Source organism: Eulemur rufifrons, chromosome 2 (assembly GCF_041146395.1).
Source record: "Eulemur rufifrons isolate Redbay chromosome 2, OSU_ERuf_1, whole genome shotgun sequence".
In the NCBI taxonomy this organism is placed as follows: Eukaryota; Metazoa; Chordata; class Mammalia; order Primates; family Lemuridae; genus Eulemur; species Eulemur rufifrons.
In genome coordinates this window covers 24969113-25113291 of record NC_090984.1, presented here as the reverse complement: position 1 = coordinate 25113291, position 144179 = coordinate 24969113, and positions in this window count along the sequence as shown.

Sequence of the window (144179 nt, the reverse complement as noted above, 5' to 3'; positions counted from 1 at the left end):
CATGGAGATGGGTGCTTTAGCTGAACCCTGAGCCAAGTTTGAGTAGACAGAAGCGAGTAGTGAAGAACAGTGAGTTCCAAGGTCTGGCATGGCAGAGTAAGGAGAGATGCCAGGCTGGAGCGGAAGCTTCCTTCTCCCTCTCTCTCTTCGTGCATAGAAACCCAAGCACCCTACAGTGTCACTCTGGGGCTGGACATATGTTATCTCCTTTCATCCCAACCACAGCCCCCTATAACATAGCTCCACAGTCCCCTATCTGAAATGGTTATGGCCAATGTGCTTTAAAATTCAGAAGTGCCTAGATGTTAGAAAGGTAAATCAGGGCATATTTCAGATATTAACGGCATCCCCTCTAGGGGGCAAATACATTATTATTTCTGCATATGGATGTTTAAACCAAGTAGGATTAAAAAAAAAGACCAAAATAAATAGCCTTATGTCAGTTAAGGTCAGGTTTGCTGGCCAATGAGTTTTGTCACCAAACTGACAAAAACATAAAAAGAAAAGGAAAGACAAAAACTTGGTTTTCAAAACTTTTGATTACAGAATTGTAGATTTATAATAGCTAAGGTTTATTGAATGCCTTTTCTGTACTGGACACTGCTCATCACTTTACACTGACAACCCTATGAAATAGATGCTAATATCAGCCTCACTGTAGAGATGAGGAAATGGAGGCCCAGAGAGCCAGTATGTGAAGAGTCGGGCTTAGAACCCAGGCAGTCATGACTCTAAGGACCTGACGAAGTAGATGTTACAAATGAGGAATCTGAGGACCTCGAGCCAGTGGACAAGCTAAGATTTGAAGGTCGTGCTGCCGACTCCTAGATCCCTGCAGCACTCGGCTTCCTGCCGGGTGCCAGCTGTGGGGGTGGAGGGTAGAAGGTGGAGAGCTGGGCTTGGGTGGGGCCTGGATGAGAAAGGGGCTTTTCCGAAAGCCTCTGTGGTTGAGAACCTAGGAGAGCTGCCCAGGAAACAGGCCCTTGTTGGCCACAGGCCTGTGCTGCAGGCATTCCGCCCGTGTGTTTTGGCAGCAGGACATTTTTTTCTTCTGACTTATTGACAAGGGGCCAGTTACTGTTTACTATGAAGTTGCTACAAGTTTTTATCATGCTCTTGTAATTTGACAGTTTCTGATGAAATAATCCAAATATTATCCTGGGAGGCCTGTGCTGCCTGCAAATGTCATGCTCTTCCTGGCTGATGAAAATCACATTTGCTTATATTTATCAGTCATTAGGAACTTGCATGGTGTATCTGACCCCAAGGAGAACATGTCAGCATATTCTCTGGAGGGCTGTCTGCTCCACTCTGTTTCAGGTTTGAGGCAAAGGCTGTTGAGGTTTAGATGTTTAAGAAACTGTTAAGGTTGTTATGCTAGGCAACTGAAAACTTCTTTGGAGCCAGATAAATAAAACTATTTGACCTTCCAACAAATATTTATTAAATATCTACTATGTTGTAAGGCCCTGGGACAGACACAAAGGTGAATAAAAACCAGGTTGTGGGATCTCAAGGCTCTTAGTGACATGCTGGAGCAGTTGTTTGCAAAACACTCTTTTTTAAAGCAGAAAAGTCCTTTCTGCAAAATCAGTCTTGGATGGATGCTCAGTTTGTAACATGCATAAAAGCTGAGCTGCCCTGGTTGAAGCCTCAGAAGCATTTCTATAGATCCAAATGGGGTCTAGATCCAAATGGAATAGCAGTTTTCAACCTTGGTTAACCATTAGAATCCTCTGCCCATCTTTTAGAAATCCTGACACCCATGTCACAGCCCAAACCAACATCAGAATCTCTGAGGGTCATCCTCAGGCATTGCTATGATTCCAATCCAGCCAAGTTTGGGAACTACTGGTCTGGAGGAACCTCTTTGGAAACTCAGGTTTCCATGGAGAAGATTTTGGGAATTGAATATTGTCTAGCAGAATTTTTCAAGTTTGGTGAGCACATGTCAGAATCACTTGCAATGGGGTAAAGTGGCCTTTCAGAAAGAGAGCTGCCAAGTCCCCACCATATCCTCTGACTAATGGGGATTCTGATTTGTTGGTCAGTCATGTGTCCCAGGTATTGTTACTTTAAATGATTCTGATACACCCCAAAGTTTGAGAACCACTGCTCTAGAGAATTGGAAAAGACATGCAAGTCAATGCCTTCACTATAAGGCAGTATGATGAAATGGTAACAGTAATGATAACGCTACCGTTTTGGAGCATGCCTGTGTGTAGGCACACTCTCAAATGCATTGTAACACTTACAGTTCACACAACCCTAAGAGGCAGAAACTGTTATTCACACTTTACAAACAAGGAAACTGAGACTTGGAGGAGTGAAGCGACCTGCTCAAGATCATCTGCTTCAGAAGCAACAGAACTAGAATCCAAATATAGGTCTGTAGACATCTGGCACTGCATTTCTTTTCACTGAAAAGGGTATTCTGAAAGTCAGGCTGCAGACTTCCAGCAATTGTGGCCACAAAAGCTGCTTGGAGGTTGGACTGTCTGAACCACGTCTTGACAAGGGGATGGGATTTGATAGTCAAAGCTTAAAATTAACTGCATATCTTCCTTGCAATGTTCAGCTCCTTTAACCAGGGAAATTTTTGCATCTAATCCTAGGCACCACAGGGGTTCAAAAAAATTGGAAGCCACAATCCCTCTCTTCAGGGGCCTTACGCTTTGGTGGTGGATGAGAGACAAACTCATAAAGCCCTGCCCATGCTGGAATACAGTAGAGATGTGGCCAGAATTCAGGAAAAGAGAAATCCTTGTGGGATGGAGCGGTCAGGGAAGACCACAGAGAGCAGTTGGGATTTGAACCTGTCCTTAATGAGTAAATAGAATTTACATAGATGGTAGATATCTGGAAACTTCTTGAGTCCACTTGCTTCCATCTCAGGCCCTTGTCTCATTAACATATCACATACACACTACAAATCCTACTCTAAAAATTCATCTCATAAATCGTGTCAGTCTTTATTGGAGCTCTCCCAAGGATTCTGAGCTTAGGAAAGTTAAACTTCTCTGAGCCTCAGGGACTTCATCTCTAAAATAAGGGTAATAATATAAGAGCTATCCTGTGGGGTTAATTAAATGAAATAATAGATTTATATTGTCTGGCCCATAGTAGATGCTCAATAAATTATAACCCCCATTGTGGTGTTAAAAGATGGTGTTGCACAGTGTGTTGGAGAGAGTTGGAACTAAAGTACAGCAGGAGGGAGCAGGTAGAGAACTGGGCAGAGACTGGGGTCTAGTCCAGGAGTGCAGGACTCTGGGCAGCACAGGCTGGGTGAGGCCAAGACCCTGGGATCTAGGCTCCCTGACAGCTACCCTCTTCTCCCTGCTTGGTGTGACCTGCTCAGAAAAGCCCTCCACAAAGAGTGACATTTCCATGCAATTTAGGGCAGCCTGGGGAGGTTCTGGCCTGGGGAGTTCAGCCTGCAGATTGTGGCCAACAGATTCCATAATGACCCTCAGCCAAGTCCTTCCTCACTCCAGGCCCAAGGCTGTGTCCCTGTGATGGCTCTAGGAGAAAGGGCAGGAGGGTGCTTAGGTGATTTCCACAGAGTGTGCAGCAGTGTAGCAACTCACACCTATGAGATCGAAGACATTCCTCTTTAGGAAAGACTTCCCCCTCTCAGTTTCTGGAAACGGGAACTTGTAGACTAGAGGGTATTGGAAAGAGCCCCTGTTACTGTAGAACCTCCCCCCTTTTTCATCCTCCAATTTTTTATTGTATTAGAATACACAGAACATAAAATTTATCATCTTAACCATTTTAAGTGTATAGTTGAGTGAGCCTAAGTCCATTCACATTGTTGTGCTACCAACACTACCATCCATCCACAGAACTCTTTTCATCTTTCAAAACTGAAACTCTACCCTTTAAACTTTAAATGGGCGGGGGGAGCTCCTCATTTCTCATTCTTCCTTCCCCCAGCCCCTGGCCGACCACCATTCTCCTTTCTGCCTCTATGATTTTGACTATTCTAAGTCCCATGTAAATGGAATCACACAGCATTTGTCTTTTTGTGACTGGCTTATTTCACTCAGCATAATGTCCTCCAGGTTTATTCCATGTTGTAACGTATGTCAGAATTTCCTTCTTTTTTAGGGCTGAATAATATTCCATTGTACATATATACCACATTTTGCTTATCCTGTCATCCATTGATGGACACTTGAGTTGCTTCCACATTTTAGCTATTGTGAATAACGCTGCTATGAAGATGGGTGTACAAATCTCTCTTTGAAACTCTGTTTTCAGTTCTTTGGGGTGGATGCCCAGAAGTGGAATTGCTGGCTCATATAATAATTCTATTTTTAATTTTTTTGAAGAACTGCCATGCTGTTTTCCACAAGGGCTGCACCATATTCAACTCCCACAATGGTGCGCAAGGGTTCCAATTTCTCTACATCCTCACCAACACTTGTCATTTTCTGGTTTCTTTGATAAGTGGCCATCCTAATGGGTGGGAGGTGGTGTCTCATTGTAGTTTTGATTAGCATTCCCCTAATGATTAGTGAAGTGGAACATCTTTTTATGTGTTTATTGACCATTTATATATCTTCTTTGGAAAAATGTCTGTTCAACTCCTTTGAGGACCCTCCCTTTTACAACACTGAAACCAAGGTGGATGTCTTCCCATACCCAAAATGTCAAGTGAAAATGGCATCTCGAAAGAGTCCCTGTTGCCCAGAGCCCAAGTACACAACTTTATGGACGTGTGTGGTAATGTCTATTGGCCAGTTTAATTCAGCTTCCACCAAGACAGGATGTGAGAGCAGTGCCTACTCCTATTTGAAGACTTTAGGTAACTTTTTCACCACTCTGGTTGCCAAAGAGCCCGTTAACAGGCAGGCTTTGTTCCTACTGGGCTTCCTTATGCCTGTCTACGTTAGCCAATTTTCCTTGTCATTCATCACACACACTAACCAGCTGGAATCTGGGGAGTGGGATGCTTGATGGCTTTAAATCAGATTTTCAAAATAGGGAACACTCATCTCCTCCCCAGAAGGTGTTCTCCAATTGACAACTTTCATCTGCTGGAGATGCTTGTGGGTGCCTGGGACATGAAAGTTCCAACTGTGAAAGTCATGGCTCCTGTTCCTACTGGGGGAGGGTGTCATATCCCTCAATTGGTTGGGTGCAGAAAGAGGTTGAGGAGGGCTTCCCAGAACTCCCCAGAGAAGATTCCTGTAGAACTAATTTCCTGTTGGGAGGTCATCTAGCTGGTCAGGAAGGCTCTTGTCCAGGCTGTGCAGACCCACCCCTCAGAAGCAGTTTGTGGTCAGCTCTGAATTATTGGTGTTTTGAAATATAGTTCTTGGTTATGATATAAGAGAACAGGAGCTAACACATCCCGAGAGGCCATAAACTGCATGACAGTTAAGAGTTCGCCTTCTGGATTTGACAAGTGTGGACTCTGCCTAATTCTACCATGTACTAGCTGTGTGTCCTGCTGATGTTGCTTCGCTTTTCCCTAATGGGGTTAATAGTGCACCTACCTCATTGGGTTGCTGGGAACTGGATAATTCACACCAGGTGCTTAGCACAGTACCTCACAGGTGCTCAGGGAAGGTGGCTGAATGCTCCATACGTGACACACTGGCAGTTGTTTCACCTGAAGCATTTTATCTCATCTACATCTACCACCTGTGTGGTGGACGTGTGTTGTTCTCACTTATGGATGACAAACCAAAGGGTCAGAGAGTAAATATCCACCTTAAGGTCACGCAGAAGGCAAGTAAGAGAACACAAGTCTGTGCTACATCATACTCCTTTCAGACTTGTTCTTCTAGAAAGCCTTTTTCAAAGTTAAAGGTAACACTCATTAATTAAGCTAAGTTTGATAAACGAATACCTCTTTATCTGAGATGGAAAATGAAATATTTCTCTAATATTTATTCCAAAGTTTTAGTTTTATATAGTAACACTGAAACCAGCTCTGTTATGAACTCCGAAGTGCATGCGGGAAGCCCAGAGGAAACACCAGCTAGCTATTGTCAGAAGCTGGCCACGCAGAGCCTTCACGTAAAGGTATTTGCTTTTAAGGCTGCCTCTGGATTTTGGGCATAATGAATAGAGATGACCTGGGCATTACTTTTTTGTGTTTTGTTCTCATTTTAATTCAGTCAGTATTCTTTGTGTAATTGCTGTGGACAGGGCACTGTGCTAGACATAGAAGGGATACACAGGTGAAAATGACATGGTTTTCCAGGACCGCCATGTCTAATGAGGAAACAGACCAGGTATGACCACCTGATGGAATATGGTGAGTGTTCTACCTGGGGGATGAGCAGAGGGCTGTGGGAGCACAGAGAGGGGACTCATTCTTAGGGAATAAAGGTAACTTCATGGTGGAGGACACTTCTTTGAAGGATTAGAGGGGAAAGATGGGAAAGAGCTACGGAAGGTGGTGTGGGTGGAGGATGCAGTGGTTTGTGACACAAGGGGAACAAGAAATGCTCCTTATTCTCAAGGGGCTCATGGTGGTGGGGTGGCAGAGGAAGACAAGCAAACAGACATTTACAAGACCAAGTGCCCAGGGCTCCACTGAGAGGGATGCTTGGGGTGTGGCAAGGGAGGAGAGGGGACTGGGAGCCAGGGAAGGCTTCCCAGAGGGACCACTGGGCCAAGCTTTGGAGAGGAAAGATTTTAGCAGAGCCCAAGAGTGAAGAGGGCATTTCCCCAAGGAGCAAACTGTAAGGGCGGAGACCTGGAGGCATGAGTGAACATGTCATGTTCATAAACGGTCTAGTGGGGCTGGAGCAAGGCCGTAAAGGAGGGAGTGTCCAGGCCAGACTGGGGAAGTCCACGGGCTCCTTTCCAGGGAGGAGCTTTCAAGTAGTCCTAAGGGGATTGAACTAGAAATTCTTTGAGTAAGATAATCCCTGCAAACTCGATGGCCAACTCCTTTCCATTTTAAAGCAAGACAACGTATCCAGTGTATAGTGCCTATAAATTTCTCCTTAATGCCTTTGGAATTTCCAAAATGTTTGGATGCGCCACCACCGCCCCTCTCTGTCAATCTGAAGAGGCCGGGCAGGCTTAATTAGCCAGGCAACTGGAGCTTGCTCCTCTGGTTTTAGAATAGGTGTATTAGTCTCCTGTTGATGCTGGAGAATTCATCACAAATTTAATTGCTGAAAACAACACAAGTTAATTATCTTACAGTTCTGGAAGTCAGGAGCCTAAAATCAGGAGGACTGCAGGCAGGCAGGACTGCATTCCTTCTGGGGGCTTCAGGGGAGAACTGTCTTCATCCCTTTTCCAGTTCTGGAGGCAGCCTGCATTCCTGGGCTTGCAGCCCTTCCTCCCATCACTCCAGCCTCTTGCCTCTGTCATATCACCTTCTCTGATGCTCACCCACCTACCTCCTTCTTATAAGGACGCTTGTGATTACAGTGGACCCATCCCAATAATCCAGGATAATCTCCCATCTCAAGATCCTTAGTGTAATCGTAACTGCAAAGTCCCTTTACCTTATAAGCTAACATTCGCAGGTTCTGGGGATTAACATGTGGACATCTTTGGAGGGTAGGGGGACATTATCAGCCTGTCATAATGGTACTTGCATTTTGGGGTCTAAAGGATACCCAAGTAATAGGACAATTTCTATTCTAGCAGGACCTCCTGCCACTTCCTGCACCATCTCTGGTGGTTAAATTTAGCAATACTATTTCCCAGAAAAACGAAGAAGGGGTAAAACCATGCATTTCCTCCCCTATCCTTAAGTGTTCTTCTTTTGACATGTGGTGTTTATTAAAGACAGTGACAATAATGAAGTTAAAGATAGTAGATGCCCGAGGCATCTACTGGTGCAGCTGGTGTAGAATAAAGAGCTCTGTATCCTAGGTCCAGAGTTCAGCTCCCAGCTCTCACGCATGCTTTGATCCTGGACAAGTCTTCTCATTTCTCTGGACCTTAGTTTCCACATTTGTAAACTAAGGAGGTCCTTATTCTAGTCATTAAGGGCTCTTGCTTTTTATTGATGCATTATTGAGGCCAATTGCTGTTTTAAATATTCCTGCCATCATTTCTGCCATGCAAAATAATGGGAAGAGAAAAAGGTGGCTGGGAGACACATGCTGCTGGAATGTGCTGGTTTTTCTTTTCTCTAGATGCATTGATATCACAACTCTTCAGATCCCTCTGTTCAGACTTCTGTCTTATAGTGTGAGCTTTTCTTAAAAGTGTCATTCACACGTTTGACCCCCTTTTGCTGGTCTCCCCCTGGGCTTCAGCCCTTTTCCATTGGAAGGTTTGCCATTTCCTACCTCGTAGAAATGCCTGGGCTGGGAGTCATTAAGACCCTTCTTCCTGTCTCAGCTCCCTCATCTGCTAACTGGTGACCTATGGACATCACTGAATGTAATCTGTAAAACGTGGATAATCATATGTCCTCTGTCTACAACACAGGCCTGTTGTGAGGGTCAAATGAGGTAAGAGCTGTAAAAGTACTTTGAAAAACCTAAGATGGTGTTCAAAAACAACATGGCTTGATTATTTTATTAACATTGACCAGATAATCTCTGGGGTTTAGAGACTTGTGTCCCCTTCTGTAATTTCTCGTCTGTGTGTGCATGTGCTTGTGTGTGTTTGTGTGTGCACATATGTGTGTACGTGTTTGAAAGGTTCATTAGTTTTGAAACAGGACAGACAGGATCAGGCCTAGATCACAGGCTTTACCCACCCATTCCTGCCTCCCCTAGAAACTGTTCCTGGCTGCAGGTAGGAATCTGTTTTTTCAGCTCTTCCTTTCCTGCCCACGTTGTTGGAGGCTATTTGCATTTCATTATTAATAACTATGGAGCAATGTGCTATTTTTGTCCTGAGGGCTCCTGGAGGTGTGTGCGCCCCTTCATGATGCTGGATAGGAAAACTTGCTGTTAATTAAACTTGGTGAAGCCACATGTCGATTTCCTGACCCTGGGTCAATACCTAGCAGGGGAGTCCTGTTACATACAGGGGGACAGAAACCACATGGCAAGGAGAAGGGAAATCTTTGGCCTTGTATGTTTTTCTGCTTGGAAAACCTTCCTGGCCATCCTGGGTAGTTAGCAGAGAAAGCAGGTACACCTGTTTGAAATGCATACTCCATGTTTTTGGTGGGTTGTTTTTTATTTTGTTCTCCTCTTGCAAGGGAAGTTTTGTTTCTTTACCTTCTGAAGCAGGGACCACTTAGTCCCTGAATTGTTTGACAAGGAGTTACCTGTTGATGCTAACCAGATAAATGGTGTTTTAATATGCTTTGATTTCTAAATCAGAAACCATAGCCCTTCTCAGTAAGAGAGTTTGTAGCAGAGCTAGACCCGCTGGTGTGTGTATTTCTGCCTGTAGGTTAGGAAGGATTGGAGCCAGATTTTAAGCTTGAGTTACTCTGATCTCAGACAAGGCTCCAAAGAGCCCTTGTTCATTTCTTGTGGCATTTCATTAAGTGTCAGAAGTATTTCATTAGTTATCAGAACAAAGATCACATTCGCCATAAGAATGCTGCACTGGACCTTCTCCAAGTCATTCGTAACTCTGGTTGCAGAAGAAAGATATGATGGGCTTTGGAAAAAGCCTGACTGCAATATGTGTGTCCTTGAAGGGGGATCTCGGTTTCACATCTGGAATCCTCTAGGGCTTCTCCTTCAGTGCACACCTGGTGCCAGCCCGAGATGCCTTCATATAAGGGTGGGAAGGGGGAATTTCCTGTATATGGGGGTTACTGTCATTTCCTGTCCTCATCCTATCGACAGGAGCCTGTATATATTGTTTATTCAGTCATAGTAATCACAGCCATTTTTTTAAGAGACAGGCTCTCGCTCTGTTGCCCAGGCTGGAGTGCAGTGGTGAAATCACAGCTCACTGCAACTTCAAACTCCTGGGCACAAGCAATCCTCCTGCCTCAGCCTCCTGAGTAGCTAGGACTACAGGCACACACTGCCATGCCTGGCTAATTTTATTTTATTTTTATTTTTTTGGTAGAGACAAGGTCTTCCTCTGTCACCCAGGCTGGAGTGCAGCAGCACGATCATAGCTTATTGCAACCTAGAACTCCTGGCCTCAAGCTGTCCTCCTGCCTCCACCTCCCAAAGTGTTGGGATTACAGGTGTGGGCCACCACGCCCATTTTCACAGCACCTACTATGTCCACAGCACTGATATGTGCTGTTTGAGCCTTAACCAGCCCCATGTTAAAGTTGAGGACACCGAGGTGAGGTAAAGAAGTTGCCGGACCCCAGTGTCCCTGCCCTTTCCACTGCCACCCTGAGCCTGCAGTGTGGGTACAGGTGATTTATGTGAGAAGGTTTGGGGAGCACCTGCTGTGGTTGAGCTGTATTACATGTGACCTCCTTATTGGTTCTCAGGATAAAGTGCTCAAAGCCCCTAAAGAGCCTTTTAGGTCCTCACTTTCCTGTCAATCCATCGGCCCTTTTCTGCATATGGTTCTTTTGGCTCATCTCTGTTAACAATAACAAGAGCAGTAACAACTGATGTTTATTGATGGTTTACTGTGTGCAGTAGGCCATTGCTGAGTACTGGCCTCCCCAGAGATATCAAATTCTTAGCCATGGAGCCTGTAAATGCTAACATATTTGAGAAAAAAAAGTCTTTGCCAATGTGATTAAGACATGGAGATTATCCTGGATTATTCAGGTGGCCCTAAATGCAATTGTAAGTGCCCTTAAGAGAGATAAGCAGAGAGAGATTGAATATACAGACACACAGAGAGGGAGGTGATATGAAGACAGAATAGAGAGAGATTTGAAGATGCAGTGCTTGAAGATTGGAGTGATGTGGCCACAAGCCAAGGAATGGTGGTGGCCACTAGAAGGTTGAAGAGGCAGGGAAACAGATACTGCCCTAGAGCCTCCGGAGGGAGCATGGCCCTGCTGACACCTTGATTTCAGCCAAGTGATGCTGATTTTGAACTTCTGGCCTCCAGAGCTGTGAGATAATAAATTTCTGTTATTTTAAGTCACCAAGTTTTTGGTAGTTTGTTACAGATTACAGCAGCTACAGGAAACTGATATACTGTATTAGGCTCTGAGCTAAACTTCATAGGATCCTTATGCATATACTGTTCATACTGCCCCTTGTTTAATATAAGAAGAATTCTGTGCTTAGAGAGACAAAGTGATGAGACTGGGTCCCAGAGCTAGTAGGTTGCAGAGTAGGGATTTGAACCTCTAAGCCCTTGCTTGTAACCACTGAGTAATCTGCCCCTGACACCACTCTCGTCCTGATGCCCCAGGCCAGGCCTTGCCCTGAGAGCCTCCCTTTCCCTCTTTATGGTTTGACTTCCAGGCACACAATATTTTATCTTTTCCATACAGAAACGTTTGGTCCTCGGACCATGTGAATCCAGAAGCAGTTAGCTACGATTTTCCTTTTCCTCAGTGATTAGAACACGGTTCATTGTTGGCTAGTGCTGAAAACTTTTTCCTTCTGGATTGGGGACGGGGAGCAGGAATAGTAATTTTTCCCCTGTTTTCCAGTAAATCCTTATTCCAAATAGTCCATCCGTATAATCCTCTATGAATGGGAATTTGGTATTTAAAAGGTGTACTAAGGCCGGGCGTGGTGGCTCACGCCTGTAATCCTAGCACTCTGGGAGGCCGAGGTGGGCGGATCGTTTGAGCTCAGGAGTTCGAGACCAGCCTGAGCAAGAGCGAGACCCCATCTCTACTAAAAATAGAAAGAAATTATATGGACAGCTAAAAATATATATAGAAAAAATTAGCCGGGCATGGTGGTGCATGCCTGTAGTCCCAGCTACTTGGGAGGCTGAGACAGGAGGATCGCTTGAGCTCAGGAGTTTGAGGTTGCTGTGAGCTAGGCTGACGCCACGGCACTCACTCTAGCCTGGGCAACAGAGTGAGACTCTGTCTCAAAAAAAAAAAAAATAAAAATAAAAAATAAAATAAAAGGTGTACTATATTGCAGCTTTTTAAGCTCCTTAAAAGCTTAAAAACCATTCATCCATTCATGTAATATTTGTTAATATTACAATAATATCTGTTCACACAGACTTATTAGCTTGGATAGGTTTTTGAATATCTTTTAGACTCAGTTTCCTCGTATAAAATAGGAGTAAAGTCCTACTTTGCTGTTTGCATTGATGGGTAAATGGGATAACATGCATAAGGCACTTGACTGGTGTTTGATACATAGTAGGTGTATAAATACTGAATGTATTCCTTAAATGCAGTTGTCCCTGGGTATCTTTGGGGGATTGGTCCCAGGACTCCCACTGGGGACACTGAAGTCCACAGATGCTCAAGTCCCTTATATAAAATGGTGTAGTCTTTGCATCTTCTATTCTATGCACATCTTCCTATACTTCAGTTTGAATCATCTCTAGATTACTTATGATACCCAATACAATGCAAATGCCATGTGAATTGTTGTTACGCTGTGTTGTTTAGGGGATAATGACGAAAAGAAGTCTGTACATGTTTATCCATTTTTTTCCCAAATATTTTTGATCTGCATTTGTTGAATTCACAGATGCAGAACACATGGATATGGAGGGCCAACTGTACTCCATGCTAAATATTTTTAGGGGTGGAATAAAACTCTAGAACAGATCTCCTTCCTTAAATTAACTGAAGGTGACACACTTGTACCTGAATAACTTCCTCTAATGCAAGGAAGAAAGTTGTGCATCATTCTTACTATTATGGTGGATTATTTTGCTTGAGATAGTTCATATTTATGATAAAGAAAAAATGAAGTAATATATGGTAAGTAGGTGTATAGAAAGTGGTGTAAAAATTCAGAGTGAGAGTGACATCCAGGATATGAGAGAAATGTCATTACTTTCTCCTTGGGCCTTTCACATAAAAGATGCTCAAGAAATGTAAGCTGTTGTATTAATGAATTCAGCAGAACTTATAGAAAATAGTTCTTCCATTTCCTTCGGCCTGCTGGGGGTCAGCCTCTGGGACAGGGGGCACCATTTGAGAGTCCCCAGGGGAGAGGGGTTTAGGAACTCTCATGCTTAGCACCTGCTCTGGCCAGGCACTGTGCCCTACAGGTAATCTCATTCGGTCTCCCCTAAACCCCTGTAGTCCTGGAGGGCCACTCGGGTTCAGATTACAACCCCTAGTAACAACAGGTTTGAATCCTAAAAGGGCTCTTCGTAGTTACGCTGGAGAAATGAATGCATTGACTGTTCTTCCGTGCAAAGCCTGTTCGTCCTACTCAGTCTGATGTTTGGCTGTCTGCCTCCGCAGCAGTTCTCACGTGTCAGGTTGGAGGCTCTGTGTCTCTTACCTTCGGGGCAGTGCAGCTGTCATGGTAGCCACCATTTATGGAGTGTCCTCTGAGGGCCAAGCCCTGTGCTAGGCACTTCACCTCCGTTACTTCACTTAATCTGCACAACAGCCAAGTGAGGTAGGCATTGTTATCCCCATTTTACTATTGGAGATGGGATGTGGCGTGACTTGTCCATGATGACACAGGTAATAAGTGGATGATCTGGCCTGTCTGGTGAAACGCCTGGGCTCTTTCCAACATCCCCTGTCACCAGCTCTGTCCCGCTTGATCTCTTACCCTCCTCACCCAGCATAAATTAGGGTGGAGAAATCATCTTCTTTGCTCTGAGCTCTCTAATACTCTCTAACATTAATTTAGCCTTAGCTGGAAATGCCTCTCTGTCAGACCTCTACTAGCTCATTTCTTGCCTTTATGTGAATCCAAAAAGATGCCTCTTCCTCTAGTCAGATTCATCGCCACACTGGGGGAACACAGTGTGTTCAACTCCCAGGTGTCCTTGTGCAGCGAGTAACCTGCTCAACCACAGGTGGCATCCTCATAGCCTCTTGACCATTGATTTCTGTCGTATTGAAACTGGTTTCCTTAAACACCCTCCCACTTGTCATTATTTCACCCTTCTGGACTTACACTGAATAAGGCACCCGCAGATCAGTCCTGGCAGCCCAGGATCCCTCAGAGGCAGAGCAGTACCAGTGAGCACTATGGGTGATTGTTCTTAGGGACACTTGGCTGATTTTCAAACATGAGCCTAGAAGCCGTTTGATGGCAATATCTGGAGTGAGAGTCTAAGTCATCTATGGGTCTGTTCTGAAGTTTCATGCTCGGTTTTATTTGAGGGGCTGGGGTAGGGGGACAGCCCCCTGGACTTCACCTCTAGGGAGGCCACAGGATGGCTCACTGAGGATGGGGCCTTCTCGAGGCTTGCCTTTCTGGTGCAAAACGGGCCTTTTAAACTCTGAGTCGTTCCAAAACCACCTTCCTACTTCCTTTGCCTTGGTTGCTTGGCTCCTTACTCCTGGCAGATGTCTTTCTTTTCCCTCTTTTAGAACAAATTCGTCATTTCCCCCTGTGTCTGTCCCCCATAAGCTGGTGGGATCCTTCTTTCCTGAAGACTTAGAGCAAACCTGTCGGCTGATTCTCACACTGGTCTTTAAACCCAGACCTGCAGTAGCTGCAGATCTGCTCAACCTACAGCTAACGTATGCGGCAGTGTACGCCGCCCGGTAGGCAACCAGGACAACTTTCGTTTTCATCATCTTTATTTTTATTTCCCCAAGTGGTCAGCATTTTGCCTGTTATCTTCCGTAGACACCAGATAATTTATTGCCTAGAACAGCCTTGGCAGCACTTTCAGTCTTAGAACTTCTGAGAAGACATCTGCACTCAACCTAAACCATTTGCTCGCAGCCTCTTTGAACTTAGCACACGATATCCTTTCTCCCTTTGGCAGGTGATCATAATGGAACAGGGCGAGTTTTAGGAAAACAGAGCTGTCTTTTCAGTTTTGGGCTGCACACTCCTTTCTGTCCAGCTTGCCTTGGATCATGTGCCTCCTTGGTGAGCACACGTGTTTCTGGTCCACAGCTGCTGCTCCTTCCCATTTTTCCTCCCCTTTAACTTGGGATTAGGTCTTTCTAGGTGGCCACTGGCTACTGACCTAATTTTGCCAGCTCCCTTTGATTCTCACCCACATGGGCCATGGCTGCCATGACTCCTTGCTTAATGGGACTCATAGCCTTTTTGTCTACTAATTAATAAAAGCAGTAGCCTTTATTGACCCATTCGTTAGAAATGCTGGTCAAGCTCTGGTCCCTCCCATGTGTTATTTCAGCAACATTCACGGTGTGCCTCTGTGTCAGACTCCGGGCTAGTCTCAGGGATTATGCACCCATGAATAAGAAACTGACGAGCCTTGTGCTGGAGAAGGAAAAGATTTATGAGGAAGCCAGGCCCTTTACTTAACAACGTTACCAAGACACAGTGTTAATATGTGGCAAAGGGGTTTGCAGACTGCTCCCCCAACCCCCCAGAGCACTAACCGTGGGGGAAAGCACACAGGAAGCCAGTGTTTTTGTTGGGCCTGGAAGTACAGAAGTAGGTGGGATAAAGTTCCAGGCGGGGTCTTGCAGCACAAGAGCCCCAGTATGTTTGGGAAATGGTGAGTGATCGATCCATTATGGCTGGGAAGTGTCGGGGTGGGGGCAAGATACTGGGGCAGGGAGGTAAGACTGGAGTTGAGTCTGAGAAGATAGACTGAGACTAGATGACATAGGATGGGACATGACATTAAACGCTGTTCACTAAAGCCATCTAGGTTTAAACTTGATTTTGTAGGCAGAGATGAGCCGGGGCGTCCTTTAAATAGAGGATAATGACCAGGGTTGTGCTTAGAAAGACAAATCCTGTGGAGAGAGAAGTCAAAAGTGCATGAGGTTCCTAACTTGGGTACCTAATGGATGGGGATGCTGGTCGCCATGCTGGGAGTTTGCACTGGGGTCCTTGTCATCACTGAAAATATTGGATTGGACATCACAGAGTTGTGGCTCTTCCTCCCGCAGCCTCCGAGGCCCAAGCACATTCAGACTCTACGAAGCTTCCACCTGGGCATGAGACTTCGTAGTGTCTGCTGATCTAAATTCTTTCTGGGAATATATGACTTTTCTGTCATTGAAAGAGACGTCTCAGAGGAGTATTTTGTCCCTGAGCTATTTCCAGTCTTTGGGGCTTGTAGCCTATTTATAAGCTGGTGTTTTATGTCCAGTCAAAATGTCTGTGTAGTTAAGTGTTAAGATTACTGACTCGTTTTCCCCTTTCCTTGTTGCTTACACAGCAGACACAGCCTTAGGAGAATTCCAACAGGAAGTTTCTGGAGTTGCTTCTTTAGGTCCTCCCCCCATCTAGAAATAGTTACATGTTAGAAAGGAATACCTAAGACTGGGTAATTTATAAAGAAAAGAGGTTTATTGGGCTCACGGTTCTGCAGACTGTACAAGCATGGTGCCAGCATCTGCTTCTGTTGAGGGCTTCAAGGAGCTTCCAGTCAAGGCAGAGGGAGAGCAGACACGTCCCCTGGTAAGAGAGGGAGCCAAGGAAGGGAGGAGGTAGGGCCAGGTGCTTTTAAACAACCAGCCCTCACGTGGACTAATAAAGCAAAAATTCACTCATTATTGTGGGAGGGCACCAAGCCATTCATGAGGGGATCTGCCCCTGTGTCCCAAAAACCTCCTACTCAACACTGGAGATGGAATTTCAACATGAAATTCGGAGGGGACAAGTTATATTAAGTTATATCTTTAAAACTTCAATGGAAAACAGTTTAGTGTTTTTCTTTTTCATATTATTTTCATATATTGAAAATCTGTGCAAAAGGCAAAAGCGATTTTAGTGGCAGTACAAAGGGTCAGAAATGACAAATGAGTCTGCCCCAACTCCACCCCACTGTGTCTGCTGCCCAGAGGAAATCCTGCCCAGCCCATTTTTATCAGCTCAGGAATGTATCTTGCATATGCATGAACTTTTATATACCGTATACATTTTTTTCCTTTTTCTTTTTCTTTTTTTAAAAACGCAAATGGATCATGTTTAGTACCCTCAGTTTAGTGTCTTTGATGTCTTATTCTTTTTCTCTTAACTGTGTTTTGGATAACTTTCTATATTAGTATATAACACATCTACCTCATTCTTTTAAACAGCTTCATAATACTCCAGTATCTGAATGTGCTACAATTAATTTAACTTTTATTTAGCTCCTGTAATTTGATTTAGCTCCTTATTTCTCTATTTAAGAATGCTTAGGTTGTGTTTCAGATTTATAATTTACAGCCACAACTCAGGTATGCAGAACACAATTTATTTCTCTATACCTAGGTGTGGTTCATGAGCCACTGTTTCTGCTGCTGCAGAAAGGCCCTGCCAATTCCAGGACACTCCAATGCTCAGACACTTCGTGTTACGCATCATCGATTCAGGGTTTATACTCGGCTCAGCCAGGACTCTCCTCCTCACTCTCATCCTCCCCTCCTCCCTGGGGGTGTGACCTGGATCCCCATGCAGTCTTGGCGAAGGGAGCAAGCTGCCTGCTTTGCTTCCCTGGCCCCCTTCTGCTTTTGCTGTGAGCTGCTGCTGAAATCTCTGCCTGTGCCCTCCTGGCCTCCCGGCACCAACAGCCATGTGCTCTGTGTCCTCACCAGGATCACGCACTGTCAGGCGGGCCTCTCCACCTTGACACCTGGCTCCCATGTCCTGGTCAGGTGCTGTGTTGGAGGGGGGCTCCCTCACAGAGCGGGCACATCCCTTCTGTCCTCAGGCCCCTAAATATATCTGGGGTTTCTTTTGCTCCCCATTCCAGGCCACAGCGTCTGGCCTAATCTCTGGTTACTGTCACTCAGTTCCTCTCTCATCTGCCTGCTAGTCAAACTCTTAGTTTCCTTTGGTTTGGAAAAGTCATTCCAAGGTCATAGCACCTTCTTCATAGTCTGTAGTATAAGCCAGGGTTCCCCAACCTATGGTGAGTTGTATGATTATTTCATTATATCTTACAATGTAATAATAATAGAAATAAAGTGCACAATAAACGTAACGCACTTGAATCATCCTGAAACCATCCTCCCACTCCCCAGTGGAGAAATTGTCTTCCATGAAAACAGTCCCTGGTGCCAAAAACGTTGGGGACCTCTGGTATAAGCTATACCACTGCCCTCTGTGCCCCAGACTTCCGCTCTTGACCGACAAAGCCCAGTTTTTCAAATTTAAAGAAACCTTTTCTCTCCTTGTGCTGATCTTTGAGTCTTCCCTTTCCTGGCATTTTAATCCTCAATGTCATTCTAGAAGAACTTTGGGGGAAAGAGGGATTACTGAGAGGGAGAAATGCACTAGCCAGTTCCTCAAATGTGTCCCACTGTGATTTCAGGTGTTCTGCCGGCTCAACAGGGCTGTGGTGAGCATCCCTGAGTGTGTGTCTCTGCGTATTTCTACAAGCACCTGAGAAGACTAATTCCTAGATATAAACTGCCCAGTTTTTTAAATGTGTATAAAAACCTTTTTAAAAGTTACATTTGGTCATACTGATGGATTTTAGGAAAACAGCATTTCACTTGGTGATCATTGCAAATCTCATCTCCCTCCTCCCTCTCCTAGCGTGAAGTACCAAGTGGAAATGCTTTCTGTCCTCAGTGTGAGGAGAAAGGGAGGAAGAGTGTGCACGTTTGGGAGGCTGGTGTAGGGGCAGCGTCCCCACGTTTGTAACTGGGAGCGCGTGACACTTCGCTGCTTATTTCTCAGGCCTGTCTTTGGTGCTAACACTGGCCAAGTAAATTTGCCCCAAAACATTGTTTCGGTAAGAGTTTAGTTTTGGTATATAATAACAGGGCAAAGTGCAAAAACAGGGCACAGTGGCATGAAGGATCCGTTTAAATCAAATGGACGTTCTTTATTAGATGTAGTAAGATTCAATAGGGTCTTAGGTGTTCCGAACAGAATCTAGTACAGGGACTTCTACCCCTGTCAGCCAGCTATGTCTAGGAATACGTAATCATCAGTCCCACAAGGCTCCTTCCCGTCTTCCCTATGGAAGAATTTCTTTCTGCTTACGTAGCAACTCGACTCAGGTACGTGGCTGCAAGAAATGACACCTCCCTAATGCTGCGAAACCTCGAACCTCCCAGGTCAAGCAGCGCAAGGGAACTTTGCACATGCGCGGGGATCACTGGCTTCTGTGCCCGGCTCCTTTCCTGAGCTCCACTTTCCCCTGGGGCTCCTGGGCTCCCCTCCTGCGGTTCCTCACGGGCCTGGGAATGCCGCTCTGTTGGATGCTGTGGCCTGTGTGGGGTTCATGTTAGCACAGCTGAGAGAGGCTGGGCCACTCGCAGAGACCTGACTGAGCTCTAAGGGAAAACATAATGGAAATAAACATGGAGAGCATAAGAAATACAAACAGCCTGGCTTATAGAGGGCAGGGTTGTCATTCTGCCCATTCCAGTCTGTACTGGAAAGAGGTGGGAGCCTTCCTGTAGCCACAGGCTGCAGACAGCCTTGCCTGGGTGGCTTCCCAGCTCTCACAGGCATGCGTGGAACACCCTTGACCTCTTAATTCTTCACTCCTTTGAGAATAAAGGCTGAGTCCCAGCCTCTGCCGCTTCCTCCTTTCTATTCCGAGGACCTGTTTCTTCTCTAGGTATTTGATACCAGGAATGCTATCACACAACAGATGACACTTTTATTCCTACATAGAGGGAGGTGGCCTTGTCCTCAGCGCCACAAAACTTTTGCAGGCTTTTAATATTTCATTTAACAGCAATTAAACAAATGCAGTCATGGAGAGGTTTTCCTCCCTTTGGCAATAGCGGTCTGAGCCATTCATTCATTTGTTGTTTCAGTTGTTCCGCAATCAATTATTGAGTAGCTATTATGTGCTAGTCATTGTCGTAGTTTATAGGAATACAAGACAAGTAAGACATAGTCCCTGCTCTGAAGGAGGCTGCAGTTCTAGTAAGCTAAAGCAGGCGTGTAAACAAGCATAAAAAAAGCAGATTAGGCTGTGACAATTACATGGGGTCCAATGGAAGGACAAAAGAGAAGGGCATTGATTCTGCAGGGTGGAGGGTTGGAGTGGAGTTTGCACCAGGAAGAACTTCACTGAGAACGTTATGCTTCAGCTGAGTCCTGCAGGGTGACGAGGTAGTTATTCCAGGCAGTGGTGCTGGGAAGCAGTTGAGGAGGAGGGAGCAGCATGGGCCAAAGCGTGGAGAAAGAACTGGGTTGGCCTGTCGGGGAACTGCAGGAGGGTGGTGCGGTGGTCCATGCAGTGCCAGGCTGACAAGAGATGCAGCAGGGGCCATGCTGTACAGGTGGGGTGGTTAAGCTGAGTGTGGCCCCAATGCAGACAGGAGGGCTGAACGGAAGAGCCAGTTGATTTCAGGGGATGGTGGCACTTGGAGTGAGACAGGCAACAGTTCTCACAGCGTGGCCCGCAGTCCAAGAGCATCAGCATCACTTGGGAACTTGTTAGAAATGCAGATTCTCAGGCCCTATCCACCTCTCCTGAATCAGACTCTTTGCAGGTGGGGCTGAACCGTCTGTTGTAATAAGTCTTCCAGGTGGTTCTGATGCTCGCTCCAATTTAAGGATGACTGAGATGGAGAATATGGGAGGAACTAGAGGGGGAGCGGTTTTGTAGGGAAAAGACAATGAATCTCGGCTTGAACGTGTTGAGTTTGAAGTGCTGGTGGAGATGTCTAGATGGAGCTATCAAAGCACGGTTTCAGGACCCACGGCATGGGCATTGCCTGGGAGCTTGTTACAAACGCAGAATCAGAGGCCTGCCCAGACCTGCTGAATCAGAAGCTGCATTTTGACGACACCCCGAGGTGATCTGTGTGCACCTCGCAGGCTCTGCTTTAGAGGTTAGTTGAGCACGTGGGGTTGATGCTCAAGCGAGGGGTCTCGGCAGGAAAGAGAAGTGTGGCAGTTGTCAGTTGCAGGTGATGACTGTGCATGACACATTTCCAGGGTGAGTGTGTGGAGTTGTGAAGAGGGAGACAGGATGTGGGGCCTTTGCTTGGATCATCACACTAACGGCTCAGCGATAACATCACAGAGCTGCACAGGATCACACACACCGAGCCCTGGATGGCAGCCAGCATGTTGTAAAAATGCTATTTGCAGCCATTATCTCAAGAAACAGCAATTTCCCCAGACACCCATTGGATGAACTGGGGCTGGAACCTGGTGTCAGAATCCTTACTGTCCACTGTCCTGTTTTTGTCATTGGGCCATGCTGTGAGGGAGGGGGCTTTGCATTTCCCTACGTTGTCAGGGCTGGAAATGTGAACAAGTAGAAAAAATATCATGCATGATGCTTAATAGATGCTCAGAGAAGTTGCTAAATAAAGGTTAAGTGTTGCTAAAACAAATGATGGTAAACGAGTGATAAAAACTACTTTCAGATTCAAAAGACGTGTTCCTATCGGTAACCTCAATTTGATCTTTACAATATCCCTGTAAGTAGGCAAGACGGAATGACTCATGCTCTCATTTTTAAAATATAAGAGCTTTATTGAGATATAATTTACATACCATAAAATTCACCATCTTAAAGTACTGTATAAGTCAGTAGTTGTAGTATTAATATATTCGCAAGGTTGTGCAACTATCACCACTATCTAATTGCAGAACATTTCCATCACCCCAAAAAGAAACCCTGTGCCCATTTGCGGTCACTCCCTGTTCCCTCCTCTCCTCAGCCCCCAGAAACCACTTTCTGTCTCTGTGGATTTGCCTGTTCTGTACATTTTTATGTAAATGTAATCATGCAAGATGTGTCTGGCTTCTTTCACTTAGAATGTTCTTGAGGTTCATCTGTGTTATGGTATATATCAGCATTTCATTCCTTTTATGGCTGAATAATAATCCACTCTATGGACATACCACGATTTTGTTTATCTGGACATCAGTTGATAGGCATTTGGGTTGTTTCTTCCTTTTGGCTATTATTCACAATGCTGTTATAAACATTCGTGTACGAGTTTATGTATAAATGTTTGTTTTCATTTCTCTTGGGTAAATGGCTAAGACTGGAATTCCTGGGTCATATGGTGACACTACATTGAGATTTTTGAGGAACTTCCAGATAGTTTTCCAAAGTGACCACCGTTTTACATTCCCATGAGAAACATACGCAGGTTCCAGTTCATCTTCCCCAACACTTATTATCCTCTGTCTTTTTGATTATAGCCATCTTGGGGAATGTGAAATGGTCATACTCTTATTTTGCAGGTAAGAAAACTGAGGCTACATTATTTGCCAAAGTTTGTAGAGCTAGTAAATGGCCAAGCTGGAGCATTTTTTTAAAAAGCAAATACTTATATGCTGCATTCTCTGTGCAAAGCATTAGGTCTTTTGCTCTTGTTGTGATTTAATCTTTACAACTACATTTAAGGAAGGTGCTGTTATCATCTTTATTTATAAATGAATACAAAGCCAGGCCTGGGCTTGTGGTGAGGCCAGAGAGGCCTTAGGGTGCAACATTTAAGGAGACATCACCCTCAGTTTCCCACCAGCACTGGCATAACCCTGATTGTATCTCCTTAAATATTGCATCCTAGGTGCTTCGCTGGCCTCATCCTGATCCTGGCCCTGCTTGAAGAAACTGAGGCGTAAAAAGATTGAATAATTTACCCAAAGTTTTCAAACTAGCAAGTGGCAGAGCTGGGATTCAAACTCAGGAAACCTGGCTTCAGGGTCTGTATCATGAACCACTAAGCTATGCTGACCCCCCACATCTCTGATCTGCAAACTACTTTTTCTATTTTCTTTCTCAAGACATAACTTTTAGAAATTAGCCAAAGGTTCGACAAATAGGGCTTCCAAAGTAAAATCCCAGGGATGGGTTCTGGGGAGACCATGCAGAACTACTCAGCTTAACAGCCCCCCCAGGCACCTACCGCATGTTCTCCTAGAAGAGTTCACCGGCCACACAGATCTCCACAGCCACATGTGTACTTATCATCGCAGTTCTGCATAAATCTGCCCAGTTCCATGGAGGCCCCCCTGTAAGCGGCCAGATGGACTCTGTCCTGGTGGGGACGAGGCCATTCGGAACTGTCAGGATTATTAGCTCTGACCAGTTGTAAGGAAAACAAATGTTTCCTGGCCAAGTGGGAATGAATCTGCTGCTCGTCCAAGTGTTCTGAGTCAAATACTCAGAAATCAGATCTCTCATCATCACACCCCAACTTGCTGCTCATTCTCTTTAGTTTGTCAGAATTAACTGGCCATTTGCTTTCACACCACCGTCTTGCCAGTGACGTTGCTGCTCCAGGGGGTCTGATATGGTCTCCAGTTCAGGCAGAGCCTCCCACAAGGCAACAGGGATTCAAAAAGACATGTGTGCTTGTGTATGTTATCCCGCAGGGGTGATGGGCAACCTTTGGGAGGACCCTGACACAAGTCATCAGCCCACAGCAGGTTCTGCCTCTGCTCCCCAACAGAAAGCTGGAGTTGGTCTTGGTCCACCTGTGCTTACTCAGTGCCCTACATCAGGGCAGCCCATCCCCGGCCCACAGATCTTCCATATCTCTATCTGCTGCAGACTTGGAGGGTTTTTGTTTGCATGTATGACTACCTTTATGGGAGGTACTATTATCATCTTTATTTACAAACGAATACGAGGCCAGGACTTCTGTCTTTCTCCATTGGAAATGGTAATGTGTGCTGTTGAATTTTCACCTTTTTGTCTGGAATTTCAATTTTATTCTGTGATTCAATTCCTCAAAGCTGTGAGTCTGTGAACCAGCGGCACTGGTGTCTCCTGGAAACTTGTTGGAAATGCAGACTCTCAGGCCTCTCCCTACACATCCTCAACCAGAATTTACAGCTCAATAAGATCCGGACAATTCCTGTGTACACTCAAGTTTCAGAAGTGCTTTTCCACGTGTCTTCCTTTCTCTGTTGCTTTCAGCGAGGGTCTCCACCCAGTACTTACTGTGAGGCTAGAATTTTGGTGGCTTTCAGATCTTACACACACACACACACACACACACACACACACAGAGAAATTCTTTCCTTTGCCTTTGCATGATGTCATTCATTTTACCTGGCCTGCCACAAGAAAGAAAAAGGCAAATTACATTCAAGTTATATATATTTTTAAGACTAACTTCTTAATTGCATCTCTTAAAGCCCCCATCATTAACAGAGTCCCAGGTCTTGCCAAGATTAATGGAGAAATGCCTTAAGGCAAAATAAACACTGCAGAGGTGGTTTAATTCAAAACCATATCAGCTAAGAATGGAGGTGCAATTAGTGATAAAGATGTTAATAATTAGTTGTGGTCTGTTAACTTTTATATTCTGTGATTATGCAGAGTGAAGAAAGAATTTTCTCACGAGGGCAGAAATCAGCGTTTCACCTTGATTGCTATTTTAATATGCTTATTTTAATGGGGCCATCCTGCAGAAACCCTTGGGCACATTTCCAGTTTTACGTAAATATAGATTTAATTATTATGAAAGCATATAATTTTAGAGTTGGAGCGACCTTGGCGGTCATTTAATCCAGTTCAGTCATTTTACAAATAAGTAAGAGTTAGTTGACTTACTTAAGTCCTTCCACGGAGATTTGGAACCTGTGCTGCTCAACTCTCAGACCAGTAAAGGCGAAACCTTTTCAGATCCCTCCAGATAGAAGTGCTTTCTCTTGCCTCAGAGTTTCCCAAAGTACCGTTTTTTTTTTTATATTGCCTCTAAGGCCCTTAACCCACCCTGCATTGCATTCTAGTTGCTTCCACGTGTAGGGTTGGGGTCTTGGGAATCATGTCTGATTCATATTTGTATTTCTTCACCATTCCTAGCTCTGTATGTTGCAAACATAGTTGTGCAATAAATTTACATTGGTTTCCCCTGTGCACTAGAGCTGATTGTGTCTTCACATTGGTAGCCTGAAATTGGCCATGGTGGGAGTATTTACACCACAGAAATGGGCAAATGCTACAAATCAAGGATACCACTTCCCTAGAAATCCAGTTGTCAAACATTTACCATTTTCATAATGTCTCACAAGGCAGTGGGTCTTTACAAAACCTAAAGATCTAGCCAGTGTGAAAATGACCATTTACCCATTGCTTAGCATGTGTTGCCTCAAGAGTGATAGAGTAGCCAATTGCTCAAGCCCCTCTAATCTTTTCGGGATTCTGATCAACACAAGTCGGGCCTTGGGACTGTGTTAGAATTTGGTTGCTTAGCTAAATTCCACTTATCTGGAAAAGCTCTTTGGGTATGAGTGGTAATGGCAACAGGGTCTGAAATAATCAGGCACAGTTGAGGGAGAAAAAGTATATTATCGGAAAAAGTGAACAGGAAAGTTACTACGGCCGCAATTTATACTTCTCAAAAAACCTTCGGTGGTTCCCTGTGACCTACAAAAATGCCCAAACTCCTTGCATAAAAATCGTGCATTGACCACAGTTTACAATTCGACCCTCATTTCTAACCACTCACATCATTCACTGTTCACCCTCTGTTGATTCCCACCTTCATTCTGCCTGCCAGCCTCTGCGGAGCCTCTGTTCCAGCCTCTGTGATGTTCCCTTCTTCTGAAATGCCCTCCTCTACCCCCCAGTTCCAACATAGGCTCCCTCCTGAGCTTTTTTGTTCCTGCCTGGTCCCCTCTACTGTGCACTAGAACTTCTGCGTTAGTGTGCAAATTTGTGTCACTGTTCATCTCCTCTCTTGTGTGTCTCTCTTTAGGAGCAAGACCCGAGGTCCCATCGGCCCCGGCAAGTATGGCTATGGTAAGGCCCCGTATATCTTACCACTGCAGACGGACACCGCACATATGCCACAGAGGCTTCGGAGACAGAAGCCCTCATCCCGGCATTCCAGGTCCCAAGGGGAATCTGCTCCTAGGCATGGCTACAGCCCACCAGCCCACCGGGTCCCCCAACATGGGTCTTTGTACCAAAGTGACAGCGGCCCCCGTTCTGGACTGCAGGCCTCCGAGGCCTCCATCTACCAGCTGCCTTTGACCCACGACCAAGGCTTCCCTGCAGCTTCAAGTCTCTTCCAGAGCCCGGAAACAAGCAACAACCATGATGTGGGGGCCCGCAGGACAGCTCAGAGCTTCTCCCAGCCTCCCAGATCCACAGCAATCTCGTGCATTGGGGCCTATCGGCAGTACAAGCTGTGCAACACCAACGTGAGTATGCGCACACCAGCCAGCGCTGGGCCTGGCAACAGCTGCCGCTATCTTTCTGCCTGTTGGTACTGAGCACGCGCCAGTGTACCACTTTTCTTACTCACCTCATTTAATCCTCTGCTTAACTTTAAGAATTTGCTATTCTCTGCATTTTACAGTCGCAAAGAGAGGCTAAATAACTTGCTGAAGATTCCGCAAATTATAAGAAAGACAGCAAGGGTGTGGTTTTCTAAACCACGTTAACGTACCTTTTTATCTTCCTTCCTTCTCTTTTCTATGTATTCTCCCCATATACTTTTCTTTTTTGTAAGGTTATTCCTTTAGTGACTTACGCATAGCTTCTTGAATCACTTATTGAACATCACTTAGAGGTGGTATTAATTAGCTAGGGCTGCATAACAGACAACTCCAAAATTCCCAGTGACTTACATCAACGTTATTTATTCTTCACTCAAATGCAATATTTACTCTGTGGGGCAGGTGCAGTTGGACTGATTTAGGGCAACCAGTGGTGATGCCAAGGCAGTGGGTGTTTTAGGAGGTACCATCCAGTGAGTTTCCTGGGGGCTCTCTGCTATTCCAGGCGTAAACACTTCAGGTATTGTATCATAAATAAGTCTGATCGTGAAGTTGTAACGAGTCTTCTCCTTTTAGGGGAGGAGCTGGGGTGATAGCACTCAGAGGCCTCTGGGCAGCATTTGGTCGCTAACTGGTCTAGAAGTCGTTTGATAGTTTTAGAACCTGTATAGCTGTACTGATGTATATGGGCACTTTGGATATTAGTTCACTAAATATTTATTGATTCTATCTCCATGCATTTTATTATTACCTACCATTATTAAAAGCTCACAATAAGCCAGGCCCTGTGCTCAGCACCTATCTTACGTCATGTAATCCTCTCCTTAACCTTATGAGTTTGCTATTCTTTCCATTTTACTGCAAAGAGAGGTCAAATAACTTGCTGAAGATTCCGCAGCTAGTGAATAGTTTATCAGCGTAAACTATCTAAGGCAACCAAATGTGTTTTTTAAATATCAGTTTAAAAATTGTGTATAAAAGAGAAAGGAGTGAGAGAATGTTAGGAGGTTAAATTTCCAATTTGCTGTATTTTTCATTAATAATTTAATCTGCCTTAATACTCTGTTACTGGGTAACAGGACAGCTGTTATATATTAGCTTCAATTTCCTCATTAAAAATATATTTCCTGCCATAGAGTCCATGGAAATGACTTAATTTGTGATCTTAATAATTTCACTGAATGCCTGGATTGCTTTTTAGCTTGTTCTTCCACTGACAGACGTCAGGAATCGTTAATTTTTATAAAGCAGTAATTTCTCTGAAGCCATTACTAATCAACCAACCAATACGTCTTCACTGAGCATCACTGCTTGTCTCATAATAGACTAAGTGCCATGGAAGATAAAAGATAAAAATCATATTGTCTACCTTATAGAGTTGTAACGAGGGTCAAATGAGGTGATGTTATGACAGAGCTTTGTAAGTCGAGAAGGAATTACTTGTGTTCATGATCAGACATGGGCCTTTTTCCTGAATATCCATTCTGTTCTTTTAAAATGAAATGAATTCATTTGTGAAGTAGAACACATTCTCCCATTGACTAGCACATCTCCTAATTTTGAAGACCAAGTAAACTGTGAAGAGAAGGGAAAAGAGAGATGGCATTTGGCATCTATGTGGAGCTGATATCTGCTTAGCATTTCCTTTATTTAATTTACATTTTTAAAGCATGCACTTTTTGCCAGACCTATGCTGCCAAGAGCAGGGTTGTTCTCCCAGTAGAAGCTGTGGCTTCCCTGGGTGCTGGGGTAGCTGCACCACAGAGGAGAATGAATTGCATGGAATCTTAGAAAGTTCTTATGAGTTCATGATGTCGTCTGGCATTTTGGAAGGAGACAAAACAAAGCCTCCAACCCAGGACAGGGAAGTAAATGTTGACACAGGAGTGTATAGGTTCAATTCCCTTCTCTTCACTGTGATGTTCTGCACAGTGTCCTCCCCCGGCCCCACTGCCTCAAGTCCACATGCTGCTTTCCCTTACTGAGAGATGTCACCCCTTAGAGGTCCCAATATTGCATATCTTCTTTGCATAAGCCCAGAGCTTCTTGTGGATTGGGCCATACCCCATGATCTCTTTAAAACTCCCTCTGTCAGGAGTCCCCAAGACCACTCCTAGGTTTGATGATTCCCTGGGAAGACTCACAAGACTCAGTGTATATGTGCACTCACAACTGTGATTTATTAGAGCAAAAGGATTGAATAAATAAAGCAAAATTAACAAAAGGGAAGGCACAAGGGGCCAAGTCCATAGGAAACCAGGCAGAAATTCCCAAGAGACATAGGATGTGCTTCATTCCTCCAGCAAAGAAATGGTACAATACTTGTGAAATGCTGTCTACCAGGGAAGCCTTCCTGTGACCAAGGTTTTTATTGAGGCCTGGTCACATAGGCACCCTCTGCCTGCCACGTACCAAAATTCCAGACTCCCAAAAGGAAAGCAGATGTTCAGCATAAACTAGATTTAGGCACAGTAAGCCACTCTTATTATTTAGGGAGTGATGGGAATCCTCCCAAAATCTAGGTTCCCAGATGTCAGCCACAGACCGACCTTGCAAGCAGGGCTTTCTAAGAAGAGCAGTCCCAGTGCTGCTGTGTTAAATTTGTTTTGCCCACTCCCCGTAGGGACCCATACACTCCAGCACCCTAGCATGAATCACCTCCTGTAGACATTTGCCTATCCTCCCCAGCGTTCAACATGAAGCGATGATGTGGATCCCCCAATTATGGAAATATTCCTACTCAAAGAGGAAAAAGGTACAGGACAATATTGTGAAAAACCTTACTAATCTAACAGGTAATTCAGGTTATCATCTGTGTGCTCTCCGAAGATTAAAAAATAACGTGTGCATCTAGAGGTCTCTCCCAGTTATTACTGGGGAGAAGAACAAGAAGGGAATGAAGGTCCCACCGGGTGAGCAATATCTGCTGATCTCAGAACTTTATTGTTAAACTAAGTGCCCGGTATATCCCACCCCAACTTTGATGGAACACCCCTGTCCTGAGACCACCCCAGCAGTTGAGAGCTCAGTGCTGGGATGTATGGTAATGAATAGGAAGGGTGGTCTGAATTAGGGGCACGTGTTTTTTCAGGTTTACATAGCTCGGAACAGGGTCTCGACACTGGCCATGGCCCCTCCTTCCACACCCTAATAGTCCAATGGGGAGGAAGTTCCCCCCCACAGCTACTGTCAGTCATGGCGCCATGCTAGAGCACTGCATGAGGAGGAAGCACTGGAAGCACAGGGGCTGTAGGTTGGGGAGGACTCCAGTGAGGAGGAGAACAGTTGACTGAGGCTTTTGAGGATGGCCTGAGAAGAGAAAAGGCATTTGGGAGCAAAAGAAACAGCTTAGCCCAAGACAGGAAGGCAGGATGTGTCAGAATCTCAGGTGCTGCGATGCCTGCCAGGTGGTGGGAACCCTCCTTCCGTCCCCTCCTTGTCTCCTCCTGTCCACTTTAGATAATCACAGTCTTAATGGGGAATTTGTTTTTTAACATCTCAAAATGGGGAAATGCCACATGGGCCTTGCTTGACCTTCATACATGAGGTAGAGGCGTGAGAAACTTTTAAAATATACAGTGAAAAGTCAGAAAGCAACTCTAATCAGCTGGTTTAATTGGATGTTAGACCTGCAGGCAGGATGGGATAGTGAGTGATGGGTCTGGGAGAGGAGCTGGGCTGGATGCAAACCCCAGCTTTGACTCTGGGGAACTGAGTTTCCTTGGACAAGTCACTTAACTCTCTGAGGACCATCGGTAAAGTAGGGAAAATAACAATGCATTCCCCTTAGGGTTGATGCAAGGTTCACACAAGATCGGGCATATGGGACATTGGCATGGTGCCAACGCACTGTTAGTAAGTAAACCGTTTGGACCTGGCTAAGGGAACGTGAGTTACGTACCTCTCTGCAGATAAGAATGGAGTAAGGTCTCCCTGTATCTGAACCGCTTCCAAGTTCTAAGTGGTAACTTATGAAACTTTTGTATGAAATGGCCAGATTTGCTCAGAGTCCCCCTTTGTCCTCTATGTTAGCTGCGATTGAGAGTCCTTTCCCTTTGCCCAATGATAAACTGAGATTGCTGAGAGACCCAGCATTTCAGCTGTGATGTAGTTTCAGTGTAATCACCCTTGGGTCGTGGTTTTAAAGGGATGAAAGTGAAACTGTAGATAACCAGCTTCATGTCAATGAATTCTTTGCACCCTCCAATGTGCATGTTTAGTATTAAGCCCTACCTTATGGTGTCATCTGGGAATTTTAAGCATCCTAGTATGTCTTCAAGATTGTTCAATTCATATAAGATGTCCTCTATGAAATACTGCAAAATCAGTAATAAATGTCAGCACTAATGCTCTCTGAGTGTATACTTTAAAGATAAGGAAGGTTTTTTTTTTTCCTTGCCTACAGTGTGTATCAGGAAATTAAGGTGACACACTCCAGTATATACAGAGAATCTATGGTCTTTCTGAGTGGGCGTCAATCTCAGACATCTATTAGTGCCACAGTCTCTTTCTGGTAGTCTGTATGTGGTGGAGGCAACACTCCATCAACCCCAAGTCTATCAAACACTCCCTATGACAGGTTCCTGCTTAGAGTCCATAAGCACAGCATAGGCATTGATTGGTGGGGTCAGGTATTAGGCTGTGGGTCGGGGACACTGAGATTAGAGCAAGCTTTTTCCTTGTGTGACTCAGAGTCCAGTGAGAAAGATAGACTCATAAGTAGGTAATAACAGTGCAGATCATACATGCCACTGCACACGTAGGCACTTTGAAATCCCCAGACAGTGGAAATTAACCTGGCTCAGGTGGAGTCGGCAAAGGTGTCCTAGGGAAGTGTGGTTCCAGAGGAGGGGAGGACTTTTTAGGAAGAGGAAGTGCCAGGGATCCTAGAGGCCCTTTGTATTCCTGTAAGGGCTGAGGAGCAAGAAGGGGATGCTTGGGAGCCTCTTGGTGGCATCAGATGTTTTTCCAGTGAGTTAAGGTTGCATTTGCAAGTTTGTCTTCAGCAGTGAAGGGGCAACACGGGGAGGGAGCCATGACTTATCTGCAGCCCTGCACTTTCTCAGCTATGGCTAAAAGTAATAGTTACTCAAGGAATTGGGTAAACAGTTACGCTTCTTCTTTGTGGAAGCTCACTGAAGCCCAGTACTTAAGAGCTAGAAGTTTTTGTTTTGTTTTGTTTTGTTTTGTTTTTTGAGAGAGAGAGTCTCGCTCTATTGCCTGGGCTAGAGTGCCGTGGCGTCAGCCTAGCTCACAGCAACCTCAAACTCTCAAACTGCTGGGCTCAAGCAATCCTCTTGCCTCAGCCTCCTGAGTAGCTGGGACTACAGGCATGTACCACCATGCCCGGCTAATTTTTCTATATATATTTTTAGCTATCCATAAAATTTCTTTCTATTTTTTTTAGTAGAGACGGGGTCTCGCTCTTGCTCAGGCTGGTCTCAAACTCCTGAGCTCAAACAATCCGCCCGCCTTGGCCTCCCGGAGTGCTAGGACTATAGGCATGAGCCACCATGCCCGGCAAGAGCTAGAGGTTTTAATAGGGGCGAAACAGGGGAAGGAGAAATCCAACCTCATTTCTTTTGGTGCTTGAAGGGATGCAGTTAAAAAAATAACTTTTCTACTTGCTCTTTCTGGGGTTTGTGTTATTATTTGCGGAATATATAAACCAACCAAGACACCTTATGCCTTTGTCCTGGAGCCCTAAGTGTCTGTCTCCCCACCTTCGGGTCAGCACTTTCTACCTAGAGAGGAGACTGACCGACACCCTGGCCGCTTCTGGAGAAGGGAGCTGTAGTGAGTCACCTGGTGCAAGGCAGGGAGAAGGTTATGAGTTTTTAAGGGCTTTGCTGCCAAAGGAGGCGTGATCCTGAGTTTAGACAGAGTGCACTTAACGTTCTGAGGGGAAAACTCCTGGGGCTAAAAGCAGCTTTTAGCAAACGGGGATGTGATGAGTTCTGGTATCAGTGACTCTCCAGCATATTTCCCTGGGGGTGGAACTGGCGTCTGGCCATGGGTGTATCCACGCGGAGTTGTTTCTGCCTCAGAGTAAGTGAAAATAAAGGGAAGATGTTGGACAACTCTCAAGTGTAGCTAAGCGTGCGCTCTCTGCAGGCAGATTCTCATTCTACGCCATTTCTAGTCTGATACTGAATGAAGAAGAGCTAACAGCTGACAAACAACTTCCTGACTGCAGTTTTAAGGAGAAACTTAGTAAAAACCGGTAAGAATTGAGTGCAATTCTGTGAAACGTGTAGCTGGCCAGGAACCAGGGGGCCAGTTACCCAGTGGATGGGTCATCCCACTGGGGGCTCCACATAAGTTTCTCTTGTCATGAGCTTATCCCCAAACTCCTTATCTGGGAAGCATTCTGCTTTCCATCTTCTCAGATCACTTGTAATTTCCACAGAAAATTCTCTTATTGACTTTTACATATAACCCCCACACACATATAACACACACACATACATATCTTGTTCACAATTGTCACTTTTCATTTTTCATGAATAGTAAGAAATAGCACAGTGGTAGAGACAGATATATCCTAGTCCCTCTCCCAAGAGGTAATCACAGTCAGTCATTTTTAACTTTTAGTTCTTATGGTCATTCTCTCTATAACTCCAAACGACACGCTGATACCTCTGCTTCTTGATAGATCATCACCTTCCCACCAGCTCCTCATTCTGAGGGATGAGGAAATGACTCCCCCTTTCCTCCCACTCTGCTGGCCACATTTTTACTTTCACTTATATTTTTGGCTATATATATAGTATTAATATATTAACAATTTTTATTTTCTTGATTTATCAACATCAGGAAGAATCAGTTAACTCTTTGCTTTGCAAGATAAGAAATTTAGTGTCCAAATAGCATATTAAATTCCTCTCCTTGCATTGTATGTTTCTGTTTATGTATCTTTCTCACCTTGGCCTGTAAAATCCCTGCAAGAGGCTATTATGACAGATTCTTCTCTGCATCCTCATTAGTCACAACACCTGACACAGGTAGGGACATAATGAATATTTGCCTTGGAATGGAATTTCACACCCTGCCCCAGCAGATAGCAGAGGGGAAGAAAACCGGTCTCATTAATGTGATACGGGAAGCAGCCACTAGGAAATTTATGCTTCTTGGGAGAGTAAGGGTTTTGGATGTTAATAACTTCACATTTTGCCATATACTTCTGGATCAGTGGGGAAAAAAGGCATCCTCTTTTAGATCTCCTTGTAGGCATAGAGATATATAAATAATGTAAAGAGGCAGAAATGAATAAGCACTCTCGGGATAGGCCTAGATTTGTAGGAGTCCAGAGTACTTAAAAATAGATTCTCTTGGGTGAATGGTTGGGCTTATTCATATTAACGTCCTCTGGGGCTTTGATGTATGTATTGAAAGAGAGGGAAACACTTTCCTCTCGGAGAACATTATGAACTTCCCTTGGATGGAAAAAAAAGTGAGATTTCAGAAAACCTCATTTTTTTTCTTTTTTTTTAAACCCAAAGGCTTGCCCCAACTCTTTGGACAAACCAATTCCCTGACTGGAGAATTGCTGGAAGTGGTGGGAGGTGGCAGAAGGATTTTTGTGAGGTTGAGTTTGTTCTGTGTGGCTTGAGAAAGGAGATATTAAACATATTTGAAAAATGTGCTGGATAGCTTGAAAGAAATGTTGGCCCGTGGTTAGGTTACTCCATCGCTGGAAAACGAAGCCTGCTCTCCAGCTGTAGAAGAGAAAGGAAGGAAGGGAATGTTTACTCAGAACACCTACCTTTCAGGCCCGTATGGCTTCTGGAACTGCTGGATTCATCGCTGGTGTCTCCAGTTCAGCTAACATGTACTGAGCATTCCTGTGAGCTGGAAACTTTAATGTATAACTAATTTAATCCTCACAAAAGTCCCTGGGGATTGAGGGCTGGGAGGTGGTGCAGGGCTTGTTACGCAGAGGTAGGAGTTTAGGCTTTGAGAAGCTAAATGTTTTGCTCAAGGTCACATAGCCACTTTCTCCTGGCAGTGCAGGGACATTTTCTAGATTTCCTTTTTTTTTAGCTTTCATCACTGTGGTGATGTTAAATACATCATATGTTGCTATGGTAGCTGGTCTTTTGATTGAATCCAGAGCAATGCAAAGGTTTAAAAAAATGCATATCTGACCCAGGCAGACTTCAAGGTCATGTTCCTCAGTGCTGCCTTCCTTGGGGATGATGCTCTTTGTCTCCTGGGGAGATGAAAGTAATTAATTAACAAAAGGTAAGTGTGTGATTACTGACGGTGGCCTCTTGAGCAATGAAGTTTGGTGCAAGCAGTTGTCATCTCGGATTAACCAGGGTCACTAGAAACGTAGCTGGAGTTTCCATAATACCATTTGTGACTCATAGCAACCCCAGGCAATTGTCTAGATGGAACTTTGGATAGGGCCTGTATCCTGTATTGCTTTATGAGGATTCAGCTCATCATGTTGAAGGACATCTTTATTTCTCTTCCCTTAAGAGTCCAGTGGAAACATCCCTCCCTCTTTGGGGTGGAAGGGAGTCATTTGAAGGGAGGTCATCTCCCAGGGGCATTACTTGGCTGTAGAGCTCCAGTCTTTGTGGGGCCCATCCTGAATAAGCCTGACCTCTGTCCACGTGGCTTTCCCCCCAATTTTCTGGCCTGAAGATTACAAGACTCTGTGCCCATGGAAAGAACCAGCTGTCTGCAGGAAACCTGCCCCCGAGGTCAGTTCACAGTCTAACACAGCGATGATTACTGATAAGGTGAAGGTGACTCAATCTACGACATCAGGAAACACCCAATGTAAAATATAACAAATGTAGAAAGATCTGTAACCTGGAAGTTTAAACTTCAGAGAGTCTGTTAAAATGAGAGGAGATCACATACTGATAATAGGATGACAAGTACAAACAGATGTAATCTATAAAAGAAACATGAAACAGGATTTCCCAGGCCCTGCTTGGTTTTTGTCCTCACTCCACAGCTCCCTGCTCCTTGCAGCTGGGACCAGCCACTGCGCCAGGCTTCAGAGGCCGAGGCCGACCTTGGCCTCTAGGCCTATCCTGACAGTGGGCAAGAAGCAGTTAAGGCTGTCTTGTGTGAGGACCCATCACAAATTAACTTTGCTGCCCACACGATCATGAGGGGCACCGTGGCATAGTGGTGAGTAGCATGGGTTCTAGACCCAAAATGCCTGGGTTCAAACCCTGGCTTTACCACTTACTAGCCCTGTGAGGCAGCTCGTTTAACTTTTTGTTGCCTTGGTTTCCTAATCTATAAAATGGGTATAATAGTTATTGTGAGGATTAAATGAACCAATATATATATATATAAATCATGTGGTGGAATATCTGGACATTTATTAAGTGCTCAATAAAAGCTAGTGAGTCTTCCCATCCTCATCACGCCCAGCTTCTCCCTTCCTCGCCTGTACCATGATGCTGTCTCAATGACCCACTTCCACGTCTGGGCTCAGGGAGCCTTGCGTTTCTCTGGCCAGGTCCCTCTGCCTCCAGGAAGTAGTACCCTGCCTCTGACTGACAGTTCTCCTGGCATCATGGGAGTCCCTGATTGGGGTCACACACAGGGCCATGCCCATTTGCCAGGGCACCTTGTCACCTCCTGTTGCACCTTCCAAGCCAGCTGCTTGCTTGAGGTGGACCTGCTAGGCTTGGCTGGCTCCTGGCAACTGTTGGTGGCTTTGCTGACCGCCATGGCTCTGATGCCACATTAAGCCCTTCTACCTCAGCAGGAAACTGGCTATGCTCATATACAAAGAGCTTGTTGGTGATCAGGGGACAAGGTATCTGGAGCGACTCATCACAAGTTAGCTTGGCAGATGTGTATGGATGCAAGTAGGAGCACCAGGCATTAGTGGGTTATGAAAACACACCATCTGATTATAAAATACAAGCACATGCAAAGCTGCCTAAGGGCCACTGTACTGGGAATATCTCAATACTGATATAGACCTTTTTTTTTTTTTTTTTTTTAAGAGACAGGGTCTCTCTCTGTCATCCAGACTGGAGTGCAATGGCACAATCTTAGCTCACTACAGCCTCGAACTCCTGGGCTCAAGTGATCCTCCTGCCTCGGCTACATAAATAGCTGGGCCTACAGGTGTGAGCCACTGTGCCTGGCCAAATTGTCATTTTTATTACATGAATATTATGTATTTATTACAGAAAAATTAGACAATACAATTAGACAAAAATTAATTGTGAACAGAAAACATCTATACCTCCACCTTCTAGAGATAACACTTTTAACCTCTTTTTCTTTCTCTCTTTACACACACACATACAATCATTTTAACACTTTTGTAACTTAATGGATTGTGGACTACTTTTCATGTCATGAAATATACATTTTTATGTTATCAAGTACTGAGTGATTCTAGATGAATCTGAAGGTGTATTTGTTTGTGGTCATACCTGTTAGCAATATTTTGCTCACGGAGAACAAGGGGTTAAGCAGACCGTCTTAAGTCTTAGTAGTCTACAGCTTCTAATTCTGGTAACAGCCACCAGGCTAATCACTGGTGGCTTCAGGCTAGAGACTCATTGTGGAGCCCGCTGGCTTTATGTAAATGTAGTCCTTTGAGGAACAGGACGTTTATCCAGCTTGCGCTGGTCTGTTTCTGTTAGGAAAAGCTGCAGTCCAGCACCTGATGTCTAGTTTCTACTTATGGGCAAGGTGGGCGGTCAGCACCCTGGCTCTGCCTCCGTGTCCCTGCGGGGCCCTTGGCAGGGTGTGCCACCTCTCCAGGCCTCAGTGTTCTTGTCTGTAAGCTAAAGGGGTTGGGTTTCTCTTCTGCTCTGGCACTCTGTGATTCCATCTTAAGTAATTTGGAGTGAGATTAGGGCTTGGGTGTGGCTCTTAATTGCTGCCGAACAGCCTGGTGCCAGGCTGGCTGCAGAATCACCCAAGGGAGCACTTAAAGCATATATTTCTGGGCTCTCTTCCCCACCCTACTGGGGTGAGGCTTGAGAATCTGTACTTTTAACAAACCTTTTAGTTATTCTTTCTTTTCTTTCTTTCTTTTTTTTTCTTTTGAGATAGAGTCTCACTCTGTCGCCCTGGCTAGAGTGCAGTGGAATCATCATAGCTCACGGCAACCTCAAACTCCTGGGCTCAGGCGATCCTGCTGCCTCAGCCTCCTGAGTAGCTGGGACTATAGGCATGAGCCACCGTGCCCGGCCTAGTGGCCTAGTGGCCTAGTGATTCTTTCTTGAAGCAGGTTTGGGGAATGCTGCAGGGATGGTGCTTCTCCAAGTCACCCAGCTGTCCATATCCTATTTGAACTTTGGCTAAGGCCAAAGGGTTGTGCAAAGCATCTTAACCCAAACCTGTTCATGGAGACAGCTGGTGTTTCTGGAAGCCTACACAGGTCTGGCTTCAGGGCCACTGGCAGGTTGGTTTCCAGAGTCCTTGGAGACAGACTTCCCCGCCTGTCAGCCCTTTACTGGTTGTCTGAGCTCAGCCCACCCGGCCTGTCCACCCGCCCTTTTGTTCCCACCAGTTGTCATCATGTTCTGCTTCACGTGGCTTTCTTGCTCCATATGGTTTGGCTCAGGTCACAGCAGGGCTGTGACCACCCTGAGTGTTTGTACCAGCAGCTCCCACAGACTGTCCTTCATCAAGCAGGAGATGTTTCCCTCCCACCTGGTTTCAGTCCTCTCTCTGTTCCTTCATCTTGCGGGAGACCTGTGTTTCTGGTACATGCGGCAGATTTCTTTACAAATCCACGAAGACTTTGGACTATTATCTTAGCGGTTTATTCCAGAGACTTCTTCCACACAGTGCTTTTCAATGTTTAAGGGGCCAGGTTCCTTCCTTTTCTGATTATTGTAGCTAGGTTTAAAAAGGTAGATCATACTTTATCCACAGTATGAATTAGAGATTCTGATCTTATTATTTTCCTTTTTTCACACTTACTTATTTTATGTCACACTTTGCTCATATTTACCATTTGTAAATAAGAAAGAAATACTTTTTCTTTTATAATATAAATAAGAAAGAAATACTGAGGAGGCTGTATGTTGTCTTTGAGTATTCTCGTGCATCAGAATCACCTGGGTCAACTTGATAAAATACAGATTCCTGGACCTCGTCCCAGACTTACTGAATGGTAATCCCTGGGGGAGGGGTGCAGAAGTTTGTGTTTCCAGCAAGATCTCTGAGTGATTCTTTTGCAAGCTAAAGGTTGGGAATTCCCTCATTAGGTGGTGGGCAGAATTTAGACTAGAATTTAGAAAAGATGGGGAGGACAGTGGGAGACAGCCTGGTGGGTACCACACTGCTTGGGTTTGAATCCGGACCCTGTGCCCTCATTGGCTGTGCGACTTCTCTGTGCTTTAGGTTGCTCTCTGTGAAAAATCTGTAAGACTGTAATGTTTACCTGATGGGTTGTTGCAAGGAATAAATGAGTTAATATGTGCAGCATGTTTAAAGTACTGCCTGGCACATCAGGGCTCTGAAGGTGTTTGCAGTGCATATTACTCTGTGCAAGGGGAATGGCATGAACAAAGTCAAACAGACAGAAACGGATGGTCTCTTTGAGGGAGGGGAGTAGATCGATTTGTCAGGAACAGAAGGCTTATGTCACTGGTTTTCAAATTATAGTGTGCAAAAAATTAACCTGGGTGGGGGCTTGTTAAAAAATTTAGCATCCCTACAAAGATTCTGAGTTAGTAAACTTGGAGTGAAACCTGGGGATCTGCTTTTAAAATTTTTAACACAGGTGTGAGCAAATTTTCAGAAACCCTGGTGTAGGTAGAGGAGGACTGGTCTTTAAAGTTGGAAAGGTATCCTGGGATTTGACTGGGGCTCTGAAAAGTACGGACACTGATTGCATATTTAATATCTGCTTTATTAGGTGTGTCCAGAAAGCAGTAGAAGTATCCGGGAGGTTCAGTGTGCATCCTACAACAACAAGCCGTTCATGGGCCGGTTTTATGAGTGGGAACCATTTGCAGAAGGTAAGAATAGACCCAGCCTTGTCCATAGAAATTACTTTTGTCTGTTTTTCAACCCTGTTCTGTCCTGGTTGATGCTGGAGGCATTGGTGTGGTTGGGGTGTCCGCAGGGAGAAAGTGTGACCCCGGGGCAAAGGGAGCCTGCAGGGGTCTTTACCAAAGGTAGGGTAGCTCAGGTGACACCTGGACCGTCCTCAGCATGGAGTTGGGTGGATGAGGCGTTGATGGCACGGTGACGGGGACATAACAGGGTTCGAGGAATCAGTTGGAGCAAGAGGCTCAAACCTGAAGTGAGCAGTGAACAGGGATGGAGTTTCCCTTTTTCTTTGTTTCTGCTACAAGGGCTGAGGTGGAGGCTTAAGAGAGCATGTAGGGTTGTAGGGTTGACAGTTGTATGGTTGCACCTATGGGGGTCCTGGGGGTCCCTGCATGCTATTCCCAAAGATAGAAGTGGGCAGGCATCACCCTTGGGACCAAGGTCCCTGTTGTTTCCAAATGACAGAAGATCCAAAGTTGGTACAACAGGTCAATTTTCCTTTGTTGAAACCCAGATGATAACATGCCTTTGGACTAAGAAGGGTTACATTCTGAGGCATTTTTTCCCATTACAGAGAGAGTGGGCTCAGAAGTGGTGTTGGGTCAAGCAAAACTTGTGGAGGTTCTATGCTGACAGCCAAGCTGGCTGAAAGGGGACTCTGGCTGCCTCCAGTGCCCAGCGGAAGAGCTCTGCCAGCCAGCCCTTCTCAGCCTCAGTCCAAGGCAGTGGCTGGGACAGCTGGGGTTGGCCAAAACCCGGAGTGCAGAGCACAGCTGCTCTGCCTGGGGTCCGGAGAAACTGTTTTGGGAGAGGGATCAATAGTGAGTTTTGCTGATTCCATTGCAGAATCAATGCCTGGGGAAGCCAAACTGTGGATGGTGGTGCCTAGGTTTAAGCCCTTGGGGATGGGGGAGGGAGATTGCTATCTGACCACTCTGAAATTGGATGCAGAATTGTTTTTATCTGTGCATTGTTCTCAGAGGAGAGTCTGGAGCTTCTATTAAGAGTCCCAGGGTGGTCCCATGACCTCAAAATTATCAAGGACTAACTTGACTAAAAGATTGGGACGATCAGATCCAAACAGGAAAGATGTACCGATGAAATGTAGTGCTGGCTGATGCAAATGCAAGGGTGGGTAAGAGGTTGGAGGGTGAGCAAAGGAAGGAAGCCTGGAGTGAAGTTTTAATTCTGGGGATAGATCTTGGTTCTGACCTTTTTCATTCTTAAAAACATGCTAGATTCAAGGCAGTACCCCAATTTGGATCCTGGAATAGAAAGATGGCATTGGTGGGAAACCTGGAGAAATATGTATAAAGCGTATAGGTTAGGCTGGGTGCAGTGGCTCACACCTGTAATCCCAGCACTTTGGGAGGCCGAGGAGGGAGGATCACTTGAGACTAGGAGTTGGAGACCAGTCTGGGCAACGTAGCAAAAGATTAGCTGGGCATGGTGGTGTTTACCTGTAGTCCCAGCTTCTTTGGAGGCTGAGGCAGGAGGATCGCTTGAACCCAGGAGTTCAAGGCTACAGTGAGCTATGATTAGGCCACTGCACACCAGCCTGGACAACAGAGTGAGACCCTGACTCTAAAACAATTTTTTAAAAAAGAGTATAGGGTCATTAATAGTATTGTACCAGTGTTAGTATCTTAGTTTTTATAAATGTACCGTAGCTTTATAAGATGTTAAGGTTAGAGAAAGCTGGATGAAGGGTATACAGGAAATCTCTATCCTGTCTTGGCAACTCTTCTATAAATCTAAAATGACTTCAAAATAAAATTTTTTTGAAAAATTCCCATTAGCTAGGTATTACATGCATTCTGGTGAAGACAAATTCTAAGACTTATTTAACGTGGATGAGGAAGAGTGCATTGCATAAATAGTGTCTTCTCCCCCCAAGTTTGTATCCTTCCTGGAACCTCAGGATGTGATCTTATTTGGAAATACGATTGTTGCAGATGTAATTAGTTATGCTGAGTGCATACTAGAGCAGGGTGGGCTCTTAATCTGGTGTGACTGGTGTTCTTATAAGAAGAGGAGAACAGACATACAGGGAGGATGCCAACTGATGATGAAAGCAGAGATTAGAGTGATGCGTCTGCAAGCCAAGTAATACCAAGGATTGTTGGCAACCACCAAGAGCTAAGAAGAGACAAGGAAGTATCCTCTCCTGGGGTCTTCCAAGTGGACAGGGCTCTGCCAGCACCTTGATTTTGGACTTCTAGCCTCCAGAACTGTGAGAATAAATTTCTTTCGTTTTAAGCCACCAAGTTTGCAGTATTTTGTCATGGCAGCTCTAGGAAACTAAAGAGGAAGGAACTGGGTTCTGGATTGACTGAGTTCTACTTATTCGGGTAGATCAGGAGGTGAGGTTGGTCTGAACAATAGCAGGAGACACCTTGGAGAAGTGAGGCATGTACCCCAAGTGAGTGATGGCCTCACGGATCCAGGTCTGTCCAAGGCAGTGGGTCTCAGCCCAGTTGCTCATTCGAATCACTGAGGAGCCTCCCAGAAACACTGATGCCTGAGGCCCACCCCTAGAGATTGTGATTTAATTGGTCTGGGGTGCAGCCTGGGCTTCAGGATTTTTTAAACATCCCAGGCAATTCTTAGGGATTAGAAGGTTGAGACCCTCTAATCCAAGGAGGAAGGCAGGATTCCTGGAGAGGTGATGACCTTAGCCTAAGTTGAGGGACAGAATCATGGCTGTTTCATAAACCATGAAATATGTTCATGTGTCAGAAGAACAATACGTGTCAGTGAACATTTAGAGAAGTGACCCTGGCTTTTGTCTGAGCCGTGCGCTTGCTTTATTGCCAGCTGTGATAGTAGCTGCTTTATTGTGATTAACTGGGAGGAAAGATGAATTCTCCCAGCAATGCATACTGCTTGGCGCACTGCGTACTTCGTTATCTCCCCAGGAGCTGAAGCTGCGTTGCCAGACCTTCTTCTCTGCATGGTTGGGGTGGTCGTCGGCTAGCTGCTGTTGTCCAAGACCTCAGCGTCCCGCCACGGCCTCCAGATCTGGCAGGCTCGGGTCTGATACTGACAGCCCTATGCGGGCTGCACAGAAAACACTTTGCTAATGTTTTCATGTGTTACAAATATTCTCTCCGGACAGCTGCTGTTTTCTGGTTTATGTATGATTCCACCTCAGATTTGCACTAGAGTTTAATCTGGGAGAACTTATTTTTTAAACATTTGCGTTAACTTAATTGTTTTGGAAAATGTCAAACGTAGGTAAAAACAGAGAGAATAGTATAATAGCATAATAATAAGGTCCTATGTACCCATCACTTAATTTCAACAGTTATCAGCCCATGGCCAGTCTTTTTCATGAATACCCTGTCCTCTCTTCCCCACACAGATTATGGGAAACTATTTGAATTTGCATTACATAGCATCGTTGTTGGTGGATATATTAATTGGAACTCTTGGTTTTAAGCAATAGAAACCCAAACTAAATACGTTTATTGAAGAAGGGTATTTTGTTGGTCATGTTACTGGGAAATCCCAGAGGTGGACTGGAATTCAGATATGGCTGCATTCTGAGGGATCGATCACATTAGGACCCTGCCTTTCTTGTCTGTGTTCATCTCTTAGCTCTGCTTACTCCCGTCTCAGGCAGATGAGCAGGCATGCATGGCTTTGACTTCGTGATCATGATGGGAGAAACTCTCTCCCACATGGTATTGGCAGTTGAATTGCACTCTCCAAAAAGATAGGCTGAATTCCTAACCCCTGGTGTGTATGAATATAACCTTCCTTGGTATGAAGGTCTTTGCAAATGTAATTAAGATGTGAGTTTAGAAGAGGTCATACTGGAGTAGGGTGGGCCCAAATCCATATGACTGGTGTCCTTACAAGAAGAAGAGAAGAGATACAGAGATAGAGATGGGAGTGATGAAGCTACGATCAAAGGGACACAAAATATTGCTGGCAACCACCAAAAGCCAGCAAGAGGCGTGGAAAGATTCTTCCCCAAGACACTTCGAAGGGAGCATGGCCTACTGATGCCTTGATTTTGGATTTCTGGCCTCTAGAACTGTGAGCGAATAAATTCCTGTTATTTTATGCCAACCAGTTTGTGTAATATACTATGGCAACCCTAGGAAAGTAATATACCTAGTGACTGATCCAATCTCAGAAAAGCTATATGATGATCTTGTTTGGATCATATTCCTGTCTCTGGACCTAAGTTTGGGGCATGCAGTACTTGGGCCTCAGGGTGAAGGACCCACATCACATGAAGTGGAGACAGGGAAGTGGGGATGGGGACAGATGGAAAAGCAGATTGTTCTCCAAAATCAGTGTATACTACTCGAATATAAGCCACTGAGATATTTAGTGAGCTAATTAGCATGCTCATGTTTTAGAGAAGAAAATACAGAGTAGTCATAGATTAATCAACTGTCTTCTACAATGTGTTAGCAGAAAATTCAGTAGATCTTTTAAAATATTCACTAACATTGATATTTCTCACATGCCTGGAAGGAGAGAAGGAGTCCATGGTCATCGAAGTCACGTTTACTTTGGCTTTGTTTAAATAATTCTTTTTGCTGCTAAAATTGTTTTCTTGAGTTTATCCTTCTTCCTCTTAAATGGTTCCCAGGCTAACTGGTGGGAGGAAGACACTGCTAATGTTTCTGTGGGGTTTTCATACTTTACGGCTGGATTTTGCATTGGGCTGTTGGTTTTGTTTGGATGTCTACTGCTATTCGCATGTGCCTACTTAGGGGAACAGCTGCACTCGTTCAGCACAATGCCACATAGAATAGTAAAAGCAGAGTATACTCTCTGATAAACACATTAATTTCACCAGATGGTTCTTCTTAGGCCTTTAATTGCATTTCCTGGATATAATGACCTATCCTTAGATAATGCCTCTAGGAATTTTTCTCATAGCCCTAGACCTAGTATTGCACGGATGGTAGCAGCAGAATTAGGGTGCCACACGTCCCGCTGTGCCCAGGACAGCGATGGTTTATGCCTGTTGTCCCAGTCTCCTTTCATTCTCAAAACCAGCTTGAACAATAAACTATCTGGTCAGTCTAGCTCAAATAGGACAGTTTAATAGGAAGCCTCTTGCTTAGATACTGACATTGGGGGAAATTATACCTGTTTTCATGCCTAGAGTAATGGGGCTCCCCAGCACTAGACCCTAGAGTTTTGCTGGGTCGCTGTAGGCTGTACAGAAGCATGTATCGGTCTTAATCCATAAGCCAGGAAGCTGCATGGTGTTTGGATAGCTTAAGTGCGCCGTGGAAGCTTAAGTCCCTGAGAGCTGAACTAAATGGAGTAGAAATTGAAAATCTAGAGGTAAGGCTGAGTCAGAAATCAGAGGTCACCAGCTGGTGACATGCATGGGCCAATTACATCCACCAGGAGTGGCTAAATTATGCTGCTGTAACAAATCACCCCCAAATCCCAATGACGTAACACAACAAAAGTATGTCTCTTGCTCATGCTACATGTGTAACGGAGTGTGTGTTCTGCTCTTTTGGGAGCCCAGACTGGTAGAAGCTGCATCTCAACTCATGCTTTTAAGGAGGCAGGGAAAGGGAACAAGTGACTCATCCTCAAGTTCTTAAAACTTCAGCCAGACGTGATCCCCATTGTTTCTGCTCACATCTCATTGGCCAAAGCAAGTCACACGTCACACTTAACTTCAAAGGGGGCAGGGAAGTGGCATCCCACCATGTTCTCAAAGGAGGAGAAATGGAATATCTGTGACCAGCCCTGGTGACTAGCACAGGCAGGAAGCTGCAGTGAAACTCCCTGAATGCCTTCCTTGTAAGTCCAGGTGACTTTTATTAGGCCGTTTGCAAAAATAGTAGATTTTGCTCCAGGGAATATTAAAGGTGCCACATAGTCTCTAATATCCACAGGGCCCTGAGCCACTTCAATCAAGTTCTTCCGCTTAATTAAAGCTCTGAGAGACCAGAGGTGAATGTTGGTGGCCAGGTGCCCAGGCACGCTTCTAATTCTTCCCCCTGTCTGCCCTGACACGGGCAGCATGTTGGGGCGTGGGGCAGAGTCTGTCAGATAAACACACGGACAGTATTATCAAACTGTGAGCCCTGAGGGAGGGAGGCTTAGGGCTACGTGCTGGTGGGCTTGGAATTAGGATGTTCGTGCTTTAATGAAGCAGCTTTCTTCACAGATGCTCTCACTCACCCAGCCCCTCTTCTGCACAGACGGCCCGTAATCATTATGAACATTCAGAATGGAGAGGGCAGACTTTAGGGAACCAGGAGGCAGTTTTCATCTCACTGGAGGTATACCTGGAATGCCTCCCTCAAGTTCTACTCTCAGAACTCTCTTCTACATGCCTGAGAATGCCTGGCAAGACTAGGCCATGCTTGCTTTGGGGACGAGTGTATCATTGAGGATCTCTTTGTGAAAACAAAATGATGATTTTGGTTTTGTACATGTTGAGTCTGAATGAATGGCGAGACCTTCAGTTAATAAAATGCCCAGCAGGAAGTTGGGGGTGCAGGCTTCTGAAGTTTATATTTATTGAGTGTTTGCTGTATACAAGGCACTATTCTAAAGGCTAACTCATTTAATCCTCACAATGATCCTATGAGGTGGGTATTGTTATTACCCTCATTTTACAGAAAAAGCAAAGGCACGGCATAGTTCAATAACTTGACCAAGGTCACCCAGCTGGTAAGTGATAGAGCCAGTTTCAAAGTCAAAGTCTGACTATAGGAACCTCTACTCTTATGTACGTGGAAGCCAGAAGAAGGGTTTCAAGAAGGAGAGGTCATCAGCACTGCTGAACAGCGCAAGAAGTCAAGGAGAATGACTGAGAAAATGAGACTAGAATGGGCTGTTGGGAATCCTTCTAGAAAGAAATCAAATAAAGTAAGCAGTGAGTATGGCCATCTCTTTTTTAAAAAAAAATTGCCATGAATAAGAAATATTGATAGTGTTTGCTAGCTTTAGGAGAAAGAGAAAGGTTTGCTTAGAATGGTAGAGAAATGAGGACGTCTGTGGATTGAGAAAATGAAGCATGTCGAGAGGGTGTCCAGATTCAACAGAATGCTATCCATGAACCTGTTCTATCCTGAAGAAAGGGAAATGCAAAATATGCATTTTTTCCTACTGTAAAATGTATATTATTGCTTCTCTGCAAGCTTCTATAAAAAGCTTCTTCACCATTTAATAAAAAATTCAAGAGAAATGAAAGTAATCATATGGCCATAAAAAAAGATTTGTTCAGGAATGTTCACAGCACCTTTTTTCCTATTAGCTCAAAACTGGAAACAACCCAAAAGCCATCAACAGAAGACTGAATAAACAAATTGTGGTATACATATATATTCATACAATGGAGTATTACTCTGCAATTAAAAATGAAAACACTACTGACACATATTAAAAACCTGGATGAATCTCAAAAACATTGTGTTTAGCAAAATAAGCTAGATACAAGAGTACATATTGTTTGATTCCATTTATATGATGTTCCAGAACAGGAAAAAATAGGCTATGGTGATAGAAATCAGAACAGTATTTGCCTATGTAGATGGGAGGGGGTGTTAGCTAGAAAGGGGCATGATAGAACTTTCTGGAGTGATGATAATGGTCTATATCATGATTGGCATGGTTGTTACATAGGCGTACACAGTTTTCAAAACCCACTGAACTTGCTATCTATGCATTTTATCATATATAAATTATACTTTAAAAAACCCATTGTTCTCTTTTCCCTTCACTCTGTCTCTGTCTCTGTCTCTCCAATTCCTGAAGGTGACATTTAGAGCCAGTATAAATGATGCCACTGTAGAACTATTCTAAGGCTCACTAATTTCTCTCTCTCTCTTATTTTAAATACTCTTTCTTACTACCTATGGAGTAACAAGAGAATTTTAGGGAGAATAAACTCATAGTTTTAGATAGAATAGACTAAAAGTGCATAGCATCAACTGTAAATCTATTAGAAGAAAACATGAAAACGCAGCGGAAAAGCTACCTGATGCTAGTCTGAGGGTGTAGGGATCCTGCGGCCTTCTGATTTCAAGATTGTTCTTTTTTAAGCACCAAAGGAGGCAAGAAAAGCTTCATCTTTCTCTGCTGCACCCCTTTTAATAAAAGCATTTGTTCTGTAAAATTAGGATTCTGTCAAAAGGTCGCACTCAAGGAACAAGAAGGCCATGTGTGGCCCCAAGGCCGCAGTTAAGCATAGGAGGCAAAAGCAAAACTAGACAAATGGGATTGCATCAAACTAAAAAGCTTCTGCACAGCAAGGAAAGAATGGAGTGAAGAGACAACCCACAGACTGGGAGAAATATTTGCAAATCACACATCAGATAAGAGGCTCATCTCCAAAATGTATAAGGAACTCAAACTACTCAATAACAACAACAACAATCCTATTAAAAATGGGCAAAGGACCTGAACAGACATTTCTCAAATGAAGACATACAAAAGGCCAACAGACATATCACAAAATGTTCAACATCACTAATCATCAGGGAAATGTAAATTAAAACCACAATAAGATACAGCCTCATACCTGTTAGAATGGCTGTTATCAAAAAGTTACTATAAGTGTTGCCCAGGATGTGGAGAAAAGGGAACCTTTGGATACTGTTGGTGGGAATCTCAATTAGAAGAGCCATTTTGGAAAACAGTATGGAAGTTTCTCAAAAAACCAAAAGTGGCTCACACGTGTAATCCCAGAACTTAGGGAGGCTGAGGTGGGAAGATCTTAGGCAAGGAGTTTGAGACCAACCTGAGCAACATTGTAAGACCCTGTTTATACAAAAAATAGAAAAATTAGCTTGGCATGGTGTTGTGGGCCTATAGTTCCAGCTACCTGGGAGGCCGAGGCAGGAGCATTGCTTGAGTTTGAGGTTGCAGTGAGCTTTGATGACGACACTGCATTCTAACCTGGGCAATAGAGTGAGACTCTATCTCAAAAACAAAACAAAACAAAAATCTAAAAATAGAATTGCCATATGATCTAGCAATCCCACTTCTGGGTATATATCCAAAGGAAGTGAAATCCGTGTGTCGAAGAGATGTCTGCACTCCTGTGTTCATTGCAGCATTATTTACAATAGCCAAGATACATAAACAACTCAAGTGCCCATCAACAGATGAATGGACTAGCAAAGTGTGATATGTATACACAATAGAATACTATTCAGCCTTAAAGGAGAATGGCATGTTCATCCATGTGACAACATAGATGAACCTGGAGGACATTATACAAAGTGAAATAAGCCAAGCACAGACGGAAGAATATTGCATGATCTCACTTATATGTGGAATGTGAAAAATTTGAACTCATAGAAGTAGAGAGTAGAATAGTGGTTACCAGAGACTGAGGTGGGTGGGTAAAGGTGAACTGTTGATCAAAGGGCACAAAGTTTCAGTTGGACAGGAGGAATAAGTTCAGGTGATCAATTGCACAGCAAGGTGACTATAGTTAATAATAATGTAGTGTATATTTTAAAATTGCTAAGAGTGGATTCTAAATGTTCTTACCACAAAGAAGTAAGTTTGAGGTGACGGATATGTTAATTAGCCTGATTTGCTCATTCCAGAATGTGTATACGTGTATTAAAACATCACATTGTACCCCATAGATATATAATTATTATTTATCAATGAAAATAAAATTTTAAAGATGCATGATCTCATTGTATACTTGTTTATAAACGTAGAGCTTTGTTGGGCCTAGGAATCCTCCGACAGGTCCAGAATCTGAGCAAGCAGCCAGATGTCTGTATCAGTTAGTGTTCTTTTCTTGCAAGCAACAGACACTAGTAGTGGCTGAGTCAGACACAAAAGGATTTTGTTGGAAGAATATCCAGTAGCTCAGAGAACCAACAGGAAGTGCGGAGAACCAGGCTTGCTGAAGGACACACACCAGCCATCCCTGGGAGTCCAAGTAGACAGGACCGGTGGTCTCACCAGCGTGCTGCTGCTGCAGTGGAGAATTCTGGCAGGTTTCCCCAGCCAAGAGTCAAAGTCCCGGAAACAAAACTTTGATTGGCTTGGCTTAAGCCACATGCTCGCTCCTTGGCCAGGGAACCTGGGATACCCTGAGTGACAGTCTCACCAAAACCACACACAGAGGGCTAGAAGTAATTCCCAAAAAGGAAATCCAGTTGCTTTGCCAAAAGAAGGGAGAGTGGGTAGTGGATGGCCCAAAAAGATGACCATTGTCCACAACAGAAACTCATGACAAATCAGAGTGCCTGCCTGGCTTGTCAACTGTCATCTCATCATTAGGCTTAGAGAGCTTCTTAACACCTTTGGGGGATTATTGGAATTGGAATATAACACGTGAGTATCATTCTTTCATTCTTCTTGCTGTGTTTGCATTCCTGAAGATTGTACATCAAGGCGTCCTTATATTAGGTTATTAAGTATAGAATGTCTGATTTCCTTAAGTATTAATACTAAGTTTGACAGCTGATATCCCTGACATTTCACTTTGACACTTCTTGTTTTATTTATTTATTTTATTGTGAAGGTACATCTTCATTCTTTCAGATACACATTTTGGCTTGTGATTATCTTTAAAAAAATCTTTTTAGAGCAGTTTTTGTGAAACCATGGATAAGTCAAAAATTCATATTATTTTTATGTATGACTTCTGTCATGGAGCCAGTGCAGCACAGACAGCTCAAAAGATCAACAAAGTGTTTGGGAAGGAGGTGGCTAATGAACGCACAGTATGTCGATGGCTTGAGAAGTTCCATTCTAGTGATTTTAATCTTGAAAATGAGCCAGGTGGGTGACCTGAGACCAAGGTGGATAATGATGAGCCGAAAGCTGTAATAGGAGCAAATCCATCTCAACCTACGCGTGAATTAGCAGCAAGGTTTGACGTTAGTATTCCAACAATATTTGACCATTTGAAACAAATTGGCAAGGTAAAGAAGCTGGATTAATGGGTTCTGCATGAATTAAATGAACATCAGAAGAGAAATTGTCTTGCAGCTTGCCTTTCTTTGCTGTCACAACATAAAGGCAAACCATTTCTATACTGTATTGTTACGTGTGATGACAAACGGATACTTTTTGACCATGGCAAGCATTTGGCACAATGGTTGGAACAGAGGAAGTGCCAAAACACAGTCCAAAACTGAATATTCATCAAAAAAACCCTAATGGTGTGTGTTTGGTGGTCCAGCACTGGTATTCTCCACTACAGCTTCATGAAATCTGGTCAATCGATAACAGCTGATGTCTACTGCAACCAGTTGGATGAAATGATGAGGATGCTTGTGATTAAGCAGCTGAGATTGTTTAATAGAGACAGGCCAATCCTCTTCCAAGACCATATGTTGCAAAAAACAACGCTGCTCAAACTATAGAAGCTGGGCTTGGAAACTCTGTCATCCACCATATTCACTAGACCTTGTACCAACTGACTGCCACTTCTTCCAGGCTTTGGACCACTTCTAATAAGGAAAAATAGTCAGTTCTCAACAAGCTATGGAAAACACCTTTCACGATTTCATCGCCACTCACTCTCTAGGCTTCTTCTTCGCTGCTGGCATAAACAACCTACTGTTAAGATGGCAAAACTGTATCAATAGTTTAGGTTCATACTGTGATTAATTGTACTGCTTCCTGTTGAGATATAAGAAACTACACCTTTGATTCAAAATTGTACATTTCATGTTTAATGACCTAATATATGTATGACATGTGACCATGGGGATCTCCTTTGCTTGCAAACATTTATGCTGGCATAATTTAGGTTGACTAGTATGCATTTACACAGGGGCATGGGCCACCGTGTCATGTGTAAGAAGGGTGTCCTCAGGGAGAAGTGAAAAGAGTTAGGAAGGATCCTGTTTCCTCCCCCTGATTTCCATAATCCTGGTCTTTGGTTTAGCTCTTCCACACCCCTCCCCATAGGATTTGGTATGTGAAATGCTTCTAGAACATGTCTGCTTCTTGCATCCACACTGTTTCTCTCTCTAGCTGAAGAGGGGGAGAATGCAGGATGGGGCATGTGGTTGTCACATCCCTCCGTGAGTCTTTTCACTGGGTGATGCAGGATATGAAACAGGAAAGATTGTTTGAGGGAGAAAATTGCCCCTGCTCTAGGGTATTCTGGAAGGTGTAAATGATTCTTGTAAAAGCAATTTCTTTCCTGGCACTGGAACCAGTGTCATTCTGGGTAATTAGTTAAGAAAAGCCTCAGGGTCTATTTCATCATCTAATGAGCAGATTAGTCTAAATATGAATAATTTTTAAGGATTTAAAACCAAGCATGAAACTTAAACCCATTGCAAAATATTAAATAATGAGACCCAATCTTATTATTTCTCTCTTCTAAGGACTCAGCTTTCTACAAAGACTGTCTGGGTCAGTCCCCATAGTGGCTGGTCAGGATGGACTATTCAGGATGTCACTATTCTACAGTGTTCCTATTTGACAGAGGCAGGAACCGAGACTCATAAGGGTTGGATGGTCTGCCCCGGATCACAGAATAAAATAGAAGAGTCAGAGTCGATAAGGAGTTATGTAAGCACAGCTCGAGTGCTGAGAGCAGTGATTTGCCTTAAGGACTACAGAAAAATTTCTCCCTCCATGCAACCAAGCCATGACTGATTCATTTCCTTTAAAAACAAATGAGTGTGTTTTTACATCAGGACGACTAAAACTTCTCCAGGAAATCCTAGGACTCTGTCTTAATCTTTTGTAGCACAGATCTCTCACCCTTTGAGCAGAGGTCACCATGTTGTAAATTGGTAGGGATATGTCCTGAAGGAGTGGTTGGGACGTTTTTTTTGTACCGTGCATGAACATGGAGAAATTAACATCGGGGTAACATCAAGAGGTTTTTAGAGTTAGAGGATTTAGAGCTAGAACATGATGAGTGAATACGTAATTTTTATTTTAATTCTAAATTCAGCCCATCCTTTACATATTTATCACAGACACTGTCCCCCAGTGACATTGTCCCTCTGCCAAAGCTGTCACCTCCATTTCAGCCATACCTGTCAGTCTCCATTCCTTAGAAATTTCAGTGAGAACATTCCATGGCTCGGTGGGACTTGTTTACAAAGGATTAAAGGAAAAGTCTCTTGTATCTGTAGTTTGAGGTGGGAAGACTGGAGAGAAGGTGCATCCTTCATTTTTTTTTTTTGTCTGGGTAAACCCTGCCTCAACACATTCTTATAATGCCGCTATGGTTTCCCCTGGAATGATTATCGCCAGGACACCCTTTCGAGCCGTGTTGAACTAAACGTCCAGGTTCCTCCTTCAGATGTTTGAAAGCAGCCATCTTGTCACCCTGCATCTACTTTTCACCAGTCTGCTGAATAGTTTTACTTCCTTCAACTGATTTCTATGCTTTGGGTTATGCTGTTTGTTCGTCATACTGGCTGTTCTCTTTAGAGTATAGTACACAAGTCATAATAAGCAGGTCTCCCCCGCCTGTGCCAGCTCTGATGTGCTGGGCTCGGGAACAAGGAGTGCCACTGGGATCAGTTAGTGATGCCTTGCTCTGGCGTGGGTTGGGGGGAAAGGGAAGCACACATGCTGCCTCTTTGCCATCACAGCAGTTTTTCAGTCTCTCCAGTGATTGTTATATAGGTGTCAATTAACCCTACCAGTTGCTTGAAAATTTGCAATGAGTTTCTATGCTTTATTAAACAGGGATGGGATTCCTGAATGTTCACAACATTGCATTAGGTCTCACTACAAATGCCTGTAGAAAGGCATTCTAATTTTAAAATACAGTAATGGGGGGTGATGCAAATAATATAATGAACACATGTTACAGTACATTGTCTGAATGTATTCACATTTAAAATGTAGATAAAAATCAAATGATATGTAGCTGATTGTGATTTTCCAAGAGATGGCTTTAGGATGGCTGAAATAGACAGAGGCAGGCCTGGTCTCCCAGAGTAATCCTTTAAAGTAAGGATTCCTTTATGGGGGCTGTGTATCTAGAGGCGGAGGAACTAAATCAAGGGTAGTTTTTTAAAAAAAACTAGACCATCTCTGCATTAAATAGTTTTCATTCTGCTTTTGGATTGTATTTCCTATTTGTGTCTGAGGCTGTAACCACTGCAGCATGATAAAATTGAGGTAGTGGCAATTATTTGTATCTGAATTGTTCTGCTTCCAAACCCAGCTGTCTTCAGCCTGGACTGTGGAGAGTACTTGTCATCACGTCCTGAAGTCATATGTGTCATTATCACACCTCTTTTAGCTGCAGATCTAGGCTTCACAAGCAACTGTTTGAGGTCCTTTTTACCCAAATACTTAGTAACTGAGTATATATAGGGAAATATTTTTCTTTAAGGTTACTAATTACGACATATATTACCCTGAAATATAAGGCTTTCATTCACAACCATTTCCGTTTAACGTGGGAGACATTTTTGGAGTTTTGCTTTGCCCTTTCTTTCCTGCTCTGTGACTGTCACTGCTCCACTGGGATCACTCTTGCCCCCTGATGGTTTCCATTGATCTTTGGTGGGCCCACCGATGTAGCATGCCTTCTGTCCCCTGCTGTGCTGGCACTAAGATGGCACATACAGCATTCGCTCCCTCTGGGCAAAGGAGAAGCGATTAACACTACTCGGTAATATCAGATTCCTCCTGTACAGCAACACCCTTTAGTGGATAGTGCTTAGATTTTTATCTACATTTTTTCTTTTGGGTTGCCAGACACACACACACACACACACACACGCACACGCACACGCACACACACACACACCTCCACCACCACCACTATGTCTGCTCAGTTACGTTTATACAGTTGAAAAGTAAAACAGGGTAAGGTCCCATTTGGATTCTAGTTTTGAACTCAAGACAGCTAGAAGCAGACAGAGATATTTAAACTGTAGGTGATTAATAACCTACCAGTGACTCTGGATCTGGTCAACAGAATTTACAACTCAAGACTGCTACTTAGTAATTAATAAGAAAAGTTTAGGAAAACAAAGTTCTACATTGTATGCAGTTGATGCTTTTCTTTGAAATCTTGCTGCAGATGATGTTTCTTTGCAGAGGCAAGGACAAGGACAGTGAGCAGTCTCTGATAGGGACGAGGAGTTTCGATGGGGAGAGGCTGAAACACAGCAGGTGCGAGGGGTGACGAGAGCCCGGGCGATTGCAGAGGGAAGAAATGCCAGGCAGATAAGCCTGTCACGAGTTTCGTGAGGCTAGAAGTCAACAACAGAATGGGGCGAGAAACTGACAGGCAACCACAAATGTCACATGGTTATTGGATTAACTTATTTTTGCTTTAAAATTTTATCGAGTGAGCCATAATTTATTGGGCTGAGTGGAGTGTTGTCCAGGGGATTGATTTGAAGTTTGGCTTTATCCCAGGAAAAGCTTTCATCTAAAGTTATGCTCCAGCAAATTATGTTGATTTTAAATTGAGCAGCCCGTTAAAAATAGGTCAGATTTAAATAGGACAGTGGAGCTTTTGGGGGTGGGGAAAACTTTTAGTAACTATCAGGAGATATCTGTGATCCTGAGGCCTGCCTGTCCTTAGGGAAGGAAGAAGATGGACAGGAGGGCCCTTACATTCCAGTCGATTCGTGTAACCTCTTGGTGCCAAAAATTAGAAAGGGGAAGCATATCAGATGCGTACAGCCCAAATTCCATTTGTACTTAAGGTTACATAACAGCTCATCATGTAATAGCTTTGGCCCTCGTCCAGTGAGCATGTAGGTATTGGCGCTTTGCGTGCTTAATAGACCCCCATCCATCAGTTGTGACGCCTTGCCCTACACCCAGTTGCCGTGTTTGTTTAAGCAGGCTTTGGAGGTTGTATAAATAGTATTAGCAACCTGCTCTCCCATCCTTGGTGATAAATGGCACCTTTTACAAATCCTTTGGCACATTCTTAAGATGCGAAGGAGTAGAATTTGCTCCACTGACATTTTTGGTAGTTATCAGTCACCTTCTGTGTATGTTCTTGTGGCATCTCTGAGTGGGGACCCTGCACCCACCCTGGTTCCCTGGGCCTCTGCCTTTCTGAATCAGCTAGTGTAGTGTCCTGCCTCATGGAACCTGGCATGGGCTGTACGGGGGCTGCTAGATGAAACTGTGACTCAGGACTGGACAAGCGAATTCGAGTTCACACCAAATGGAAAGGTGTACTTTTTCCCCTTAAAAAAAAAAGAATTACTACAGCATGTTGGCACCGATTCATGCAGCCACCTTTTGTTGTCCTGTGTGAGAGGTGGCCTTAAGGTAACAGGAAGCGCAGTGGGCAAAGGACACAACCCTAGCACGCAAGCTCCAGCCTCCTTGGACCACAGCTTTTTATCTAGAAAATTAAGACGTTACTTCCTCCTGTTTCGTGGTTCCAGTGAGGTGATGTGCACAAAGCATGTATGTAAGCTTCACTAGTGACGACCAATGCATGCTGCAATGCATGGCGTCCGCCAGGCAGAGCTTCCTCCAGTGGGTAGGACGGGGCCTATGCAGGTGTAGGGGAGGGGCATTCCAGGCAGAGTGAACCCCACAAGCAAGGATGCTTGGGCAGAAAACACAGGTGTTAGGAAACATCAGTGAGTGTGCTTTGGCTGGAGCAAAAGGTTTATAAAGGGGAGCAGTGTAGGATGAGGTTGGCCTGGAAGTTTGGGGCCAGATTTCAGAGGGCCTCAAATAGGAGGCGAAGGAAATTAGACTGCATTTTATAGGCAGTGAGGAGCTATTGGGGTTTTTAAGCAGGAGAGTAACATGATCAGAGCTGAGCTTCAGGAAAATTAATCTGGCAGCAAAATGCTGCAAAACCTCTTTGGAACAAAAGGGGTATAAATAAATAAATAATTTGGAAATCTGGCAGCAGTGTTTTCAAATATGTTCTGAAATGTGTAAGCTGTATATATATTTTGAAATGATAATGTCTTTCTTCTTTTTTTTTCACACAGCAGCCAAATTCCTTTTTCATTCTTTCTCTCTTTTCTTCATTCTCTTTTCTTTCTTTTCTGTATTCCCTCCTTCCCTTTTTCTTTTTTCCTGTATGTCTTTCTGTTTCTTTCTTTGTTTCTTCTTTTCTTCCTTGCTTACTCACTCGCTCACTCACTCTTTGCCTCTCTCCTGTTTGTCTTTCATGGTTAGTGGTGTTTTGGGGGTTCCCAACCCAGCCAGAGGGTGAGAGTTCCGGGACAGCACTTTGAGAACGTCTGACTTCTGGGGCTTTGTGCCCAGGGTACCAGCTGTGACTGGGCTCCATTACTGAGGGCAGTGAAGTCATCCAGGTTTGATTTTCCCAACCCCAATCACGCAAAGTATAGGTATTTTGAATGAATGGGTAAACCCTTGTCATTCATGTAGCCAAAGCTTCTATAATTGAACTTTCTGGACTTATCACCAAAAGGCTTAATCAACTGCTCTAACTCTTGGTTTAGCAAAAGCAATGGAATTTCTATGTATTCTGTAGAAACGCCCCATGTCCCTGCCCAAGCAAACTTAATAAATGTGCCCAGACCCTAGGTGTTCATGAATTTAACTTACAGGTGAATAACTCTTTGTTTGTTCTCCTATGGGTCTGTGGCACATAGTTTGGCCAAGATATGAATCTGAAAAGTCTACTTTAAAAGATATGTGTATGGAAAAGGGTCATTTATCTTTGCTGTTGTGCACATTTGTGCATTTGCAACAATGCTTCTTAATTGAAAAATAGTTTTGTGCCTGTGAAAAATGGCAATCAAGTGAGAGATTAAGCATTCAGTGATATTTAAAAGTATGGTTAACTTGTAGTGTGTAGTGTAAAGCTATGAACAGGAAACTCATACGACTCTCCATGGAAATGTGATTGAAGAGAATTCTGGGAGCCTCTATAAACATTCTTGTATTTGTGAATCTGGGAATTCGAGAAGGTTCCGGATGTATGCCTCAGGAATGTCAAGAGTCTGCTGTAAATCCAAATTTACAAAACAGATAAGTTATTGAATGACTATTCAGATTGCAAAACAATTCTTCGTTTTATTAAATATGTACTGCACGTTTGCCCTGGAGAAGTCCTTTAGTAAATATAGTTAGTATTTGATTTACAGAAATTCAGTATCTATGACTATTTCTGGATACATGTATTATGTTAAGTGGAATCTCCTTTCCATAGCATTAGAAAAATTTAAGATGATATTTTCTCTGTTTGAAAAATCAGTTTGCATATATAAAAAGTACTTGTTCAGTAACTACGGATTTGTTTTTTTACCATGAGGAATTTTATATTATGGATGGCTAATTTTCAAAGCCATTTGATAACAAAGTTTCCTACTCGTTATGCTCCATCATCACTATAGTCACTGTCCTTTGGCTTAGGCCCACGTAGAATAGCTATCACAACCCTGCTTCTGATGTTTACCCACTCCAGGACCATGGGCCTCAGATGCCCTGTCAGTAAAATGAGGATAATATTATATAGTAGTATCTCCCTCAAAGGTTTTGGAAAAGATTAAATGAAGTAATTTCTGCACCTAGCATTTAGTATGTGCTCAATAAATGTTAGCTATTATATTATTACTGTTACTATTATTTTTCTAGTCCCAAAGATGAGGTCAGCTAACTTAAGCTGGGCAGTATTTTATTTCCAAAGGCGTGTTCTTCCTACAGCGTTTTGCATTTTGATTGTGTTCTCTGTATACACTGTTGCACATTTCCCAAAATGAGGAAACATTTGGCATCTAACTTAAACTAGGGTGTCTAGCACTATCAGGGACCCTGCTTTATCTGGTGCTTGTATTAAAAGTGTTTTTAAAGGTTCACTGACTTATATCCAACTGTACCATAGCCTGGTATAGTTATGAGAAAGACGTAAAAAAGAAAAGGGAAGAAGTAAAAGGAAAGAAAAAAAAAGAAGAGAGGGAGATGTGTTACCTTTCTGTAAATGTTAGGTTGGTCCTGGTCCTGTCACGGTCCTATTTCTGGGAACAGCCACGGGCTTGTCCACTGGGGCTTTGGTACTGACATAGCATCCCTAAGCTCTGCTCCTTGACTTTGAAGGCCCACATAGCTGACACCCACAACTAGCCCACACTTACTTTCCTACCATTCCACTTTGCACGCTTTCCACTCAAACCAGGTGCATCACCATGAACTTGCTCCTGTAGTGACTCTGTCTAGGATTCCTGCCGTCCTGTTCATTTATCCAAACTCCATCTAGTCTTCAGGGCCCAACTCAAAGCTTACCAGATCCATAAGCCTTCCCCAACTACCTTATTCCTCACTGATTTCTTCCTTATTCAACTTGTGTATTCTTTTCAGCCTGGGCCCTGTAACACAGCACCCTGTTACAGTTAGTGGTAATCACAGTGATAATTACAAACACACACATAAAGTTCTCTAGCCCCCAGAACATCTTCACTTATGTTATTTCCTTGACCTTCCTAACAACCGTGTGAGGTAGGCTGGTCAGATATTTTTAACCCTATTGTAAACAGTCGCTTGGTCAAGCTCCTATGGCCAGTGAGACGAAGAACTTGAACTCACCATGTCTGGTTACCCTATTACCCAGATATGGTTTCACACCACTCACTATGACTTGTGCGTTAATATTATCTTCTTGACTAGTCTGTAAAATTCTTGATGTCAGAAGAGATGTCTTTTACTTCTGAACCTGTTAGTAGCATTTGACCCTCTACCCAGCTCATTAAAGACTTATTGCCTAATAATAGTAAAGTTTATTGAATGTTTACTCCATGACAGCTGTCATACTGAGCTTCTTTACTGGAGGTGGCTGACTTAATCCTTAGAACACTTCTATAAGATAGGCGACATTATTAGGTTCAGCTTCAACTTAGGTTCAGAGAGATTTAGCAACTGGCTAACATCAGACCAAATAGCTAGTAAGCAGTTTTAACTCATCACAATCATGGGAGGTTTGTTTGTGTTCTATTTTTTAAAATGCAGACATCTATATAGCTTAAAAGTTGGAGGCAGCGTTGACAGTGGGCTCCATTGTGGGGTTGGGGGCAGGGGGAGGATCTGCTCTGTTGAGAGAACAATGTCCAGGGGTGATAAATGGGGAATCTGGGTGAAAAAGACCTTGCCCTCTGTCCTGGTTGGATCTTTTGCCTCAGAAAAGAGCAGCCCACGTATCTCTTGCCAGAATTTCACATATGAGTTGGACTGACTCATGTCAGTACCATAACATCCTATTTAAACTAGAGATAGGGTGCTTCTGACGCCTTTTGTCTTAGGTGCTCTTAACTCCAAACTCGGATGAATGAGAACCCTGGAAATGTGGCCCCAAATGATACAAAGAAGGGCCAGCGATGTCTACACATTCTTATAACTGCATGTGGGTTTTTACTGCACACGATAATATGCATGTGTTTGTCTTAATAGAAAAATGCTTTTCTATTACTTACTATTGAGAAAAAAAGAAACTGTGTTGGATATTTTTAAAATTGGGTTGATAAAAAGAGTGCTGATGCCTTATAATAATAGGTTTTGGGCCCAGACAGCGTCACTCTCTGTTGGTGTTATATTTTGGGAACATAAACTCATACAAATAAGTATTAGAGTAGTGTATGTGGGCAGATGCCCAGAATGTTGCCAAAGAAAGGGTTCCATACTACATTTTCAAGCATAGGAATTACATATAGGAATTTCAACAAGTATTTCTTCCTACTGACAGGCCAAGTTACTTTTACCATATGGTAGACCGAAAGTGCTTCTGATTTTAGTAACAAAAAGAGCAAAAACTGTTGTTCTTTATTTTGACCACTAATGCTACCATGTAAATAATTACCGTGTCATCACATGTAAACAAACTGTCCCAAAGACTCCCCTGGATCTGAGCTCGTCATATAACTCTCAAACTTTTTCATTCCAACTCTCAGCGCTGCCTTGCAGTGGTGAGTTTCAGTTATGAAAAAGACTGTTATCTAAATAAGTCGGCTTGTGAATAACAACATAATTCATTGTATCCAGGTCTTTACTCTTTATTTTTGAGAACATTTGTTTCTCCATTAATAAAAACAGTAATTCAACAGTAAGTTTAAGCACACTAGCCATGACCTATCCAGTCTCCACCTCTCCCACAGCTAGTGGTCAAGTAGAAAATAAAGCAAGTTTTCGGAGGCACTTTTTATTACAATGTTTCTAAAAAGCCAAGTAATATTCAACCACTGTCTGCACTGGCTTCTTTTTATGAGTGTGTTGATCTCTGTTGAAGCTGTGGCTGTAGTGGGTACATTTTCTGAAATATAAGCACCATTGTAACTGTGAATGGAATGGAATAATCATACCTTATTAAAAATTACTGCATCAGATATTTTACAGCAAAGCATTATTATGCACATTAACATGCCTTCACAAATGATATTATAAACAGAACCCACAAAGAGCATTGAAAGACCACTCGATGGTCTCATCATTAGTATAAAACCTCCCGACTGGCTGGAAGGCCCCTTATCCACTACTTCACTTGTGTCTGTTGAGAAGTTTTAGATGTGTTGTTTGGTGGTATGATTGATTTTTAGCTTGGCTGTTGCATTTTGATCCAAACCAGAATAATGCATGTTTACATGACAGGGCTTCACCAAATGTTCTCTTTGTTAAACTTCCCCTCCTAAGGTATTTCTGAAACTGACCCTGAAGAAAGCTTCAAGCAACTTAGTACTTCACTAATTGTGTTTTCTGATGAATTGTTCCAAAGCCCAACTTTTCTCTTAAATTAAAAAAAAAAAAAATCTAGTGATTTTTCTTAAAAAATTTGCTCAGTGTCCTTATTAATATCATTGTAAGAATTTTTTTTCATGCAGCTAATACTCAGGTTTTTTTCCCACCAAATTTTTTTAAAAAGTGAGGATTAGGCCCACTTACATCTCCATAATGGTAAATTCTTTATTTGACATATATATTCTATGCATCTTTGATTGTGACCAGCTTGCTATAAGTTGGGATTGGGGTCATGCTATTATTATTGTTGTTGTTATTTGTTGTCACCATTATAGTGGGGAAATTTCACAGTAACTTTTGCTGATTTGGGATTATTTTGAATTTTGCCTATTATCTTTCACAATTTTGATCATTTCTATCTCAGACTTCTAGTCTTTACCAGATGATCAGAATTCCTATGGGCAGGCACATTCCTGCTTGAGAAGCATAAAATTTGAGTTGAAGTCATAGTCACAGATAAACTAATACTAAAAACTGCGACTGTCTGGAAAATATACCATAGAAAATGAAATACTTAGAATGTAAAAGAAAAGTGTACGAGTGGCCTTTTGGGTAGTTGAATATGGCAGTGTCAGATGCTTATATTTACAGAAGGAAATGGGAGAAAGTTCATCATTTTATAGAATACTGTGTTAATATTTAATATTTAGAAAATTGTGTGAGCCTCCAAGAAAAACTGAAAATAATCTGCTTATTATCCCACAGTGTTTTTATATAAACCTACGGATCTAGATTTTTACCCATTGCTGTATCTGTAATAAGCATTATGGGCTAATATTAATGTCCTTAAATTCTTCTTTGATATGCATAGGGATATTTTTAAATTTGGATGTTTTACATCCAAAGCAGTTCCAGACACTACCCAAAAAAACCGATCAAGCTTCATGTGGCGAAGAGAAATAGGAGTATGTTCCTGGGAAAAGCCCTTAGCCAGAGGGCTCAAGATCAGATAGAGGCTTTAAAAATAGCCTTTCATGAGGCAAACATGACTTGTTGAAAACCGTCTTGCACATTTTTGAAACGAGGATGCCCCCTGCCACCCAGGAGTCAAGGCCCACTATGGGGTCAAATGCCAAGAGGATGAACTTGAGTGTTTCAGATGCTTCGTGTTTAGCTTTTGACATTCTGAGCTGCTGGATTTGGGTGCAGCTCTTCTTGGGTCGATGAACCGTGTTCGAAGATGTTGAATTCGAGAAGGAATTCTTTTACCCTTCTATGTTTAAAAATAATTTCAATAGCTGAGGTCTAACACGCTCCCTAAAATCAACTTGGCAAAAAAGTTTTGAGAAGAAAATGTGACTCCTTTTCACATTTGGGTAACTTTATACCATGCGTGCAGCATGCCCCGTAAACACAGATAGGCCACCTACAGAGTGCACTAGGTGGCATTTCCTACTACTGATGTCCTCGTTTGTGCCTGAGGAAACATGTAAAACGCTTAGGAAAAAAATGAGTTTTACAACCCCACACAGCTGTTGGCTTGGCATTTACTGAATTCGGTTCTGCATTTGGATGATAAGAAGGAATCAGCCCACAGCGAACACTTCGTGTGAAAAGAGCGAAAGACAAACCGATACTTCCCTAGCCTGTCTTTTTGATCCCTTTTGAAAGAGCAATGAGGAAACATCAGCTTGGAATTCATGCTTATTTGACTTGGCAAATGTGAATAACTGTTCGCTCAGAGGATCCGAGAAGTAAAAACATGGGGCAGCAACTGAAATCACCCTAGAGAGTATCCAATCGACTCGCCCATTGTACAGATGGGAAAACTGAGGCCCAGAGCCGTCTAATGACCTGGTAGGGTCAGAAGGACAAGGGAAGGTGGGGGTGGAGAGTCAAAATATTAATAAATACCCTGACTGCTCTCACCATCCCATCTCCAGCTGGCAAATCCGGCTAGAAGCCAAAGAGCAAGGGCTCCGTAGAGCAGGACAAATAAAGGCAGAGCGTAGACTGGGAGGGCAGAGAATACAGCACAGCGGTTACATCCAGAATGACAAGATCCTTTATGAATGCGGTGAATCCGTTCATTCAGTCAATTTCCATATCTCATTAATCACAGCAGCATCCACATACATTTAAAATAATGCCTGTACGCATGTGTGATGCTTGTTTAAATAACAAGTCTGCTGACCGTGCTTGGTGCAGTTTATGGATTCGGGTTTCTCTTACAGTAATACCACGACCTTCCAGGGATCCATGGTCTTCTGCGTGGGGGTTTCTGCACAGTGAAACAAAGCAGACGCTCTCAGTGGGCCAATCTGCAGCTGGTAGAGGTCTCCATTTATTAGCACCACCTTTTGAAAATAAAATCAACTGTCTTTTAGGAAAATAGCTCCATATTGTCAGAATTTTGAATGAGAGTTTTAATTACAAGCTAGATACTGTATGAGCAATCTCTCAGGTGCCACCTCAGATCCTCTTGGCTGCAACTAAGTCAGGGGTCTTGGCTCAGTCACTACCACAGCTGCCCTCTGGTCTGCCACCCTAGGGCCTCCCTGCTGACTCTGAGGGGCAAGACCCCCAGGACCCCCATGGACGCTTGTGCATGTGCGACTCGGGAGGGTAGCGAAGCAGCATGTCGGGCTGAATGTCTCACTGATGGGAAATGGAATTAGTGAAATTCTTTTCCCTTCCTCCTCTCTGATGGACTTTCCTGAACAAAGCACCTCCTGAACAAAGCAGCTCCTGCTGCTGCAGGAACATGGTCCTTCAGGATCCCAAGGTGAGTTGCAGGCGACACTAGGCAGAGTTCAGCTTGGGGATGTTCCCGTCTCATGTCCTCTCTCTCCTTCCCTGCCGCGCTCTCCGTTTCCCTCCCTTCTGAATGGAGTCGCGGCTGTGCTTCAGGGAACCCAGGCTCAGATAGATACCAGGGCCACCCCTTTGGGGGTTCTCTTTTGAGGTCTAGTTTTCAAAGGAACTGATTAGGTAACTGCTGAATGAGTATGGAGGACATGAAGTGGACCAATCATTCATCTAATTATTATAAGTACCTGGATACCTATTGGACTCAGAAAGCAGATAAACAATGATCTGTTATAAGAACAAAGTATCATAGTGTGTAGAGCCCTAAACTGCCCTCCTAGCCTTACCTGATGCCTTCTCAGCCCTTGTTTGGGGTTCGTTCCTTTCCTTTATCACAGAACGAGTCTCCAGCATGGTCCTGACAAGGGAGGAGTGACTAGGATTCATTTTGCTGTTTTCTAAGTGGATGATCCCTCCATGCTGCAGAACCCAGAGTGAGGTGATGTTGCCCGAGCACAGGGGGAGCAGCCACGTGTCCACCTGTGCTGAATACTTCCTCACCCACCTTTCCCCAGAGCAGACAAGCATCAGACCCTGAAGGACATTTAGTGGTTCTTTCTTTCCCGCAACAGATGGACTAGGGAGAAAGGTACTGGAAGTTCTTTCGGTATCCAACAGCCTCAGTCCCCCACACCCTGCCTTGGTAGCAGTACTGGTGACCATGGGTGACACTGCTTGAGTCTGTAGCCTTAGTCCTGGTTCTGGCACACCATGGCCTCTATTCCTGGCGGGCTCTCCTAGAGATTCTGTGAGGTGCGTAATGTCCTTCAAATATATTTTCCCCTTCAACTAGCTAGGGGGAGTTCTGTTTGCAACAGAGTACTTTTAAAATCCTTGAAATTTTATTCTAAGCCCCAAGCTGTCATGTGTATGTCATTTAGATTCCCCCTCCCTTTGTCCTCTTATTGTCTCTTTGAGATCTCTACAACTGTCAATGGATTGGGTTGCTTTTAAAAACTAGTCTTGTTTACAGCGATAACCAGCATTGGCAAAAGTTCTTTGCTGCCAAGAGGAAACTAAATGCATTGTAATTCGATTTATTTTGGGCTTTGATTAAAGAAGGACAGAGATATACCATTCACTCTTGCTTCGTTTAAACAAAAATGCTTGGATTATGAAATTTTCTATTTTGGTCATAGCCTACAAATGAGTTACCTTTGTATTTGGCTTATCACCCATAAAACACTTTATTGCATAGAAAGCTGCTGGTTACAAATAAGTAACCTTGTCATCATGTGTTAAAGGTGGCCAGTAGGTTTGTCTCTATTGCCAACTCCAATCAACTTATTTTTAACATGTGTAATCGTACCATAATTGATCTGTCTTGAAAATCTGGTTTCCTTTCTTTTTCCTTTTTTAAGTTAACTTTTATTTATGAACACATGCATATAATTTAAAGATCAAATAGTCTTAAAAGGCTTATAATGAAAAACAGTATTCCTTCAAATTCCATCCCACTTCCCAGAGGCAACTATCTTAAACTGCTTGAGCTGTTTCTTCTGGTACTTACCTCTATATTTCTAGAAGATGTGAATTATCCAGCTTGGATATTCCTTCTTGACTTCTCGTAAGGTAACTGTGGGTTGAGTGCCCTTATATCAACCACTTCGCAAACCTCACTTTCCCTCCCTAATCATGCCCATGTAGTTGTAACTGAACTTTTAAATAGTCATTGTTTACATTATTATAACTATGAAAAATATTGTTCACTGCAGTTCTTTCATATGGTGTCACATTTCTTCCTAAATAATTGACTATATCAGTATTAGCCAGTGTTCTCCAGAAAAATAGGACCAATAGTATGTATATAGAGAGATTTATTATGAGGAATCGACTCACGTGATTACAGAGGCTGAGAAGTCCCAAGATCTGCAGTTGGCATGCTGAATACCCAGGAGAGATGACGGTCTAATTCCAGCCTGAAAGCTCACGGTCTCAAGATGCAATAAGAGCTGATGTTTCAGTTCCGTCTAAAGGTAGGAAGTGACCGATATCCCAACTCAAGCCATCAGGCAGGAGGAGTTCCATCTTATCAAAGGAGGGTCAGCCTTTTTGTTTTATTCAGGCCTTCAACCAATTGGGAGTTGCCCACCCACACTGAGGAAGGAAGCCTGCTTTATTTAATCTAGCAATACAAACATTCATCTCATCCAGAAACACCCTCAAAGACACACACCCAGAATAATGCTTGACCAAAGAGCCGGGCACCCTATGTCCCAGTCAAGTTGACACAGAAAATTAACCACTGCAAGATTTTTCTGACATCTATCGATTTTTCCAAGTGCTCAAACACATAAAATAACCCATCACTTAGATTTTGCTTTTTTTTTTTGAGAACTTCCACCCTTGGTTTTCCACCTTCCTGCTACAATCTGGACCAGTTGTGTCTTAGGCTAGGGGCAAAGCTCGCATCCTGTATTGTGATGACCCCTGCCTACCACATCCTGCGTCTTCTGCTTCTTGGCTACTGGAAGCATATCCTCCAATAGCTTCCTACATAAGGGTGTAAGGGAAGTATTTTATCTTCAGCTTTTGCATATCTAAAAAATGTGTTTATTGCACCCTGCATTTGACTTGTAATTAAACTAGTTTTATAAATCAGTGTTGGAGATCATTTGTCTTATAGAATTCTGAAGGTATTTCACCACTGTCTTCCAGCATTCTGCTTGGGATAGAACCAATACCATTCTGAGTCTCCTTGTGTTGTGTGAATTTTGCCTCTGGTTGCCTTAAGGGTTTTTTCTTAATCTCTGGCATTCCCATACTTCATGATGAGGCAACTTGGAAGGACTTTCTGCATCCATTGTGTCCTGGGTGTACCTTTCAATGGACCCTTTCAAGCTGGAAACTCAAGCCCGTGTAATTTTTTTTTAATATTTCTTTGATAATTTCCTTCTTTGTATTTTCTCTGTTCTTTGTTTTGGGAACTCCTTTTTGAATAGCATTTCATATTTTCTTGTCTTTCCTCTTTTCTATTGTTTTGATTTTTGGTTCTCCTTTCTGGGGAATTTGCTTGACTGTCTTCTAGATTCTCTGTTGAACTCTTGGTTTCTATGATCATGTAATCTCTAAGAGCTCTTTCTTGTTCCTGTTTATTCCTTTAACATAGCATCCTGTTCTTGTTTCACGTATGCACTGTCTTAACATACTTATTGTACTTAACTCTCGAAGAATATAATAGGATTTTTGAAATTCTTTTTATCTGTCCCCCTCCTGCACCACCACTTCCAAGTTATTTCTATGTTTATTTTACCCCTGCCTTTCATGTCAGGGGCATTCTCCAAATGTCAGCCTTTAGTGAGTATTAAAAGTTCTGCGTGCACGTGTTGCAGATGCTCCCACCCCTGGCAGTTCTGCATGCCCAGGTGGGGTAGTTGGCTGGGGAGCTTAGTTCGGGAGAACAGATTTTGAGCTACCTTTTTTGTTGGATCCCCACACACAAACGTTTGCATGTGGGTGTCCTTTGTCTGAGGCTGTTGGCTTTCTCCAGAGCAGAATCCTTTACTCTCCTGCCTGGGGAGGTGCTGTGTGGTTGCTGCTCTGGGTGCCCCTCACCTGTATTCTGCCCAGTGCCTGCTTCTTGAGTCTGCAGCTCCTCAATTCTTCCAGAGAATAAACCTCTCCCCTGCTTGGAGAGGTGGTGGGGGATACCTGGTGGTGTGGCTGCATAAAGTGGGCTCAGCAGCTGGGTCTCCATCACAAACCCGACCCTCGTCCCTCGTGCCTCCTGTGCTGGGTTCCTCCAAGGGCGGAGCTGCTGGGGTCTCTGCCAGGCCAGATGGCTTTGGTCTCAACAGTATCCTCCCTTGTGGATACGAAGTTTGCATCTTATACTCTCTCACAACTCTTTCATCCACTTTTCCCCAAGTTTGCTGAAATATTTTATTTGCAGATATCTCCTTTCTTTTTTCCTTTGTCTTTGTGGGTTAAAATGTTTTTAAATCCCCTAACAGACAATTTAGTAGGGTTTTGAGCAGGAGAGGGGGTAAAGGCAGATAGCCACTCCTTTGTGTTTAACTGGTAGTGGAAAATCTAGGCTTTCTGGCCAGGCCTGGGGGGTACACATGGAATACCTCCCCTTCCAGTGGCTGCCTGGGGGCTGTCTAGGGGGTACTGAGGCCACCACGAGTCCTGGGGGCAGGGGCACTTGCAGCACATGTGCTATGTATTTGCCATTCGTGTTTTAGATGTTTGTTCTCCTACTTTTTGCTTTTCTCCATGTTTTTCCTGCCTTAGTCCTTTCCCCTTCTAGCTCCTTCTGTTCTCATTTGCCCTCTGCTGCTGCTTAAAATTATATTTTCAACAAGTCTTTAACACCTCTCTGAATGAAAGTCTCTCCAGTTCAGCTTTCTTTCTCCCCTCCCCAGCCTGGGAGAAGCTGTCACGAGCAGTGAGCTCCTGCTGCTTCCGTCTTCTCATCAGTCCCCGGTCACCTTTTACAGAGAAGGCCTGCTCGTCACCGTCTAGCTCAGTTACCTGGAGTAACCGTGACTGACACAGACGGTTCCTCAGAGAAGTCAGGTTTCTCTCGGATCTAACAGAGCAAGCAGAATGTGGCCTAAGCAAGCAGAGTTGGACGGGGGCCCCCTCTCACCTTCGCCTGTGCCACGTTGACGTCCGATGGCACAGGCTGAGAGCCCCAAATCCGATTAGGTGGGTTCTGCTCCGGAGACACCAGTGTTTACATTTTTCCTCCTAAGAAAGCGTGTTGGCCCACGTGTTCCCCATCCTGACCCAGGCTGCCCGTCTCTCTGTAAGTGTTCACGCTGCCACGACCATCTCAGTAACTCGCTTTTTCGCTCCACAATGTCTGTATTCACTTCGGGGCCCTGTGATTAGTCCGTATGTAAATGCCTGGCCCCAGACGTATGGCCTGAGTTTATCCAAGGCCCAAACAATTACCAAACATTCCTCTTAGATAGAAGACAGATTTCTTTCCCTTGGCAAAGATTTTCTACTGAGATATGTTACAGGATGTTTTACATTCTCTTGGTCTTATAATAACACCACGCCCAATCCAGTATTTGATGCATCGGTGGCCACTCGGAAGGTTGTTATTTTTCAAATATATATTGTTCTCAGTCTGGGGCTCTCGTCGCTGTAAAAAAAAAAAAAAAAAAAATACAGTCTTGTTTCCACCTTTCCAAAGTTTTATGACACCTGGGAACTTGAATCAAGCTGGGACTGGGGCCAAGATCAGGGTGGGTTAATGGCGCCTGCGTCAGGGAATATGAGTGCCCTACAGGCTGGAAAGGATGGACTAGTTGTAACCTTAGGATAAACAGATTGGGCTGGGCATCTGCAGTTTCAAATCAGGCAGGAAGGAAATCATCTCTTACCTGGATTACTCAGAGTCTTCCTTATTGGCCCTTCAGTGATCCTGGAAGCGTGATGTTATCAGCCCTGTTTACAGATGGAGGGACAGGGTGAGGCTCGGGGATCCGAAGTGACTGTCCCAGGGTCACCATGAACCCTCAGAGCCAGGTTAGAACTCAGGCCTCCTGACTCCAAGCCTTAGTCCCTTCCCTGCCCTGCAGCTGTTTCCGGAGCCCCTTTCCTGGATCATTCAAGCAAAACAAGCCAGCTTCCTGCTGTTCAGGGAGCAGGAGGGTTCAGTGGGGACTGACTCATCGAGGTTGGCGGTCCCCTTTGGTTCATTTCATCAGGTCACCCCCCAGCACCCCGTTTCCTCTCGAGGAGACACGAACCAGAGGCATTCTGGCTCTGTGTAAACTCACTCTGTGACTCTGCGTGAACCATTTTCCTCCCTGGGTTTCAGTTGCCTCATGGTAAGACAAAAATACTGGAATTCAGCGCTTCCCAAATCTGTGGGTGCACGGGAATCATCCAGGGAGCTCTCTTTTTTCTTAAAAAACTCTATTGAGGCATATTTCAAGTGTACAATTCAATGATTTTTAGTAAACTTACCAAGTTGTGTAACTAGCACCATAAATCAGTTTTAGGACATCTTCATCATGCCAGTAATATCCCTCGTGTCCTATTAATCCCTGTTCCCACTCCCTGCCCCAGACGACAAGTAATCTATCTACTTTCTATCTCTATGGATTTACTTCTTCTGGACATTTCACATAAATGGAATCATGCAGTATGTGGTCTCTTGCATGTGATTGCTTTTACTTAACATAATGTCTTTGAGATTTATTAATATTATAGTATGTATCAACAGTTTGTTCCATTGTATCGCTCAATAGTACTCCATTGTATGGGTCTGCCGCATTTCGTCTATCCATGGGTCAGCCGGTGGACGTTCAGTCCAGTAGATGGACTTAGCAGACAAGAAATCATGCTGCTAAGAACATTCATATACAAGTTTTGTGAGGGCCTATGTTTTCATTTCTCTTGGATGGATACCTAGAGGTGGAATTACTGGGTCATATGGTAGCTCTATGTTTAACTTTTTAACAGCCAAACTGTTTCCCAAAGTGGCTGTACCATTTTATGTTCCCACCAGCAACATATAATGGTTTCCTCAGGGAGATTTTTGGAAATTCTCATTTCTGGGCCCTACCCCCAGAGGTCTGGAGTGGGCCCAGGAATCTGCATGTAACAGTCTCCCAGAGTGATTCAGATACATCTGGTTAGTGGATGTGTGTTTGGACCCTCTAAGACCCAGTGACGACCGGGTGACCCCTGCAGCCTCTCTCAGGCCAGTTGTGTCTATTGGTTCGTGCCTGTAGGGCAAGACACACGTTCCTGCCAAGTCTCTCTTGGTGTTTGTCTTTGGATCAGAGAAGCCGTTACGCAGAGCAGGGCCGAGGGCGTGGGCCAAGCAGCGTGCATAAATCTGTGCAGCACCTGTCCTGCATTATCCTCCGCGCAGGCCAAGGCTTTAAGTCCCCGGCTTCATAGACATAAACTTTTATTGCGGGTTTTTATGTACTATCACGGTGTAAAAGTACCATAAAATCAAGGGTCCAGTTTTCAGTGCATCTGAAAGCGTCCTGTTCCTTTAAGTTATAATCTTGGTTGGGGTCATTTTGGTAACTTATTGCGAAGCTTCATCCCAACCCTGCCATTTATTAGCTGTTACTAGGTTCTTAATGGCTCTGAGTCTCCATTTCCTCATCTGCAAAGCAAGATTAGTAATATCGACATCATGGAGTCTCTGGTGAGGATTAAATGAGATAATGTGCAATGTGACTAGAACGGGCTTCAGTGTCCTTTTCTTTTTTTTTTTTTTTTTTTTGAGACAGAGTCTCACTCTGTTGCCCAGGCTAGAGTGAGTGCCGTGGTGTTAGCCTAGCTCACAGCAACCTCAGACTCCTGAGCTCAAGCGATCCTCCTGTCTCAGCCTCCCGAGTAGCTGGGACTACAGGCATGCGCCACCATGCCCGGCTAATTTTTCCTATATATATTTTTAGCTGTCCATATAATTTCTTTCTATTTTTTTTAGTAGAGGTGGGGTCTCGCTCTTGCTCAGGCTGGTCTCGAACTCCTGAGCTCAAACGATCCGCCCACCTCGGCCTCCCAGAGTGCTAGGATTACAGGCGTGAGCCACCGCGCCCGGCCCAGTGTCCTTTTCTTCTTCTTCGCTACTTCTTTCCCTCTGCCTGCTTCCAGTATTGTGCATCTTTTCATGTTTTTTTGCACATTTGTATATTTTCTATTGTTTTTAACAAGGTGAAATTCACATATTATAAAATTAACCAATTTCCTCCACAACCTTGTTATTTTCCCTTTCTTTCTTTCTTTTTTTTTTTTTTTAAGCTATAGCCTTGCTAGTGGGTGTGAAGTGGTGTATCATTGTGGTTTTGATTTGCATTTCTTGAATGACTAACGATATTGAGCTTCTTTGCATGTTCTTTTTGGCCAATTGTGTATTTTATTTGTTCAAATCCTTTGACTTTTTTTTTTTTTTTTAAGAGACAAGGACTTGCTATTTTGCTCAGGCTGGATTCGAATTCCTGGGCTCAAGCAATCCTCCCACCTCAGCTGCCAGAGTAGCTGGGATTACAGGTGTGCACCACCGTACCTGGCTCCTTTGCCCATTTTTAAATTGGGTTATTTGTCTTTTTGTTGTTGAGTTGTAAGAGTTCTTTATATGTTCTGGATACTAGACCCTTATCAGATATATGATTTGCAAATATCTTCTTCCATTCAGTCGTTTGTCTTTTCAAGTTCTTGATAGTGTCCTTTGATGCACAAAACTTTTAATTTTGATGAGGTTCAATTTATCCATTTTTTCATTTGTTGCATGTACTTTTGGTGTCATATTGAAGTAGTCATTGCCAAATCTAAGGACATAAATATTTACCCCTGTTTTCTTCTAAGGGTTTTATAGTTTTAGCACTTAAATTTAGGTCTTTGATCCATGTTGTTGTAATTTTTGTCTATGTTGTGAGGTAGGGGTCCAACTTCATTTTTTGCAGGTGGCTATTCTGTTGTCCCAGCACCATTTCTTAAAGAGACTTTTATTTTCCGTTTGAATGGTCTCGGTACCCTTATCAGAAGTCAATTGACCACAGACATAGAGTTTATTTCTGGACTCTCAATTCTATTCCATTGATCTATATGTCTGGCCTTATGATAATACCACACTGTCTTTATTACTGTAGCTTTGTAGCAAGTTTTAAATCAGGAGTGTGAGTCCTCCAACTTTATTCTTCTTTTTTAAGACTCTCTTCCACCATTAACTAGCCATCCCACTGTTCTGTAGTTCCCACTTACAAGCATAGCAGTAATTTTGCTACTAGACCGGGGTATCAGCTATGTATACTATAAGATCAGCTACACATGTCTGGTCTCTCTGTTTTTTTCCACCAGATAAAGCTTTATTTCTTTTCTTCTAGGGCCCCCTAGATATTCCTTCCTTCAGTGTGACTGACTCCACCTCTCTCCAATCTGTAGTTTTATGGTTAATTTCTCTTTAAGCCCATGGGCCAGTGCTGATCTTTTATTTCAGTCTCCTCGATGGCTGGAGAGGCAGAAGTTTTGTTGTTGCATCCCTGCTATACCCCCAGCTTTCAGCCTCAACCCTCCCCTCACTGCCAGACAGCTGGTCAGGGGCTCTCAGCTCAGGGGCCCACTCAGGGGTCTAACACCCAGCTTGTCCTCTTCACTTTCTTCACCTGCCCTGACGTTGGCACTCCTCCCACAGATTTGACACCTCCCAATCAGATCCCAGCGGGCTCCTCAGGCTTATTGTCATTGGGATTGTCGTTTTGACTGCCATTGCCCCTGCACCCTCCTGGTTCATCACCGTGCAAGTTGACTGTCCCATCAGTTCTCCCCCAGAGCGGTTAGGTAACGTGCTCCAGTTAGGAAGACTTGAAGGCCCGCTCAAGCCCTCATCTCCTGGTGTCAAGAGTAATGTTTCGTTCCTCCTAGATTGCTGTGGGTTCTGTCTGACTCTTGGGAAGCGCATAGATGTTGAATTGAGATAAATGTTTATTCGATTCCAACTCCAGCCCTTGCTAACAGTGTGACCTTGGACACATTTCTTGAACTCTGTGAGCCTCAGACTCTTCATCTATGAAATGGGGATAGCAATGCTTACCTTGCAGGGGCAATACCCCATCAAATGAAATAAAATGTGAAAGCCACCTAGCGCAGTGCACGACACAGGTGCCAGGTATCTTTGAAAAGTCTCCAACCTCCTTTACAAGGATGTCTCCCATTGTGTGGAATTTCCAAGTGCCCTGGAAATTGTCGTGTTCCTTCTCAGATGTTCCAGCCCTCAGCCCTGGACTGTCATCTCTCAGATAGCTGAGATGAAGTAGCATAGCCACAACTCAGTTACACTTTTATGGCGGGAAGTCAGAAGACCTAGGCTTATTTGCCAGCCGTGTGACCTGAGGCATGTCATAAGCATCCTCAGTCCTCATTTTTTTCATAAGAAAAATAGAGATAAGAACTTTCCAACAACCTTCAGAAGCAGCTCCAGGTAGACAGGCCTTACCTACCAGAAACACATTGGGTGGTCCAGCACCTGTATCCTCTGCCTCTCTCTGTGGCTTTCCTAGCCCCTGCTCCTTGCCGCGCACTTGGCCTTCAGCCTGGGGACCCACATCTCCACCCTCCCTTCCCTCCGCTCCTGCCTGCTGCTCTCAGGTTCTGCCCTGGCCTTTCATGGTCTCTGTTCTGAGTCGTGCTGCATCCTGCAGAGCTGGGCAGCGGGAACGATAAACACGCAGGAGAATGATAATTAAAAGAGGAAGGATGGGGTAGGGTGACTGTTTATGGAACTGTTCTAAATGTTTTCCTGCATTTTGACGTTTTAAAATGTAGGTCACCTAGTAGTTTTATTTCCAAATTCTTGGTCTCTTGGTAAGGGCCAGTTAAAGATTATGGGTGCTTCAGTATTCTTCGAATGTTTACTCCGCACTATTTGGAGAAGTTGTGCTGGGTGCAGGGGGGGAAGGGAGGACCGCAGGGGGCAGCGACTCCTCCATTGTTCTGGGCATTTCACCTCTGGCCTGAAACTTGCATGCCGCATTGAGCAAAATAAAAATGATGCACTTTGTGACAGCATGGATGAATCTAGAGGACATTATGCTAAGTGAAATAAACCAGGCACACAAAGACATATACTGCATGACCTCACTTATATGGGGAATCTAAAAAAGTTGATTTCATAGGAGCAAAGAGTAAAATGGAGAATGATGGTTACCATGGAGATGGGGGAGATGTCAGTCAAAGGGTACAAACTTTCTGTTAGGAGGAATAAGTTCTAATGATCTATTGCACATCATGGTAACTATAGTTAATAATAATATATATTTCAAAATTGCTAAAAGAGTAGACTTTAAGTGTTCTCACCACTAAGAAATGATAAGTATGTGAGGTGATGGATGTGTTAATCATCCTGATTTAATCATTTCACAATGTATACATGTACCATAATACACATTGTACCCCATAAATACATACAATTATTATTTGTCAATTAAAAATAAAATTAGATTTTTTAAAAAAGAAAGCAGTTTAACAACAACAACACCCCTCCCCCCAAACCAAAAATCGGTTTGCTTAACAGGAGCCCACCTTAGAAAGCATTTTGGTGACTACCTGCTGTCACTCAAGCATACCTTTGGTTGTCATGGTCACCACCGGCCCCCTCATCAGAGGCCTTCCAACCATTGACAGAGCCCTCCTTGCGGGGAATTCTGGCAAATAGTATTTTCTCTTTCTAGTTAGATTTTCCTAACTTTCAGGGGCTTCCAGAGCTGCATAGGGACAGCAGGGGACATGAGATAGTTTGAGTACTGCTGATTATTATGGATTGGCTTGGTTGATATTTCTGGACCAGATGCTATATTCGTAGAAGTTTCTCGTCACTTTTCTCACTAAATGTTCAGCTTTTTAATCCCTAACATTTATCAATCCCCCCACAAATTATCCATGAAAATACTATAAGAGTAAAAATTTCCAATAAAAACGTGGAAGGCATAATGTGTTCTTTTTGTGATTGCTTTGTCTGGTTTAAACTTTGTGTAATGTCTGGCAGGAGAAGAGTATACAAGAACTCGATTAAGTTCCAAATTTAAAAATTACAAGCAAGGTCGTAAAATAAATGGATTGTGCTAGCAAGTTCTAATAGAGCATCAAAGTGCCTTTGATAAACATCTTCCTGGGGAACTGACCCCCAGCTTCTGAAATTACAGCTGATGGGAATCTTTTTGCTCTGAGATTTTACCATTGTTCAAAAGAATAACTGTTTAATTGGATAAATCTCTTTTTAGGACATCAGAATTTGCTAAAGTGGGAGGTAAAGTCTGAGAAGAGCCTGCTTTATTTAAAATATTCTGGGCCTTTGCTATAGAACAAGGGAAGCTTCTCTGACCTAAGATAATGTTTTCCCAATTACCTAAATACTTTTCTTTCCTTAGAAGGTTGGGGGGTTTTGCCATTGTTGTTTATTTGTTTTTAAGCAGAAATAGGGACCAAAGGCAAGAGAGGAAAAAAAAATCAGCTCCAATTACATCACTCAGAAATAACTGCCATTAACATTTTGTTCTGCACATTATTTAATTTCTTAACAAATACTGGGATCATACTATATATAATGTTGCTTAATCTGCCTTTCTGCATTCAGCAATATAACATAAATAGCTTTTAGGCCAACAAAGAGACCTAGGTCATGATTTTTAGTGGCTCCAAGTATGCCATTTAGGGGATGGATTATAATATATTTTATTAATTACCTACTAATGGCCACCTGGGTTGTTCATAGGGTATTGCTATTAATATTTAAAACAATGCTTTAGTGAATGTCTGAACATAACGCTTTGTGTATTGGGATAATCATTCTGTTCCATCTTTGCTGTTCTAATGGGTAAAAAATGGGTCATGGGAAATGGGTTCTTTTTGTGCATTTTTGCATGTTTTCTGTCCATTTATAAAGTCTCTTTTTATGAATTGAGGAGAAAAAAAAGTCTCATTCTCTTCAGGCTCCTTTACCCAGCTCTGAATTCTAGACCAGTGGTTCCTGAACATGACAGTACATTGGAATCAATTTCCTGAGGATCTTTATAGACTGCTGGAGCCTGGCTCCCAGTCCCAAACACGGGCTTAATTGGTATGCGGGGGACCACGGCTCTAGTCTAGGCCAGTCATCAAGCATGCTCCCATAGATACATATTTTCTTCCAGTTTCTCCCATTGATATTTTTTTCATTATTTTACTTAGTTTCTGTACATCTCTTATTCTGCCTTTTATTCATTTCACATTCTATCATAAGCAGTTCTCTACATTGCTTCTTTCTTTAATAACTCTCATAACTCTCATTTTAGGTGTAAACAATACTATTTGAGTGTATTGACAATAACTTATTCAAAATTTATCCTGTCAATGAGCATGTCAGTTGATTTTGCAAAGGAAGCAGCTGAGTGCAGTCTATGCAAGCATTGACTCTGGTTTTAGCCTGTCTGGATTTAACTTCCCACCTCTATGACTGCATGACCTTGAGCAAGTTGCTTCATGTCTCTATACCTCAGTTTTCCCACCTATAAAATGGGGATGATAAAATAGTATCTGCCTCTTGGGGCAGTTGATTAAATGAGTGAATATATGTAAATAATTTAGAACAACATCAGTCAGTTAGCAAGTCATCAATAAGTGTTATAAAACATCTCTGAGAACAGCACTAACAGCACTCTGTATTATAAGGTATATTTTATTAATAAAACTGTCCCTTATATTCTAATATGATTTCATTATAACTCTTTGTAATATGTGTTCATATCTGGAAAGCCTGGTTGTCCTTTATTACTCTGCCTTTTCCAAGATTCTCCTTGCCGTTCTGGGCTATCCTTTCTCCAGGTGAACATTTAAGCAATTCTTCTGAGAAATAATTTAATATCTTTTTAGAACGATTCTCTCTGGGCTACCTCCTCCAGTAATTTGAGATTCACATTACAGTGCAGACTTTCTGAAATTGAGTGTGTGCTTCAACTTAGATGAACTTGTGTCCTGCCTGAATACCTGCAAGGCAGATATTTTCTCTTGTGGCCAGTGGAACTTGCAGGGAGGGGAGTCCCTCAGTCTTTGCATGTATGACATTGGGTGGATGGGGCGCCTCTTGATCCCTCCTGTGTGGGAGGTTCGGGGGGGTCTGCACTCCACTGCCTAAGGCCTACCCTGGTCCACTGCAGCAACTTCAGGATGTTCTGATTTCTTGGTCAGACAAGAACTGGAGGGTCTGTCTATGGGAGCAAGGTTAGGGCTTGTTTATTTGGGGCCATATTTCCAGGGACTGAGGTTTAAAGTAGTATGTTCAAACCCCAAAATTCTTTCTGCATTCAAGAGGTGAGCTGGCAAGTGTCACTGTGAGTTTCCTTTCCCTGGATTTTTCCGTCCTTGTTTGGTGGGATTCCGTGGGCCTGAGGGTAGACAGAGCTCTCACCCCAGGTTGGAGAGAACACCAGAAATGGTGGGGCAGAAAAGGGCTGAGCAGAGCAAGGCTGAGACCCAGATAGGGAAGCCAAGGTCTGATGAGCCCAAGAGGGAAGGCCAGTGGGTCACCAGGACCAAAGGGGCCAGAAGGTGGCACTGGAGCCAGAACACACTGCTGGAAATGCCAGAGCCAGGGAGACAGCAGAGCAGCAGGGCCCATCTCACGGGGAGGCTCTGGGCTGCTCCTCAGAGCTGGCTCCCTCTCTGGCTTGGTGCATGAGATGGGGCTACACCACCTACAAAAGAACCTACTCACATCCAAGATCCAAGCAGGGTGGTTTGGTGGGAAGGGGGTTCCTCGGGGAGTGATCTGGGGCAGCAGATTTTGGGCCGCTGTCTCCAAATGTACCCTTGCCCATGGTTACCCTGGCAGGTGCATCTCTTCTTTGGGCTAGTGGGAAGTCTGCGTGACTGGTGGGGCAATGGCACATAATGATCTGTCACTTCCCTCAGCTGATTGAAATCATCAGCTGGAGAGTGAACGGTACCCACCTTCCCCCTTCCCCCAACACCATGGCCCCCCCAAGATGCTGTGCCTGCTGGTCCTCATCCAGCCCTACCCGCCCCCCCACCACTCTGCAGCATGCAAAGGGCCCAGGAGGGCCTTGCAGCCGTCCCCACACTTCCCTGCGAGTTCTTGCTTTAGTCCCAAGAGTGGCAGCTTGCGTGTAGAGATCGCTGCCTGCAGCTTCAGGCCTGCCAACCCCTGGCGTGAGGTCTGCATTTGTGAGCTGTGTACCTCGCGTAACTGTGTCATCCTAAGCTCTCTCACCTGGGAGGAGATTCTGGGGGGAACACTGGAAACTGTGTTTACAAAAAGCTCCACAAATGATTCTGGCAGTTGGCACAGAATGACTATGCCCAGATGCTCAGGCGTCAGCATGCATTTCCCCTGCCTCAGTCGGACAGTGGCTGAACCTTCAGGTAGGGCCCACGTAGACTCAGATTAGAGAGCTGTATGGGCAGGAAGCGGGCAGTCGGCGTGGGCTTAGGTTTTACAAATCTCTGGCAGACAGTGTTGTCTGCTTTGGCTAAAGGGACTGGGGAGGCAAATGATCAATGGCCTCTAACGTTGCAAAGAATGATGTGTTGTGTGCTAGCATAGCGATGTGGAGCGCAGACAAGCCAGTTCTAGGGATTAAGCAATAAATTTAAGATGAGATCTCTGCTTGCTTGTTTTTGTTTTTGGAGGAAGAGCCAGGGCTGTGGGCCTGATGGAAGTTGGTGTTTGGGTCTTGAATGTGTTCCCTCGTCCAGAGTCTTCCATGTCAGGTTTTCCCATCTTACTGTCGATCCTCCTTCATGGAAGTCTTGCATTCAGTGCTATCCGTCTCGGTGACACGTCCTCATAACCAGGTCTTACGCTGGTGTCTTGGGTCCGCAGGGAGGATATTTTACTGGTGCTCTAGGTTAGTCATGGCCTGTTGTGGAGACTCTGGCGTGATTACCGTGAGGAATGTTTACCTGGATAACACCACCAAGGGGAATGTAGGTCGTTTAACCCTGGCTGGGTCTTGTACCTCCAGACCCCTCCAAGGAGTTCCTCACACTAGGAATCTTGAGCTGTTCCATTTTGGGTCAAAAGCAGAACTCTTTGGTTGTTTTTCCCTGGTCCACCCTTGCTATGAACTTCAGGATAAGTGGGTGAGAAGTCGAGAAGGACGTGTCTCCAAAGAAAAACACTAAGAGCTATGGCGCAGAACTGGCTGGAGCTGCCCATTCCTGGCCTTTTTATGGTTAGAATGCCTCCCAAGGTGGCCCTCTCATCCCAGAAACCACCAGGAGGTGAACTTGCTTTGGGAGACAAACTAAAAGGGCTGTGGCATGCAAAAGCCAGGACTCCTCCCCTCTTTGTGAAACATGATACAAGCTCTGTCCCATCTGGGTGTGACCACCTAGGCCTCTGGTCTGGACCATCTGTGCTGCCCATCACCAGGAGAGAAGTGAAGGGGAAAGAGGTAGCCTTGTGCTCTTTTCAGAGGTGGGACAGTACCATGACAACTGTCACCACAGACCTTAAACTCTCCCGCATGGAGTTTAAGAGAGATGTCACTTATTGTGAAATTTGCCACAAAGAATAACATTTCTATTCCAGTGTATCCCATTTCCAGTGTAGTCAGAGTATGTGGTATTATCCTGCATATTAAAAAAAAATGTTTAGCAGTAAATTTTGTAGTCTTATCACTAAAATTTTAGCCCTAATTCTTTTTATTCCTTTCTTGTTTCTTCCCCAATCTGAGGATTCGGTCAGTATTTCCCCTGGGGAAAACACAAGAGCATTACCTGAGAACCTCGAAATTATTTTTAGAGAATTCAGGTGCTGTTGATTTTGAAGATGCCTACAGGAGTTTCCATTGTTCTCCACCCTTCTCTATGGTAAACTGTATTCCATGTAAGAGATCCCTTCTAAAAACAAGTAACCAAAATGCATATTTGCCCTATCTCAGATAATTAATCTCCCCAACAGACTTGCAGATTTATGCAAAAAGACTGGTAAAATATAAAAGCTCATTAATCATCCTGGCATCATGAGCTCATGTTGTTATGAAATAAATATGCTTACTAAATGGATCCAGATGCTATCATATACGTGTTTCCAATAAGGACTATTTTCTCTCCCTGCCCGGGCAATAAACACATGAGGCTTGTTTGGAACACCTCTTTTCCATGAATTGCTCGTGGTCCCACACATTCTTTTAACCTCTTTCCCCAACTACTCTGCTGCTGGTGAAAGGTGGGTAAGTGTTTTCTGATAGGGATCTGGGAGAACCCTAGGGAGGTAGGAGATGTTTCCCCATTGGCCAGAGCTCATGGGTGATTGGAAAAATGAAAATCACTTGGCCAATTATATACCAACCTGGAACAGAACATTTTTCTCTGTTAATGTTCTTGCCCAACACATCCAAGTACAAATTCCAACCCAAGACATTACCAGTCCCCAGAGGACATACTTGAGTCTTAGAGGACCCCCTGCAATCTTCTGTATAAGGATGGAAAGATATAAATATTCAATTACTGTCAAACACCAGGTTCTTGACGTGGGTGAGCTGTCTCCCCAAGACCACCCCCAGGAGTTGGCTACAGGGTTGGAAAGCAGAGGGGGCCCGTTCTGAGGGAGGATGGAGTTCATAGTGAGTTGAGGGCAGTGGTTAGTGTGGGTTTGGTGCCAGACACTACAGGTTCTAGTCCTCACTCTGCCGCTTAATAGTTATGACCTTCAAAGGTGTTTCCCTCTCTGAGTTCCTTTTCTTTATCTGTTAACCCTAAGTTGCTGGGAGGATTCATGAGGTTGTTACTGTAAACTGCCAAGTATTTAGGATGCACTTAAGATATGGTAGCTATTATTGCCCTTCCTAGCAAGGTTATCATGGCTGGGGAGTGAGGTCATCCAAGGGAAGCGGCTGAGGACAGGGAAAACTATTTACTCACATGTGCCACTAACCATGGGGCCTGCCCTGCTGGGACACTCCCCTCCCAGCCTATTCCAAATCTGTCCTTCTTGAGTCCCCTCTCACTGGTATCCCCAGCCTTTCAGGGTCCTCTGGGCCCTGTAGTTGGCCAGTCACCACCACCTTGTCCATGGCTGACTAGGATGCACGCCTTCCTGTTCACACTGGAGGAAGCGAGAAGATACTACTTTCCCCCTCAACAGACGTGTAAGAGCTTGAAGGCATTAAGATGAGAGAAGAAGGGAATTGTATACTTACTGATGCCTTCTCTTATGGCCAGTCTCTTGCTAAGCTATCCAAATGTTTTATCATATTTTTATCCTCTTAATAACCCTGGGAAGTGTGTTCACCGCATCCAGGAAACTAAGGTCACACGCAGGTTTATCTTTCTTAAAAGCCTGTGTTTACTCCACTACACCTTCCTGCTTCTCAGATATCTTTACTAAAAAATTAAAATAAACAAAGCAGTGCAAATGCAAAAAGGGTTCACAGGAGAAAGGATTTGTTTTGCAGAGTATGGGTTTCTGTTCTACTAGATGAACAATTTTCTCAACCCTAGTGTTCGATACATAGAGCAGTATCTCTCTGAAATCCTGCTCAGAAGGAAATTCCATAGCCAAATAAAGCTGGGAGTGATGCATATAGTATTCCTATCTTGACAATCCATAGTGCAGATTAGTATTTTAAAGGCTCTGAGAAGTCCTGCAGTTAAAAACAAAAAAACCATATAAAATTGCTTAACTCGGTATTTCTCTAACATATTGTATATCCCTGTATGGCATGTAAAATACCGATTAATATCCTGTTGTACTTCCTCACAGAGCATTCTTTAGAAATACCAGTCTGAAGTATAAGCATACATTTCTCAAATTTCTAAGTTGGCATCAAGTTCAAGTCTGAAAGGATATTCAGGGACCATCCCAGAATTTTCTCCCTTACCCTCTCCCCAGGTCTTGCTCTGCAGTCATCCCACAGGCCATACGCTGTCGGAGAACATTTTCCTTCCAGGCTTTAGAACAGCTGTGCCTCCTGGAGGGTTCTCTGAAGCTCCGGCCTGTGAAAGGTGCTCTTTTTGATGAAGACTCCCCTTTCTCTGGCCTGTGGGCTGCCGAATGCCTCCTCACTAGCTGCTTGTTAAGGCTGGCTGAGTACGTGTGCTCAGGCCCTCCACGATGGCTGTGTGTTCCCTGTGTCAGGTTCCACCTTCCCCACGTGACACTTAGTATTCTACTCAGTTTCTACCGCTGTGCGATTGACTTGTGTGTTAAGCACACTGGACGTGCCCACATACTGAACCTTAAGACTGTGTCAGGAGTCCCCACGGCCCCCGTCAAGCTTGATGGTTTGCTAGGAGGAATCACAGGACTTAAAAAAGCTTTTCTACACATAGTTATGGTTTATTACAATGAAAGGTTACAGATTAAAATTAGCAAAGGCAGAAGGTGCCTGGAACAAAGTCCAGGAGAAACCAGGCACACGACTCCAGGTATGTCCTCCCAGTGGAGTTGCACAGGGACATGCTTAATTCTCCTGGCAATGATGTGTGACAATACTTGTGAAGTGCTGCTGACCGAGGGAGCACACCTGAGCCTTTGTGTCCAGAGTTTTTATTGGGGTCGGTCATACAGCCATGCAATACCCATGTGACTGACCTTAGGTACTCAGACTCTACTCCCCCGCCCCCATCCAACCTCCAGCAAAAACAGGCATTTGCCATAAATTGCATTGCTAGGATAAACTTATCTGGTCACTTTGGTACGGCACGCCCAAGTCCTCAGGCATGCTAAAGCACTCCATCAGGACAATATTCCAAGGGCTCAGAGCTTAGCTCTCGTAGGAGCCCTCCAACGACCAGTCCTTAAAGCAAGCAATTCTTAGGAATATGCAGGGTTTGAGCACCACAGGCTTGCTGAGTTAGGATTTTCTTAACCCTTTCCTACCTACTAAGGTTTAAATTGTTCTTATAAGTTCCTACTTTCTCAGAACGATTGACTTCAAGCCAAATAACAGGTACTTCACGTTCATTCTTTTTCCTGCCTGCATTACTTGTTGAAACATGGCAATGTTGGCCTTGCTTTGAAAGGTAAGGATAGCCCTGTTGCTTTCCTTTCTTTTTATTTTATTTTATTTATTCATTTTTTTACTCAGGTAGGATTCATATAACGTAACACTCACTATTTTAATCATCTTACAGTGTACAGTTAGTTCAGTGGTTTTTAGTATATTCACAATGGTATGCAACCATTCTCTACCTAAGTCCAGAATATTATTATCATCCCCAAAGAAACCTGTCATCTCCCAGTTACCCCCTCCTCCTACCTTCTGTAACCACTAATCTACTTTCTTTCTCTGTGAATTTTCCTATCCTGGACATTTTATGTAAATAGAATCATATAATATGTGGCCTTTTGTGACTGGCTTCTTTCACTTAGCTTAATATTTTCAAGGGTCTTTCATGTTGTAGCATGTATCAGTTCTTCATTTACTTTAATTGCCAAATGACATTCTGTTTTATGGATAGATCATGTTTTTTTTACCCATCCATCTGTTTAGAGACATGGGTTGTTTCCACGTTTTTAGCTGTTATGAATAATGATGCCATGAGCATTCATGTGCAAGTTACCATGTAGACATGTGTTTTCAGTTCTCTTGGGTGTATACCTAGGAGTGGAACTGCTGGCTCACATGGTAACTCCATGATTACCGTGTTGAGGAACTGAAAAATTGTTTTCCACGACAGTTGCACCATTTGGCATTTCCACCAGCAATGTATTAACATAAGGGCTCCAATTTTTCCACATCCTTGTCAACATTTTTTGTTGTCCCTCTTTTTAACTTTAGTCATCCTAGTAGGGACTAAAGCAGTATCTTGTGGTTTTATTTTGTTTTTTTCTTAATAACTAAAGATATTGAGCATCTTTTCATGTGCTTACTGACCATTTGTATGTTTTCTTTGGAAAAATGTCCATTCAGATCCTTTGCCTGTCTTTAAATCGGCCTGTTTGTCTTTTTATTGTTAAGTTGTAAGCACTCTTTATATATTCCGAATACTTACCAGACATGTGCTTTGCAAATATTTTCTCCCAGTCTGGGAGTTGTCTTTTCACTTTCCTAATACTGTCCTTTGAAGCACAAAAGTTTTAAATTTTGATGAGTTTAATGTATCTATTTTTTCTTTGCTACGTGTGCATTTGGTGTCTTATTTAAGAAACCACCACTTAGTCTGTGGTCTTAAAGATTTATGCTTTTGTTTCCTTCTAAGAGTTTTGTAGTTTTAGGCCATTGACCCATCTTGAGTTAATATCTGTAAATGGTGTGAGGAAGGGGTCCAGCTTCATCGTTTTGCACATGAATATCCATTTGTCCCAGCACCATTTGCTGAAGAGACTTTCTTCCCCCATTAAATGATGTTGACACCCTTTTTGACCATATATGTATGGGCTTATTTTTCCTTTTCTCTTATTAGAGAGGTATGCTTGACAGATGAGGATGTGGTCTGGAGGCCCTGCTACACTGAGGATGCGGGGTGCGTGGAACAGCCTCGTGCTCACCTCTGCTACTTTCATCTCTACCACGTGTACTCTCAGATGGACACCCTGCAGTGATGACTCCCTACCTCTGCAGCTTGTCTTCAGCCTGCAAATATTTACTATTCATACAATCCTAAAAGGTTGAGGAAGAACTTTAGCTGGCAGACCTAAAAGCTATCAGTTGGATAATGCTAGCATCACTGTTATTTAGGGAGTGGTTTTCAAACACTGGTCCTTGGAGCCCTATCCCCTTTAATCCAAGTGCTTCTGCTCTTATAATTTTACCTATCTATTTATCGAGCATGATTTCATTTTAGGAAACTGACACAGACTTTATGACTGTCTTACACCATGGGACTGGGAGAGACCCGCTAGGAACCAGTTTATCACTGAGTTAAAAGGATGCCTGGAACATTGTGTAATTGTCTCTACTATGACGTGCCAATTATCCTTTGCCTGTTGTATCAGCTCAGATTTAGTTCAGTGTTAAGTAGCAGAGACCCAAAATAAAGTGGCTTACACAAGATGTAAGTGGATTTGTCCCTTCCTTAAAGGTGACTGTGTTTCACAAAGTCCTCAGGACCCAGGGCCTCCAGTTCATCACTCTTCCATCCCCAGTGGTCCTAATTCTTACATTCCAAGAGGAAGTCAGAGTCCCAACCATCATAGTTCAATTTCAGGGGCCAGGATAGAGAAAAGAAAGGGAGGGTGAAGAGCAAAGGGCACAGACCTGCTGTTTGTTGATGTAGATTTCCAGGAAGTTGTCATATGCTCTTCCACTTACATTGCATTGGCCAGAAATGCACCCAGGTGGCCACCCCTTGCTTCAGGGAAGGCTTGGAAATATGCTCCTAGAAGGGGATAGCCATGAGCCCAGCTAAAAATTCTATTATTTTGAAAGATAATGGGTTTTGGAAGACATCTGACATTCTCTGGCATGGGTGCATCATTTGAATAGCTCTTAGCATCCAAACTCTTCCAAGAAAATTTTTGAACTTTTCTAATAAAGTGCCGTGCTCTCTACTCTTCTTAGTCTGGCCCTGGGATTTAGGTGGTACAGTTGCTGAGTTGCTTTCTCACTGTGCACTTAGCCTTGCCTTCCACCTCCACTTGTCCTTTCCCCAGACTTATAAGTGATGAACCTAGCATCACATGTTGATGTCATGTTTCTCTGTTATGTGCATAATATAATAAAATCTGTTTCCATGTAGGTAAGTGGCACCGTCATCTTCCCAGTTACTCAAGCCAAATGCTTAGGAGTCATCCTTTAAGTGCAGTTTTTCTGTCATCACTCCGGTTCTGTCCATCAGCAAGTCCTGTCTTGTCTTCCTCCCACACACGCCCTGTATCTGTCCTCTTCCTTTCTCCCCCATGCCATCATCCCAGTGTGCACCCCCATTGTCTCCTGTCTGGGCCACTGCAGCTACCTCACCCTGGCCCTCTGGCTGTCACTCCACACCCACCCTTTGCGACACTGCTCTGCTGCAGACACTCTGTGGCCTTCCTGTTGTGCTTAGGAAAATATCCAGAGCTCTCTTGGTTGCCATGACCTCTCTTATGGACTGAATCGTGCTTTCACATTCCTGTGTTTAAGCCCTGACTCCTAATACCACAGTATGTGACTGTCTTTGGAGATAAGACCTTTAAGGAGGTAACTGAGTTAAAAGGAGACTGTTAGGGTGGGCCTTACTCCAGGCAGACTGGTGTCCTTATCAGAAGAGGGACTAGGACACGGAGAGACACCAGGGATGTGCGCACAGAGGGATGGCCATGGGAAGAGGCAGCGAGAGAGTGGCCCGTCTGCCAGCACAGGGGAGAGGCTCAGAGAAAACCAGCCTGCTGGCACCTTGATCTTGGACTTCCAGCCTCCAGAACTGTGAGAAAATGAATTTCTGTTATTTCAGCCACTGGGCCTGTGATATTTTGTTACAGCAGCCCTAGCAGGCTCATACGGGCTCCCATGCCGCCCAGGATCGGTCATGCCTGGCCACACCCCATCCTCTTCCTTTCTCGCAACACTCCAGCACACCAGCTCCCTCCCCGTTCCCCCTTTTTTCTTGGGCTTTGTGCTTCCTGGGGGGATCTGAGCCCCACATCTTCCTATGGCTCCCTCCTTGTCATCCGGGTCCCATTTCCAATGTCACCTCCTCTGAGAGGCCTGTGCTGTCATACCCCACCACTCTCTATCATATCACCCTGCTTATTTTCTTCATAGCACTTGCAAATATGTGAAGTTTTTGGAACGAGTTTACTTATTTACCTAGAATGAAAGCCCCACGAGAGCGGTGACCTCCTCTGTCTTATTCGTAGCCACGTCTGCACTTGCTAGAACGGTGCCTGGCACACAGTGGGGCACAGTGAATGTTCATTGCAAAGAGTGAGCAGAGGTATGATAAAGCTAATCTTAACATATGGACAGTTTCAAATTCTTAAAAATACTGCTTTGAGGGGAGGAGAGAGTCTGCCTTTTGAAAGAGGGCTGCTTAGGAGAAGCGTGTCTTTTTTGACGTTTGATTTTTCATACTGACCCCTGACATCCTGGCTGTGACTTGTGGTCTGCAGTCTCCCTCCATCTCAGCAGATTGGTACTGACACCAGCTCTCAGTGGCTTTCATGCCATTACTGGTAGCAGTTGTCTCTGCTCGAATGAGGACTCAGGTAGCCAGAAGAAACACAGCGCAGGCTTCCACTAACAAAAGCACATTAAAGCCATCATTTACGTCAATTCACTCCGAGTACCCAGTACAGGTAACAAGGCATATAGAGGCTTCTACTGGAGGGAATCTTCTGTTTGGAGAGGTTTTGAACACAAATGTGCTGAAAATCCTACAGCTTTTCCCAGTTTTTAGAGAATATTGGTCCTAAGAAGAGTTTCTGGGTGAATTAGAAAGGATCATTTTAGCCATAGGATCATGGTTCTTTTTAAAGGTTTGATAACAGTCACAGTTTATTGAGAAAGGGGGTTGAATTAATTTTGAATTTTTTTCTTTTTGTTTGATTTAGGCTGGAAGAACATAGTATCACCAAACTTAGGCTCAGTAATATCAATTTTGATCAATTACTTGAAGAAAATATTCTATTTTTATTCTTTTAAAAGAGCAACATAGTTGTGTTCTCAGCCTCATACGAACCATGCCTATAGCATAATCTCATTATTTGTATCACAGGGTTGGAACCCAAGCATCACTGCCACTTGGTTGCATGTGCGTAGCACAGGTTTAGTTATTTTGAATGGTAAATACACCTCTTGTAGCAGGTTTAAAATTTATACAATAGACTCAAGTGAACAGAACTGTTACTTCTTTATAAAAGATTTCTATAACCAAAAACAACTTAGGAAGTCTTGTTTTCAAAGATGATGGAATATGAACTTATACTTTCAAGTATACTTTCACTCTCTTGTCTAGTTCAAAACGGTCTTTTGGGGGGTAATTATTTCAAAGATTCAAGCGGAGACCTAGTCAATTCAAGGCCCAGGGCTAGTCTCCGCTTGGGATTCTCTGCCCCCGACTCCCCAGGATGACTTGTGGGATCAGGAGCACGTTGGTGGCAGTGGCGATGGAGAACTGACAGTACACGCCGCTCTCCGGGTCCTTTTGGGCATCCTCAGAGTTGCCTTCCTGCTCCCAGTGTGGCCTTGGGCTGTCAGCCTTCCTTCCTCCTTGCCTCTGGCTGATAACGGCCAGACTCATCTGGCCTCTGGACTGGCTCTAGCTGTGCAGCCGATGACAGTCTCTGCCTTGGCTGTTAGCCACTCTGTGTCTTCCTTGTTCTGAACAGGACTTCTAATTGTCCCCAGACCCCCTTGCACTTTTGTCACCCCACCTGGCCACGCATGAACTCCTGGTTCACCTCTCTCAGGCTGTGGGCAGGGGAGATATTTCAAAGGCTAAGTGCCACCCTGCCGTCTGTTGACACAGGGCACCCCGGGACACCCTGAGGCACAGAGGACAAGAGGTCGCTCTGATGCCTGTCCTCTGTGATCAGTCATCCAAGCTCGTCCTCATTGGAACCCATAAATATATTTTTATTTTCCTTTGAACAAAGCCTAATGGTTGTTGGAGGTCTTCGTTTCCAGGCAAGCCTCTAGACCATGGATTTAGAAAACGCTATTTTAAACTTCAAGGATTAGCAGTGAATCCTGTCTCTGTCCTTGCTGTGAAGAAGGGTGTGGACGCTTCAGCTTCAGGAGGTCGAGAGCTTTGGGAAATGGGAACACAGGATAAAAACTGTATCAGATTATACTTCAAAAATATTCTCCTTCTATTTTACCACCACCACCACAAAAATATTGTACTGCTACATTCTTAGCAGTAGAATCCGCTAACAGTAATAACAAACAGTCATATATACGTATTACTTCATCTTCCAAAGTGAATGCAGGATGACTTTCAAACTGCAAGTCAAGGTCAATATGGGGTAGAAGAGAAATTACAAAGGAAAAATTAGTGAGTCTTTTGCATTCGCTGGGTGTGAGCAGAGTAAGAATTTGGGGATAACTTCACGGTTGTAAAAAGGGGATTGAGGAGGGAGGTCTCACCAGTATCACCTTAATGTCTCCCCTTGAGTTGGAGCAGGGGGGCTATTGTTTATAAATTTGTTTGTTTTGAAAAGATGGGCTTAGTCTTAGATGTACTTAATTAGCTGTACTTAATTGGAAGTAAAGTTGGGTTATTTAGGGGGAGCAGCTGGCAGAAGTCGGAGGAGGGAGAACGAAGACCAGAAGAGAGGCCGGGAAGGGCAGCACAGAAAGATGGCGGCTTCGGCAGAATCAGGTGCCATGTGATGTCGGTCACAGCCAAGAGCCTGTTTAGGAAGCAGCTTTCCATACAGGCTAAATCTTAGACGTAAGAATTTCAGAATGCTGGTATAGGTTACCAGTAATACTTACATTTATTATTTTTGCCCTGAAACACCAAGGATGAGTCCTACCTAGTATGGAAAATGGCTGGTTTGTCCCCAGAGAGCTTTGTCCCCATTTCCAGACCAGTCCCTGCTTGAACATGGCCCACGAGTCTGCTGAAAGAGAGGAACATGGAATCAGCACAGAAGTTTCATGTTCACTGTTGTAATTCTGTAACATCACTTTAACCACGAGAGTCTTTGGGAGGGTCTTTGCAGTTTGTAAAGTTATTTGACAATATGTAGGAACACGGCTCTGGATAAAGGAATCCGGGCTCTGCACAGGTAAGAGACACCGAAACATCGTGGGGAATGTTGAAGATGACTTTCAGCACGATCTTGTATCATTTCTTTTTTGTTTGTTTTTGAGACAGTCTCGCTCTTTCACCCCAGCTACAGTGCAGTGGTGTCATCATAGCTCACTGTAACCTCAACTCCTGGGCTCAAATGATCCTCCTGCCTCAGCCTCCTGAGTAGCTGGGACTATAGGCACATGCCACCATACTCAGCTAATTTTTCTATTTTTGGTAGGGACAGGGTCTCACTCTTGCTCAGGCTGGTCTCGAAGTCCTAAGCTCAAGCGATCCTCCTGCCTCAGCCTCCCAGGAGTGCTAGGATTACACATGTGAGCCACAGCACCCAGCCAAAGCCACTCATTTCTAAGTTAGAGATCTGTGTACTTTCTCAGCACCATATTTCCGTTCCATGGGGAATTTAGGCCACTGCATCCTTAGGAAGGTTGCTTAGCGCTGCAATTATAGGTTACCCATTCATTCTCTTGCAGACTTTCAGGATAGCGCCTATGGGGTGAGTGATCATGTTGTGGCCCTTTTTATCTCTGAATGGGTTTTCCAAGAAAGGATCTTATTGAAGTAAATTGATAACTACTTACATAATTGGTCCTCATCGATTGGCTGATATTTATTGACACCTAAGGTGGCTGGACATCTTGGAACACATCTTCACTTTGTGTTTTGAACAATTATTGTTTAGAGTCCATTTTTGTACTCACAGTCCCAGAGATGGTAAGATAGCTTTTTAATGGAGTTTTAAGAGTAAATTTCAGATGCATAGGAAGAAAAGTTACCTTGAGAGCCTCCTGAAAAATTATTGCTCTGAATTTTCTTTTTTTTTTATGGTATCAGGGCAAAGAATAAATAAATGTGAGACTATGAAAAAACCTTTGGATAACAGAAATTGCCTGTGTCAGAACTGGACCTTTCTAATTTTACTCTGGCAATAGTGGTCCTATAAAATTGTTGAAGGAGAAATAAGAGGTTCCTGTTAAATACTTGTGCCAAAGGATTTATGCCAGCTCCCCTTTGGTTTGCTGGGTCAGGCTCCTGCCAGGCCTGTCAGTGTAACCTAGAAGTGTTTAGAGGGGTCTCACAAGCTTTGTTGAGCTAAACGATGGTATCATATAATCATCAGTCATGTTCCCTCTGAGACCAGCTTCTTCTGTGTGGACCATGTTCTTTTTCTCCAGTTGCCTTAATTATGCACTAAATATTTTGAAATTGAATAGAGAAAAGATAGTGAGATCAGAATGGGAGAGAGGGAGAAAGGAGGGGGAGACTGAGTGGGCACTCAAGCAGCACCCACAAAGTAGGGGCACTTGTCTGAACCCAGCATTACAGAGTGTGGGTTCAGACTGCTCCCCTGCACAATCAGAAATTAGATTTGTTAGTGACTTGAGTCACTTGAGCTCTAAATTATTAAGAGCATTAAATGCTATTATGTGGTGATCTAGAAACTCATGTTAGCTGGTCCCCACATTCTTCTCCCCAAAGGAATAGTATAGGGGAAGCCAGTTATTATTCTGATTATGAACAGTTAGCATAATAGGGTGTAATGACCATGAATTGTTCAGCTGGACCAGGGTTGAGTTAAACACAGGTTGGTAACTCAGCCCTCCCACTTACAGGGTGCCACTTTATGTAATCTTACTTAATTTTGAAGAACCCCAGTTTACCTTACTGAATTGTAGTGAGGATTACATGACTCAATATGTAGAGTGCTGAGCACTGTGGCAGTTACTGATATTACAGTATTTTCATTAAAAGGTTGCTTGACCATTGAATTTGTTTTTTTAATTTCAGAATATTATGGGGGTACAAATGTTTAGGTTACATATATTGCCTTTGCCCCACCCAAGTCAGAGCTACAAGTGTGCCCATCCCCCAGACAACGTGATTGACCATTATATTTGAGCAGAGGGAGCCTAGGAGGGCTTAATATCTTGAAGAGTCTGGTGTTTCTTTTTAAATGATCAGATTGCATGTGTCCAAAAAATAGACACTCATCCCATTTGTCCAAGACATGCTCTTCCGGAGGTACAGCTGAGATAATTTATGCTCCAGGGACATCCCTTCTAATGCGGTCCTTCACTCTTATGCATTGTGTTTCATAGGCCACATTTTCAAAAAATCTAGCCAAATCCACCTATTTTGACAAACTTACTGCCTTTTAGGGTGGCTTGTGATTACTGCTGGTCTTAGTCATTTTTTGTATTGATTGTACAAATTTATATTCAGAAAAGACCTTATACTTATTGTAACAAAAATAGTAATTATAATAACTACCATTTATTGAGCAATTATTATGTAATCTGTATTGTGCAAGGTGCTTGACACAGATTATCTCATTTAATTCTCAGAACAAACTTATGAGATAGATATTATCTTTATTCTCAGATTGAGGAATGGAAGCTTTGAGAGTTGACATGGCAGCTAGTAAGTGGCAGAGTTGGCATTTAGACACAGGTGTGTCTTATTCTGAAGCTGCACTGTCCCCAAGATTTGGGGACACACTTGTCTCTGCCTTGTAATTTGGTAGCTATATTTAATAGGTTTATTCAGTATTAGTGAATTGGGCCTTTTTATACTTTTATGTTATTATTACTTAGAAAATTTCATATGTAGAGAAAAGCACAGAAAATAATAAAACAAGGTATACTCACCACTTATATTTAATGCATGCTACCATTTGCCCAATTTGTTTCAAAATTTTAAAGCCACAGAAACAGCTAAAACCCCACCTCATCATTTTATCTAATTCTTAATCTCCTGAGAGAGAGTACTACACTGAAGGCAATTAATATCCTTCCCTGAATGTTTTTATAGTTCTATGGCTTAGGTATGTACCTAAACAAAATATGTAGCATTTGTTCAGTGTGCTTATAAAATGGTATCATGTTGTATGTTACCTTTTGCAACTTTCATTGGAAGTTTATCTTTGTTGATACATGCAAATCTAATTCATTCCTGTTGTACAATATTGCAGTGTATAAGCACTTCACAGTTTGTTTAGCTGGTCTCACGTTGGTGGACATTTAGGCTGTTTTCACTTACTAGCCCTGGGAGACAATGCCTCCTTGTATGCATGAGTGAAGTACATGCACATCACTATTTGTCAGTTATCTGCATTGCAAATATTAATACTTTCTTCTAAGTTAGGGGTCAGCAAACTTTTTTTATAAAGAGCCAGATAGTAAATTTTGTAGGTGTTGTGGGCCATCGAGTCTCTGTTGTACCTACTCAGCTCTATCAGCATAGTGTGAAGTCATCCATAGACAATACCTAAACAAATGGGCATGGCTGTGTTCCAATAAAGCTTTATTTACAAAGACAGGCTGCAGGCCAGATTATAGCCCATGGCCATAGTTTCCTGACTCCTGTTCTAGACTATACCTTATCTTTTTGTTTATGAAGTTTAGATTTTTATTTGAATACGACCAATCTTTTTCACAATCTTTAACTTTTGCATTGTGTTTTTGTGTCCTTTTCAAGATATTCATCCCTACTGTTTGTATTAAGTATTTTTTCCTACTCCTAAAGCTTTAAAGTTTTGCTTTTTCATTCATTTTCAATCCACTTGGAATTTGTTTTTGTGTAATGTGAACTATGAATGTAATTAAAATTTTCCTCTTGTGTCTAGGTTGTCCGAGAACCATTTATTGAATAGTTCATCTTCCCTCCACTGATTTGTCATACTGCCTCTGTCATATACAAATTTGTTTAAAAAAGTAAGTTTTGTTAAGTTCTGCAGAAACAACACTAAGCTGCTACCTATTGTTTACCATCTGTGTGAAGAATTGAGCCAAGTTTGAGACCCTCCGATTGGGAAAAAATTTAAATATTCCTGGGAGAATCACTTCCTTAGGAGCCTTTCCAGAGAAACAAGATGTAATTAGTCATTTAATCTCATAACTTGGGCATTTATCAGGCTGATTGCTATAACAAGTAGCCAAATATCAGTGATGGGGAGGTGCGTATGCTCTGATCCATTTAGGGACTCCACTAGCTCCTTTGACCCGCCCCCCATAGGGCCATGGGGACCTCCGGTGGATCCTCTATCATAGGGCTGAGTGTGATAGAAGAGAGAAAGCATATTGAGTTTTGTGGGAGGTTTTATTGGCCAGGTCCGGAGGTAGTGTACCTTGCTTCTACCCACATACCATTGGCTGAAACTCCATCAAGGTTGTGACTTTCCCTGACTACAAGAGATCCTGGGAAATGTAGTCTCGATATGTGTTTGGGAAAAGAAAATAGATTAAGTAAACAACAGGTAAAAATGAGGGCCCCTTCATTCAGATCCAGGAACGATTTATCATAAGAGCGGGATCATGTTTATTTCACTTTCACTCTCTCCCTTGCACCTAGCACAATGCCTGGCCTATTACAGTTAGAGGTCAATAAATACTAGGAGGAAAGGAAGGGAGAGAGGAAGAAGGTGGGGTGAAAGGAAGGGGGAAGGAGTGAAGGAAAGCAGGTTAAAGGGAGGAAGGGACGAGGGAGTGAGTGAATGGGAAAACTGTCACAGACTGTTGGGGACTCAGTAGGTCAAGCATAGTGCTACCTTTGTTGGGGGTGAATAACACAAAACTATGACTCTGCATGGGGTCTGGGTGCCATTTTGGCTCTTTAAATGCAGTGCACTCCAACCTAAGCCTGTGCTGATAGGGAGGGGGACCCATCATGCTTCCAGGCTTGGTTCCTAGTGTCCTCCAGACCGAATGTGGGGACGGACTTCTTGCTTCCAGCAGCTGAGCCAGAGGGGGGCTCCCTGGGCCTGGGGAATGTGGGCCCCCAGCGAGCAGCAGGGTGTGGCTGGAAGATTTATGCTCCACGCCTCTCAGTGGAGCTCTGAGAAGACAAGTGTAATGGATGTTGGGGCTGAAATCTGGGGACTCTCCAATAAGACCTTTTTTCTGCCTGTTCTGGGAGAGCTCACGTTGGGAAAATACCCAAAGTATTGTGCTTTGTAGTTATCAGTGGGACCTAATAAACCATTGCCAATCCTGACATTTATATTTTCATGTGACACAAAATGAGCCATGGGAACTGCCTTCCAAGGTCCTTCAGAAAGTGTTGGCAGAACCCGAAGTTTTAAAAAGATTGTGTGGGATATAAATGTTTAGACAGATTAGATTGCCTCAGTGTTTGCTTTGTATAAGAATAGTCTGAATAAACTGCTGAGGGCTAATTTTCGGAGCTGGATATTGGTGTCTAAGATAGCTGATATGAAAGTGACTAAGCCTCTCCTCCTTTTACCTCTGAAATGCTTGTGTGATCGAGAGAATTCGAAGTGAAGAGTAGCCATAAAAGGAAAAAGGATGTTTATCTCCTGTGAGTTCATTTCTGTGTATGTAGAATGGAATTGATTGAAAGATGGTAAAATGTGCCCTTTGGGAAATTAGTTTTTCCCTGTGATTCCAAGGAAGAGGTTGCCTGTGTAGGGGGACGGAGGGATCCTTGAGGACTGGAGATGGTCTGGTTTCAAATCTTGGATCCACCACTTGGTATGGGACATTTGACAAGTCACTCTACCTCTTCAAAGTTTGTTTTCTGCACGTATAAACAGGGGGAAATTCTTAGCGTCCGCCTTCATGGAGTTCCTATGGGGTTACATGAGATAAGCTACCTTAAAGTGTTTGAGTAGCGAATGCCTGGGCTTTGGTCAGTGCTCAGTCAGTATCAGTGGCCCTTGTGATCCTCACTACTGTCTTGATTAAAAGAGGAAGTAGTGGGGCTTAGGGCTCATGTGCCCAGGAAGAGAGTGCTTCTTACCAAACACTCACCTACCAGTGGCTCTTCCGGGGTAGTCGGGGAGGGAAGAAGGATTCAGGGAGCATGGAGTTGTGTGTCCCTAATCTTCCTGGGCCACCCGTGGGGAAAGTTCATGAGAAGAAGTCCCAGTCCCTTCCCAGGAGGGCTGCGGGGCAGAGTGCAGCCGTGGAGAGAGCACTGAGCCGGGAGCTGGGGCCCTGGGTGCTGCGAGATTATCCTCGCTTGCTGTGGGGCCTTGGGTAAGTTGTTTTATTTCTCAGAGTTTCAGTTTCCTCATCTGCAAAATAGGGATGACCGTGGCCTAGGTCATAATGTTGGTTAACAGCAGAACCTGGTTTACAACCAGATCTCCTGGAGGTGACAATTGACACTCGTGCTGGATATTGGTCCTTGCACTTTCCTTTAAGTGATCACATCTGATGCCATTTGGTCCAGATTTGTTTCTAGCACATCGTGGTCATAACCTTGGTCACTTAGGACACTCCTGCTATGTCTGATCAAGGAAACAAGGAAAACTAAAATATTGACATAAAACTAGAATTCTAAATCTGTTTAAAATGTCCCAAAGTCCATCTTAAAATCTCCAGCAAATATTCCTTTAAGTTAATTCCACAGTAAACCCATCTCTCCTTAAAGCATTCAACAGAATCCAACACTGTTGCTTACTGTTTTTCTTGGAGTGCCATGTCGGTGGTGGTGCCCTGTTAACAATCAGTTAGTGCAGCCCTGAGCGTGAGTCCTGCTAGGCTGTTAACGACAGTTTATTTGCCTAACAAGTGTTATAAACACGTCATCCAGCAGAGGTAAGCAAATTCTTTATTACAGGAGTTCTCAGAGCTTTTACTATACTAATGTGAATAATGGATTTTCAAGAGGAAGGTGTGGTACCACACCCTACCAAAAGGATCACAGAACCATTTTTAAATTTTTTTTCTTGTTACAGAGATCTCTTGGCACTAACATTCTTGATAATGTGCTTTGGGAAATGCTAACTCAGGGACTGTGTTTGCTGAGCTTAGAGTCTGCAGGGGTCGCCCCTAGTGAACTCCAGGTTCCGCCAGTTGGCCTTTGAATGAGTCATCTTCCCCGATCAGGGTCAACCGTTGAGGGGGGGGGGGTTGTCACTCTGCAGTGAATCCTGATAGCTACCTCACGGTCTCGTGGGATCATTCCATGCTGCCTTACATTTTGAGTAAGATGTGAGTGCATAAAACACCCCTGTATATTTGGAAAGTGCTAAAGACCACAGTGAACCCAGACTGAAACGACCAAAAGAACCTCAGAATTATTTGCTGTCTTCTATGTGTCTCTGTATTGCTGCCTCTACACTTCCCCCAGCTGGTCCCTTTTCCCCTTTCCCTGGGGAGACCAGCTTCCAGCAATGTGGATTCTCCTTCAGGTCCCAAGTTATTTCTTCCTCCTAAAGGTCTCTGATGTTACTTAAGATTTAAAATAGCTCAGTTCACATTTTTTGGGCATTTAATAAAATGCAGTCCACTTTGGATTGGTAAAGAGACAGACGACACATAAAAGAGAAGATCTGAGCAGTCCAGGGAAGTCTGTTTCTGTAATATGCTGGAACTTTTCATCACATACCTTACCTTATGTAAGCTTTTCAGAAAGTGTGGGACTCAGACTGCTTGTTCCTTGATTTTAGATGGAACCGAGAAACTTCATTAAATAACACTGAATCCCAGAATGAGAAAGTCATTCCTTTTTCAGTTCTCTTTAACCCCACACTACATCTCTCTCTCTCTTTTTTTTTCTTAACATCAAGGAAACTATTGGCCTCGTTAGGTCTTTAAAGCTCTCAAACTGTGCTAGCCTTCCACAGTGTCTAGCTAGAATTTAATAACATTGTTTTGCTTTCTTTTATATTTATTTTACTGTGACTTTTCACTGATGGAAAGTAATGTGGCTTTTCCATGTCCCGGGGTCAGCTAAAACTTCTTTTGAAAATAAACTTTAAAACATTTAAACAAATAGAGGTCTGTCCTGAAGATCAGAAATGCTATCGTAATAGCAGCCCTGTCATCTTCTCAAGTGGAGCCAAAATATATGATTACCCATTTTACAGAAGTGTAAACTGAGACTTGCATAGGTGAAATGATTTTGACTCAGTGATGGGACAGTAATTTGACTGAGACAGCCAGAACTGGGACCAAGAACTTCTGAATCTTCATGTACTCTCCTCACTAAACTTTTACATCAGCCCTCTCTAGTAAAACATAAGGTTAATACAGTCTCTTAAATTGTTTTTCCCCTTCCTGCACCATTTTGAAATCATATACTAAGAATAGATTAGAAAAAAATAAGTTATTAAAATATTAAAAGCAGTTATGAATGTAAGAGCACTGAAATATTAACAAATGTAATTGCATTCTTTAAGTGCTATAACATCAGACGATAATTTTTTTTGAAGTTGAAATATTTCACTGAAAAACAGCTGAAACAACTTAAGACCTGTTACAACAACAAATGGGCTAATGTGAGCAATGTTTAAAAGAATCTTTAAATGTTATAGTCAATTCAATATGGGCAAAAGAATTTACTTGCTTAAAACCCTGAAAAGCAGCTAAAACAAATAAAAAACCAGAGTCAACAATTGCAAATATTAATAACAATCGAAGACCATTAGAGCTAAAGGGCAAATTTAGAACTGAGTAAAATGATAACATAGATTTTTTTTTCTTTTAATATGGGTCAAATTAAGTTGAAAACAAGCTTGGAGTACATTGAAATGCACCTAATAATGGTTTTTAAAAATCTATCACAGGTTACACAGTGTTGTGGAATTCAGCCTGGAAGGGATCAGTGACTTTTTTTAGGAACTTTGAGGAAATGTCCTTCTAGTTTCCTGATTTGTACCTATTGGCTCACTTGCTGGAAATGAGGTTTTCCATGAGATCAAGCATCTGCGAGGCCAAGACTGTAGGTGGGCTGACTGGACAGTCTCAGCCCTTGCAGGAGGGTATTTGGTTATCAGAACCATCCAGAAAAATGGGTGAGAAAAAAGTGAGAAAATGTAGTCCAAGCAACAGACCAGCATAACTGTGAGTTCCTCCTACTTTAAATTTTGTCTGTTTCATATAGCATTGGGTAACAGAATTCTGAAAACACAAGCGTATTAGTTGTCTATTACTGCATAACAAATTTCCCCAAAACCTAGTGGCTTAAAGCAACAATAACATATGTATTACCTGACAACGTTTCTGTGGGTCAGGAATTCAAGAGTGGCACGGCTGGGTGATTCTGGTTCTGCGTGTGTGTCGTGGGGCTGTGGGCAGACGTTGGCTGGCTCTGGGGGCCAGCGTGGCTCCCTCACTGGTGCCGGCTGTTGGCAGGAGGCCTCAGTCCCTCTCCGAATGGGCCTCTTCACAGGGGTGTATGAGTAGCCGCCCCCCCCCCCCCCCCCGACACGGTGACTGGCTCTCCTCAAAGCGTGCGAAGGCGCAAGGTAGAAGGTACAACATCCTTTATCCTAGTCTCCTAATCCTTAACCGAGTCTCGAAAGTTATAAACTGTTAACTTCGTCATTCTCTGTTGGTTACACAAACTAGTCCTGGTTCAGGGTGTGAGGACATTACGCCAAGGTGTGACTACTAGAAGGCACCCATCACCCAGGGCCACGTTGGAGTCTGACGGCCACAGCAAGGAACTGAACACTGTGAAGAGGGCAGAGAAACCCCGTGTCTGCCTGTGGCCAACCTTGCAGGAGGAGGAAGCCTAAGAAACCGACAAGTAGTGGCAGCTCAGAAAAGGAGAAAGAATGAGCTAATCCCAGTGAGGCCAACTGGAAAGAAGGTGGGATTGCTCTGATAGCCAGAGAGGAACCGAGGAGCATGGTGGGAGAGCAGTGGGAAGTGGGCAGTTAAAAAAAGCCCATTCTGTTCTCTCAGGTTCCCTGAAATCTGGTTGTGGAGCTGCAGGCTGTTTGGGTACCAGGAAGGTCATACTGAGCGAAAGCTATGGGTGCGGTAGCAGACGCTGACAGTTCAGCTGGATGAGTGTCCCCCGGTGGCTGGGGGAAAACTGGTTGATAGGAAGAAAGATAAAGGAAGAAGCAGCAAAACCCAAGGGCTGACCAAATCTTCCTTGGGTAGAGCCCCAGATTAACACGGTAACCTGACTGCCAGACACTTGTACACAGAGCCCTTTTTCACTTAAGGAATGTATTTATTATAGGAACTTTAGAAAATGCAGATAAGCAAGAAGATAAAAATAATCTGTAACCCCACTACTCAAAGAATGCTGCTATTAAATAAAAATCATGGCTTCAACTTTTTTTTAGTGGTATAACTGTATCACTCTCTATAGTTGCATATATTGTGTTTGTGTGTACGTGTTTTCCCAAAGTGGCGTGGTGCCATTGTGTAATAACCTGCTTTTCTCATGGAGCACTTGTCTTTAACTCTGTCCCTGTCATGAATGACTCTGCCATAGCAGTGTGTCTCAGCCCTCTCTCCGCAATTGCTCCCCTAAGGGGCCTTTGTAATACCACCGTGAAATGTCAATACCGCAGATACACTGTGTATCTGTTTATATATTGTGGTCCTGGGAGGGCTGCAAACAATTGTAATAGCTAAGATTGTTTTTAACCTCCCAAGAACAACTGTTTTTGCCCCTTTGACGATGCATGCACCGTAGAAACACTGTATGTAACTTTATGGTAGTTCATTATATGTGTGTATAATAATTTATATAACCAACTCCTATTGCTGACAATGTGTATTATTTCCAGATTTGATTTGTTATGCACCATGTTGCAACAAACTCCTCATACGTGCATAGGAATCGCTTCCCTCATCCAGAAGGTTATCTTCTCTACAATCTGCAGTCTGGTCTCCTCCTTTCCCTTCAATTTCAAGGCCATCAGTTGTCTCTTTATTCCCCAGATCAATAGTCCCTGAGTACTTAGTGCCAGCCAGGCCTGAGGCTGGCACTGGTGATGGAGAGATGGTTGAGAAACTGGTTTAGTCTGTGCAGAGCTCAGAGCCCAGGGGAAGGAAAGAAACAAATGCAGGGATGAACAGGATGCAGGGAACGTGGATACCCAGAGAGGTCCACGGAATATTCTAAGGGACGTCAAAGGTGAGATATGTCACAGTCTGAGTCCTCCCTGGAACTCAGGTCAGGGCACAAGGACACATGATTTGTGATTATTGCAACCTCAATTTCCACATCTGTACAATGGGCTGGCAATACTGACTACATAGGGATTTTTTTTTTCCCAAATCTTCTGTGATTGGGGCACAACTGTTGAAACGCCAAGCCCAGATCAGAGCATAGTCTGAGTAAGTACTAAATTAGAGCCCATTTGACTTTTGTGTATGATACTAAGTAAACAAACAAAATCTCCAAGGACTCTGGATAGTTTATCCAAGGGACACTGTAGGTTATGATGACATCAAAGCCAGAAAGAAAGAAAGATTTTTACTGAGAACTATTTTTCCCTCTCACCCCTGGATAATTCTAATAATATGCATGCAAAATACATTATGGCAAATCCTCTAACAATTTCCACCTCTGTGATAAATGTTGCATTCTAGTAGAGTAAGAACATCTGCTTAATAATTCCATGTAACTGCTCTGCAAAGCTGCCGGGGGTAGAATTTAGTCAATTTGGTATAGCATGAAGCGAATGGTGTGGGAGAAAGAAAGGCATGGTTTGAACCCAGACAGGCCACTAATGTGGCAAGTAATTTAACTTCTCCAAGATTAGGTTTCCTTACAAAGTAGAGATAATAAGTGATGTATACCCTACAGGGTGGTTGGGGATTCAGTGAAGAAATGCATGTCAGGTGCTTGATGTCAGTACTTGTTCCAGAGTGAGCACTCAGCAAATGAAAGGTGATGACGATAATTATGATAGTGGCGATGGTGGTGATAGTGGTGATGATGATGATGATGATGATAATGATGGTGGTGGTGATAATGGTGATGGTGATGGTGATGATAATGGTGGTGGTGGTGATGGTGATGGTGGTTGTTGTGGTGGTAGTGATGGTGATAGTGATGATGATATAATGCTGCTGATGATGATGGTGATGATAATGGTGATGATGGTGGTGGTGACAATAATGGTGATGGTGGTAGTGGTGGTGATGGAAGACTGAGGAGCTGTAATGTTCATATGAATCAGGAATGGTTTTCTGGTTGCGTTGCAGCCATGGCTGAGATGCAGAGGCAGGGAAAGAGAGTAGAAATTTATTTTTGGACAGCACAAAACTCATTCAGCAATGAGACAGTGTAGAAAGAATGGAGTTATCAGAGTCCAACAGACCTAGAGCAGTCTTTTGTCTCTAATCCTCACTGGCTCTATAATGTTGAATCTCATTGAACCTCAATTGTCTACCTGTGAAATGGGCACAGTACCTTCCCCACAGGTTGTAGTGATGATGCAAGGAGATAATATGTGTGAAAGCAGCAGGTGGTGGGCAGGCCCAGTAAACGGTAGTGTTGTTCATGAAAGGGACACTCAGTAAACAGCTTTAACACCCCAGTAGACCACTTTCTTTATGGCCTTTCCCCCCGGCCCCCCGTAGTTGTGCAGGGGCTCGTGCTGTCCTGCCACCACCATTGTTCCGAACAGCTCCTGCCAGCTAAACCTGAACCCCCTTCCACCAGGTTCCTGGTGGTTTGAATATGTATAATGTTTATTTTCTAGATGAATGTTTCATTGTGTTCATCTTGCATCCCTAGCAAACGAAAGCTCTATGAAGTCAAAATTTCTGTTTTATTTACTTTTTGTATCTTTTCTCCTTTCTTTTAACTGCTATTCCTTCATCCCCCCACCATCCCCTGCCCCCCAAAAAATTCTTTATAGCACAGTGCTGATCATATAATGGGCATTCAATAAATAAAGCTGTATTTGGATTTCTTTTTTTTTATAAATCCTGCTTTTTTCTTTTGTCCCCTTTTTTTCACCCCATCGCTCATCTCATGTGCCTTCAAATATACACAAATGCAACCTTTTATGTTTATATATTTAGTGATCCACCTGTGAAAATAAATGTGTTACGATGTGGGGCCTGGGACACCTGATACTTTCTGAGCATTAGAATGTGGTAATTAACTCAGTCGTGTCCGTGCGAGAACGGTGATATCTCAGTTTAAATAAACCGAGGCTAGCGACGAGGGCCCCTTTCCCCACAAACTTAGTAAAGTCGGATATGGGACCAAAGTGACGCCACTCTCTTTCCTGCCTTGCTCTTTGACTGTGTGTCCTCTTTCCCCAAGCCCTGAGCTTATTTTTTTTTTAAATGTAAAAACATGCCAATCTTTATTTCCTAACTGTTTACATATAGAATGTATTCTATGGTATCTGTCAATTTCCCTGAGGCCATTTGACCCTAACAATATTAAAAACTCTGGCTTAGAAGAGCGGCCAGTAGTCCAGTGCCTCGTTCCAATGGGGATCCTTTGTGACCTGTTTGTAGCCAGCTGTGGAATTGTATTTTTGGGCTGCTTCTTGTCTTTATTTCTCTTCCTTCCATTTCTTTTTCTTTTTAATTTAATCTTCAATCATACGGTCAAGCCATCTATGTGGACAGCAGTGGCCATTTGGGGATCTCGACCTGCCTTGCACTGGATGACCTCGCAAACACCTTCCGTCTCATTCCTGAGAGTCACTTGCTGCGTACCTTGGTGGGCAAGAATGGGAAAGGATGACCTCGCTGTGTTTCGCTGTGGTTTGCGCTTCCCTTCCTACCCACCGTCAGTTCGGGCTTGATCTTGTTCCTCCCATTTACTCATTTGTTCATTCATCCATTCAGTCTGCCGCTTAATAAATACCTGTCAAGCGGCCACTACTTGCCAGGCGCTGTCCCCGGCCCTGGAGATAGAGCAGTGAATCAGACACTGCCCTGCTCTCCGGGAGCCAGCGTCATAGCAGGGGACAATGACCTACTGAATTGTTTCAGGTGGAACTTTTTTTAGACTCTGAACCTTGGAAAAAGTCCACTTTCCATGGGCTTATTGAATATGCCGAGGCAGACAATTGTTACTGCTGCCTAGAGATCAGGGTTCAACAAGCTTGAGCTTCATGACCCAGAGCATTTGATTTTATAATTTATAAAATAAAACATTATAACCCTCTGTAGATGTCTCGGGGTGTAAAATGAGGACGGTGGGTGATATCTAAGGTTCCCTCCAGCTCTACGGTTCCGTGGCTCCGATACTACAGGATCAGAATCCTTTTCCTGAAGAGCCGTTTGCCTTATTTTAGCTTCAGGCGGAGCCAGGGCATCTGAGAAATACCAAGCCTCCGTTTGGATGTGTCACCATGAAAACGCTGGCTGCCCTCCGGGTGCAAGTCTGCTGCGCCGTGGCCCGGAGCTAAATTTAGATAAAGATCAGTTGGGAGCTAAAAATATTCCCAGCTTTCGTGACAGGTTGTATCCATCATCATGGGAGGAAAAACAAGGAATGGCTGCCTGGCGACAGGGCGTAGGAGGCCGGGCTGAGTGTGAGGTCAGGCCCGGGCGGCGATCTTGCTGACTGGAAGGGACTGAGACGTTTCCTGGGAAGTCCGAGGCAGAACGTGGGAGGCTTCGGCCTGAGGAAAGTTCGAGTTGGAGAGAAACGTGGCCGGACCTCTGAGTGAACCACATTGCCTGTAACTTCTAGAAGGTTCTTCTAGGGAATCCTGCTCAGAATGAAACCCTGAAACTTCCTTTGCTGCCTCCTTAACAACTTGCCCTCAAGAGTTTCTTCAGTGAAAAGGCCTGTGTTTATTAAGTGGAAAGGTGGAGACTGAGCTGTTGCAGTCTCCGGTGAGACCCGTGCTGGCAGGCAGTATGGCGGCCCTTCCTCAGGCCTCCCGCTCTGCTCAGGGCACCTGCGTGGGCCTGCCCTTCTGAGCCTGGATTGCTCTTCCTGAAAGTGAGGGAAAGCCACTCACCTGCCGGGGCTGTGGCAAGAAGGAAATGAGAGCATATATGCAAAGTGGTGCTTAACACATCATAAACGCCCAGCCCTGTTTAACAGGATTGCTATAGTGTTATTATGCCGTCCTGGGCCAAGCAAGCAATGGCTGCAGCTGCCCCTGGGTGTGCCTACCAGAGCTTGTGGTGGTGTGGGAGTCACTCAGATGTGGTTTCAACCCGAGCTCCCCCCCTTACCAGCTGTATGACCTATATTAAGGTCATCTTTCTGGGTCTCAGTTTCCACTTCTCAGAAATGGGTATGACACATACTTTATAAAGTTATGATAAGAATTACATGCAGTCAAGCGATGGAAACACGTGGCACGCAGTGGGTATTCTATAAACATGGAATCATGCAGCATCAGGGTCTATTAGAGTAAGCTCTGAAGTTAGGCTGACTCCGCTAAAATCCAGGCCGGGAATATTACTGATTGGGAGGCCTTGGGAAAGTGGCTTCACCGTTCTGAACTGCAGTTTCTTCCTCTGTGAGATGGAAATAATAACAATAGTATCAGCTTCCTAGAGTTACTGTGAGGCTCAGATGACATAATGTGTGTGAATTAATTAGCACAGCGCCTGGCATGCAGTGAAGCCCCTCCAAACCGTTATCCCTTCCCTGCTGCCCTCCCAGTGCCCCCCGGGCCCCAGTTGGAGAGAGCAGCCCTGTGCTGTGTTCCCTCTGGCCTAAAGCACTGCTGTATGAACCCACTCACTTTTTCTCACTTTCTCTCTCTGCCTCTGCTGCCGCTGTCACTGGGCCACAGCTCTGCTGGTGCCAAGAGTAAGAGAGAGGCTAGGTCGGTAAGTAATTTAAAAGACAACAGACACAGGTCCACACACAGGTCAGAGGTTCGAATGATGAAGACCCTGGCCTGTTCACCGGCTGTCATGGCAACCCGGCCTTGTCCAGTAGGGAGGAAGGCTGTGCTAATCTGTTCTCCCACCTGTGTGTCTCCCGGGTATAGACGGAGAATTGAGCTCATTTCTGCTGCACTCCTCTCAGTGGCCTTAGGCCAGCAAAGCTGTTTGTCTCCCCTTCCAGTTTTCTGCTACAGCCATCTAGACAGCGTTGATTGGTTTTCCTGAGGTGGTGTTTGGGCGTCTCCCCAGCCACCTAGGTGCAGAAGGGAGTGTGTTTGGCCTGCGATGGTGATGGAGGGGCGGCTGCCCTTCCTCAGGCTCCTTCTGGCACTGGGGAAACAGCTCTGAAATCGCCGACGGGGGCAGGCCAAGAAAATTTGGATGTGGACACATGAACGCTTGGTTTCATCTGAAGACAGTCAGGTCTCGGGCGGCCAAGATCACTGGGAAGAAATGTGGCTTTGCATTTGAAGTTCACGTTTGGGGAGACTTGGAGTTATCAGTCTCAGCTGGCTCCAACCCAGAGCGGATTAACTTTTATGAAATGATTGTCTCCAAACACGCTTGCTAAATGCAAAAACCTGCTGTGACTCTACAGGCACCATGGGGTGGGGTGGGCTGCGAACGTTCACTCTAGCTGGGACCTCTCTGCGGTCTGGCTCCACAGGATGGTGGGCTGGGGGGAGGAACCCCTGGTTTAGATGATAAAAACCCAGGCTTTGGTCTTGGCCCACCGCTAATCAGTTGCGGGACCTGGGGAAACGGGCGAAAGGCATACTGCTTCGGAGAACACGCCTCATCTCCATCTCCAGGGCATTTTGTGGAAGGGATGAGAGGCCTTTGTGGCATTTGAATTCACAGATAGCTGGTGTTGAATTGCAGCTCTTTTCTTATCCTCTGTGTGAGGTTGGGCTGGTTAATTGTCCCTTGAACTTCAGCTTCCCTATCTGTAATACAGACAGGATAAAATTCTGTTTGTCAGGGTCTTCCAGGAAGCAGACACCATGACAGGATTATATGTTCAAGGATTTTATTAGGGGACACAGACAGGCTAGGAGAGACAGCCAAGAAGGTCTGACCTTGATTGAAGGAGAGAGGGAGGGAAGGGTCCTGGATCGTCAGGTAGGCTCAGCAAGGCCATCAGTGGGGCCTGTGGTCAGAGTCAGCTAGCAGAGGAGTCCTGTGTCTCCCAGGAATGGACTTGCTTCAGTACCTGTGCTGGGTTCGTCCACTGCCCCTGGAAGCAAAGTCTGGTGCTAATACTGCTACGGTGATCGATTTCAACGCACAGCAGCTGCGGCCCTTGGTCGCTTTCACTGCTTGTAGTTGGATGTCTGCAAAGGGCATTTATTCCCCTGGGTGCCTCAAATACCTACACTGCAGGGTGGCTGTGAGGATAAGAGATAAAAGATGTAGGGTGCGATCCGTCTTATTTAAAGGATGATGTGTATATGTGCGTGGGTACATGTGTGTATGGACATTCTTGGCTGTAGAATGCAGAGGGAGAAACACCATGGAATCAGGAAACCCGGAAGGAGAAAAGGACCCTGCTCAGGGTTCTTCAAATTACGGCCTTAGTTTAATCCTTCCCTTAACCCAGGGAAGTCAGGCGCCTGAGGTCACAAAGTTAGAGTGCAGCAAGCCTGAGATTTGAACCCCAGTTAAAGTCTTGTGACATTAACTTTTATGGCCCAATTGCTGTCACAAGGTGAAGGTAGGGCTGATGTGTCCATCTGTTTTGCCGTACTGTGTCATCAGCACCTCGAATTGTGCCTGATACAAAGAAGACATTCACCAAATATTTGAGTGATGAATCCATTGACTGCCATTTAAGCTTGGTGTCCAGTCTGGCTCATGCAGGTTCTGTTTGAGTATCCCTTTCTTTAGGCCTCCCGAACAGTGCTGCTCCCAGGGGGAGACCAGGATGCTCGGGTCAGAAGGACACCTTCCCTCTTTGTTGTCCACAAGGTGTGGCAGGAAGAGCCACTGTGCACTGTGCTTTCTGGCTGAAGAAGCAGGTGGAATGCAGGCACTAGCAGCTCAACCCCTGAGTGTCAGCTTCCTTTCTCTGGAGTATCCAGGCCGGCATGGTCTTGTGAGGAACATTCCAAGGCTTAGCTTTTAGATCAGGCATGTATTCCGGGGAGGAGGATAGCCAACCTAAAGCCCCCTTGTTACTGTCCTTGAAGTCGTTGACGTGTTGTAGAAGTGCAGTCTTGCCCACCGAGATTCCAAACAGCTGCCTATTCTGGTTTCCCATTTCTGATGTGTGGGCCTCTCACACTTCAGCTTTCTCACCCTCAACATGCTCTAATTAGGCTGAGCCTTGGTTTTTTCTTGGCTGGGAGCCTTGTCATTCTGGCATCCACAATTTTGGACAGGAAAAATGTGGATTTGAGTGGCTGGCACCTGGTATGATGTAGAAGGGCAGTGATATTGGATGACATTCCCATGGCATCAGCATGGGCATTTTCATCTTCCCAAGAATCTGCCAGATGAAGGGTACAAGTGGTTGTGGCTGTTGCTGAGGACATATTAAGTCTTTGGTTCACACTTTATTCAAGGCTATTAATATTTCTCCCTTAATGAAGGCAACATTTGCACCAAACACCTGATTTTTCAGGTAGTACCAAGCACACAACAAACCTTTCTCTCTTACAGGGCTTTGTAGATGCTCCTTGAAAAAGTGTGAACTTTAGTTGACAAGATAATGCGACAGAGGTTGTGGCATCTTTCTTCCCTCTCTCTCCCTCCCTCTGGTCTTTATCCTCAAATAACATTTATCGCCTGTTTTTTTTTATGCCAAATATGTGGAATTCAGAGATGAGTAAGACACAACCTCTGCCCTCAAGAAATTCGCTGCCTCCCAGCATGTTGTTTTAGTTTCAAGTTGGGTTGATAGAAATATTTAAAGAAGGACTGTTTTTCAGGTTTAGAATTCACATTATGGAGGACAGGGTGATAAGATACACCCAGCAAACAGGAAACCAGAGCAATATATCAACAGCCCTACAGTCATAAACGGAGAGCTTAGTTCTTTCCCACCAAGACAGTCCAAAGCATGTTTGTGTGGATCATTTCTCTTCCTGACAGAGAACATGAAAAACAAGGGCAATCTTCTCCTCGCAAACAGGGAAACAGAGTTAAAGGATTTTTTCAAAATTCTAGCTTTGAATCCCACACTTGATTACCCCAGAACCCTTTTCTCTAAGAGGTGAACGTCAGCAGCCTTTCTAGATTATTAACGGGTCATAGAAGAATTTGAGGATTAAGCATGAGAGTGTATGTGAAGCCTTTGGCACCTTTTCTGGGTACTTACTAAACATCCAATAAAATTAATAGTTCGTATTATTATTTTCATCATCATTCTTGTTATTTTCTCATTCCCCAGCTTGGGGGCAGCTGTTACAAGGCTGTCACCCAGGATCCCTGGAGAATCCTCGAGAACCAAATAACACTGGAATTGGCATTGGCCAACGGCTATGGCCAAATGCCAGCCCATCAGGTTAAGGGAGTCAGCATGCCAGTGTCTGACCCCAGCCTGGGAGAAGCAACAAAACAGCTCTACTCTCTCCAGTTCTCTGAACTAAAGCCCTTGGCATCATCTGGATTTGTTGCTGGGTAGATTTGTGTCCCTCACAGCTCTCAGAACTGTTGGCAAATATGGTAGATGGAAGAAGGAAAATGCATATCCTTCATGGAAGCCGTGCTGTCCATCTGGGACAACGGGGGAATCTGTTACAAAGTCTGCTGCTTTTTGAAGCTGCACATTCAGAAACAGAATGTGGCGAAGTGACAGACTGGAACAGATGGGCCAGGGCTGTGCTGGATTTTCGAAAGGCCCTCCTTCCTGAGCAGAATTAATGGAGCTCGGGTCCTGGGAGGGTGAGCACACTCTTGGCGTGCAGCTGTCTTGTGTGACTTGTGCTGCACTCATCTGTGAAACACGTTGGATCTGAGAAATAAGTCTTGAATCCTGGGTCATGTTAGCATCAGAATCATCTTTTATTAATTCCATGAGACATTACATGCGAGGTGCTTAGAGCTGTGCCTGGCACACAGCTCACGTTCAGAAAATGCAAGTACTCATCAGCACCAGCAACTTCTTCTTTCAGTTGGGGGCTCTTTTCTTAAATCGGTGCTGTTGGGTTTGGAGATGGTATTTCAAAGAAACAGAACCTCCTACTCTGTCTAGGACTTGAACCAAGCCCTTCCCTACTCCCCTCAAAAAATGCACAGATTTTTTTTTTTGTTTTTTGGTTGAACCCTCATTCCTTAGAACCTAGATTCCCAGGCTGGCACATAGATTTAATATGCTGTCACAGTCTCGCTGGACCCCTTTTTGAGAAGAATTCTGAGGCTAATTTCAGACTCAGAGGAAAAGGATATAGTGATTGATTAGTGATGTCTGTCATGGGTATGGGAGAAGGATGGGTGGTATGTGTGCCATGCTTTTACTATCTCTAACTAAACAGAGGATCTTCAAGGCCCAGCTTGCTCAGTGAAGATGAATGCAGGGCTCCCTTGTGAAGATGATACTATTCTGGCAAGCAGCTGAGACCTCAACAGCTGTTTATCTTCCCGGTCATGTTTCTGGTTTCTAGCTGTTTGTCTTTTAACAAGAGGTCAGTGATGGAGGGCTCTTCCACATCTGTAGGGAGTTTCCTGCAGAATTAGGATGTGTAAAATAAACCCACAAAATCAAAGCCCCAAACAGATGCTAGAGATTGTTTCTCACTTGAGGTCATCCTTCTTGTAGAAGTGCATGGGGTGGGGGAGGCTTGCAGAGAAATGATGTGGAAGGCCCAACTTGAGGGGCTGGACCACAGCAAAACACAATCAGTGAAAAAAAATTCTCACATTGGTGAGAAATCACCCTGATGGATGGCCTTTTGCATTGTAATCCATTAGGAAGGGGAAATAAAGTGGTCCACCAACACTTGTGAGGCGTGTACATACACTCTCTCCCTCCCTCTCCCACAAATGCTTAAGCTTCTAGAGCCTTTTTAATCAAGTACATGATTTAGGGCTATTGTTTTTCAACTTTTAAAATAAAAATAAATTTTACAACCTTGGTGTGAGTGCTGAAGGTCTAATGATACAGGGAAAGAAATAATAGATAAACACATTAATACCCTTTATTACAAATTTGTAATATTTTGTTAAATCTCAAGTTCAGTTGCCATTTAAACATAAAAGAAATTAAAATTCAAGTTATCAAAAAGTTAAAATTTCTAATCAGCAATATTTAAAGCAAGGAATTTTATACTTCATCATTTTAACACTTAAGGGAAAAAGTAAAGTAATAATTTGTGTGTGATTGTTTTTTCTTAAAGTTGAAGATCAATATCTGGAACAGTTGATGTTATCACTGACCATTAATTATATTCCACATTTAACCATATCTGAGTTTATTTTGAAGTCCCACATATTCAAAGAAAAAATAGCTTTCATTGAATTAGACTTTTTAAAAAGGCATAAAATATTACAATTCTGCAAGATGTGCTTTCAAAACACAAATCCAAAAATGTATCATTTCTGTTCCTTAAAATATTTTTTTAATTCATAACTTATTTCCCCATATTTGATAATTCAGATACAGACCCCAGCCTAATTTTTCTGTAGGAAGTGGTAGAGATTCTAAGAATGACACACAGACCTGTCAAAATGAGCTAGACTTTCACACTTTGGTCGGGGGAAAATGCTATTTATTGAGGTCAACTGGAGGTGACTTTGATCACATTCTAGCACATGCTTTAGGGAGACAAAGGGCAGCACTCGCATGGGCATCGTTTGCTTGAGGGTATTGTCCACCAAACCCTCCCAGACTTAGGAAAAATCAGAGTGTGTCTGTGTGCACGCATGCACACGCTCTGTGTTGGCAGGAAGGGAGAGGAGAGTGCAGGAAGGAGAAAGGCTATAATGACCACCCAGGTCCTGTGCGCCTGGCTGTGCCTCATTTGGGTTCAGCACTAAATCGCTTCCCTCGTTCCATCCTTAAGAACCACTAAAAAAAGTGAAGCAGTCATTTTCCAACCCAAGAGAGAACCGTGAGAGGCATGTGGTGGTGGCTGCAGCAGGTAGGCCAGAAGTGGAATCTGCAGAGGCCCCAGGTCAGGTGCCTGCAGAGAACAGGTGGCTACAGTCCAGGTAGACCCAGAGTAGAGCCAGACAGTGGCCTCTGGGGGAAGCAGGGGTGAGGAGCCAGCAGAGGCCCCTGGGAGGAAACCTGCCCCTGGAGGGCTTGGCCCTCTGTGTTCAGTATGTAACCCCAGGAGGAAAACCACAAATACTTGACTTGTGAGCTAAATCCCTAGCTCACAAGGATCAACTAGTTAACATGTAACAGGTTGTCTTAAATCGAAACTGGATAAACAGGTCTAGCCTGATAAATAGCTAAAAGGTTCCCCAGCCAGGGATGGGGTGAGAGAAGCCCTGGACATTCTGCTGGGCAGGCCATTCACTCAGCAAGTCTTTCTTGAGGTCTGGGAGGTCCTCCAAAACTTGGGCCCTGGAGGAGAGAGGCCCTCAGCCAGGCTGGAAGACGAGGCTCTGCGTGCACACATGAGGAGGGCCTTTGGGAACCCCAGATGGGCCTGGTGGAAGGCTGAGACACCCAGGAGACATTCCCGGAAGGCTTGAGGGTCAGGAAAGTATTTCCGAATGTGCTGTGATGTAGGCGGAATGGCCAGTTTGCAGGTCAAACCGGGCTCTGGTCTGGAGTGTCATTTGTTAATGATTGCATGCAAGTTCCCGCACCTTTCCCAGCTTCAGCTCCTTCCTTGTATACATTGGTGTGCTGATAACTTCCTTGAAGGGTTATGAGGATTAAATAGAAAATGTATGTAAAATGCCCAGTAGTATCTAGCAAAAGGTTGTGCTCAATCATATTTTCCTCCCCTGTTTTATTATTAAACTCCCCCTTCAATACTCCCCAAATCCTATCTCCTCATTTCTCTAGGAACTACCTTCAAAATATGGTTTTAAACATTGAAGAATCAGAAGTTCGAGCTTTGAATCCTGGAGTTTCCCTAATGAGCTGCATGACCTTGCACCATTCCTATAATCCCGGCACCCCATGAATTTCAATTTGGAGGACTCCCTAGGGGATGACTCAGGTACCCCCTGCTCTGACCTTTCCAAATGCTCAGTGGTAGCACAGGAGAATCCGAAAGCAGAGTCTGTCTATGTGTTGCATGATAAATTTTCTTTGGACCTGAGTGTGAACCACCTATAGATATCAGGGAGTTTCACATTGTCCCAATTTGGACTCGCACGTGGAACCTAGAATCGGGCCATGAGGTAATGCCCTGAGTATGTGGACTGTTGTAGATTAATATGCTGATCTGCTCTGCAGTGAGGTTCTTTCGGCTCTGATTTCTCCTTTTATGGTGTCTTTAGAGAAACACAGGGAGGTTAGGAGGTGGTTGACGGAGCAGTTACAAACATGCGTGTTCATCACATCAGGGTTGGAGTTCGGCTTTTGTTTTTGAGCTCGTTCTGTTGTTTGGGTTTGGTTAATCTGTGCCCAAATGCTAAGATTATTAGAAAGAAAAGGCATAACTATAACCAGCCTCTTGCAGTAACAGATACTTGGTGGGAGGTAAAAGAAGGCGAAAATGGGACAAGGTATTAATAGAAAAGACCTCCCAACTTAAACCAGCAGAGTGGGCCTGGGAAAGATGAAAATCTCCAGATTTTCAGAGTCTGGCCATTGTCTGGAGACCAGAGTCAGAGTTTCTGGGCTTTCAGTGTAGAGCCTTCTGTCCTAGGCATCACCTTTGTTCCTACAGAAACAGGGGCCTGGGTGACCAGTGTTTACCAAGGCTGCTTGCAGGGCAGGCCCACTGTGTCTCACTCCAGCCACTGGCCATCTCTGCAGCTCTGCCTCTTCTCAGGCCATCTTGTCCTGACCTTCCCTGCCCCCACATGGTTTTGTTAGCCTTGTGTTCAGCTCTCAAGATGTCACTCTCTCTGTGCTCTGCATAGCATTTTAGCTTTCTTAGTGTGTGTTATCTCCATTAAACTGTTGCAATGTTCTATGCTGTTTCTTGCATTTTTAACCTCTGTCTACCCAAACTGTTGCTTCTGCCTGGGCCTCTGTTTGATTTATTTATTTTTTTAATCCAGAAAAACTCCTATTCATCCTTAAAAAGCCACATTAAATTTCTTTGCTCTTAGGAAATCTTTGCTGACCCTATCAGATATGTAATTATTTTCTTCCTAGGTCACCTCTGTACTTTGCACACATGTCCCATTAAACGGATCCTAGTGCATGATTTTATATTTGTTTTCATGCCTGTCCCTATGTAAAAATGTAGCCGCATTAAAAATGAGAGCCATATATTATTTATTATAGAATAAGTATAGGGTATAGTGTTTAAGAGATGGGCTGCCTAAATCGAAATTCCAGCACTGCCATTTGCAAGCTTCATAACTTGAGGTGAGTTCTTAACCTCCCCGTGCCTCAGTTTCCTAATTTGTAAGACTGGAATAATAAAAGTGTCCACCTCATCGGGATGCTATGAGGATTAAATGGTAAATATGTGAAAAGCATGTAAGTGCTTAGTAAGTCCCGATTATTTGTGATGTTGATCTGAACATCCAGGCTTCATTTCAGCATTCGGAGCTTAGCACTTAAGCAGCAGATGTTGGCTGATTTGCACTGCGAGTCTCTGTGGCTGCACTGTGTGTTTGCTGGGGCAGGGTGGCATGTCCTGCTTATTGGTGTACTCATTGGGTTCCCACCTTGCAGGATGGGTCTCTTACCCCCATTTCATAGTTGAGGGGCCTGAGCCTCAGAGGTTAAGTGACTTGCTGAAGGTCACTTTAAAGACCAAGCTATGGTAGAAGTCCTGGAACTCTGAGTGGGAGCTTGAACCAGAGAGTGTAAAATGCCGTGTACCCTGTAGATTCAAGGCTCTGGGCTCTCAAACCAAATCCTTGAAGTGGGAGCCCGAGGATCCCTGGCGTGTGGCCTGTTCCCCACTGAGCCGGGAGCTCCCTGGGCTGCCCACCCTTCGGAGCTCCCTCGCCGTGGTGACCTCACACTTCCTAGGCTGCCATTTGTAGGGTGGTGTTCACCATGCAGGTTGGCAAAAGTGAGCCTCCAGAGACTCTTCTCATAAACTGTCCCTTGGGGTTCACTTGTGACAGTGGGGTAGGAGAGTCTACGCTGGTCCCCTAGAGTTCCCAAGGTGGGAATGCAGGAAATGGCCTCACCATTCCTTCCCAGTGTGCTGTGTTCCCTCTCTCTCCGTGTCCTTCCGTTTTTTCTTTTCTTTTGTTTCCTTTTCTTTCTATCCTCTCTTCTTTCTTTCTTACCTTCGTTTCTCCCTCCCTCCCCTTTCCTCTCTCCCTCCTTCCTTTCCTTCCTTCCTTCTTGTTTATTTCCACTTACTAGATTTTTACTGTATTTCTTTTAGAATAATGACCTTAATACCCTAATATTTTTCTAAAAGTGATATGTCCAATATAAAGAATTGAAACAATCCAGCTGAGGGTCAAGAAGAAAGTAAAAAGTTGCTCCAAGTCCCACCACTGAGAATTAGCTGTTGTTAACAGTAGGTAAAGACAGTTCCAGATATTCCTTATAGCGTGGGGGCGGGGGGAGTAAGTGGGCTGATGGGTGAACATCCAGACGGAGAGGCTGATACTTTGATTGATTGACTGAAATGCTGTTGTTTTTGTTTTTGTTTTTGTTTTTTTTAAAAAAGGGACAGTAGGTGTTATTTAATAACATCTACTCAATCCCATTTATTTTCTGGAGTTTAAAAATAACACAGGGGAGGAAGTTTTGAAGTATGCTTTGGGAAGCTGGAGCAGAGGGGCTGTTTGTATAACAGAGACCGTTGTGGGCAGTGTGCGACCCTCATGGTGTACGCGATGAACGGGATAAAGGAGCAGGGGCTTTGTGCTGGGCTCAGGCCTGTGATCCTCCCACTGTAGACCCTGGGGAGCCCCGAGGCAGAGCATGGCCTGAGAGAAGACATGACAGAGGTGTGACCCAGTGTAGATGTCCCTCCCTTCGCTGACCTCCTGTTGAACAGATCTCTACACAGTTGAATATTTTCCACTGTCAATTTCCTCACCTCCTTCCCTTCTGTTTCCTTCTGCCTCTGGCCCGGATGCTCTGGCAGGGACAGACCCTGCAGAGGCTGCGGAGGGGCCCTTGGACATGCTCTGTGGCTGAGCCACTTTGGCTGACGCTCATGGATTCATGCTGCTTCTCCAGGCAGCTGTGTTGCGGGGGAGCCCAGCCTCAGCCCTGAGCAGGGTCTGGAGCGGCCCTCCCCGCCCTGACAGCAACTGGTGGGACCCCAGGATGCCGACCAGATGCTCCCTTTCCTCATTATGAATTCTTTTCTGGGGCCTTTTGTGTCAAGCCCACCTTTTGTGTCAACAGATGTTGAGTTTCGGAAGGTGTTTGGGTTCCCAGTTTGCTCCCAAGGCTCTCTGCTCTCTTCCACCCCTCTGTCCAGCTCTGCGTGCACAAGGGTCGTGAGAGAAGGGTCCTTTGCCACACCCTAACAGATTCCATTTTGCCCATGTGCCAGGGCCTCTGTGCCTATTGGCTTTATGTTACCATCACTGGGAGGGAAATTCTTTCTTCCCGGGACAAACAAAGCCCACCCCTAAATGACCTCCCTTGCCTGCTCTGTTAGTTTCCCGGGGATGCCATAACAGACTACCACAAACTCTGTGGCTTAAATCAACAGAAATTATTTTCTCACCGTTCCAGAAGGCAGAAGTTCAAAGTCAAGGTGTCAGCAGGGTTGGTTTCTTTGGGAGGCTCTGAGGGAGAATCCTTACCTTGCCTCTTCCAGCCTCTGGTGACACCAGTAATCAGTGGCCCTCCTTGGCTAGTGGCTACCATATTGGACAGTATAGATATAAAACATTTCTGTTATCACAGAAAGTTCTGTTGTACACGTCTAGTATACCACACAAACCTGTTCTGTTTTTCTCCTAACTTAACATTGATCCTTCCCTGACTTCCCTTCATCCCGACTTCAGCTTAATTTTTCATTGTTCAGCTGATGAGCAGGGCCATCCAAACACGTGGCAGTCCTCCATGCTAACTAGCCTGTCTCCATACCCACATGATAACAACTTTGCCAATCTCACCCCTGATACTCTCAGCACCCATGGGTCTATCCCCATTGCCCCAAACCCCCCATAATACTTGGTCTGCACATGGAACAGAATGTTTAAAACTGAGACTGTCTTAGAAAATCTTGGACTTATAGTTGCAGTAATTATAAAATGAGAGTAATCAAACTTCTGCTTATCTGAGCCTTTGAAAAGCTTGTTTATTGGGTCAGCCCTGGGAACCTCAATCCCAGCTTGTCTTTTCAGTTGCTCTGTACCCAACCTTGGCATAGGGCCTCCTCCTCCAGACCAGTGCCTTTCAAACTTTAATATGCAGAAGAACCACCTGAAAGTGTTAAAATGCAGAGTCTAATTCAGTAGGTCTGGATGGACCTGAGATTCTGCATTTTAATTAGCCTCAGTTGATGCTGCTGTTGCTGGCCTGAGGACCATGCCAGCAGGCTCTGGGTGTCTGAGACACTGAATCCCAGAATTGTCAACACTCCCTGTTTTACCTTTGTCTTCCCTCAGAACACCTGCTCACCACAACCTGCATATCCAGGTGAATGTTGGCTTTCAACAGAGACACCTTGAGTGTCTGTCTTCCGGCCATCCTACCACTCCAGAAAACAGCTCAGAGCTCACCTCTTACTTATGTTCAGAGCCAGGTTGAGGTTTAGAGGATAGAGTCTCTTTAATTTATAGTCACTCCTAATTATAATGGCTGTGTTAGCCTTTAATTAAAATCACACCTCCCAGTACAAGCTTTTGTTCCTGATTTGGTTCCAAAGGATATTTAGCGGTTTTTAGAAGCCAAATTTACCTGAAAGCAGGAATACCTGTTACTGCTGAGCTCTTTAGAAAGAGCGTGCCACACGCCTTGCAACTCCATTCTAGCAAGGGGTTATGTGAACGTTTTGAGTGACAGTAGCATCTTTGGAATAGGTGCCTAGCTTCCAGGGTGACCCTTCTACAGGGAAGCAGCGCTCTTATTTGGATACACAGGCTTTTTTACTATGAAATTCACTCTCCTTTATAGTCACATCAGTATTGTGATCTTTATAGCTATCCATTCTGGATTTCAGAAATAAATTCTGTTTTTCTAGGACCATCCTTCCTACCTGGGTTCCTAAGTCCATCCCACCCTCCAGGGCTTCGCCACGTAGAGTGGTGGAGACACCAGGACGAAGGAGCAGGCTGACTTGGGTTCCAATCCCACATGAGTTCTTCTTGGCGGTGAGATCGTAGACAAATTGCTTAATGCTTTTGATTAGAACTTCAGTGTTCTAATTGAAAACGAGGCAACTTTGAGTTATGGGCATTAAATTAGATATGTTATATACAAAGGGTAAATTGGATACTGAAGCAGCCAGCCCAGAAAAGCAACTAAAAATGTTGTTTCCCTTTCTTAGTTGTTTTTCTCTTTGGTATTAACCATTTTCTCACTCCGTTCCTTCCTTCTTTATTCACACGTGCATATTTACACTGTGTAGGAGACAAAGATGACATGAGCCTGCTCACTTCTCCATCTCCCTTCTTCCCTCTGTTTACACACATCTTGAAGATGTGGCCACTGGCTGCTCTGGTCACTTTCCTGTCTACCTAGCACCTGTCAGTGACCCCTGACTCTAGTGTACATACTCTTAGCCGTGACAAGCCTGCATTGTCCCTGATAGGCTCACCTTTGAGAGGTGACATCCCCATCATCTCATTACTCCATGGCACTCTCACAGGTAAGGGTGGGCCACACCCAGCAGGGGCCAAAGACCACTGTAGAAAGAGAAAAAGAGATTGCTGAGAGAGTCAGTTTGAGGTTTTGTTTTGCTTTCACGTGTTTTGGAGAAATGGGATGAGGCTGCATGTGCATAGGTTTGGGTTGGAATAGCGTAGAGATCCTTACTCTTGAGGCAACAGGGGCTTAGTAATTGAGGTGGAGATTTGGAGATTCAGCGTGGGCCCAGGGAAGGAGCGCCCAGATGCCGCTGGTCTCAGGAAGAAGGTGGAGAGCAGGAGGGAAAGAAGGGTATGGTCCGTTTCACCAGGAGCAGAGGTTTCCAGTCCATTAATTTTAACGTAATGCAAATCGGTTTATGGAAGTGCTGACACACTGTTATTTAAAGAGCAGGAGTAGCGTGATAATTAAATCTCCATCTATATTTTATTCTGGCACATTTATAGTGTATCCTCGCCCAATTGGTGTGATACATTTCCAGCTTAATAATTATGTGAACTGCAAATTATCAAAAAGAACAAAAAGTGAATTGTGATGCTAAAAACAAGGTGAGGTATATTAACTTAAACTTCATTATTTTAAGCTGAACTTGGTTTTGTCCTTGAGTTTTGTCCACATTCACTCATTAAAAATATCCCCACGTTATGCTTTTCAGCATATGACATGAAGGGATATTGGTGTGTGTTTAATGTTCCTTTTTGGCACCTTCGTTTTGAAGCGCACATTCTTGGTGGGGAGCCGAGTGCCCTAGAATTCAGACAGTCCTTCCCTGCAGAGCAGAGAAACAGAACAGGCACAAACTCTTCCCTGGGAATTGGGAGCTCTGAGTTCTGTACCTGGGGCTGCCAGTAACTGGTTAAGTGACCTCCTCTCTGGGTCTCTGGCACATAAGGAGCCAGTGAACATTTTGTGACTTGAATTTTAATTTTTCCTTCTTCATCTCCTAAAATAAAAATCTCCTAACATAACCCTGTATAGAACTCTGAAGCCAAATGTCATTAATTTGAGGGAAATGCAACTAGAAAGGATGGCCAACATGCTTGAGTTGTCCGTGGAAGTTTGGGAGGAGAGCAGGGGAGGTGAGCTGAGGCCTTGGGGGAGGGCACACGGAAAAATAACAGAGTTGGTGACAAGGGCGTGCCACCCCCACATTGGGGCATCTCCTCTGCGTAAGTGCACCATTGTGAGCAAGGCATGTCGCCACACTTCTATACTCTCCATTGTATCAAGCCTGTTAGTAACTCTTCTAAGAAACCCCACTGGCAGAATTGGTGGTTTTATTACCTTTAAGCTGATCTGATATGTGAGGCCACTCGGGTCCCTGTGTTCAAGGAACACAGTTAGACATGTCTGTCAACGTGCTGCGGTTGGAATAGCTTTGCTCCGAGCACCGGCTGGGGTACCGGTGACCTTTGTTTGGAAAGTGCTTTCCCGGGCCAGCTGTGGTCCTGGGGTATCTGGGGAGTGGTTGGCGAGCTGCCCTGGAGAGTAGTAGCAGAAGTCCATCTGCACTCTGTGGGAAAACAGCCTCTGCCTCACGATTAAACATTGCATGGCAAATCAATCACGGGGAGTGAGCGCGGCAAGAGGTTTTAGAGATGATCCAGCCAAGGCCGTCTTTTGCAGAGTGGAAGCTGAAACTCAGCTAGCGAGGGGCGGGGCCAGTCTGATACCTGGTGCTGAGCTGAGCTTTCTGCATTTCCCACCCTAACACACTGTATATATGTCGTTAGTAGAAAAGAAAAAGAAAAAGAAATCCCTTCTTCAGGGAAAGTATACACACATAAAACAGACTTGTACCATAGGCCCTTAAACTATATTGCTTCTGTTGATTGATTTTATCCTTTAAATACTGTTTTTTCCTCTCAGCTTAGGGATTTCATGAGACTTCCAACCTCGCTGCTTCTCCCAGCCATCTGCTCTTAAGTTCCTCTTTGTACACAAAGTATAAAAAACTAAGCAAGTTTTTAATAACCTCGATATAATATTGAAATGCTTCTCCCATGTGCTCTTTGCTTTTATTATCTGTGTGAAGACAGCAAACCCGAGGCCACAGCTATTTCCGTGTCTCATGGAGACTGTCACCAAGGCGTGGAGATGGCGTCTGCCTGGCTCCTCTTCTGGGCTGGCGATGGTTTTCCTCACAGCCAGATTGGACTAGAAACGACATGGACACTGTTTCCTTTCTGCAGCCTCTCCCAACCTGGTCCAGGCCTTTGCTTTTATCTCCTTACACCCTTCCCAGGGCCATATAGCTTCAGAAGTCAATTATCAAAATACAGTAACTTGTCTACCCTGGTCTGCATTTAGGGAACCACCACTTTCTGTCATTTTGCTTTGCCGCCCACAGTTTGCCAGTCCTGGGTCTTTCTAATACTCCTGAATACGTTTGTGCAGCTATCCCGATGAAAGCCCCTTTAAAGAATCATGACAAGCCTACGTTTTCTCACATCTTCCTCTTTGGCTTCCAAAGTTGGCCTAGTAATTAAACAAAAGAAAAGATTACGCTGTCCATTTATTTTTGGCAGGTTCGTGATTTGAACAGAGTCGATGCTTTCCTGTGTTCTTTGTTCCTTAGCATCCTTTCCCAACCAGGAACATGTTGAATGTTCATCTGGGAAGATGGGAGCTTCCAGGACCGCCTCCCCTGGTGTTACGGTTTCTGTTACGTGCAGTCCTCAGCCAGGTTAAGGTCTGATGATCGGTCCACAAGGCAAACTTCTGGCTGAAGACACATGGCCTGAGTTTACCCAAAGCCCTGCTGGTCGCCAGCCATTCTTTCTGAGAGGCGGACGTGTTTCTTTCCCTTGGCAACGAGTTTGTATGGAGATGAATGACAGGATGTTTCACGCAGTCATGGCCCCATTACCAAGAAGCAGGTGTTACTGTATATGCTGGATCTGTTAAGAACCGGGTTGAAAAGTTTAGGTCTTTAAAAACCAGGTAAATTGGAACATAGTGGAACTTTAACCAAAGCTTCTAGACACCTTTGAACTTAGAAAGGATTTGCTGGTGTAGTTGAGTTCATGTCTAAGAGTACGTATTGAGATCCTGTGCGGTCAGTTAGGGATACAAATGTTGGACACATGGGTCCTGTCCTCGAGAGCTCAGAGATGCTGGGGGGAAGAAAGGAATAACTGTGACACATTGTCACATGTGGTGTGATTGAGGCCTGTCCACAGTGCTGTTATGAGCCCCGATGAAAGAAAAGTCAGTTCCAACCAGGGTGTTGGGAGAGGATAAAGGAAAGCTTAACATTTAAGCTGGGTCCTTGTGGAATTTTCCATGTGATTACATTGGTAGAAGGGCATTCTAGGAGAAGGGAACACCATGAGTGATGGCTCAGAAGCCCAAAAGCTCCGGGAAATGTGGCTTTGTCCGTGTGGCTTGTCTAGAGGTTGGGTGGATGAAAGCACCGGGGATGAGACTGAAATGGCAGGCCGGTGGCCAGCTTTCCAAGGACCTCTCAGGTGATAACTCACATTCATTCAGCACCATCTCAGGCACAGACACTTTGCTGAGCACTCTATACATGAGGCTTCATTTAGTGATCACAGCATTCCGGTCACACTCTTCTGACACCAACAGATGTGTGACACATGAAGCAGAAGCCATGTTTCTACACTTTAAAGCTACTCTTTTTATCCAGGGACACTGCTCCTAGAAGAACAGTGAGGATGAGGAAAATGAAATCTTTCTATGACACATCATACTTGCTTGGCTTGGGCCAAGTGCAATTTTTTAATAAATAAACCATGTTAATAAAAATAGTGTCCTTGATATTTTTATTAGCAAACACTTAATCTGGTTGCAAAAAAACCATCATGTGATTTAGTTTTCAGTTTGCTTACAAAGCAAGTCAGAGCAGATGGGAAAGAACACCTAAACTGTGGTTTTCTTTAAATTAAACACTTTAATTTCAAAAGTGTTTTCTGAGTCTTTATAGGATGAGTTCTTAATGACCTAGAGGGAGTCACTGATGAGCTTCCAGGGGATCCAGGACACCCTTTCAATTGTGTACAAAATGTTTTTTCTACTAATACATTCACATGTGAAGCTTTTATGGAGAAGGTCCATGCTTTTGTACAATTCTCAAAAGGGTCTGTTAGACTCCAGAGTAATAGGAGCCACAGATTCATAGGTTTTCTATAGAATGCAGTGTCCTCACTACTTATTCAGTGCCTGGATGATAAAATCCCAGCTTCTTTGCATGGGAGGGTGCACTTGGGAATCAGATAGACCTGGATTCAAATGCTGCCTCTGCCATTTGCTCTTGTGGGACTTCTGAGTTTTAGTTACGTCTCTCGTAAATGTGGGAAGTGATATGGAAACAGATGAGATCCTCACACATGTAAGGAAAGAGAGCAACAGAGCTTACTTGTGATTGAAGGGGGAAGATACTCAGGAGCATCAGTCTCCAAGGGGCTTCCAGAAAAGGGGGCCAGTGAAGGAGACTGGAGAGGAGAGCCTAGGGAGCCCCAAGGGAATCAGAAGGGAAAAGTGTCCAGAAGCCAAGGGAAGGAGGGTGTCAGGCGGGAAGCCAGCAGCGTGGCTTTAGGCTGACCCAGTTGGAGAAGGACTGAGAAGCCACCTTCAGTTTTTCACTTTGATCCCAGGTCATACTTCTCCAAATTGTGGCTCAGGAAGTACTTGATGAACTAAAAGCTCTTCCTTTCTTAATTCAACACAAATGTACTGGATGCCCATTGTGTGCCAGGCAAAGCCATGGATGTCAGGGAGCTTGGTTCATGAGGTCGCACCATTCAATACTTTGGGCTCCAATATTATTTCTACCCCTGCAGTTGCTAATAAGCATAGAATGACCCAAGCAGACAACAAGTAGGCTGCAATGTAGCCTTGAGCAGGCCTCTTGACCTCTCCAGGCTTGAAGGATGGAGACTGCATCATCTTGAAGTTTCCCCAGTATAGAATAAATCCTGCCTCACCACCTAGACGAGATGGAGGCATGGAGTGTAGTCAGTACACACCTTTCACATACAAAACTCTGGTCATGCTTAGAGCACTTCCTCTCATATCATGTCCCTCCAGTAAACCTCATGCTTCTCTTGTTCTTCCTTCCTTGCATTTCCTGCGCCTCTTTGGTTTGGCAAATAGATAAATCTATCACATCTGAGAATTACCCCCACCCACTGCCACCCGCCCAGGAATCCTGTTGTTCTAACATGGTGCATGGAAGCATTACAAATGTTCTGTAAAACAAAAATAGCATTTGCTGATTGCCGACCATGATTGAAGCCCTGTGCTAGATTCTTTCCTGTCCATGACCTTGTTTGGGCTGCGAGTCCTCTCTGTGGAGATCTCTATGTGCTGCAGATCAAATCATGTTTCAAGTAAAGGTTTTCCTAGAGCAAAACTGCATGCAATAAAAGACTGATACAACATGCATACTGCATAAGGTGAGTGTTAATCCTGGCCTCCTTACACCCAACTCACCAAGGAGTTCTTTTTTATTTGAAATTGGCTTCCAAACATGATGAGTTCCTGAGCAAGACATGCTTTCCTCCAGCTAGTTTGAAATTTGCCTCTTTTGTGTGTGTTTATGTGTGTGTGTGCAGTGCATACACATGCTCAAAAGAGAAGCTCTAAAAGAAAGTCTCAGTTTATTGCATTTCCCCATCTACCCAGAGGTTTGTTTCTTATTTTTGTGGGTAGTATGGACCTGTAGCTCCAAGTATTGCTGGATTGTGTGTTGTTCGATGGTGCCCAGAGGAAGGATAGCAAACTAAGAGCACTGTCTTGGGCTGCCGGTCAGTTGGGAGAGGAAGGAAGCTGCCAGCCCGGCCCCTGCTCAGCCGCACACGTGCACTTGGGCAGTCAGGCTGGGTCCTCAGAGAGCTGAGCTGGTGGACAGCAGGGCCCGAGGACTACGCTGCTGCTTCACTGAACCTGGATCAGCAGGACCCAGGCCAGGCATGAAGTGGTATTTTCTTCGTGTGTCTAAACAGAGTCTTAGACTAACACTTCCCCAGATGTTTCAATTTAGGTTCCTCTGACTGGTTCTGATCAGTTTCTTCTCCCAGTGAGGCTGTGACTGCTCTCTGCAGACAGTCGCTGCTGGGGCATCCAGCCCACGGTGGCCATGCAGTCGCTCCCTGTGTGGTCCCCCCATTCTGTCATACTCGTTACACACGTATTACAGTCCCACATCGGGACAGTTCATTTCTTTTCTTATTTATTTATTATCTATCTTCACCCACCCTCAATGCTCTTTGAGAGGTGAGATCTATTAGCCTCATTCTCTGCTGTGTCCTCAGTGCCTAGAAAAAATACTTGGTACAGAGGAGGTGCTTCATGAAAATACATTGGATGAATGAACAGAAGAATGGAGAGAAGGGAAGGAGGGAGGATAGGAAGAAGAAGGAGGGAAGGAAGGAGGGGGCAGGGGACTTTAGCAGGTTACTAACCCTTCTTGAGCAAGCTAGGGCAGAGGAGACCATGGTCCTCAGGGCTCATAAGGGTACCCTCCTCTCTTGGGGGAGTCCATCTCCTCCCTGGAGCCCCACGGCCCCATCTCAGGTGAGATGGGGGTCTTTCATAGCTATGCTAGCACTGAGGAGCCTGGAATTCTCCTCTTCTCCCTCCCCCACTTTCTCCACATCCATAGCTTCTTCCCTGAGGACAGTTTTATTCCAGAAACATTAGCCGTACTTATACTGGGAAGACACCTAGGGACAACATGCAAGGTGGCAGTCAGGTCCAACGTAGGGGGCAGCAGAGAGAGACCACAGCTGCACACCTCAAGTGTGTGAAAGACACCATTTTCCTTGTGGATTTGAGGCAAGAAGAGCCTATCGATGTCACCGCTCCCAGCATCAGTAGGTGCACCGGGCATGGTAGCTGCTCCACTCATGCCCTGTGGCTTCTGGGCCAAGGGCCACCACTTCCCGGCATGCCCTAGGTGATGGAGAGAATGCAAAGGACTCTCTCCTCTTCCTCCTGCCTTCCTGCCTTGCACCCTAGCAGTTCTCACTGCTCTACTCAGTCTCTCGACTTGGCGGCTGGTGTGTGGGCAGAGAGCCTACTACAGGACACCTGCACTGCAGGGACTCTAAGGTCAGCGATGACTGTGTCGTCGATTGCCTGCTCTCGTGCCTGTCACTGGGGTGTTATCGGGATGGCCAGGCTGGGAGTCGTGCACTTCCTTGGCCACTTCTCCTGGCCGGGGTGGGAGCTGACGGGCTCACTCTTCAGTGTATATTTTAGCAAGTCCACCCGGTGGGACCCCGGCAGACTGGCTTCTCTGAGAGGGTGTGGGCTGCGGCAGCCAAGAGCAGCGGGTGCAGCTGCCAGGTTTTGAGAAAGTATTTGAGGCATTGGGGAGGCCGCACAGAGCCCCACACCTCTGCCCCCTCCCCACTCCCTCTCCGCCTGCAGTTTTAATAAGGGCGGGGCCTGGATTAAGTGTCTTGGCTGAATCCAGCAACCGGAGTCCTTTCTGGCAGAGGAAGGAGAGCGCACATCAGGATCACATTCCAGATGCGGGGACGGAGATTTGGGAAGGATAAAGGAAAGAGAGTGAGAAAATTAAATGTGGCGAGAAATGGATTTTCCCTTTCTGCCGTCTGAAAATAATTGAGTTATGTTATTTTGTAAAATAATCTGTTTTGAGGTTTCTCCTGTTCCCCGTCACACTACCAACAGTCTTACTGATTCGAATAGGGAAAAAAGGCGTTCATTCTGGCCCTGTGCTGCGATTCCTACCAAATACCTCAAACTTGGGCGAGGTTCTAAGAGGTGGCTTTGCTGTCTGCTCAGTCTGGGGCTCGGCTGCAGAAAGGAGAACTGGAGGCCCAGTCTCTTCAGAAAGGGGTGGCCAGACCCCACTTTCCGGGGCCTGGCTGGCTCCTCCCTCTCTTTCAGACCAGTGCCCATAGCACGGCCTTTCCTGGCCTTCCCCTCTCTGGGCCTCCAAGGGCCTAGTTCACATGTGGCTGGAGACCTCCAAGGTGTGTGTCTTCCCTCAGGATGGAGTATCGGAGTCTACCTCCCCTTCTTCCCAGCTGTCCCTTGAATTCTGCCCCTGGCCACTCTCTGGAGTGGTTTAATAGGGAGTTCCCACATCAGGGGTTCCCATATAGTAAAACCTGTTTATTAGTCCAGAGGATATTTAGTAACTGCTGGTAACTGTACTATAACTGTGGAGTGTGATAAGATGGGACTTGAGGCAGCCATCCAGCAGAAATTCCATTAGATAGGTCTCCACTCAGACCTGTTGGATGGGCCCACGCTATCCTCATAGTGGAAAAGGTAGGAACAAACATGGGGCTCTCAAGAGCTTCAGCTCGGGGGCCAGATTTCATAAACTCATATCCTGGCTAAGCCACTTATCAACAGCATGGCCTTGGGAAAAGACTTAATTTCAATGTGCCTCAGTTTCCCCATCTGTAAGTGCGTGCAGAAATAGTTTTTACCTCCAGTTGCCATGAGAATTAAATAATGCACGTAAAGTGCTTAGGAAGTGCCTGCTCCTCAGTTAATACTGCTTAACATCATCGTCACCACTGTCATTATCTTTACTTACTCTCTGGGTGGCTGAGTACAAGTTACTTTGCTTCTCCGAGCCTTAGCTTCCTTCTGTGTAGAACGGGAATAATACTAGTGGGATTGCCAAGAAGATTTAGAGAGAGAGTGTTTGTGGAGACACAGCTCAGGGCTTGACACCTAGTAGAAACAGCAAAAAGGTGTTCCCTTGTCCCCCCCAGCACAGCCTGCCTACGTGTAGCCGGCCCTGGCCACTACTCGAATGGAGGATTCATTGTACTATGGTGTGGCTGGTGGTAGAATGGCAAGTATAGTCCTTGTTACTAATTTTAACGTGGCACAAATTAACATAATCCTCAGTCCAAATCATCAGCACCTTGTCCCACTCTCCAGGTTTCCCCTTTGCATCTTCTCTTCTGCTGTGAATCAGTCTGGCAGTTGGTCTTGAGGAGTTTGCTAGGAGGCCTAGGGTCACAGAAGATGTGTAAGAGGTTCTCCCTGGACGTCAGACTTAACATACCTAAAACTCTTTCCTGACCCCCATTGTATCATTCCTATCTCCGTTCTCTCATTAATCTTGAGTTATCTTTGATTCTCCCTCTAATATTATAACACCTTCCATTTAGCGAAGGCCCGTAGTCCACATGCGAGGTAACCTCACTTACGTCATCCCACTGGTTTTCACAATCACCCTCGGCGGTAGGAACTATAATCATACCGTTTTACAGATGAACAAGCTGAGGCTTAGTGAGGTTAAGAACTTTGCCAAAGGCCACTTAGCAGTGAGCTGAGCTGGGATTGAAATCTGGGCATGGAAGAATCCATCTGCTGTGCTTCCCACTTTGTTATCCTGTGTCTGCTGCCTCATCTATGTTTCGGCCATCTATTTCTGTGTATCAAACCACCCCCAAATAGAGTAGCTTAAAATAACAGTTTATTGGTTTTTATTATCATCTCTCATTGTTCTGGGGGTTGACTGCACTCAGCTGGGAGTTTCCTGCTCGATCCCTCCTGCAGTTGCACTCGGATGGTGGCTGAGTCTGGAGTCATCTGAAGGCTCCTTCACTCGCATATCTGCCACTTGGGCTGGGAAAAGCTGGGGGCTCATTGGGCATCTCTCCTTCCCCACGTGGCTAACTTGGGCTTCCTCACAGCATGGTGGTCTTACATTAGTCTTTCTGCATGGCAGCTGACTTCTCCTGGAGCCAGCATTCTAAAATATTCAGTTGGAAGCACAGGGTTTCTTATGACCTAGCTTTAGAAGCCCCAGATCTTTACTTGCATCACATTTTATTGGTCAAGAAAGTTACTAAGGCCCTTCCAGATTCAACAGGACGGGTTTTTAGGCCTTATCTCTTGGTATGAGAAGCAGGATATGCATATAGTGAGGGAAGGATTAATGGTGGCCATCTTTATTTGATTAGTCACCAAGACCCATAAATGGTTTTGCTTAAAAACATCTCTCTTAGCAATTCTATTCTGCTACCACCATCTTAGTGGGGTCCATTTTTGCTGGACTTTCATTTTTGGTTTAGTACAACCATCTCCTAATTGGACTCTGACTCTATCCCAGCTCCTAATCCATTGTGTATTTTGCTAGCGTATGAATCCTCATCAGATGCCTCCTTCATCCACTGGTTCATGTATTTATAGATCCAAGAGGGACTTTAGAAATTATCAACCTCACCCTTTCATTTTACAGAAGAAGAAACCAAGACCCCAGGAGAGCATGTTCAAAATCATATGGTTAATTTTTAATAGAGTTTCAGGTCATTCAACACTTATAAATTATCTTACTTGAGAAAAAAGACCCTGAAGAGACCACAGTTTAGTAGGGGAGATGGATACCTTAGAGATAACTTTAATAGACATTTGCATAGGGTCCCATTGAAGCACTGAGGAAAGGCACGGCACACAGTTCGGGGCTCAGGGAAGATTTCCTGGAGAATGTAGCACATGAACTGAATCTTCACGTCTATGGAGAGAGAGGTCTGGCAAAGAAAGGGGAATGGAGGGAATGACCCAAAGGGCAGAGATGAAGAGGTGGGAATTGAAGGGGGGCGCTGGTAACACATGCTATTTGGTGTTTCTAGAGCATGGAGGGTCCTGGGTGTCATACTGAGGGGCCTGGACTTGATTCTGTAGGTGATGGGGAGCCACTGAAGCAGAAGGCCTACACATGGTCCTTTGACATGGTCATTTATCTGGGAAGGAATTTACAAGTGACTGTTAGCTGAGTGACTTCTCTGTCCCAGCCTCTGTCATGGACATGCCACTTTGCATGGATTTTAAAGTGCCACTCCCCTCCCTCCAAAAAAGACCAAACACTCAAAAGAAAATGGACCAAAAATACTTGAACATACAGTTTTCAGAGATGCAAACACAAATGATATAACTATCTGAAAAGATGCTCAGCTTCATTGATTATGAGGAAAATATAATTCACAACTACACCAAGATACCATTTGTCACCTCTCAGAGTGGCAAAGATCAGAAAGGCTAATACGACTTGTGATAGCAAGGGTCTGGGCTTCCTCATACATTGCTGGTGGAAGTGTAATTTGGGGGACTTCTCTACAGAAAGCAGTTTGGCAATATCTATCAAAATTGCACATGCACATATTCTTTGACTTGGCAATTCCACTTTTCAGCCTAAGATATTCTTATATTTGGAGGAAGCAATACATGTACATGATTATTCACTGTAGCCTTGTTTATAATTGCAAAAGATTGGAAATAATCTAAATGTCATGGGGGGATGAAACTGGCCAAATAAATTATATTTTATCCACACACAGGAAAGCTATGAAATCTTAAAAAAAGAGAATGAGAATTCTGTATGTGCTGATCTGGAAGGATTACCAAGATAAAGTATTGAGTGAACAAAAATAATGTGTAAAAAGAAGTGGAAAAATAAATGTACATATGTATTTGCTCAAATATGCATAAAATATCTATGGAAGGAAGCATAAGAAATGGATAATATTGTTTATAATAATGAGTGGCTGGGGTCCAGAAGTGCGAGGAGAATGTCTCACTGTTTATTCTCTGGTACCTTTTGAATTTTGAACCATCTGCATCTTATTTTTAAAAAATAAATACGAGACAAAACAAAAGCAAGATTTTAAAATAAGTAAATCATTACCACTGGGAGATTTCTTAGATCTTGGGAAGAATAAATGTTCCATAGAACCCCTTCATTTCATAGTCAATTGATGAGAGAAAACTTAGCCAAATATTCTGATCAAAGGAAGTCTGTGAAAATAGAATCTGAAACAAATATGACAAAATATTAAAGTGCGTTAAGCACTTATGTAGATCATACCATCTTTCAGTATATTCAGCTATTTTGCAGTGAAAAAGAAAAATTGCAATAAGCTAATAAATAAATTAATTTACATGGCGCGGCTTTGATGTTCTGCTTTGGAGGTATTGAAGCCAATTGGTTCCATTTTCATCTGTACTCAGCACTCCTATCCTTAATTTCATCCTCCCCACCCACACACATATATGGAAATCCACTTTATTTTATTGTCTTTTTGTATTCTTGTCTAATGTAAATGCTATAGAGGGTAACAAGTGTGTCTAATTCAGAAGTCAGCAGACTTGTTCTGTAAAGGGCCAGCTAGTAAGTGTCTTAGACTTTGCAGGCCAGTCTCTGCCACAACTACTCAGCTCTGCCACAGACAATACATACATGAATGGATGTGGCTGTTTTGCAATTACTTTATTTTTCAAAAAGGTGATAAACCAGATTTGGCCCAAGGCTATAGTTTGCTGACCTTGGTCTAATTTGCTCTTATTGTATAGTCCCTTTTCACTTTCTCTCCTTTCCCTGTTTCTCCCTGAAAGAAGGTTGATGTTCCTGGTGTGTGTGCTTGTGAATGTGTGTGTGTGTGTGTGTGTGTGTGTGTATTTGTAGTCCCTGGGGAGGGGAGACCTGAAAAGGAAGGAGGAGTAAACGTACTGTGTTTCTAGAATAGAATAGAATAATCCAGGCTGACTGGCAGGTATCTCAAGCAGCAGTGGGAAATGTTAAGGAATAATTCAAAAAAAAAAAAAAGGTAAAATCATGACTCCCTTTCAAATATAAAGTGAACATATGTCCAAGATTTTATTTAACTCATTAATTACTGAGGGACCCAGTAGGATGGTACAGCTGGTTCCAAGGAGAGAGCAGACACAAGTACAGGCCATCAGAGGTGCTGAAAGGAATTCGCTAAGGAAAACGGGCCTCTTGGGGACCTGGTGAAGTTTACATTTGCATCTCCACTGACAAAATCCATTTGCATTACTATCAGTTTTCTACAGTTTATAGGGTTGTAAAGCGGCTCAGTTAAAGATAATGAAAGGTACAGCCCTATAAAATTAGATGGTACAGAAAGCGTTCCTTAAACAATGCCTGATTATTCCCTGGAAAAGATACTCAGAAATGTTTTTTTACTCTTTTTAAAGTTTTCCACAGTTGTGTCTGATAGAAATAATGCTCATGAAAGTCGTGTTACTTTAGATGATAGAAGATGATGAAATCTAGGCATGAGGTTTTCAAACTCATTTGGTAGGTGACAGGCAGGTATAGCAGGTGCTGGGGCCTGTGGAATACGAGGTCAAAGTACAGGTGGGAGATACGTTTACCATCAGTAATCTAGGTGAGGACTGAGGTCTGGCCAGCGGAAGTGGGGTGGAGTAGACAATTCCAGGGACCATTAAAGAAGAGGCAATGTAGTAACTCAGAATCCCGCAGAATTGGAGCCAGAAGCCCTGTGTTTGAGTCCCAACCTGCTACTTACTGTCCCTGCAACACTGGGCAAGACTGGACCAGTTTGCTCATCTGTCCTTGGGGGATAATATTAGCTACCTAAGAGGCCATTGTGTGAAATGAGGAAGCACTTATCATGATACTTAGCACTTTGCCTGGCCATAGCCATTTGTAATACCTGTTGGTTTCCCACCCTCCATCTGGGGCACTCCTAGACGCTGTGTGCCCTTGAGCAAGTTTACTTCATCTTTCTGAGCTTTGGTTTCTTTACCTGCAAATGCATAAAATGGTATCTACCTCACAGAATGGCAGGTGGTGGTTCTAGCAAATACTAGTTTCCCTTTGGGGGTTCAAGAAGGCACCATACAGTAGGTGACCTCTATGTCAAGTCTTCATGGATGGATGAGTAGATGTTGTCTACATCAGTATTTGCAGGTTTCATAAGATTTCCATTTATTAGCATGGACATAATTCAGTTTTATTTTATTTATTTTCAGCACGCACTTTTGGACCTTTTGTGTTTTCTTTTTAGCCATTATACAGTACTGAGCTTTAAACTATGTCTTGGTAGGGGGCACGCATTGTGGACAGAGTACATGAGAAGCAGCAAGAAATTGTTAGAAGCTGATTTGGGGATGGGTTATAAATGGGAAATATAGTATGCATGTGAATTAATGGTTATTTAAAGCTCTATTAAATTTCAGTTTTTTGGGACAGCACTAATCACAAATATTTTGACCCATTGCTTCCACTGAAACAATACAATACGTTAGGGATTCTATCATTTTGACACCTAAACTACATCTCCCATATTTTCTCTATCTCCCAGAAACAATACAAAACTCATTAATCAGACCATTGGAAATGATGTTCATTTTACTTATACTTCATGAAAATGTATTTGTTTTTCTCTCTCTCTCACACAGAGAGAGAGAGAGAGAGAGAGAGCGCGAGCGCACGCGCAAGACCCCGTGACCCACTTATTTGGGTGTAAAGCAACTAAAGGACTTTGCCTGAGGATTTCCAGGTGTGAAGCAAAGAAAGCTCTGGTCTCTGACTTTTGTAGGGGTGAAGGGGAAGGTTTCACTTTGCCCTCTGAAGGTTTGCTGAAAAATCAACTTGCAAAAGCCTGATTAATTGGAGAAAAGGAATACAAATTTATTTAATGTGTATTTATGCAAGCCTTCAGAATAAAGACCCAAAGGTACAGGGGAAATTGCCCATTTTTAAGCTTAGGTTCAACAAAGTATAGACGGCATGTAGAAATATGATTGGACAAAAAGGATATGATCTAGTGTTAATAGACTGAGTGGGGAAACCCAGCAAGGCCTGTCTGTCTAGATTCTTTTTGGCCTCTCTGAGCATGCATTCCTTCCTTTGGGGTATGGGGCAGGACCCTTTCTGGAATGGGGGCCTTATGACCTGCAGACAAACAAAGTAGGTCAAATAATTTCTTTATGGCCGGTTTGTACACAGAAAGGTGGAAGGGAAAGTTAGAGTAATATTTTTAGGCTCTATGGCTGGCTTTGGGGAAAAGGGGTTCTGGTTTCTGTGACCCACCTTGGGGAAGAGGAATGCTAATTTCTGTGGCTAGTCCTGCTGGAGAATGGGGCTGAGAGACAGGAGGGCAGGAGAAGTCAGAGGAAAACTTCTACTTCTGAGGCTTCTTCTGAGCCTTTCATTTTAGGGTATCATTTTCTGAGCCCCAACACTTTCTTAGCTTGCCTTGTAGTTGTCATATTCCACCCTTCATGTCACTGTTGCTGATGTACCAGTAATAAGGCCACCAAAATGGTGGCCTGGGTATGATGCCAGAGTAGGACCCTTAACCGCAGGGTGCCCTGCCACTCCCTCACTCTCTTTTTCTGCCTCTTTGGGAACCCTATTCTATCATGCTTCAGCCTCCATTGCCCTAACTATTCCCTTTCTGTTAAGAAGCCTCTTTCAGTCCTTTCCATGTCTCCCAGAATCACTCTTCATGTATTTCCTTCTCTCCTCGAGACAGCCTTAAACAGCACAATCTGCCGACACTTTATAGAATTATAGGGGAGGGGGTGGGGGACAGGTAAGAGGTTTTATAAAATAAAAGGAGGTCCGTTCTGTTCTGTTCTCTTGCTTTCCTTGGAGTCCTTGGTGTCACAGCACTCTGCAGCGGGTCCTGGTTGGAATGGAGACATAGCTTGTAAGTGCAACCAGCCAATTGGACAAGAAACTTATGGAATGGAACTAAAAGCCACTTTTTTCCCCTTTCTTTCTCTCTTACTGCCCCTGTCAAAGTAATTCCATAGGAGAAGTTCTTTCCCTGCCTTTGGTTGAAAACTCAGGTAGTCTCATGCCTTTTCTGATCTCAAGTAATAGAAACTCCTGGGGTCACTGGAAGTTGCCAACACAGCCTCAGTTCAGTTATTAAAAGGGTCTGGTCTGTGTAATAATCAAAACTTCTTGCTTGCTTTACTGTTAAATCTGCTCCCCTTTGCAAATTAGAGCCTGCCCCAGTGAGAGGAGGTGGGGTTTCCCTTTGGTCTCCTTTTGCAGGTCCTCATGTTGGTGACCAGGGTTCCTGACCCTGCTGGGAGCACGGGGGCAAGAAGAGATGCAAAGGTGGCAGGAAAGCTCTCATTTGTGAGTACCTTTGAGATGACTTCACTGCCTGGAAGGACTTTAGGGGTGGCTCCTTCTCTCATGGGCTCTTTTGTGGATTCTTCTGAGGCCCTTACTGGGAACATTGAACTGTATTTCCCCAGATACACACGATGTATTTTCCCATGGGATCCTCTTAGGTGGGATTTCACATCGATCCAGACTGAGTCATTCCCCAGCATGCCTTCTACCCAGCCTGCAAGAACCACTCAGTCATCCACCATGACCATCTCTGGGAGAGCAGTACCCAACAGGCACCTCTCCTGTGCTTGTACCATTAGAGCAGCTAATCTTTTAGATCTCCCAGGCAGGAAGTAGACTCAGTGCTCTGTCCCAATACTTGTAGAGAGACCATATCAAACCCTCCAGTGGTCTCATTGAAGCCCCTTTCTCTTACCTTGAAGGAGAAGGACCCCCACATCTTCTCTTTGGCTGGGGAAAATACCAGCACAGTGCTCTCCAACAAAATCTCATTTAAGCTTCATTTTCTCAAAACTGTTCTATCCTCAGTGTGAGTAAGGGATTCAAGAGTCATGTAATGAGTATTGACTCAGCACCTTTGAAATTTTTATATAGTGGTCTCTTCAAAATGTAGCTTCCACTGTTTTCAACACACATGAACAGCCCCATTTTAGCATCCAGTTAGGGGCAGCTTGGCCTTAGTGTTATCATCACCTTTGTTGAGCAGTTACTTTATGCTAGGCCCTCTTTCTTGTGATCTCTTTTCATCCTTGCAACAACCTCCTTTAAGAGAGAGAAAATTGAGAGACTCCAGGACTCGTCCAAGAGTATTCAGATAGTGTTAGAGCTGGGGCTGGGAACACTTTGTCTAAACAGTTCATAATTTCAGTCCTGATTGCCTCTTTGATCAAAAAGTTATTTAGAACAATGTCTGTAACTTGCAAGTAGATGGATTAAAAATAATTCTTTTATTATTAATTTCTAGTTGTATTGCCTTTTTGGTCAGAAATATAGCCCTGAATGAGTTTGAATTTTTAGAATGTAGTGAACTTTGTATTATAGCTTAATACACAGGCAGTTTTAGTAACTGTTCCATGAGTATTTGAAAAGGCCGCGTATTTGCTTTCTTTGTCGAGTACAGAGTTCTATGGCTTTCTCTTCACTCGGACTTTCATGAATCCTATTTCAGGGTCTTATATACAGTGGCTGAAACAAAGACATTTTGGAGGTTCTTATGACCCAAATAGCGTATTATCCTTGAAACACATTGGCATACCTGAAACCCAACTACGTTTTTGTTATTTCATTCCCAGTCAAGCAGAAAGTCTATTCCAGACCCATGAGATCTGGTGGTGAGGCTTTCCTTCAGCTTCTGAAAGACAACTTTGGATGGTGAGTCAGGACCCCCGAGGCCTCAGCCCAAGTCTGCCACTAACTTATTCTTGGGCCATGTGCCTCCCCATGCAATAGAGGGGTCCAGACAGCTGTTCTCCAGCTCCATTCTGCTTCCCAAAGTCTGTGATTCCGCGTGGTGAGCCTCTGGCTTTTCATCTGGAAGGTCACAGGCAGTTCACAAAAGACAGTGTTCCCATTAAGAGTGAATGTTTCTTGGAGAAAGCATTATACACATGCAAATGCTGCATGCTGGTCCCTGGGAAGTAAAAGTCATTATTTAAAAAATCTTGAAACTGTTGGTCTGCAATCACTTGTAAAAAGTCACTGGGGTAACCCTTTCCTCAGGATGTTATGTGAACACTGGACCAAATTCAATTATAAACTAGGTCAGAGTGTAGACCTGGAATGATATGCAAAGTGCCGGCTTGTATTTTCTTGTCTAGAACAGCCGCACATGGGCTGGGTGATGTGTGTCCTCCCCAAGGTAATGCATACACGTTTCTAGTGCTCAGTGCTGTAGTCCCTCTCCCCTGATGCCCTTGAGTGTGGAGTGATTGAAGTTCTCAAATGGGGGATGCAGGGGGAAGAGTACCTTTTTTTTTTTTTGCAAAACACTCAGTTCATTTTCTTCATATCAAATGTACCATTGAACCAATATCTTAATTATTTCATTCACTTTCCATCTGTTGAGCATTCAGTATGTGTCAGGCTGTGCTATTTCCTGCAGAGACATAGCTGGATAAAAGACAGAAGGGCAAATGGGTATTTGTCACTTGCTAACCACATTCTATGTACGAATAAATGGGCGCAGTAAGAAAGGGGATGTGGAAAGAGGATGTTCGTTTAAATTTCCAAATCAGAAAGCAGTGGTTCTGGGGGAAGGAGTCATGTTCTAGCAATTCAGCTGTCAGAACGGCTGCCTTGACCTCATGAGAGCTCTGGGCCTCCCTCCAGCTTCCCCGCAGGCTGCATTGTGGAGTGGATCTTGAGGGTGAGCGATGGTCCTGACGCTCTAACTTTGAATGCTAGGAAAGAGGTTGCTTACAGGAATGAGCTCAGCCTAATCACTTGAAATTAAGGCAGCAAAGGAAAACACCCAATCTCTGTTTATAAACGTGCAAAACAATGTGCTAGACACAGCTATTACTCAAGCAAGAGACTATTCACAGATGGAGGCTTGAGCTGGGAGTGGATGCAAAGGCTGGGACTATAGACCATTAATCACCATCCACAGATATGCTGCTGGGTACAAGTGAGCCTACGGGGCTGAGGCAGGGTATACTGTAGGTGCTTAATGTGGAATCACCTGTCCTGCAGATAATGAGACCACAGAGGGGATTTCAACCAATTCCACATCTCCATATACTCCCCTTTCCTCCTTTCGTGCTCCTTCCTAAATGTAGAAAAATTCTAGACCATTGCAAATGTGTGGATTCAATCAGTGAATAAAAACCCCCATGTCTGCTAGGGACCAAGCACCACGTGGAATGCCTGTGCAGATTAAAGATGATCTCTTCATCCAGGTACGCTACTAGTTAGATGGGGAGATGAGGCAGAGTTTTGTGCATGTGGGGACACAGGTGTGCAAAAGGGAAACAACCCAAGGCTGTAATAAGTTTCCTCCCCTTCTTCTTCCAGACTACCTTCTCCTCATCCTCAGGTCCCAGATCAATTATGCCTTCCTCTGAGCAGCCCTCTCTGCCCTTCCAAGACTGGGTCCTGTGATCCTACAGCTGCCTGTACGTCCCCCTCATACCACTGTTCACACTGAACTGTTAATTGCCCATTCAGTTGTTTGTGTCTCCTACCCCAGCCCCACACTGTGACTTTCATGGGAGCAGGGGCTTCCCCTGCCCGTGTCACTCCTGACATAATGCGTGCTTGTTGACAGTCTATGAACAGTGTTGATGATGTGCTCTGAGAGTGGAGATGGACGAGGTCATTTTAAGCCCTGGAGAAAGAACTCCCGCTGCCCCTGAGAGACAAGTTAAGAAGAAGAGGAGAGATTATATGGTTTTACCTAGTCCCATGGTTCTCAAAGTGTGGTTCCCGGGTCAGCAGTATGGAACTTGTTAGGAATACAAATTCTGGCCTCACTCCACACCTGCCGAATCAGAGACTCTGGAGGTGAGCCCTGGCAATCTGGGTTTTAATAAGCCCTCCAGGTGACTATGATGCACATCAAAGTTTGAAACCACAGACCCAGCACCTTGCTGCTATGACTCTATATTACTTACCACTGAGGCTAGTGTGCTCTCACATACTGACCAGACCCTACCTGTGACTTTGGGACCAGGCATAGCAAATAGAATTTGTCTCATGTGCTAATCTCAGTTGATTGGCAGTGACTGTTCGGAGCCCTTACGTGAAGGATTCTGAGGCCATGCCTGTTCCCAGGGTAAAAAAGTGCCACAATTGATTTGCAACATCGGTCATTGGTGCAGGAGGAAGGAGTACTCATGTCTCTTGTGTCTACTGTCTCTGATCTAGAGCCAATCCTGACTTTGCCCAGAACACGTCTGAGGGTCTGGCTGCAGATTCTCTTCTGACGCTCATGCTCTGGTTTTCCAGGACCCAGGCTCCTTCCTGTGCCCCAGTTTGGGTGTCCTGCCCCTTGATGCTGGTCTTGCCATGATCAGGCCTCCTGTATCAGCCGCTAGACCTACCCCATACTGACCATCACCCCTCTGGGTCTTGGTCGCTGGCCTTCCCTGTCACTGTTTGACCAGGCCCCCAACTCTTATTCTGAGTTGTGACCTTTTTATAGCCATTTTTAAACCCTTCCTCTGTGGCCAGGTCAGATCATTTGGATCTCCCCTTGGACATACATAATTCTGGTCTGCCCTGAGAAAAATGAATCTGTTCCCTTTGTTCCCACTTGCAAACTCTTTGGCCAAACTCGGTCACCTTGTGTTCACAAACTCCTGGTCCTGGCTGTCTCCTCAACCCGAATCGGTTATCAAGAGAGGGATCTCAGGTGGATGGGACCAGTATAAACAAAGGCATAGAGACCACAGTGTGAAAAATATGATTGGGTTCCATAAGTAGACTAGTCTGACTGGGTTAAGAACTCATGTCGAGACGTGTTGGATTGAAACATTGGCAAACAATTGGTAAGATCAGGTCGTGGAGGGTTCTCAATGCCCTAGCTCTGGAGCTTGGAGTTTATGTGGGGGAGGGAGCTACCAAAGGCTCTGCGCTGGGGAAGATGGGGAGACCCTAAAGAGATGCTGCAGGAGTACTGAGCTGGCAGGTGTGTGCAGGGGGATGAGCAAGGTAGGACCAAGAGGAAGCTTCTGCAATTACCCTGGCCTGATGGGGCACTGGTCACAGGAGTAGAAAGAAGCTGACATAGGAAAGAAATGCCAGAGACACTCCTAAGCGGGAATCTGCTGGGCAGGATGGCTGATTTCACATAGGGGCTGAGGGACAGGGAAGAGTCAAAGATGACTGGAATAACACCAGCCCCGACATAAAGAGGGAAGTCTGGTGGGAAAGAGCAGATGCGGGAGGAAGCTGAGAACTTGAGATTGGCAATAAATGGGCTTGAGGGGAACGTAGGATATCCTAGTGGGAATGTTGCACAGGCACGTGGAGATCCAGGGCCACAGGTCGTGTGTGGTCTGGAATGAACAGAAGGTGGGTGTTCTCCATCCCAGGCGATGGCAGAAAAGGGGAGCATGAAGGAGCTGTGGGTTCTGAGGCGTGGCCCTTGCGGATGCCTGCATTGGGGTGGAGGAAGACGCAGAACCAGGGAAGGAACCATCTAAGAGGAGGGGAGCCAGGAGGCTGCAGTGGCAGGGATGGAGAGGGACAAGAGGGCACTTGGGTAGAGGTGGTGGTCGGCAGGGTGAAAGCTACAGAGAGGAGGAGGAGAAAGAGAACAGACCCATGAGGTGTGCCTGTGGGTTCATGGACAACACCAGAGTGCAGTGGGCCACTCAGTGTCACAACAGCTATTTGGGACCTAAAGTGACAGCGTCTCTCCAGGGAAACCCTTTTGCTGACAAGTTTGCAGGTCATCCTGGGCCTGAGAACTTTGTCATGAAGAGAAGTCATTCTTTAAAATTCTATTCTCTTCTACTTGTGATCACACACTTACCTCCCTTCCCAACCCCCGACACACCCACAAACACACACGCTCCCACCGCTTTCTGTCAGTGACTCTTCTGAAAGCCAATGGAAGTAGGAGAACATAAACTGTTCTTCCATTTGCCACCTACTTACAGGCTTAGTTTTCCAAGGCCAGCCACGTAGATGTTAGAAAGAAAATCATCTGCCTTGCACAGTTGTTCCAGTTGTGCACTGCACAGGGGTACTTCATCTAAGGGGACAGTATTTACATTGATGGTCTCCTTATTATTTTGGTTTCACTTCATATTTTTATTATAACTGTGTTGACTCTAAAGATGAGTGATTACCATATTAACTATGACAACTTTCTGGCAGATAGCAGTAAAGTGGCCTTTTCTAATAATATCAGTACATTATGACAATTTTCTATCAGGTAGAAGTAAAATATTATGAGGAAGGGATGCCTTCTCTACTTCTTGTAAAGGTACAATGAAGGTAACCCAGAGAGCTCCCACCAAATGAATGAGGGGGCAAGGGCTTTGGTGAGTCAATGGTGAGACGGCTTCTCTCCAGGCATGGACCATTACAATGGGCTCTTGTTGGTTTATTTTAATTCAACAAACATTTATCAGACACCTGTTGTGTGAGAAAACCTCTATCCCGGCTATAAGGATGAGAAAGACAAGTTCATCCTCAAGGAACTCAGAGTCTCGCTGAAGACACAGGTAGGAAAACAACATGATGCAGTGTCATTATGTATTAAGTACTAGGGGGCTAGACTCAGTCCTGCCAAATCCACTGCTCCACTCCATTATGCTTTTGCTTTTAATGTAATATATATTAGCCATAATTAAAGCATAATTTTAATGGATCTTTTATTGTTGTGAGTCACTGCTTAATAAACCCAGTTCTTTCATCTAGGCAGAAGAAGGTAACTTGTTTTAAACCAATTGTTAAAATCAAAAGGTTTTTAAGCCTTCTATTCCTGGATTAGGCAGCACTGATATGGTGGGGGGAGGGGGACGAAAGAGGGTTTCTTTACCTTCCTCATTTTCTCATTCTTAAAGTACAGTTTAGCTGGTGGTTATGGAGAACAAGGAAAGTTCACCCTATTCATCTCTTTTTATTCTAAGTGCTCTGTTGGGACTAGAGTGGAGAATTCCAACTCTGTTGGGTTTATGTGGCTATTTTGTTGTTATAGTCAGGCATGCTCATACATAGCTTGTCTTTCACCAGCCCTCCATTTCTAAAAGAGGACAATTTACTTTCCAACCTCTGACTCCGTCAAGTTTGTATAATGGTTTTTGAGAGGCTACTGACGCAGATAGCTTCTTTACACGTCTGTGCATTTATCCTCTGACTTTTGTTAAAAGAGAAACCTTAGACAAATTAAATTTAAGAGTTTAATTGAGCAAAACATGATTTGCAAATAGAGTAGCCCTCAGTACTAGAACAGGTTCAGAAAGACGTCAGGGCTGCCCCGTGGCTGGATAACGTTTACAGACACAAGAAGGGAAGTGACGTAGAGAAAACACAAGTGCGGCACAGAGGCAGCTGGATTGGTTCAAGCTTGGCATTTGTCTTATAGCTGCCCAGGTTTGACTGAAACTCAGATGCTGCGATTAGCTGGGACTCGGCTATTTGTAACAAAGGCAAGTTCCTAAGTTAGGTTTTTGGTTTATTTATGTACTGAGTAAATGTTCTTGCTGATCTAGTCAAAATGAGACCATTCAATGCTCCATGGATGGCTGTGAACAAACATTTAAGACTTGAGAGGATACAGTGCACCAGAGGGACTGTTATGGGGACTGTCAAGAGAATAGCATCAAAAGACTAAAGTGTACACCTTAACAAGAGCCTCTATGAACCACACCAACTTAAATCAAACAAATCAAAGTTCAGGCAATATAAACAGTTCAAAAATACTTGAATCCAACTGATCGTAGTCCGTGTTTTGGGTGTGATGGCCATTAAGGACCACAGTTTGCTGAAAAATAGTCTGACTCAAAGAGTTATCCATCTTTGTAGTTAGCCTGGCAACCGTAGAAGAAACAAAGAATTAAAAACTGTGGAAAAGCCAAGCTTGCCATCCACCGTCTAGGATACCTATAAACCAACTGTGAGCAGCTCCCATAAACACACCATATGTTCCTTTTCCTTAATAAATTTCCGGAATGTGTTTGGTGGCAGTGTCTAAAGAAATAGCAGTATCAGTCACCTTGTTATTATTATAGCTAAGTTTCTGTAGTAACAAAATCCAGAGAAACATAGTACAACATTCAGTTTTGTTCAGTACCAAACATAAGCCCTCAACTTGAGCAAAAAGGAGATTTAAAGTTGCATGATGTTCCTTTAAGTGTTTCTGTTGAACATGGATGTACATGTGTGTTATCATCCACCTTTCAGAGAGCAACTTCTGCCCATCTGAACCTCTGGGAGATCTAATTAGCTACAAAATCCAAGATTTTTCCCAATTTAAAGATTAGTTTCAAATTTCATACTGCTGGTACCCCACTACCACCAAAACTGAGCCCCAAGAACCTCATTGGAATCTTTCCTTAGTGGAAACTAGCTTATTTTCCTAAACCCAACAATTGCTCCGGATTTTGCTACAGCATAAACTTTAGCTAAAACCGTCTACTAATTATGGTCCCATGGGTTTCCCATAGGGAAAAGAAAGGATTAGGACAGCAGGAAATGAGGAAAAAGAAAAAGGATAAGGCTTTCATGATGGTAGGAAGTCTTGATCTGTGACCTTGAGAAAGCTGTCCTCCATGTCTATGATGCCATCTGTTTCTGGGGGGAAATTTCCCTGGTCAGCTTTACCTTAAAGTCTCCAACAGGTATGTACTTCCAAGAGTCTGAAGGGGCCCTTTTGAGTTGTGAGGTTTGGATCCAAGGTTTGAAGCCCTAAAGCTTTACCGTGGTGTGGGTGGTGAGAAGGATTTGGTGTGGTCCTTTCCAATGAGGTTCAAGTCATCCTCTGATATTGTTTCCAGAAGACCCAATCCTTGGGTTTTAGGTTGTGAAGGAATTTACTGTCTTCAGTTGGTGGATCATGAAAATCTTCCTTTACCTGGTGAAAATACACTTTGGCACAATGCATGAAAGCCCTGCAACATTTAGTTATATCCAGATCAGAGTTTAGGAGAGCAGAAGATACACAAGTTCCTGTTATTAGAGGCAGAGACCCTCCAGTGACTATTTCATAAGGGGTCAATATATGTTTTCCCCTGGGGATGGATCTTATTGCCATCAATGTGAATACCCTTGACCAAGACAATCCAGTTGATTCAGTTAGTTTTGCCCAATGCTATTATATTTGTAATACCTTACTTAACTGTTTTACCACTTGTCCAATGAAATGAGTACCCCTATTACTAGGTATTTTTCCAGGAATGCCCCATAAGGGAACACAATTTTGAATAATCTTTTAACTATTGTCATAATATTGGCTTTCCTATGTGAACATCTTCTATCCAATCAGTGAACATAGATTATTTTAAGAACATAGTGATACCCCACTGAGGCAACTGAATGAAGTCCTTCTGTAAATGTTCAAATGGCCTGTCAGGTAGCAGAAATGTACCCCATGAAGTTTTGATTGTCTTCCTGGAATTATGGATTTGACAAGGCAAACATTGGTTGTAAACCATTTTAGCAATTTTAGAATGGTCACCACACCAATATTTTCCCATAATTTGTATCATTTTGTCTACTCCATGATGAATTATGGAGTACAGAAATTTTAATAATGGAAGCTTTAAGGACTCAGGAAAGACCAGATGGTTGTCTGCACCCTCCATGAGTCCATGCTTAACACTGAATATACATCCTTTTAAATACCAATTCTGTCTCTCCAATTCAGGTGCATAGCACTGCTTATTAAATAGATTATCATAGGTAATTTGACTTGGATCAATCTTATGGTGTTTATTCAAATTGTATATCTTAATTTCAGTATTGGCTGATGTGGCATGAAAATTAGCCAAAGGATTTCCTTGGTATTTAATTAATTTTTGCTCTGGTTTATGTTGGGCTAGCCATTTTATAAAACCAATCAGTTTCTTCATAAAAGTTCTGGGAATTCTTACCCAGTCATATGATATGATCTTAAGTTTATCAAAAACCTGTATTTGTCAGAGTTCTTGGCATCCTTTCCATGAACCTCCTTGAAGACAAAACACTTTTGGATTATAGTTACTTAACTGTATCTATGGGTGACAAAAGTCTTAAAACAGCCGTGTTAAAAATATAATGAGAGTTCAATATAACCAGCAATTGATAAGAAAATTTGGTTATTTCTGTGGCATAGAACATTTTAACATAACCAGAATTATGAATGTGACATATTAGATTTTTAGTAATCTTATACCATTTTTTGAAACATATCAATATTACATCCATAAATGTAATTTTAAAAATGTTAAACATCATTTCTTATTTGACAATGCTTCCTACATAATTTAACCTATCAAGTCTAATTAGTTTAATATATATTTTTTACTAGGTAAGAGATATATCCTTTTTGATTTTCCTGTGACCCTACTGGAAAGTCCCAAAGTTAATTCAAGCTCAAAAAGACTTAATTTATAATTTGATTTTAGGAAGTTTGTCAAAAATGTCAAAAGGCTTAACACATTTAAATATGACCTTGGTTATCTATTTAACCAATGTGACAATAAGGGACTTTAAAGACAAATACAAAAGGTTACATAGTTGTGAGAAAAATCTTAATTCTTTAAGAGAGAGGACTCAGTTTCCTTTAGTAATCAAAGACCTAATAAATACAACATGAAGGACAGGAAATAATTTTGATAAAAACTCAGAATCTTTGTTTCCTATGCCAATTACCTAAAAGGTAAAGAAAAACTTTTCAC